This window comes from Pituophis catenifer, unplaced genomic scaffold (assembly GCF_029215685.1).
Source record: "Pituophis catenifer annectens isolate HBS135680 unplaced genomic scaffold, rPitCat1.0.hap2 SCAF_1, whole genome shotgun sequence".
Lineage (NCBI taxonomy): Eukaryota > Metazoa > Chordata > Lepidosauria > Squamata > Colubridae > Pituophis > Pituophis catenifer.
Window position 1 is genome coordinate 253,563,637 of NW_027256881.1, and position 119,452 is coordinate 253,683,088.

The following is a 119,452-nucleotide window of genomic DNA, read 5'->3' on the forward strand; positions in this document are numbered from 1 at the left end:
ATGTGCCAAAATTCTTCACATTTTGTTAAAATTACAGCTGCATTTTGAGGAAAGTAAAGAACCCTAAGAATAAAAGGAACTCCAAAATGAAAATTAAAATTAAAACCATGTAACTTTCAAGATTTTTTCATGTTTCCAGATATATTTTAACTATGACAATGGAAGTCTAAAATACTCCAAAGATTGACATAGATGCATTGTCTATATTGTTGGAAATATACAATGCACCAGCACAAAGTTTTGAAGTACTAATCTGAAACTTAAAATTCTTCACAGTGGAAAAGTATTTCTCCTCTAGATAGAAATATGATTTAAAAGTTTATGTGCTGGTATAGAAGAAAATTCCATTGAAAGGAATGGGCTGCAACTGACTTGTTAGTAAATGGAAAAAGCTATACTTTTTGTGATGAATTTCAATTTTGATGACAAATGGTATAATTGCCTATCAAATAAATACAATGCAGTCCTTGTTATTCTCTTATACACATGAAAGTATTTGAATCATACAGCTTAAAAGGAGGAATTCTGTTAACTGTTATGCTTTAACAAGAATGATATTTCTAGTTGTTGAAACAGGATTCTATGAGAATTAGGTCATTGGTGCCATGCTGAGAATTGATTATTTCTCTAGTTTTGCAAGAAGTATATCATTTTGTGTGCACAGTTTGAATCTAGAAGTGTTTTTGTGCCCTCCATTTAGCATAAAAGAATAACTGAACTACATTGATATTGCCTCTATAATTGAGATATTTTGTTTGGAAATGAGTATCTACTGTGTTTTCATCTGAAGAGGTACAGTTATATTTATGAGAAAGTGATATCCTAGAAACATGCTGGACCTTTATTTCTTGTGTATTCATAAATGCAATTGCACACAATGTTTAAAATACTTTCCTAAATATATCACTATATATGCCCTCAGATTTAAGAGGCCTGTCATGTATTGCAAGATTATGGGAGATAAGGTGGATATTGAAAGATTACAAATCTATAGTTGATGTTCATAGAACCATTAACATGGTTCTTAAATAAATCATGCTTGACAAATATATTGCTTCAGGTTCTTTTACCAGAAGCAATTTGTCCCACTGCATATTAGGCCAAGGAACCACCTAAAATCAAGAGATTCTTGTATGCAATGGGAAGAAATTTAATAACTTTAAATACCACATATGCTTGAAATATTCTTGGCAGCACCAAGAATCCTTCAAGAGAGTGATTTGCACTGTCCTTGCATAATGCAAATAAAAACAAAGATAATACAACTTCCCATTATTTTCTCTGTATAGATGCTGGTGATAATTGCGATTAAGCCAAGTGTAATATACATTCATACAATTCTTTAGTCACACCCTGCATTAGCTACTATTGTACAAATCTTCTATTAAGTTGTATCTATCAGAAGACATTTTATACAAAAAAGTTTAAGGAACATGGCATTTCAAAAGAAAGTGCCTAAAAGAATATGTAACAGGTGTTTTTATCTTGAAAAGTTTTGTGTGCAGTTAGCTAAGACTTTTCCTGATAAAATTTTGGAGGAAAAGAATATGTTTAGATGAACACAGAGAGAGATTTCAGTATAGATCAATACACAACAAATAAAATAAAGGTAAATGTGCTCCTTTGAGAGTCAAGCATATTCCTCTTAGGATAAGAGTAAATAGATTAAAAATGAAGTGAAAGAAGACAATAATGAACGCTTCTCAAGATAATAATGAAAAACACAAGGTAAGTAAAAATAGTAAAATTTAATACATGTGCTGTATTTTAAGTTACTGGAAAAAATAACCACAAAATGTAGGAATTAAGAATAATGCTACTTGAGTAAACTGACAACTGAAGACTCCTTTTTCACAGCTCCATATGTGTTCATACAGAAAAGGCCTCCTACTATAGTACAGAGATTTCAACCCTTGTCCTATGTATCTCAGTATTATCTCTATTAGGTATGCATTTTCTAAGGATTTTAAATTCTCAGCTAATAATGACAGTTGTTTCTAGGCATTCACTAGATTTTTTTTCTTGATTGGAATTTTACTATTTATAAGAATCCACATCTGAACTTTATTAGAATAGGCTAATATTTTTACATAATGTTCACAAGTATCCAAGAAATCCTCCATTTAACAAAGCAAAATTAGAACATGACATTCAGCATTTGAAAAGAAAATGTTTGTTATCTTCTGCCTATGAAGTAGGGTTAACCAAGATCTGAAAACCTTTCTATGTTAATAGGTTTAGTAACAGCATAAGTAAGTCACAGTAATACTGACCTCACTCATACTAATCCAAATGTTTGACCAAAAGATGTGCTTATAATGCTGTAATAAAATTGTGCCAGTATGATAAGATGTCACACAAGTGTGAAATTTTTGTTCTGTAACTCTGCATATTTATATGCTATTCCAACAAGTGTCACATTATTACACTGTTAGCCATTACGTAGGGGGATATGCGACCTTAAAATAATCACATTTGTATTTTATGTTCTGAAATATCATTAGATATAAACTGATTGAACTTGAAAGGCATGTCCATGCTGACATATTTTTCTGCAGATACTTATTCTGGAGCTTCTGTCTAAGGGGACTGCACTCAAGTATATAGCATTCTTTTTTTTAAAGGCAAAGACCAGATCATGACGAAAAAGTTAAATAAATAAATGCCAGTTAAAACACACTTATAATTTTCTCTGTGCAATTTCATGTATGAAAAAATACTACTGATTTCTGAACATCTATCTGCATGTTTCACTCCTGAAAAATCTGCTAAAAATAATACTGATAAAAAAAGAAAAATTGCTAATGAATTCAGTGCTTTGAGCCTATTAAAAACATTTACATTTCTAAGTTTCTTGCAGCACAGCAGTGATTCAACATGGAAATGCTAAATAGTGTAACTTACGTAATAAAATATTAGTTTTTAATTGCTTAGTGACTTAGCAGAAATTGGAATGTGTTAATTACATTTTTTCAGGATATAGTCTGAAGGCAAGTTGAGAGAATGCTAAGAGCTTCTCACTGCACCATTATCTATGGCAAAGAAATATTACAGCTTTAAAATAAGCTGCACAATACTCATCTAACTCTTTCACATGAAAGCGTGTAAAAGCAAATCAGCAAATAAACTCTAAAAGTAATTTATAAGTATCCTTTTTCCTTTTACACACCAGATGTACAGTTTTGTTATATTTTTGTACACCATTTGGATCTTCATTCCAGAAGAGTTGCATTGAGTCACATGAATATTTTGGATGCGATGTATTAGCAGATATAATCTTTGCATACTAACAATAGTTTGTTCCTTGTTGCTTTTTTTAAACAGTGCTTGTTGCATGAGGCAAAATCAGATGTCAATTCCTTTGACAAGGGATGTTTCCAGTGTGATATTGAACTCCTGTAATGTTTGCAACACACGAATCAAAGAATTCACAAGCGTGTGATCTTTTATCAATGCTGTATCCTCATACATCTGAGCAGTGATGGGGCAGTCTGCCAACAGAGCAATCCAATGGTGTAAGAGATGATCTCTGTAAGGGAAAGTTTTAGAGGTTGAAAACAAGCATTAAATATTATCTTCTTTTGTAAGAAAAATACTAAATTTTCTTGTATTATCACTCCTTCGTAACTCAAATTTAGCAATCACATATCTACTACCTAGCTTTGGTATGGACAAGCTAACTTGAAGTTCTCCACATTTTTTAGAACTATTACTCTCACAAGTCCCGAATGTCAGCAATCATAGCTTTAACAGAAAGCAATTGCATGGTGAAAGCAATTTGTAGACTTAATGCTGATACCTTGCTTGAGACTTTCAGCATTCCAACCAAAATTCTGAAGACAATAAAAAGGAATTCCAAAATCTTTAACATGTATTAAGTTTAACTATTTTAAGTAGAAACAACTCCCTTTAAAAGTATATAAAATATTTGGATAGAATTATTGCTTGTTTGTGCAATTCTTACCCGCACAAACAAAAAAATTAAAATGAAATATAGGGTGTGGCTGAAAAAAATTCCTCCTCTCAATATTAGGACTTCTGAGACATAGGACTGGAATGAGCAAGAAGAGGTTTATCTTTGGAAAAAAAATCCTAGCATAATAATTCTTTCCAGAAGATTCAAATGGTTACTCAAATATTAATTTTTTCAAAGACCATGCATATATATGTATCTTGTGCATGTGTGTGTGTCTGTCTGTCATCTCTCAAATGATTTGGGGTTTTAATCAATACTGGCAAATTGTGTACCTATTCACTGTGGGTTTTTACTCTATTATTATGTAAAAACTATCCAGAGCTTAAATATTTTTCACTAACAGGACTTAGTTCTCAACTTTAAAAAAAACTGTATTTACTTCTCTCAATAAACTCATAAACTAAAATAGTTCCAGATGCTAGCAGTTCTGACAATGACTGGAACTGGATTGTGAAGATAACTATTAACGAAACAACTAAAAGGATTATTTTCATTCAGCTACAATCCCATTATAACATTTGAGGAGCTCAAATACAATACCTTTATTATAGCATAAGGTACAAATATTAGAACTAGTGAATATTCAAAAACAAAAACTCTAACATTTCTTTTTCCAACACATTAATTTCCTTTTCATATCTAGGGTTTCTTGCATTTTCAGTCTTTTAATCTATAATTATGAGCATTTATATATGCATGTACACCATCTCTCGTTATTTTTTTTTTTAAACCACACTAATTATTTTTTAAAAAAAATCCCTTGTCACAAAATAACCAATTACGGATAACCATCTTCTATTTTAAGTTTCTAAAAGCTAACTAAGTGACCAAATACTTCTTTAAACAGCACCAACCTAATCAACAGAACAAGGAAACAAAATAATTAGGGAAACATTCTAGCAAGCAGCTTACAGACAAAGCAATAGCCATCGAGTCATACCTAGCTCCAAGGCAAACTAACATCTGAAATTTGCCATCTTTTCCAATATTTCTAGGAGTGTTGTTGATGGCTGTTACAAAGCGACAAAAACTCCTCGCCCTTTTCTGCCAGTTTTCTTCTGGGACCAGTTCATTCTGATCAAGAGCTTCATAAAATCCTTGTGCTTTTTCTGAAGGTAGACATAAAACAACAAAAATGGTCATCTAATCATATCAGATTGTAACAGAATTATTTTTGTGTTTCTAAATACAAACTTACCAATTTTACTCTGATCACCTAATATCTATGTAGTACAGATAGCCCTTGACTTACAATTACAACAGAGCCCAAAGTTTCTGTTGCTAAGAGACATTTGTTAAGTGAATTTTGCCCCACTTTATGATATTTCTTGCTACAGTTGTTAAGTGAATGGCTGCAGTTGTTAAGTTAGTGACATGACTGTTAAATGAATCTGGCTTCCTCAATGAATATGCTCGTCAGAAAATCACCAAAGGGGAATCACATGACCCCAGGACACTGCAACTGTCATAAATATGAGTCAGTTGCCAAGTATCTGAATTTTGATCATGTGACCATGGGAATACTACAACAATTGTCAGAGTGAAAAACAGACATAAGTCACTTTTTTCAGTGCTGTTGTAACTTCGAACGGTCATTAAATGAACTGTTGTAAACTGAGAACTACCTGTAGTATACTATTGTTTTCAACTTTGTTATAATGAGAATTAGTAGAGAATGTATATAATACATAAAAAAGCAAATATCATTACACTTTCAAATTTAAAAACTGACATCCAGGCAATTGATAAAATACCACTCATATTTTCGCTTGGTGCTTAAATATTATTTGACTACTTTCTTCCCTATTGCCTTGTTTCTTCAAATATTATCTAGAATAATTGCTTCATTTCATTTTCTTATATTAAGAATGGGTGTTAAAAGTTACTTCTAGTTCTAAATAGTATTTACTTCAACAACCAATAATTCAAATTACACATGAAGCTCATTTAAGACGACAAAGTAGATATTATAGGATTATATTTCCAAGCAAGTGTTCTGTACTTACCTAGAAAATCCCAAATAAAAACATTCTTGAAGAGCCTAGGAGATTTAAATCCATGCTGAAACACTTGCTCTAGAGCTGAAACAAGTCCACCTTCTCCACAAAGCAAAAGTGTTAAACTTCCTCTCTGCCAATAGAAAATCAAACAAAACATATTTTTAAGTTGTTTATATATCTGTCTAACCGTAAATCACTATAGCCTGTGATAACTAATCAGAGGTGGGTTTCAGCAGGTTCTGACTAGTTCTGGAGAACCGGTAGCGGAAATTTTGAGTAGTTCGGAGAACCGGTAGTAAAAATTCTGACTGGCCCCGCCCCCATCTATTCTCTGCTTCCCAAGTCACAGCTGATTGGGAGGAAATGGGGATTTTGCAGTAACCTTCCCCTGGATTGGGGAGGGAATGGAGACTTTGCAGTATCCTTCCCCACCACGCCCACCAAGCCATGTTCATCAATCCATGCCATGCCCATCAAGCCACACCCACAGAACCGGTAGTAAAAAATATTGAAACTCACCACTGTAACTAACTGAATACTATACACATTTGCCATAAGCTACCTATATTTCATATTGATTCCACCTATTATATTAAAAAGATTCAGGAGTATTTTAATAGATTAAATTTACTTAAAAGGTAGCAAAATGAGAACTACTGAATGAGTAACACACTAGAACAGGGATAGATAATCTATAATTTATATATAACAACAGCCTTTTTACTGGTATAAATGGAGACCCCCAGATTGCATCCACAAGAAAACAATGAACTTTTACCATACAACAGCAGCGCCCAACTTTTTGGGCACCAGTGACAGTGGAGAGAGGTTTTTCCATGGGCCAGAGGGGGCCTTGTTTTGTGTGCTGCCTGCATCCTGTGGATGGGGTTTTGTTTGTTTGCACGGCCCAGTTTCTGACATGCTGCGGACCGCTGCCAGTCCATGTACTGGGGGTTGGGGACCTTTGCCATACAACGTAAAGAAAGGACAAAATAGGCAGAACAGGCAATTGAAACTGCAGGGAGAATAGTGGACAACTTCTGTTTGCGCTATGGATGCTATGCTACTGGGTATCTGTAATAGTATGTAGGAAACACCTTGGAAGAGGAGAGAAGAAATGTTGCCTAAGAAATGCTCAGATATGAGACGATATAGCCTGCAACTGGAAAGGGGGCAGAGCAAGAAGTTCAAAAAGAATCCTCTCTAGCTTCTCGGATTGTAAAGGAGATGGCAGGAATTTGTACTTTAACTTGTCAGATTCTGTTAATGTAGCTTTACAATAAAATAGAATTAGTTCATTTGGTCATGTTTCCTGTTTGGCCTGAAAGAGGTGAAATTTAGCAGGTTCTGACAGGTTCTGGAGAACCGGCAGCGGAAATTTTGAGTAGTTTGAGAACTGGCGAATACCACCTCTAGCTGGCCCCAGAGTGGGGTGGGAATGGAGATTTTGCAGTATCCTTTCCCTACCATGCCCACCAAGCTACGCCCACAGAACCGGTAGGGAAACATTTTGAATTTCACCCCTAGGCCAGACCTACAAGGATATGTCTACTACTACAAAATAGGGAAACTAGTAAACTAGTTTCAAAATAGGGAAACTAGTAAAAAATCTTAGATGAGAAAGTACTCTGTGTATGAAAATGAAGGAAAGTATTTATTTATTTATTTATTTATTTATTTATTTATTTATTTATTTATTTATTTATTGAATTTCTATACTGCCCTTCTCCCGAAGGACTCAGGGCGGTGAACAGATTAAGATTTCATATACATATAATAATATTATATTATTATATGTTGATCCAGATTCACACAAATCAAATTCCAAAATTGCCTCTGATTTCCACAGTGTGGTTCACCTAGCCCCTTTTTATCAGATAATAACAATTTACCAAATTTGTATGCTGCCTGACCCCCATGACTCTGAGCAGCTCGTAACAATTAAAAGAATTACAGTAAAAGATAAATTAGATGTAAATTTATATTTCACCTCTGCAAATACCAGGGGTGAAATGCTTCCGGTTCGGACTGAATCGCCCGATCTGGTAGCGATGGCGGCGGGTGGTTCGGAGAACCGGTAGCAAAAATCCCTGCGCGCCCCCCCCCCCATGCCCAGCTGAGCCACGTGATCATCAGAGGCTGTGTTTTTTACTTTTAAAAGCATTTTTTCTACAACCTCTTCGGCCGAAAAGATGCTTTTAAAAGTTAAAAAAAAAAGCCTCTGATGATCGCGCAGCTCAACTGGGATTGTCAGAGGCTTTTCAAAGGATTTTTTTCTGCAACCCCTTCGGCCGAAGAGGTTGTAGGAAAAAAATGCCTTTAAAAGCCTCTGGCGATCCCAGCTGATTTGTCTGATTGTCAGAGGCTTCTAAAAGCATTCTTTTCTGCAACCTCTTCAGCCGAAGAGGTTGTAGGAAAAAAAATGTCTTTAAAAGCCTCTGGTGATTCCAGCTGACTTGCCTGATCGTCAGAGGCTTCTAAAAGCATTTTTTTCTGCAACCTCTTAAGGTTATAGAAAAAATGCTTTTAAAAGTTAAAAAAAAAAAAAAGTTGGCCACGCCCACCCAGTCACATTACCCCCTCCCACTAAGCCACGCCCACAGAACCGGTAGTAATAAATTTTAGATTTCACCCCTGGCTAATACTGATCAAATGAACTTAATTACAGCTTTCAAACACAGTTGAAAGTCCTAATAAAAATGCCACAATATGAAATTATATACAATATTATGTATTTGATAATCCATACCTTTACATTAATTAGCAATTATAGTAGTCAATTCTAGGCCGATATCAATCAAGGGAGAAATTATCAACCCCCATTATTGCCATGTATAGTAAGCTTACCTCTTTCTCTGGCTTGTGGAAATGTTTGACAATTCCATTTACTGCTTCACCAATAGATTCTTGTATCTGACCTGTATTTAACTCTACAAAAGGAAAAAAAAATATTTTAAAAACCTAATCCGATGTCTAGTTTATACACAGATAAGTCAAGTCCTTTTAAAAGTAAGAATGGAGAACATATTCTCTCTTTTTTATAGAACTTTTTAATTTGTGCATAATCTGTAACTTAACCTTAAGGACAAATCCTGTTTACTGCAGGAAGTGAAATATCCCCAGCAAATAATTGACAAGCTTCTGTTTGAACACAACTACGGATGGGAAGCCGTCCAGCTCTCTGGATAATTGGTTCTCCTGTTGGGAAGTTTGGTTCCCCCCCCCCCCGAACATTAAATACAAACTCTTTCCTATTACTTATGCCTTATGCCAGGGATGTCAAACTGGTGGCCCATGGGCCGATGCGTCATGCACAGACCATGCCCACCTCAGCTCCGTGAAGGGGGGAAATGATGGCAATGTGATGTGGAGAGTTTGATACCTATTCTTTATGCTGTCCAGCAGTATAGAAGGGATGATGATCTTTTTTGTATCTTTCAAATACTAAACAAGAATAGTATATTATGGGCGATGGAATTAATAATCTAGTTGAAAGACATTACAGAAGATACTATATGGATTACAAATTTAAAGTCATTTGAGGATTTTATTTATATATGGAAATATCTTTTAGTGGTGCGGGCAGAAGAACAAAGATATTAAAAATATTATGTATGGTAGACCTGTAGGAAAGTGGGTGGAGATAGGTTAGGTTACTGATTGTTTAGTTTAGGAAAAGGGATGTTATGTTCAGATATTAATATACTTAAAAGATTTGAATTAAAGAGACATATGAGTTGAATAAATGCTAAATTAGGATTTATTATATAGTTTTATAGCTGAATGTTGCTTTGAAATGTATAGTATAGGGGGGATATAATAATAATGTTAGAAAGAAATGGTTAGCACATAGGGGGTGGTGTAAAAGGGTGGTAAAGTATTATATATAATGTGATATCAATTTGGATTTTATCTTGGAGAAGCCATGGGGGGAGGGGAGGGGGAGGGGGGGCTAGGGGGGGAAAGGGGGAAAAATCTGTATTTGAAAAACTTTTTCAATAAAAAAAAAAAAGAATAGTATACTATCCTCTCTCAGCCTTCTCATGTTTTTCAAGAGGCAACTGGATTTTCTGGTTTTTCTTTGAAGACTGAGAATCTCCATAGACACTATGAGTGGAAGTAACTACAATCTACCCAGCTTACTTGGCTTGTTGTTAGGTGATATGGTGACAAATCTTCTGATCATGCTGGGGGATTGCTGCAATGGGGGGGTTCTGCACTGCCTTTCGTCTACCTCAGAATGTGATGTCAGCAATTCACCCACTAGGATCCTTTCTAAGCTGCCATCATCTACACCTTTTCCAAGCCATCTTCCACATGGAAACCTGAGGAAAAAAATAAAGAAAAGAAAGTACGGTAGGGTCATTTTGCTCATATTGCACTTTTAATAAGACAGCACACAACACACTTGATTTTCCTCTGTAAGGTGAGTGTACTCCATTGTAAATCTTTCCAGTTACTGTATAATTGAACCAGCAGAATTGTGTTCATGAACTTGAGAATAGACAATTCTTGCGATATTGAGAGCTACAACTGACTGTCTTGAGTTTTTGAAAGATCACTGAAGGCTATTTGATGCTGCAGTGTTTCCACTGGAAGATGCATACCTGATTTTTCCCCTTGAGTTCTTTTGTGGGGGAGGGAAGAAGCAGAAGATGGAGAATTTCCACAATGAATCCTTAACTTAGACCACAAACTCAGCAATAAGCTTTAATTGATCTACTATAATTTGACTATTTCGTTGCTACATTTTGGCAATGCGGGTTTAGGATAACGGGGGTTTCAAATAAACTCATTGGGTTGCCCACCTCTGATATAACTGTTTCTGTCTCACAAAAGCTTAGCTTTTGGAAAGCAAAATAATTGAAAATTGTGGATTTAAGCATACAAATATTTGGAATGGACTACAAATGGGGTGTAATACTGTAGAACAATTTAGGCTGTCAAATACTGATTCAAAAAATCAGGATGTATACTGTATAGGCTCCATTCTTCCATTAGATTCCAATTTATGCAGAAGTCAATGCACATTTTTTGTGTAAGCATGAAACTAATAGGAAGTTACTATAATAGATAAAAGATTATCTATTATATGTGAAATAGAAAATTCCAAATAAATCAACTTGCAACATTTGCAGGTTCAGTTGGTGAAAGGTTATCATGATTAATACATCCTTGAGAGACACCAAATACCTTCTGCACATATGGAATTACTATTTAGAGCTGAATTTTACACCATTGCAGGTTATTATATGTAACAATATTGCAAGTCATCTGCATTAGTAGCTGATTTATTTTCATAAAATAAGAAAGCAAAATGATACCTATCTGACCAGATGAAGTTTTTATTGTTTGGAACAGTTACAGAAACAAGAAAATGAGGCCATCATATTTATTGTACTATAAATGTGTATAATTCATTGAATTCAATAATTCAAATACTATTTGTACAATGCATAAATTGAAAGGAACCTTACTTGTAAGTATGACCCGTCACTTCATTTCTGACCATAACATATTCCACTAGCCACTTGGCATACAATCCAGAATTATCATGTCCTATTTGTACCGTAGTAAGTTTTCCCAAATTCTGACACTAAAAATTAGGAAAAAAAATATATATTGGGTAAAAAAAAAAAAACAAAGAGAGAAAACAAGATGCCTTCATTAATGTATATTAGAAGAGGGAAGATATAACTGGACTTTAGGCAGACACTGGAGATGCATGAAGACAAAGATCTGAGTTAACGTTTCAAAGTCAATTCTGTTTTGCTCTGCAATTGAAACAACAGAAATGCAAGGGAGAGAAGGTAGCTGACATTCAGAAGAAGCTTGGAATGTTAATGACGATTAAAAGGATAATATGATAATCTCTATTTTCTCCAATATGACTCAGTAATTGTTGTTGATGGGATCCTCTCTCTCTCTCTGAAGGAACAGGTCCACAACTTGGAAACATATGGCTGCTGCAGGACATCAGAGGAAAGCCATGGGCAAAGAAAGCATGTCCAGCATTGGCTAATCTGCCAGCTACACCCCTTCCTTGACTATGAAGTTATGGCAACATTTATTTATGTCCTGAACACCATTCTAACATGCTCTATATGAGATTGCTTTTGAAATGACCCAGAATTTGCAGATGGTGCACTTTGCAACGGTTGGGATATTAATGGCTGACAATTAGTACCAGGATGTTTTCTGCTTACTGCCCAAGCTACCAGTTAGTTTCCAAGTCCAATCAAAATTCTTTATTACTTATAAAGCTCTATGGGAATAAATTCCAGGTTACCTTAAGGATTGTCCCCTTCAAGTGGACTTCGATGTTTCATGCATTGTAAAAGGGAGGTTTTGCTTAGGGTCCTATTTCCATGAGATCTCAAAGGAGCACTAAGAGGAATGCACGCAGCATCCCCCTCCTCCTTCTTTGTAACACTAATCCTAGAGAGGCACCAGATACCTACCTTGCTGATTTTCCATAAATCATTGAAAGTTCTGTTTCATTAGACCAGGGTTGTCAAACTTGATTTCATTGAGGGCTGCATCAGAGTTGTGTTTGACCTCGGGGGGCCAAAGTGGGCATGGCCAATTCAACGTCACTTGTGTCAGGGGCGCCTGTGGTGGCCCGAGTGCTCTGCCAGCGAAAACAGGCTCCTAAGCTCAGTTTTCGGCTGCAACTGCCTCCTGCAACCCTCTGTCAGCAAAAACAGAGCTTGGGAGGGCCCTCCTGAGCTCCCTTTTCACTGGCAGAGACCCTGCGGGCCGGTCCTTTCAAAATCAGATGTAGAACTTTCTCAAAACTTCAAATTAAATGCAGAAAGGGGAAACCTTGCTCCTCCTTTAGTAAACTTCCTTTTGTGATCATAGTTGTCAGGGTTTGCTGGAATCCACAAAAATAAATATTTTCAAAGGCCAATTTATTAAATTCTCTCTCTCTCTCTCTCTCCCTCCCTCCTTCCCCCAAAATCTCCATGCTTTTCTATTTTGTGTTTCTTTAACTTGAGGTAGATATCCCATGGCTCTGGGATACCTGTAGTTTTGAGCTATAAAGCTGCTGAAAATTTAAAGGCCAACTGTCAAAGGTGTGTAAGCTATTCCCTGTTTAAAAAAAAAACATTAAAGGACTCTTAGCCAGCCTCCGCTACTTATTTTACATTATTGCAATGTAGCCCTTGATCATTAAAAAATATTTTTTGAAACAAAAGCACAGGGCTTAGTGATTGAAAAGTTGCTTTCTTCTGTTCAACAACAATATGAGAGATACCTCAAATGTCATCTCCAGCATATTTCTTGGAATCTGCAGGATTCCTGTTTCACCCAATTCTCCTGAAATGCATATCCATGGGTTGGCTGTAAACATTGAGCCACCAAGTTTTTTGCTAGGAACAATCAATATATGGTATGGAATCACTGTAAAAAAGAAAACACACATACAGCTGGATAATTGTCTCCAAAAATAAATGCAGGGGGAGCTTTACTGAGCTTCGTCAGTAGAATCTGCTACTCCTGAAATATATAGTTCCCCAGTGAGAAATTCCCCAGTAAGAAACTTTTCCACTGAGAATTTTCCCAGTTCATTTTGTCACCTTCCAGGCATTAAGCATTAAGCTTTTTAATTTTATGTTTCAATTTAATTCTTAAACCAAGCACGTCTGCTTAACTTTTATTGATTTATGTTATGAATTATATCAGTTAAAAAAAGTAAGTAATAGTTTAGAGTGTTATAAGTTTGCTGAGGTTATTTTTGAAGAACAACTTAGCAAATTTTGAAATACATACATACATACTCTTCTTAAATCTCTTTTAAAAAGTATTGCTTAGCAAAGCTGTATTTAGTAACTGAAATCTTTATATATCATGAATAAGCTAAATAAGGTTTTGAGGAGATGTGTGTAAAAATCATCCTTCTTCTTTAATACTTTTTAACTTCCAGTATCAGCCCAATACTGGCCCCATGAGCCAAATGAAAAGAAAAAAAAAAAGCCAGCAACAGCATATGATAAGTAAGATGGGAACAGATCTTACTTCCATCCAGGGGTGAAATCTACTTACCCTCCCTATCGGTTCGGAAGTACACATGCCCCACCCCGTGCGTGTGTCGCGTGCGCACTTGGATCATCTGTGCATGCACAAGCCCTTCTGTCATTACTTCCTGTTAAAACCAGGAAGTAATGACGTCTGAGCAGGTGGGTGGAGCCTTGCGCCGCCGCCACTACCAGTTCTCCGAACCACCCTCTGCCATAGCTACTGGTTCGCCTGAACCAGTGCGAACCGGTAGCATTTCACCCCGCTTCCATCCCTTATACTATTTTAGTGTTTACTAAAATACTAGGTATAAATTATACAAACCAGTTACAATTGTGTTTAGCAAATTTATAGATAAAATTTATAGATATTGTTTTATTCTCTGTTTATAAATGAGACAGTTTCAAAACGCTTTTAAAAATCACTGCTTCCAGGAAACCTATTTACATAAATACACTAATATTTTTGATCCACGGAAGAAGCAAATAGGTACGCAAATATGCACATATAAATACCTGTCTCACAATTAAAAATATTTGTATCTATAAACTGCCTTTTGAAAATTATTCTTCCAAAAACACACTCTATGTAAGACAATGCATGCCCTATAGCAGTGATGGCTAACCTTTTTGCCATCACGTGCCAGGAGGCGGGGACTGGGGGGTTGCACACACGTGCCCACACCCATAATTCTATGCGCCCTGCCCCCCACACATGTGAAACCCACCCCGCTCCCCTCACTCCTGGCACATGATGGCCTGGAAGGTCCGTTTTTCTCTCTCACCTGGCTCCAGAGCCTCTCTAGGAGTCTGGGGAAGTTGAAAACGGTCTCTCCCCCCCCGGAGGCCCTCCAGAGGCCAGAAACGGCTCGTTAGCCACTGATATGGCTACGTGTGCCATATCGCCATCACGGCCCTATAGCTACCGAATTGCATTCAGCGTCTTGTACTGACCAATGTTCATTTAAGTATCTTTAAGCATTTTGGTCCTTTTTTCACTTCCCACACAAAGTCATGACTTTCTATAACAAATTTTGAGGGTATATAGGGTATAGATATATCTCCCTGCCTAGGGAGAGAAAATGCTCTCTTTCCAGTTTACTGATAAAAATCAATTATAGTAGTTAAATATATTTTCTATCACATCTCAAAATAAATATAATTATAGCTTCCCTGGCTTGAGAAATCCAAAGTTTAAAATTTGAATAATGTGTTGGGATTAATATTGCTTTATAAATAATTGTCTTACATAATTTTTAGAATCTGCATTTCTTGCATTTCATTTTCCTTTCTCCTAAGACTTTTAGCTCTCTATAGTGGTATACATATACAAGTCATATGAAAATAGTATTCCATGGATCTGACAAAGTGGAGTCTGAACTACAAAAGCTTACTATAGAAAATTAGGTACCACAAGATAATTTGAAATTTTTCCAATAATAAAAAGTTATACTTACAAATTGTTGTAAAAACATTGGTGAAACAGAAGTAATCTACAGCATTGAATGACAAGAGATGATAAAGAAACTGTTCTTTTTCATCATCGCAACGAAGGAAAGCATAACGCTTGTAGAGTTTTCTGACAAAGAAAATAAATACTTTATAATTATAATAGAAGTTTTGTTCTGAAGAATGCACTGACAAAAACTAAACCAATGGATTACTGTTTTAGAGTCTTTTAGATTTTGTATGTGCTTTATATGAATTTCGATCCACATTTCTTTTTAAAGAATGGAAACTATTTTAGAAATATGGAAAAATGTGATTGTTGAAAGGTAAAAATCCAGATAAAGAAATAAACGTTTTGAACTATTAAATATTTCAATCCTAGTTTTAGTATCATCAGAAACTATTTGGAATGTACAATGCAAGTATATTAATGCTCTATTTAGATTTAAGAGTTGTTTATTTAATGGAATTAACTCCAAAGGCATAAGATGTATAGACTTCCATTTAAAAAAAATAGAAATTGTAATTAATAGAACAAGAAAGTTGTAGATTGATTTACTCTCTTGGCTAAGCGCAATTAAATATAGTCTCTATTACCTGAACAAAGTGCTGAATATTAGTATATATTAATTTAGTAGTTTAAATAATACCTTCACTCAGGAATTCAAAGTAGTATATTTAATGTTTCCTCTTCCTATTTTTTCCTAACATCAACAATCCTGAGAAATAGACTGGACTGAAAGGGGCTAGCCAAAGGTCACTCACTGAGTTTTGTGGCTTAGGGTATCCAGTAAATTGAATCTTCAGGTTCCTAGTTCTAAAGTTAACCATAATAATTTCCCTGATCTGCCCTAATCTGTATGTCCCTTTCTGGAATATTTTCATTTTTAAAAAAATAATCTTCTAATTAATATTTTTTCCTAGGCAAATCTATATCTCAGAAAATAATTTTATTCCTTCCAAATGGAAAGAGACACTAAAAGGAGTTTTTTTTCCCAATATTTCTCGACATTTCCAAAACCACTATATGTTGATTTAGAAAAAAAATTAATAGGCTTGTACATTTTTTAAAAGTATGAATTTTGCCTGGGTAGTATATGACAGAATACATACTACTCAGGCAAAATTATACTTTGACAATAAATAAAATACTCAGAAAATGGTTCAACACTGAGCAGCACAAGTATGTACAATAATTCTTAGTTGTTTAAATTATTTACAGATAAATGTATAAGGAATAGTTCCATATTAAATCTCTGCTCTGCCCACTTTAACATATTAAAATGAGAGTTGCATAGATCAGGAGAAAGTTGAAAGTGGGACTAGGTTACTAAAAGGTGTGCATGGTAAAAGAAGAGTTGGGATAAAGAATGAATGAGTGCTAAATGAAAGTGGATTGAATACAAATTGAATTGTGAGAAAGAAATACTTGACGTGATTTGGTCATATATAGAAAAGGAACATCAAGCTAAAAAACAAATATATGAAGGAAGGGAGAATGGACCAAAGAATGAGAAGACCAAGAAAGCCAGGGCTGGATAGAATTAATGAGACTCTCATGAAGAGAGGTAAGAAGTTTAAAGAAGAGAAGACAAAGTATGGATATGGTGGAAGAAAATATGAGTTGCAAGATTAAATGATATAGTGAATGGACTGGTGTAAACTATCGTATTTTTCGGACTATAAGACACTCCGAAGTATAAGACGCATCTTAGTTTTTGGGAAGGAAAAATATGGTATATTTAGATTTCTTTTTTTCCCTCATGCCAATTCATACTGGCATAGAATTCTTGGATTAAATTTTTGAGCTCATATCTTAATTTGAAAATTATCTTTTAAAATAATTATGAAATTCATACCATATACCTTAAGTATCTATTAGTTTTGTTATGAGGCATGAGAAGTGAATATAAAAGGAAATATGAATCGATTCATGTCCATTAAGCAAATGATTGTTTCAACGTACTTTGTGAGTTCATAATCAGAAAGAAGGTGTTTCAGATGTCTGGAAAGTAATTTCTTTTCCATGGAGAGTCGAACCCAAGCTCTAGCTTTACCAACATCCGTTTTGATCTCACTTATATTCTGAATATGCCTGAAAGAAAAGCAAAATAGATTATACTGTTATTATTGCCAAATAATAATTTACTGAGGAAGAGAAATAGATTCATTAATAATATAGTATCAATAAAGAAAAAATAGTTTCTCTTCTAGCATAAAGATGAAATAGGAAATGTATAAGCATAAAAGGAATATAAAAGATGCATAGAACAAAAAATACATACCAAGTAAAATATATACAGCTCAGGGAAAAAATGATTTTTTTTTTTACTTAAGTGACATGTAGATTTCCCATATTCACCCGTGACATGCATTTTCTGGAAGATGTTTGTCTAACTTCCAATCCCCTGAACTTCATAGTCCAGGGAAATTTGGGTAGTGGTGTCCCCACCTGAGACAATTTTTGAATTGTTTCTTAAAAATTCAGATTTAGCTAATTATACTAAAAATGGAATTCAATTTTTTTGTAGAATATTCTGTGAGTTAGAATTGTGAATTCTACATGATAAGACAAGTTTTTAGTATTGAAAATAAAGTATGTTATTAAAGTTTTAGAAAGTGTATAAATATGTACTTAGAAATTATGTAGTTTCTATCTGAAAGTTCACACTGACATGGCTAGAATGCCTGGAAGTTAGAAAAAAGAGTTCCTTCTTTAAAGCTTAGAACTGGGATGTAACACTGATCCAGTAAAAACATGTCCTTGTGTATTCCTATACTCCAACATGGCCTGAGAGTAGATGCTGCTAACAAGCTGTCTTGCTTGGTTAGCCCAGCTTTGTATTATGTGTTAGTAGATCTTTGAATTCATCTGCCCCACCAAACCCAGCCAATAAAGCCATAATATGTGTTTAGTCTGGTAATTATTTTATTCTTGAGTCTCTTAAAGGTATACAAAATCAAAATCTACATTTCATTGTCACTCTAAGGTTGACTATAGACATATTATTATCTTCATGTATTGTCAATGGGATCCAGCAGATTAAAGCAAATAGTTCCATTTGTGAGTCTTAGCCTGATAATGTTAACAAAAGCTTAAAATATTTAATAATATATCTTCTTAAACTATACTGAAATTTTAAATATTCCTTAGAGTATATTACATTAAAAGCAAACTATATTATGATATTGTCTTTTGAAAGTTTGCATTTTTCAACAACGATTCAACAAATATTTTATTTAAAGTAGCTGTTGTCTCCAATAGGAAGCTAACAACAAACAGATCCTGAGATAGTGATCTTAAATAAGACAGAAATTTTAACGAAACTGTAGTGAGATCATTTTTCAAAATTAGCTGAAGTTTAGATTCCAATCTACCTGACTTACTAAACATTATATTCCACTGAATATACCTGGTACATACTTTTCAATAAACTGGCTTAAGATTCTGGTTCTTGCCTAAATACAAAATGATAAAATATAATCAAAATAATAAGAGTGAAATTAAATAATTAAATGAAATATTGTAAACTTAGCTGTCCTAAAAATATGATTTAAACTTTTATCAGATCTTTAGGATTTCAAAAATCCAACCTCATGTCCTGGATGAGGGATACTCTTAAAGGAGACATTCCTGGATTGGCATCTGACTTCCGTCTTTCAGCATCTAGAAGAATTCCTAAAATAAAGGTTACAAACATTTGATTAAAAGTTTAAAAATGCAAATGCTTTGATTTTGAGTAAGATTTGAAGACTACTATATAGGCTCTTATATGAGCCCTCAGTAGTCTTCATTATCTCATCAGTTGATAGTCACATTTTACATTAGTTGTAATGCTCATATTAAGGAATATTTTTTTTCTAAAAGTTCTATAGCTTGATCAACAGAGATTTGTGTTTCCTTATTTGACATATTCTCTGAAAAATCTATTCCACCTTGAGTTTCTTCTACTGAGAGCTGGTAGATGCAAGAAAACATGGTAAAAATTATTGAGAGTGGAAGTTAGTAAATCTGAAATATATCACCTAAAAAAATCTTCAAAACTATTCTTTGAAAATGAATACTGTATAGACTTTGCTTTTAGAACAATTAAATTAGGTTTAATTGGATCTGCATAGCCGTAGATCAATAGTTTGGAAGAATGGGGGCAGAGGACACAATATAAGTGATGAGGCAAGCTGAAATTGTTTGCAGGCTTTGAAGTACAGTTCCAGTGCATACTATGGCATGATTTCAAATGTGTACAATGAGCTAATCAAATCTGATTAACCAAAGGCACTGCAATTCAAACACATCAGTTTTTCTGTATTTTGAACTAGATACTCTTATTCACAATTCCAGAATAGTGTGAAGTGCAGAAATACAGAACATATACTTTTCTTGACTCAAAATAAGCTATATTTTATACATAAGAAACTAGCTCTTGGGTTGAACCAAGTGCTACTACAATATTCTTTTCACTAGTTACCATTATATTCTTATGGACAAATTAAACAAGCAATAGTTTAAGGGAACTGGAGAGGCAGTATCTGCCCTTTGACTCAAAACACATCTTTAGTAACTCCAGGTTTTTTATTAAGATTTAAAACTCTATGTTGCACAACTAGTCCAATAATTGAACTCATCCCAATAAATTTGACTTTTAAAGTCCTAAAATGAATTTATAACAGGTACAGTGCAGTGAAAATATAGACTAAAACATATTACATCAAACACAATGATGGTGCTTTTCTCAGAAAGGGCTATTTATTTTAAAATAATAATTTTAGGTGATACCTAACAGAATATTTATATTCCAGAACAGTTCTCAAAGTATAGTCCAGAGACTCCTGTGCATCTCCTTACAGTGTTCACAAAGTAAACAAATATTTTAAAGATGTTTTAATTTCAGTAAATATGAGTAGATGTAACCCACTCAACCAAAGCTCTTTGGTATCTTCTGTAATATTTAAGAATATAAAGAAGTCTTGAAACTAAAATGTTTTAGAACCACTGTTCTAGAATAATTAATATTACTCTGAGAATAGAATTTACATCAGAGTTAAGCTTTCAGTAAATAAATATATAATTATATCTTCTATGTACCTCTGTTTTTATTAGAATTAAGAAATATAATTTATTTTTTCTTGTACAAAATGGCAACATAATTTTTATGGAAGACAACTGCACCTGAGGTACTGAAGCTTCCAGATGTAGGTTTTCGCTGTCTGTTTTCTTGGTAATGTAACAAGTGTGACCACAAAGCAGATTTCCCCTTAGATTAAAAAGAAAGATTTGTTGTCAAATGCAAAATAAAGTACTAATACAGAGCATGACACATTGTATATCTTGTGCTTTATTATAAAAAAGATCACATAAAAAGTACCCACTCTATTCAACCGAGATAATAAAGTTCAGTTATAGAGGGAAAAAAATATTCTAAGTCAAGTGTGCATATTCTGGAATAAACTTCAAAAGATTTTCAGACTATTATGAAAATTCCCATGTTCATATTCAAGATCAATTTGGGTAATTCTATAGACTGAGATGCAAAACCCCAATTCCTTTGACAAGTCCATAATGCTGGGAAAGGTGAAAGGAAAGAGAAGAGGATGGCCAGGAAGATGAATTGACTTAGTTGCATGATGGGTGCATGTTTGGGAACTAAGATGAGGACACATCATCCTGGAGATGGTTTACCTATGTGGTCAGAATGGACACCACCTTGATGGCACATAATCAACTGACTAAGATTGGGGTACTTGTTCTGGTATTTTGGGGAGTTGTCTATATTCTCTAACAAAGTGATTAAATTTTTAGTGGTTTATAAATGTATAAACATAAAAACGATAACTCAGTACCAAGACTATAAATACTGCATATTATAAGCCTACAGATATATGTACACATACACATAATGTATTTTATACAGAAAGTTATTCTTCATTTTAAAACAAATAATTGCATCAAAATGTATTATCAGCTTTTATTATCTTTTTTCTTTTGGTAAAAGGAAATTAATGTAAAGAGCAAGACTAATTCAATTAACTTAGTCTTGCTTCCTGGACATCTGAAACCATCATTATAAACCCCTAGGCCATGTCTAAGCCAAACTTGTATTATCATTCTAGTGTTAAAATGTATTCTAGGGCAAAGCTTCTTGCGCTGCGAGATTCCCCCCTCTCGCAGGCCTGGCCCTCTATGTTATCGAGGGCCCACCTTAATGACGGATCTTGGGACCCCGAGAGGTGGCATGTTGCAAAAAGGGGATTGAGGGGTTTTTTAAAGACTTTTTTAAATAGACTTTTAAGGGGTTCTGAGGGTGGGGGAGGTTATGTGGGTTTGGGGGAAAACCCACGGGGGTTGCAGACCAGTCCGGTTGCTATTAATGGTGCCGTAGGGGGTGCGGACTCTGGGGGAAAGGGGACTGTTAGAATGCCCTCTACTGAGGGCTTCTCTATTAACACGCTGAGTGGGAGGGGCAGGTATGGCGGGAGCAGGGGGCCATATCATGTGGTGGGGGCACGTGCTCGCTATCTTCGAGCGATTGCGTGCCCCGGCCCCCTTAGCTCCTCCCGTTCCCCAGGCTGCTTAGAGTCTCAGCGCCCGAGTCTCCGGCTGATGTTATGTAATGCCAGGTCCGTGGTAAATAAAGCCCCCCTCATTTGTGATCTTATTCAGGAGGGGGGAGCGGACCTGGCAGGTATCACGGAGACCTGGTTGGGCCATGAGGGGGGAGTTCCCCTCGTGGAGATGTGCCCATCAGGCTTCCGTGCATTTCATCAGCCGAGAGCTCAGGGCAGGGGCGGGGGGGGTGGCGGTCATTCTAAAAGAAGGTCTTGATCCGAGGGAGACCACTGTACCTCAGATAGCCGGATGTGAGTCCCTTTTTGTGAAGTGGGGTCGTGGGGCGCAGATGGGTCTGTTGATCACGTACCTGGCTCCCTGCCACGTGGCAACGACCCTGCCCGAGCTCCTCAATGTTATAGCCGAGGTGGCGGCTGATACCCCCAGACTTGTGGTCATGGGGGATTTCAACCTGCCATCCATCGGTGAAACATCTGAGGTAGCTCGGGAGTTCATGGCTTCCATGACGGCCATGGACCTGACCCAAGTAATTCACGGCCCTACTCATATGGGGGGACACACTCTGGACTTAGTTTTTATCTCTGGTCAGTGGTTGAGTGGCCTTGATATAGGGGATGTAGATATCGAACCCTTGTCATGGTCTGACCACTCGCTCCTTCGACTTGACTTTCTGACCGCCGTACCCCATCGCAGGGAGGCGGAACCGACCAGGTGGTTCCGCCCCAGGCGCCTGATGGACCCTGATAGGTTCCAGATGGAGCTTGGGCCATTTCCTGAGACTCTAGCTCATGACTCGGCTGATGACCTGGTGGCCGCCTGGGATAGGGCGGCTGCCGGGGCTTTGGACCGGGTCGTGCCTTTGCGGCCTCTGACCCGGCACCGAACTCACTTAGCTCCTTGGTTTTCCGAGGAGCTGAGGGAGATGAAGCGCCGGAAAAGACGCCTAGAGAGCAGTTGGAGGGCCAGTCGTTCCGAGTCTGACTTGACACTGGTAAGGTCTCATATTAAGACCTACCTAGTGGCGATAAAAGCGGCGAAATCTAGCTATTTTGCTGCTCTTATCGCGTCATCAGATAACCGCCCAGCCACCCTGTTTAGGGTGACCCGCTCCCTCCTCCATCTGGGAGCGCGGGAGGACCCCTTGCAGGGCCGAGCTGAGGATTTTGTACAGTATCTGGATGATAAAATAACTCAGATTCGGGAAGACTTGGCCGCCGACTGGGTTAGTTCAGACGAGATGACTGAGGCAGGCCTTGAGAGTGTTATCTGGGAGGAGTTCGATCCTGTGGCTCCCGAGGACGTGGACAGGATCTTGGGACGACTGAACGCAACCACATGTTTATTGGACCCGTGTCCCTCCTGGTTGGTGCTGGCTTCCCGGGAGGTTACACGAGGCTGGCTCCAGGGGATTATTAACGCTTCTTTGAGCGAGGGTGTCCTGCCGGCCGCCTTGAAAGAGGCGGTGGTGCGGCCTCTCCTCAAGAAGCCATCCCTGGATCCGGCTATTTTGGCTAACTATCGTCCAGTCTCCAACCTTCGCTTTATTGCGAAGGTTGTTGAGAGTGTGGTGGCGCGACAGCTCCCCCAGTACCTGGATGAAGCTGTCTATCTGGATCCGCTCCAGTCCGGCTTCAGACCTGGGTACAGCACGGAAACGGCATTGGTCGCGTTGGTGGATGATCTCTGGAGGGCCCGGGATAGGGGTTATTCCTCTATCCTGGTCCTATTAGACCTCTCAGCGGCTTTTGATACCATCGACCATGGTATCATGTTGCGCCGGCTGGAGGGACTGGGAGTGGGGGGCACTGTTTTGCGGTGGTTCTCCTCCTATCTCTCCGACCGGTCGCAATCTGTGTTGACAGGGGGGCAGCGGTCGACCCCAAGGCGCCTTGTTTGTGGGGTGCCGCAAGGGTCGGTCCTCTCGCCCCTCCTGTTCAACATTTATGTGAAGCCGCTGGGTGAGATCATCCGTGGTTTTGGGGTGGAGTTCCATCAGTACGCTGATGACACTCAGCTGTACATTTCCACCCCAGACCATCCCAATGATGCCTTGGAAGTGATGTCCCAGTGCCTGGAGGCCGTGCGGGTCTGGATGGGGAGAAACAGGCTTCGACTCAACCCTTCCAAGACCGAGTGGCTGTGGCTGCCGGCGTCCCGGTATAGCCAGCTGACGCCATCGCTGGTTATTGGGGGCGAATCATTGGCCCCCACAGAGAGGGCCCGCAACTTGGGTGTCCTCCTGGATGCGCGGCTGTCCTTAGAAGGGCATATGACAGCCGTGGCCAGGGGGGCTTTTTGTCAGGTTCGCCTGATACGCCAGTTGCGCCCCTTTCTGGACCGGGACTCCCTACGCACGGTCACTCAAGCACTCGTCACTTCTCGTCTGGACTATTGTAACGCTCTCTACATGGGGCTCCCCTTGGGGTGCACCCGGAGGCTCCAACTGGTGCAGAATGCAGCTGCGCGGGGGATTATGGGAGCGACGGGGCGCTCCCATGTGACTCCTCTCCTGCGCGAGCTGCATTGGCTTCCGGTGGACTTCCGGGTGCGCTTCAAGGTGTTGGTGATCACCTTTAAAGCGCTCCATGGCTTAGGGCCAGGGTACTTACGGGACCGCCTTCTGCCACCAATAGCCTCCCACTGGCCGGTTCGCTCCCACAGAGAGGGCCTCCTCAGGGTGCCGTCGGCCAGACAATGCCGGCTGACGACCTCCAGGAGGAGAGCCTTCTCTGTGGTGGCACCTACCCTATGGAACAATCTACCCCCAGAGATACGAGTGATCTCCGACCTCCGGATTTTTCGTCGGGCCCTAAAAACTCATTTTTTTCAGCTAGCCGGTCTGTCCTGATTTTAGGGTTAGTTTTAAAATTTTAATATTTATTTTAATTGACAAGTTTTAAATTATGGGCCAAATTTATAAATTATTTTAACTTTATTTTAACTGTGATGTTTCTATAGATGTTTTTTATCTGGCTGTTCACCGCCCTGAGTCCGAAAGGAGAAGGGCGGTATAGAAATTCGAATAAATGAAAAAAAATGAAAATGAAAATTTATTAAAAAATGATTTTCTCAATCACTCATTCTCATTCTCAATCTTTTAAACACTATATGATGGGGTCATTTTATAATACATACTGTAAATTCACATTTCATATGACAGAGTATGGATTATTATTCTTTGTAACACAAACGCAACAATTCTCTGTGTATTATTTGAGGGGGAAAAGCTGCTTATTGGAAATTTGTCAATGATATTATGTCTGTCCTAGGACAGGGACATCATTACAATTTTAGTTTACATTATCTTTTTATATACCCACAATTACATTTTATTTCTCTCAAAATTTTATTTTGGTCCAAAGTCCTTATATAATATGCCTCGGGTTGTTCAGAGTCCTGAACTAATCTCAAAGCCTTTACTAGATTTTTGGGTTTCCTGTAACATAATACAGAGAACACACTGTAATATAGTTTTATAACAGCTAATCCACAAAGTTATATGGAACATTGTTAAAGTTCCACCCAGAAAGTTCTATCAAGACAGGAACAGAAACTTGGAAATGGATGCCCTAATCATTATAGATAGCTAAAATATAAGGTAATGGGACACAAAATAATCACATAAGAAAAAGTGTTCAACATGTGGAGAAAATACTTAATTTACAAATGGGTGAATTATTCTTCTGCCTATTTCTGCCATTATACTAAAAACTTCAAGCACTTAATAATAATCATGGAAACAAAAATTTCCTAGCCAGTTCCTAATAACAAAAGAGAAAAGGTAGAACATCCATTCACAGAAAGAAATTTTATATCAATCCAAAGCATCTGTCCAATCTTTATGGAAGCAGGAGATGAACAACCATAAGGCAAATGTCTCAGATATGTGGCCATATGAAAAAAGTTTATATATTTCCTTGTTTTTTTATATAGAACAAGGCAACAAAATAGCAAGATAAAAATACAGTTAAGAATAAAAAAAACACCAAGAAGAAAAACAAAAATAGAAGAAAGAAGAAAAGAAACTTCGGAAAATGTATTACACATCCACAAATGAAAATACCTCTATTTCTTTTCTCTTTTTATTTTATTCTTGGTTTGTTTTTCAGCTCTGTACTTTTTTGTCCTGATGCTTTTTTGTTCAGTGAACACACATATGATAAGGAGAAACTTTTAAATCACCCACATTTAGTATTTGTATCTGAATATTTTTATAGGAATAATTTGATCTTGTTGGAAAAATGGTGTTAATATAGCTAAGAAATAGTGGACAATTTGAACATATATTTATCCTTTATTGCATGGTTTTCTAAAACTTATTGTATTTATTTTTCTGCAATTTCCCACATTTTTAAAAAAATTAATGCAACAAAAGGTATATTTTAGTTCCCGATCTTGTAATATAACAGAGCTAGCCATTAAGACTAGGAACTGAATTACATTCTTACAATGTTGGATAATCATCCTTTCTTGCTACATTTCAAAAGTGGGATTTCCCGATTGGGCACAAACTCATCTGTGAAGTTTCTCTGCTATAATTTAATTTGATCAAGGTATAATTTGTGTTCCTAATGGTTATGTACAGAGTTGCCAGAATGCCTCCTCCCACTGTTCACTGCTTTCTATCACACTGTGGTGATAGACTGCATCTAAGAGGATAAACATGACCATGTAAAACTTGATCCACTCTGTCCTTTTGAGGCAGGTGTCAAAGCAATTGTTCACTAGTTCTTATTCACCTGTGCACCCACTGTATGTTGAGAGTTGATCAGAGGGGACCAATTTATTTATTTATTTTTATTTATTTATTGAATTTATATTGCTGCCTATTTGCACATGGTGACTCAAGGCGGCTCACAGAATATAAAACTTCATTTAAAACAATAAAACTGATAAAAAAGAATCAAATAAATTAAAATAATAAAATAAAATTACCCCCTGCCCCTCGCCCCGGTGATAGCAGATCATATGAACCATTTAATGAGCTCCATCTTGTTCTGGGTTCCCCAGGCCCACTGGCAGAACCAGGTCTTCAGTGCCTTCCGGAAGAGTGTTAGAGTGGGGGCCATTCTAATCTCCAGAGGAATTATATTCCAGAGAGAGGGAGCCACCACAGAAAAGGCCCTTCTGGATCCCACCAGGTGTATCTCCCTAGGGGATGGGACCCGCCGCATTCCATGCCTCCCCGCTCTGACGGGTTGGGTAGATGTGACCGGCAAGAGACAGAGGTGAAACATAGAGCCTTTAAAAAACACAGATTTACAAGTGAACTAGTGAAATGATGATCTTTCTTTGTTTAACTAGGTGAATTGACAAGAGTTCTGCCAGTTTCCTGTTTTCATCTAACTAAATTGCTATTGTTGGCTTTTGACCTTTCTGTTCAAGTACAAAAGAGAGTCAATGGGTGGAAAATTCTTAGTGGAAAATTACATGCCCACATGCTTCAAACACCCACAAAAATGGAAATGACTGCTATTTGTCCCCTAGAAACAGGGGAATTGGGAGCTGAGACAACTGTTGCTCAGACATAATATCTGGCCAGAGCTGAAGTGTGGCCTGGAATCCAGATAGCAATCTCTTAAATCAGGATTTCCTTCCTTGCTTGCTTATTTACTTTAAGCAAGAAGCTTAAAAGTGCTGTGCAGAAGAGCCCACTGACTCCCACTCTTCAGAACAGAGTTGGAAAAGATTCTCATAATTTCTTTTCTGATACTAAATCCAAAAAACGTGGTCTGCTCAAACTAATCTGAATAAGTTAACACGGGGTAGAAAAATATTTGAGTGGGTTTAAACTGGAAGCTCAGTAAGGAAGGCATAGTCCCCAACTCTTACTCTAAGAGAGGGGTTTTTTTTCTTGAAAAAAAGAAGAAAAATGAGATGGAAGAACCTAAGGAACCCATGAGAATTTACAATATTAGAGAAAAATCCTAGCCATGCTTCTACAACAGTTGAAAAGAAATTGGAAGTAAGGGATTAACTGTGCCTAGAAGCATAGTCCTTAATAGAGCACCTCCTGCTGAAAAATATGCTTCTTTTCTAGAAAATTCCAACAAAGGATTCTGTGCAGATGCATTATTCATACACAGGGACCATAAAGAAGATAATTTTTTTAAATTCTCAGGTACCAATTCTTACAGTTATAAAACTTTTGGGGACCAACCGAGGCTGAACCTATTCAAGGATAGAAGGTTGCCCCAAAGACCTGATAATCTCAGTTTAGATGATGGTAATATTCATGTTCAGCTTCTTGGTGTCAACTGAGAAAGAGAAGTAGGTAGAATGAATATGGATATCAATATTTTTTTTTCCCCTGGGAGTTGGATATGTATCTAGTATTATACTGCATTGTTTTAATTTGTAACTTAAAGTCAATACAAAATGTATTTGTTTTCATTAAATGTGCTTTGTTGCCTAATATCATGTTCCATGACAGTTCGATAGTGATTTTAAGAATCTATTTAGGCTTCCGGTTTGGCTTCCGTCGTCGCCAGATGGTCTTTTGGGACCGCCAGCCCCGCCGCCCGTAAAGAGCCGCCCTTACAGCTGAGAGGCGGCTCGAAAAACTCCGTTTCTTTAAGGAAATGTGAGGAGAGCCGGCGAGAACAGGTACAGCCCTCTGCAAAGTCCCCAGAGTTTTTTTTTACTCTTGGGGAGGATGCAGGATGAGGCTCCCTATCCAGCTCGCCGCTGCTCCGGGCTTCGGGGGAACTCTGCGCTTTGCAGAGCTAGACGATGTGACCAACCTAATCAGCGAAAACTAACAGATTGCTTGAATAAGCAGGATGAAATCCGGATTTGGGACTCTAAATTGCAAGTATTTGTAACAACCCTATGATTGATTTTAAGAATGAAGAAAGAGTGAAAGGGGGGAAAAAAGTTTAAAATGGCGGCTGGCTGAGGCTTGAGAAGAAAGCTGAAAGCGAAAGTCTTTCCATTTGAATGGTTTAATATGCTACAAAGTATTTGAAGCAATAGTGCTGGCTAGAAGAAAAGAGAAAAATTTCTGTTTCAGGCTTCTTCATTCTTAGAGACTTGATATTGATATTGTGTGGAGAGAAGACTTTTTCTTTAAAAAGAGTCTGTTTGCATGGCAGGATGGCGTTAAAACTGACAAAGCCAGACAACCAAGCTGTGGGGGGGGGCGCTCCCCCATTTATAAATCACAAGAGCAATTTTTGAGCTTGCAGATGCAGAAGAATGGTTTTAAAGACTTAAAGGAATTTGTTGTGGAGGAGTTGGCAAGACATGATGAGATTATGAACCAGAATCTTGAAAAATTTAGACAGGAAATTAAAGAGTTGGTTCAACAAAAGTATGATAACCTGAAGCGCTATATTGTAACAGCTTTGAAAAGCTTTTCAGAAGTAATTATAAAGATGGATAAAGATATCAATTTAGAAATAGAGTCTAAAATGAAGGAAGCTGATTATAAGATTCATAATCTGGATAATAAAATACAAAGAATTGAAAATGACTTGACAATGATTCAAGAAAATAGCTCAGAAGTAGAGTCTAAAATGAAGGAAGCTGATCACAAGACTTACAATGTAGATAATATAAAGCAAAGGATTGAAAATGAAGTTACAATTATGCAATTCAGATCCATGGAATTTGCGATCAGAATGAGGGGAATACAGGAAAATAACAGGGAAGACTTGAGAAAGATGTCTGCTGAAGTTCTGGCTGTGATTTTAAAGGTTAGTTTTGAAGAGGTATTCTGTAAGATTTATAAGGTCTACAGAGTAAATTCTTGGGTGGCAAAGCAAAGACAATTGCCTAGAGATGTGGTGATTTATTTTACTGATAAAGGAATAAGAAATGATATTGTGCAAAAGTCTTTTAACTCCACTCTAGAAATGAATGGAATGAAGATCTGGATATATAAAGAGCTGCCGTCCAAGATGTTAAAAGATAGAAAGGACTTTGGATTTTTGGTGACTGAGCTAAAGAAACAAAACATCCCATTTAGGTGGGATGCTCCAGCTGGTATAATATTGAGATATCAAGGAGAAAGATATCAATTAAACACTGTTGAAAAAGCGGGAGAATTTTACTACAAGGTTTTTAAAATAGGCCCAACATCTCCACGTATGTTATCAGTGTCAGGAATACAGGAGGGGGATAAAGAAAAGCAAAATGAACAAGAGTTTGAAACTCAGGCTAAGCAGATGGAGATGGAGGTAATGGAAAAACAACAAGTCATAGAGGGCTTTTTGGATGAGCCGCTTTTGGATTCTCCTTTAGAGGCTATAGCTGGATCACCTATAAATATAAGAGAGGCGGCTTTGGATCTCGATTTGATGTCTTATCAAGTTAAAGACCAGCATGTAATTCAATCAGCTGATATACAAGTCCTAGAAAGGCAACCAGGGTGGAGATCTAAACCACAACAAGTTAAGAAAAGAAGAAGCAGGTTCCACAAAACTAAAAAATTTTAAACTAAACAATTCTTTTTTAGCCAACAGATTAATGCCAGTTATTTAAGAGACGATTAAATATAATAAGCGGGACTTAGAGAAGGCAGATACATGAAAACATAACGGAGGCAAATTACAGACTTATGTTATTTTGAGAAGAATAACAGATCTCTGCAGTGCTGGTGTCTTTGGGATGTGGAAGAGACTGTGATTGAGTGGACTGGAACTTTCTATTATGGACTCTATGAAAGATGGACTACGCATATGTTGAGCTACAAGGCAAGAGAACTATGGAATAGGGGCATGCAGATGATCTGGTTGTTACCTAACGTGGTTGTTGGAATTAATAATCTAGACAAAAGACATTACAGAAGATACCATATGGAATATAAATATAAAGTCACTCGGGGTTTTTTTTTATATACAGAAATATTTATCAATGATGGGGGCAGATGGTAATTGAAGATACTAAATACACTGTTAGAAGCAGGATTTGATGTTACCCGAACATGGTTGATGGAATTAACAATCTAGTTGAAAGACATTACAGAAGATACTATATGGAATACAAATTTAAAGTCATTTGAGGATTTTATTTACATATGGAAATATCTTTTAGTGATACGGGCAGAAGAATAAAGATATTAAATATATTATATATGGTAGACCTGCAGGAAAGTGGGTGAAATAAAATTGATATGGTACAAGGAGATAGGTTAGGTTACTGATTGCTTTGTTTAGGAAAACGGATGTTATGTTTAGATATTAATATACTTAAAAGATTTGAATTAAGAGATATATGTATGGGGGTGGAGGAAATGGGTAGATTATGAGTAGAATAAATGCCAAATTAGAATCTATTATATAGTTTTATAGCCGAATGTTGTAATGTATAGTATACGGGGGATATAATAATGTTAGAAAGAAATGTTTAGCACATAGGGGTTTGTGTAAAAGGGTGGTAAAGTATTATATAATGTGATATCTATTTGGATTTCATCTTGGAGAAGCCATGGGGGGAGGGGAGGGGGAGGGGGGGTTAGGGAGGGGGGGAAAGGGGGAAAAATCTGTATTTGAAAAACTTTTTCAATAAAAAAAAAGAATCTATTTAAATTTTGGCACACCATCTGTATCATAAGTTTAATTGTATGTATTTATCTTTAAAGTAGGACTATGAAAAGCTGGCAGAATCATAGATACATTTATGTAGCTTACTTCTGTCTAATGTAGAAATCAAGTTATGCAAAAACCTTTGGTTCAGGCTTGGAGCCTCTTAATTACACATATAGATATATCAGAAATATCTAGCTAATTGAAATCTCATATTTCATGCACATTTCAAAACAATAGGTATCAGTTCAAAATTAGTAAGGATCTTAATCAAACTTCCAAACTATATTTATTGCATGCATGTATGTTGTATGTATTTATGTAATGCATAACAATATTTCCAGATTCAAACAAAAGTAGACATCACAAAAGTGGAGATTCTCTAATTTAATTACTGCTAATCCAGTTTACATGCGTGAACTAAAGGCTCATGCATATTTTGACTTAATGAAGTATGAAAAGTTAGTATACTTCTATTTAAGGCACACTACAACCCAGATTTCACAATCTTGCCTTAAAGTCCAAGGTTGGACAAGTTTTTAATTTAAATATTGATGTTTCTATAATTACAATTGCTTTTATACTACTGCAAGTAATACAAAATACATTTTATATTATAAGGGCAAATATCCCTGTGAACCATGCATCTCCATGTAACACCTACACAATGAACAACAGGTATGCTGACTCCCAGTGCTGGAACGGGGGTCATGAAAAGAGCACAAAAAACTGTGTGAGCTGAAAACAAATGAATACCACATTATATGGAATTATGATTAAGAGCACATTTTCAAAGTCAAGGGAGAAGAATGATATGTATGTACACGACAAATGATAACAAAGAAAATGATCCCAGAACTGACAAATGATCAAACATCTCAAAATGATATTTGATTAACAAATAAAAATTACAAATGATGAAGAAAATTGATAATTAGATAACAAAAAGGATCCAGTAGCAAGGGAATAGGCAAAAGTTGTATATGGTATGAGGCGTTAAAAGAAGCTATCCTCATGTGTATTTATAAAAGGCATAGCTTTCTGAAAAAATATTTTTAGAATTAGGTTAATATGGTATAAACCAAACTGGTTTTGCAAAAAAGATTGGATCTGTTGAATCTTCCATCAGATTCCTGAATACTCTACCACAACAGACCGTTCAGCACTGTTTGCCAACATTGTCAATCAGTCCAAAGAATTAACCTTATGTATGGTTGGCCGCTTGGTGGTCTGAAAAGCCCAAATCTGAGTTGTAGCAGAGTATACTGATGCTCTATCTTCTAGGATGAAAGTAGTACAGCTTCTATCCTATGCAGCATATAAACGGAAGGGAAAAGTCAGACAGCATATCCTTCACACACAGAAACTATTACAATTTAGAAGTGGATTCAGACAAAGGGAGCCCTACTTGAATGACCACAAATATATTTTTTAAAAATGTTCTATATTTCATATGTATTACTCTCACTTTGTATTCATGCATAATCAACAAGGTGTTTATAGAGAAAATCTGTCAGTTTCTTTCTCTAAAAGATGTTAGCTATTCCTGAAATTGTATTATCTTCTCGTTAAAGCTCACAGTAAAGATGCCAGAAAAACAATTAAGAATGATAAGAGTTGGATCCAGAATTACTACAAGTAGATTTCTGGTCAAAGAAAGGGCTCTTACAAACACATTTTTATCAGTTCAGCCTTTCCTCTGCGCATTTTGAACGCTCTAAAAAATCCGCACTGAATATTTAGGAAACTCACTGAAAGAGTAAGTCAGTGATATTGGAAGATGGAAGAGTAATGGAAAATTTGCAGGTATTGATTGATTGTGTATTTTTTGTTCATGGCAGCCTCTTCTGAATCCAACTCTATATCAATAGTTCGCATTTACATTAATATTCCAAAGTGTATTAAAAAGTGTAATCAGCATTAAATATCCCTAAAAGTAAATTTCTTACCTGCTTCACCTGAAGTCCGTGGCTCCATATTCTTTCCAAAAGATCACAGAGACTGGCTATCAATGTGTTTTCTTCCACTCCTGTAATGTTTACTTCACCATGACCAAGTTCTACTGCTTCTCGGCCCATTTTTTCCACAAGCATCCTTTTTGTCTTTCAAAATAGAAAGCATATGTAAAAGTTATGATTGCATTTTGAAAAAGTCAGAATCCTCTTTTACCTCAAATGAGCAAAATAAGCAGCAATACAATTAGTTGTTGAACTTATTACAGTATGAAATATACTATATTTCATAGATATAAAGTCACCAACAGGTTTTTTTTTCCATTATGACATTCTGCCAGTACTGATCACTTATCTGCTGTACATTCATCTGCCAAAAGAAAAATTAAAATATTTGATTGACTCAGTAATTTTTTTCTGCTATGATTTATCATTTATATCTGCTTTCATTTAGTATGTGTGCAAATCCAGGGAAGGGAAGTCAAAGGCAAAAAGGTTTCATTTATATAAGAAACTCTCCAACATCCTGCTCAATACGTTAAAATAATGTGCTTATATATCCGTGGGATATTGGCAGATTCCCTCTTTTTATCCATAAATGTTAAAAATTATGATTATTTGTAAAGGAAAAGTAGAGGAATCTAAAACATTAGCACACTAGTTAAAAATTATGGTACCGTATTTTTCAGAGTATAAGACGCACCTTCCCCCCCCCTAAAAGGGGGTGAAAATTTAGGTGTGACTTATACACCGAATATAGCCTCACCCACCCACTAGCCCCCAGCCTTTGGCCTCTGCCTCGCAGCAGTTATTTCCTTGCAAGCAAACAGCAAGAAAAAAACCAGCTCCTTTCAGCTTCAGCACAGCCTAATTAGCACAAGTTGATTGAATCGGCCTCCAGACTCTCAGCTGATTTGCTCTCAGCTGTTTTACGCAGGGCTCTGCTGCTTGCTGCAAAGAGGTAAATTGCTGGAGCAGATTTTTTTTCCCCTTGTGCTAATCAAGCTATGCTGAAAACAAAAATGAAAGTAAAGCAGCTATTTGCTGCATCAAGGCAAAATTGGGCAGAGGCAGAGGCAGAGGGAGATTTCTTTTTCTTCTTTTCCTCATCAAAAAAGGTAGGTGCATCTTATACTCCAGTGCCGGTAATTGCCACATATTACTCATATTTCAATAACCAAGTGCAAGAGAATAGGTACAACGTTAATTGGAAAATTGATCTTCAAAATGCCTAAGCTATCCCTATCTCATGTACTTGAATTCAGAAAAGAGAATTAGATTACCTCTGAATTTCTGCAACACATCAAACCCTTAGATAGACAAACAATATATCAAACAATGTGAACAATGTGTTTTATTTTTCTAATTTGAAATACCTACTTGCCCTCCTAGAATTTTCCATTGGCAAGCTAGTCTTTATATATTTGTATGGGTCTTTATCTCAAAAGTAACTCTAAACGGACAATGCCTTCCTCACTTGATAAAAGCTGAATTATCCACTTTTCATTTTCATCCGGTAGTCAGAGATACTCTTGGTGAAAGACAGGAGCAGCCAACACACTAAGGATATTTTTTTTTCTAACAGTGAATTTTAGCAGACTGTGCTAGAATAGAAATCTGAGGCCAAGGTCAGGTCGAGTTTGATGCCTGCTGTTCTACACTTTAAAGGGGTATTGTTGTTGCTGTTGTTGTTCCTAGTTTCTCCATAGGAATTATTTACTACACTGATTATGGAGGCTATAGTCATGAACTGTCTGTGTAGGAGTTAACATGTGGAGATATACCTGAAACTGCTGTTACATCAAAGTACCAAGAGTATAAAATTTCACTGCAGCAAAAATAGAAGAGCTGGATGCTTTCTGATACTTTACTTTTTAAGCTAAACCTGTTGTTAGCATTCTACAATGAAACTTTTTTTCACTCAGAAATTGTTAAACAAATATTGCTTTTATTTTAGGATTCATGAATATGCTTTTCCAGTTTTATGTTTTATCAGAGAATGCCAATAAAAAGAGCCTAAGAATAATCTGACCCTGCAGAATTTTGCAGTTGCCCCAGGAAGCAGAAATGGTTGGTAACAGATTTAATTACTATATTATTCTTAGCATACCTATATTAGCCATTAAACAGACAAAATATGGAGTAGTACAAATAGCACAACACTGGCTTGATGATAATGACTTAAATAAATGTACATTATGGGAATCCACTTTTGAAACGAATAAAGCTTTTTGTGGAAATCCTGGGCGGATTGTATATGTTCACATGGTGCCTATGGAAATTCTCAATCATCCAGGTCAATGGTTGTCCCAGATGTGCTTTTCAAAAGGCAACTGAACTTTTTCTTGAAAATGTTTCGCTTCTCATCCAAGAAACTTCTTCAGCTCTGACTGAATGGTGGGGAATGGAAGGATTTATATTCTTTGTAGTCATCTGGTGTTAGCACTCTGAAGGTTGAGGCTGTGTCACATTTTTTGTTTTAGCTCGTTTTTTTCTAAATTGCTGAGGAGAATGTACTTTAGGAGGAGAAGCGACCTGTTCCAGGTCAGATGATAGATTATCGTCTGCCATATTTAATTAAAGATTGTATTCAATCAATATAATAATAATAATAATAATAATAATTAATTTTTAAATTTTTTTTTTAAATATAATTAATTAATTAATTAATTCAAGGTATAATAATATTTTTATTAAACAACAATTAATTAGAACAACTTCCCTGAGATGAACTTCTGTCAGTTGATGTAAGCAAATGATAAACGAAGTTTTGACAGTTAAAAAATGGCTGCGCTGTCAGTTGCTTGCCTCAGCAACTGACAGTTTAACGAAGATTCCTCGAGCCCAACGTTTCCGAATTGATCTCTTGTGGTATATTAATAGTATAACACTCGAGTGTATAACTTGAGAAAAAAATCACAACTTTCAAAAATAAGTATGCCTGGCTCAGGCAGGAACTTTAAATAGTCTGTCAATTTTCTTTATATTTAAATAGATTCTTTCATTAGGAGTCTGAATCCAACATCAGAAACTCCTTTGCCACTAATAAATAACGAAACTTCAAAGGTGTTATTGGATACTGAAAACACCGTGGCTTAAATAAACAAAGCAGCTTTCAAGCGTTACAATGTAGCTCAATTAAAACAGAAACTTCCACATGAGACTGAAAGTTACTTTAGAAACTTTGTAGCCGCTGATAAGCAAGAGAGGGCTGCAATAGTGTTAACGTTATTCAGCAGCTGAAAAACACCTCGGCTAAATTAAAGAAACAGCGTCCAAACCACAGTGGATCGCTGTTGACAGATCGGCAAGGCGGCTAGCAGCCCCTTAGCGCCGCAATTTAAATCGGCAAGGCGGCTAGCAGCCCCTTAGCGCCGTAACTTTTAGCAAGAAAAATTTACTTCAGTACAGACAGCAATTAATCAGACAGCTTCCAAACCTCTGCAGGTCGTTGTTGATTGAACGGCAAGGCAGCTAGCAGCCCCTTAACGCCGCAATTTAAATAGCAATGTTTTTTTTTTTTTTTTTTTAAACAATTGTAAAGCTGTCAAGACAGAAGCCATTAACGCAGCCCTCTAATAAGTTATAATAATAATGATGAATTAGACAGATTATCTGTAGGACAAAAAGCACTCTAGACCTATTGAGTCAACTGAGTGAAAAAGACTGAGCATGTGCAGAAGGAAGGGGCGGAACCACACTGCAGAGGGAGATAAATATTTGACAAGCACTCAGTAAAACAAATCAAAGGAGTGAAGGTTCCCATAACTGAGGAATGTCGGCACAACGATGCATGAAAATATATAATATACTATGTTAATGGAACATCTTTTGGGTATTTATTTATTATAATTTTAGATTTAAAATCATGGTTAACAAAAATAGTAATCACTGAACCACTCCAAGTCTTTTTCTGATCACTGTTTGAAAATGTAATTTTAAACCATACGATGTACTATGTTTCATAATGCTTCTTTTGTTTGGGCAGAAGATATTTCAAATTAATTTTATTCTGGAAGGCTCACTGTATTTTGTAGAGTCAGAAATGGGAGAACAGAAATGAATAGTATATATATTGGTATCTTTTCCATAGGTTTTGCCACTGTCAGTAAAAACTGAAAATTAACCTAGATGCAGTGGTGGGATTCAGTCAGTTAGCACCACTTCGGGAGAACCGGTTGTTAACTTTCTGAGCAGTTTGGCAAACTGGTTGTTGGAAGAAATCATTAGAGCAAAGAACCAGTTGTTAAATTACTTGAATCCCACCACTGCCTAGATGGCTTTTTTCTGAAGTTTATTATTCCTAATACATCAAATCACAGTAGTGCATGAAATAGCGCTAAATAGTATTACACTACTTGTTCATTGAGTCTAAAAATTTGAAGTCAAAATATAGAGAAAACTATGTTATTAGAATAATTCCATCATTAGAATGATCTCATTAGCAGAATGTCCTGATACACAGACTTATTTCCATCCCAATCAAGGGGACATTTTGTATTCACTCAAACGATCAGGTCTGCCTCATTTGTGTGAAGATGTTACATCAAAGGATATCAGTATTATTAGAATATTTACTATTATAATGGTCTACTATAATGGTCCAACTAATTCAACTCCTCTGAATAACAGAAGCTAGAACAACATTGTCAAGAATTATATCATACCTTATTTCGGCATTCCTTCAGCAATCCTTCAACAAATTTCCAATTGGTCTGGGCAATTACTGATGGTGACAGATTAGACAATTTGGGCTGGCGGATAGTGCTGCCCAGATTTCGAGCTTCTTGGATGTATTTCTGTAGAATGAAAAGAGCACAAAAGATATATAAAGATATAATTCTAAATTTAACAAGAAAGCAAAATATATATCTCATAAAACAACACTATATTTTATGATGGATTACAAATAGTATTTTTAATTAATGTTCCCACTCAGTTTTAAATAGCCTGGCTGTAATTATCATACATTTCACTGCAAAAGTAATACTTTCTCAATGTTACAGAATCATATTTTCTTATATTTTTGAAATAGCACAGTAAGGTGTTACTCACCTGTAACTGAGGTTCTTCTAATGGCCTTCTGTGCAATGTACCATTGAGAGCTGAACTGTTTTTATAAGAATGATATTCTATCCCTATGTGTATGATAATGCTAAGAAGGTACCTCATGCCTTCCATTAGCTGATGTAGACCCTCAATGGAATGATTGCCTGTGAGAGGATAGAGGGTGGGTTGTGTGAATGCACAGATGTGTCTACATAGTACAGTTGCAGTAAGCAACATGTTCTTCTATGCAATGATTCTGTGCATCACACAAATGGATGAGTAGCAAGTTATACTTACAGAGGGTGAGTAAGTCAAAAATAGAAACTAAAAGGCAGTCTTCTACTTCCAAAGGCTTCATTAATTCTTACCCTGATTTCCAGCTTATATTGCTGAAAAATATTGTGATCATGTTGCAATTCAGTAAATATTTGGTAAGACAAATGTCTAAGCCATAAATAGTAAGCTGTAAAATATTAAGACCTAGCTCTTTTTGATGAGGGTAGACTTGCCAGCTATCATACCAGATGGGTAGTAGCTGCCACCCAAAGAACAAGCAATTGAAATGAAACTCTCTGCTCTTGCTTATGGGACAAATCACTAAGGCAAGTCAAAAAATGCTGCTGAACCCAAGAGGCACTATTACAGGGGATATCTATATATGGAGCCAAAGAGGCTATACAGCTTGGCCAGGCTCCCAGGTAGATGGAGTCAGGCAAAATATGGTAGGTGAGATAGAGTAGAGGTCACTGAGTGAGCCATTCAAAGGAAAAGGAATCCTGGTCCCTATTTCTAGCCCAGGTGCTTCATTGCTAGCACCTTGAGGATAGATTGCTGTCAAAATCAGTTGTTAGTAAATTCAGGTTCACCTGTAATTTATCTACATTTATCCACAAAGTAGTAGTGGATAGACTGACCTGGCATATATTACTGAAAGATTATTAGGTGAAGGTTGATATGTAACCCTCTCAAGAGATCTGTCATTTTAGGTTTTGGGTAATATAACAGTTGTGAAACCAACTTAGGGTTGGGCAATGTGAGATAGTTTACAGTTATCAGAATTGCTACTTTTGTGATGGTAATGTGTAAGATGGCACAAGCTGGAAGATTCTACTTGTGTATTATTCTTCATGCTGCCTGATAGGTTTCCTGATCTTTGATGTCATCTCTGTAATTCTCCTACTATTGTACTTGAAGATATAAATCTCCATGTTCTGAGAGGAGGTTCTAGGAAGGCTAGGAATCCACCATGGCTTCCATGGTGACCTCACACTCAACCCACCATTGCTGGTCTGACACCAATGGTTAGTTCAAGTTGGATTTTGGTTTTATCTCAGAATAGTTGATATGTGATCTGAATATGGAGGATGTTGCTGTTGAGTCCTTTGCCATGGTCAGATCATTTTCTGATGTGAATGCCACCTAGGATATTCATAAGGTGGTGGGGCTGATTAAGATTTAGTTAAGATGCTGTACATCAGTCAACAAGCCCAGCATCTTAACCTTTGTACCTTTAAGGTGCTTTATTAATACAGGTAGTCCCTAACTTACAACCACAATTGAGCCCAACATTTTCATTGTTAAGCAAAACAATTGTTAAGTGAGTTTTGCCCCATTTTATGATCTTTCTTGCCACAGTTGTTAAGTGAATCACTGTAGAGGTTAAGTTACTAACATAGTTGTTAAGTAAATTTGGCTTCCCCATTGATTTTGTTTGTCAGAAGGTTGCAAACAGTGTTCACAGAATTGTCATAGGGCCACTGTGATGCATTTGCACATTTTACAGATACTGCAAAAGGTCTCAGGTCTCACCTCTCTCAACTGCATGAGTGGCATTCAAAGGGGTGACTGGACTGATGCTGTTTAATGAGATTTATTTCAGCTTGTAGATTCTGGTGAAGTGAGCATGAACATTGCCACACGCGAAGTGCTTCTCCTTGGGAGTTGGGGAGGAGATCTGAGTAGCTTGATTGGGGAAGTGGTCAGCATTTCATAAAAGGGAATTATGCTTCGTGAGTTGAAGCATGAGCAGAACCTTCATAAGGGCTTGTTGAGAAGGTGGTAGGGCTTCAGTTACACAGAGCCTTAGAGGAAGGAGACTGTATATTTGTATGTTTCTTGTTTTTTATATGTGGTTTTAACTATTTGTAGCATGCTGCCCAAGTCAGCTTTCAGCTATATAAATTTGATTAATAAATAAATTTAACCCTCTTCAGTCAAAGTTCAGAGATAGGCATGAGGTGGAACTTTGGTAATTCTGGAAGATAATCTTCATCAAGACTTGGAGACAGGTACTGTGATCCTCTAATCCTTTTGGACGTCTTGATGATCTTTAAGATCATCATTTTCTTCTGTAATGCTTGTGAGGGCTGGGAATTAGGAACATGGTTTTATGGTGTTTTCATAGTGCCGATAAAGAAAGATTTGTGGGGGCTCTTCTGAAAGATGTCAAAAGGCTTAATCATCTCTACTATTTAATATGTATATCAATTTAATGAAATTTAATGAAAGTTGGACCATAAGAAAGGCTGAGCACCAAAGAATTGAGGCCTTTGATCTATGGTGCTGGAGAAGACTCCTGTGAGTCCCTTGGACTACAAGGTGATCAAACTGGTCAGTCCTACAGCAGAACAACCCTGACTGCTCTTTAGAAGGCCAGATTCTGAAGATGAAACTCAAATACTTTGGCCACTTAATAAGAAGGAAGGACTCACTGGAGAAGAGCCTAATGCTGGGAAAGATTGAGGGCAAAAGAAGAAGGGGACGACAGAGAACGAGGTGGCTGGATGGAATCACTGAAGCAGTAAGCATGAGCTTAAATGGACTCCAGAGGATGGTAGAGGACAGGAAGGCCTGGAGGAACGTTGTCCATGGGGTCGCGATGGGTCGAACATAACTTCGTAACTAACAACAACAAAATCAATTTAATATAGATACGTATATCAGTTTTGGACGAGGTACTGTCAATATGCAGATGTTATCCAGTAGTATATCTCCACTTGACACTAATTGGAGGCATCACAAAATCCTGTGACTGCAAGTGCTGAGATGGATTGTAAAAGTCTGAGATGGTACCCTATGAAAGTTGAGTTGCTCTATGTCCAGAAATTATCTGTCTTGTGAGCTTCTAATTTTAACCTGGATGAGGGGGCATTCCCCTTGATGGAGCAGTTATCCCTGACTCACTGGGAGTTCTGACTCACTACAGGATGTGCAATTGGAGCCATCAGTAGGGAAGCTTTTGTCCACCTTCACCTTCACCTGCTGAACCAATTGAGCCCCTACTTATAACACGAGGCTCTGGAAACAGTGATTCATATTTGTATCATTATCTGAAGGGACCACAACAATGCATTCCAGACTCCATCCATGTATGGCTTTAAAGGTGACAAGAAGGACTTTAAATTGTACCTGGAAGGTAACTAGCAATCAATATAACTCCATTAGCACTAATGTTACAAGGATGAATTAGCATATCTACCTATAACTACCCGAGATACTGCATGTTGTACCAATTGAAGCTTCTGTAGTATCTTCCATAGTAGTATGATTAATGTAATCCACAATGTCTTTTTGCAAAATGCATTGTCAAAGGGAACTGTTTTAAAACAGGAGATATCTAGCTGGGTATACACATAAGCAGAGGTGTGGGATATCCTAACACCAAAAAGAGCTCAGCCAAAATGTCCTAAATAATACATTGCACAGTACTCATTTGTGAGATACACAGATAACATGACCAAAATTTATGCTAAATTTATGCTATATATAATGTGTTTGGATTAAAGAAAGCAAATTTTTCAAACCAGTTTCTATAAATATTGCAATTCCTATGAAACAATGTTTGTGTGTTTGTAACTTGGTTTAGTACATAAATATATATAGTATTTTGCTATATGGATATAGACACATACAAATCAAACTAAAGCAGTGAAATAGATTTAACAGAATACCTAAAATGAATTTTGCTGGTCTATGTTTAAATATAACAGCAGCTGAAATTTTCAAAAGAAAATCTAGCTGTTGGTGAGATAGAAAAGGTAGCAAAATAACACAAAACTATATAAATAAAAAATCAAACAATGGATATTAGGTAGAAGCATGGTGGAGGAGCATAACATTTTAAATACTCTCATATGTAAGGATAGAGGTAATTTACGATACTTCATGCCTTTGTCGCCAAAAAAAGAATGATGCAATATAATTTACATTTAACAGAAGTTTAAACAGATAAATACAATTTTTTTATAGCACAGTAAAAAAAAATGAAAATCAGAAATGTAAACCACAATTTTATGAGTAATTATACTCCAGAAATTATTTTCCTTTAAAACTATTATCAATTACATCATATTGTTTTTTTTCCTCTTTTGCTCAGTACCGTTAGAATACAGTGAAACCTTGATTTAATGGACCAGATAGAGGGAGGGGTATCCATTATTCTCAGTTGTCTGCTAAATGAGAATATGTGATCACAGCAATTTATATCATCTGCAAGTGTAATGATGTCATTATACAAATTAACCATTTACAATCTAAGACTAATACAAATTATGCTGCACCATTTATGTAGTTATATCATTTGTATGATGATGTCATTTTACAGAGCCTTGGTACTACAGTGGTTTAAAGCACCCTGTTATTAACACAGCTGCCTGCAATTTACTGCTGGTTCGAATCTCTCCAAGGCTCAAGGTTGACTCAGCCTTCCATCCTTTCTAAGGTAGGTTAAATGAGGACCCAGTTTGTGGGGGCAATAAGCTGACTTTGTATAAATATACAAAAGTATGAAGGCTATTGCTTAACGCACTGTAAGCCGCCCTGAGTCTCCGGAGAAGGGCGGCATATAAATCAAATTAAAAAAAAAAATGATTTAAACTGACATGGTTAAGCAATTGTTACAAATGGTTGTGAAATTTGATATATTGCCTACAAAGTTTATTGTATCATGGTTTGGTAAATTGAGGTTTCAATGTATTTTCACAATAGGTAATAATTGTTTAATGGAAAGTAGTCACATGACTGATTTTTGACAACTAATGTAGGCAATTTTTAGCACAAACATTTAGGTAAAACAATATCCCATCTGATAATTCAGTTAGGTATCGTCGCAATTTTCACTCCTAATAACACTATGGACAAAAGACCTCCTTTTCGATTTGTCTCTGATGATAATCTGTAGTTCTCCAAAGAATTCTAGTTATTTCCTTGATATTGACCACCTTATTCATTCTGTTATTCCTTTCTACTTAACCTTACCAAGCACATTTTTTTTTCCTAGTCCATCATCCTGCTGGTAAAAAAAATAAATAAAAATGGGGTGTGTGCTGACTCCCTGTATAAATGGGGAAAGACACCTTCAGCACAATGTGATTGCAGGGCCCCTTGACAGACTATCCAGCATATAGTGAGGGAATGCCCTAACAGAAGATATCCAGGAGATTCTAGGGACTTCCTCTGCATAACAACGGCAGCTACTGACTGGATCTCCAAACTCGACATTAAACTTTGAAATGTTATTTCTGTTTTCCTTTTAGGTTTTCTTACTGTTTTTTTATTGTTTTAATTGTTTTTAACCTGTAAAAATGAAGTGTTTTAATACTGTGTGTGACCACCATACGCTAAATAAATAAATCCTGCTGGTAAAAAAAATGCCTCAAATATGTAAGCATATGGTTACTGATCATTGCTTCAGAGAGCAATCAGAATGAACATAACCTCTGGTTTCTTAGTAATCACCTGTAGATTACTGATTGTAATAATTTATGTTACATAAGTAGAAATAAGGACCACACACTTATTTTTCTAGCTCCCTTTCCTATTCTGAACCACCTTGTTTTTTCAACCTCTTTTTTCTGTAGCTTCTTGTGTATTATATAAACCACATTCTAATATGATTTATACAATCAAGGGCTGGCTGAACATAGGAAAGCAAACGGAGAGCTCTTTACATTCTCTTGCTCTCTTCATATCCATTTTATGTTATTTATCCTTTCATGTCCCTTTGCCTTTTCTGAAACCTGTCCATTTGGCATTTCTCATTCCATGTATTACTTAATTTTTCACTGCTTATGTGAGCAAATAATGACATTAATGAAATGATTAGGTAATTTGCACATTCTCTTGCATCTGGATATTCTGGAAATACCCTGCACTTTCCTTTTTTCTGTTTCCTATTATGTAATCAATTTTATTTTGGCCATTAGCGATGGCCGCATATAGAGACTATGTTTATGTTGGTTGATGTAGATATTGGCAATGAACAATGAATAAAGAATTGTCTTTGCAAGACTCTATTTGCACTGCTGTGTTTATCCAGTTTACATCACCAGATCCTGTCAGAAAGTTCATTGGTTTTCCCCAGTAAGAGGCGTGCCTTCTGATCTATGGGTTTTAGGATCTGGCACAGAAACTTGTCTAATTATTAGTCATGTCTACAGAGTTTCCTAAATAATTTTCATCCATGTGTAAGAGACTTGCCATTGCCATCTTCTGGGTTTTATTTTGGATTGGCTTCTCTCACTCCTTCACAGCCTCACCATCCCTCATGTTGTGGGTCACATTCTGCTTTATTCCCACCTTTGAAATTATTGATCCTATCATAAACTCTGGTACTGCTTTCAAGGTTCCTGAAAATATGGAGCCATCTCTCCAAGTAAAGATGGCGTCCCCCATAAATTACAGCTACCAAAAGCTGAACCAAAGATGCCACATTCATTAACAGTGTGTAATAATTTCCCTTAATTTTTTTTGTATGGAATCAAAGCCATATGTCAACTATTCTCCTGAATAAATAGACATAGCTTTAAAGATTTGGGATGCTTTTTCCTTTCTTTTGGTAGAACAAAATCAGGAAAATTACACTACTATTTATAGAAAATGTTTATAGAAACAGTTTTTACCTCTCTCTGATCATTATCAAGACGCAGGTGCTCCGTGTGCTGTTTCTGTCTGTCTTTCCTCCTCCACTGTGCAGGTGCATTGCGTTTGGTCCATCTAGAAAATCAAAAATTGTATTCTTTAGATACACTAGATAAATAAGGTCAAATATGTTCATCTCTAACTGGAAGTGCTAATAATAATACAGTTTAATTGCCAACATGTCATCAGCACCAAGTATGCTAATAAGAGTGAAAACTATGGTGTGGAACTACAAGAGTCAAACACATGGGAGAAAATAAAATATTTTTTTTGTTGTTCATCCATATAAAAATGAAATATGCTTGATTGTGAGATGATTGCTATTGTATAACTTTTACAGTGAATGAGACTTGCTAATCTGCTTTGTTTGCTTTTTGCCTAGTGAAAGCCTAAATGTTTTTTTAAAAATCTACTTTAATTACATTTTACATTTTAATTAATAAACATTTCATTTTCTAGACAAGGTCTGTATTTGCATAACACACTTAACTGGGTCAAATGAATTGTGATGACTACTGTGACGTCAGAGAAAGAGAACAGGAGAGTTGATTTTATTCCAAAACTGACTTGGGGTAAAACTTTTCCTCATCAGCTGTATCATTCAGATAGCAAAGCCAGTTGACAGAGAATAAACTCTTCTACTCAGCTGTGAAACAGCAACTAAAATTCTATACAGACTCCAGAAGAGTCTGTTCTTTATTTTATTTTTTTTTCACCTTATGGCAATACTAAAGGAGGGAGAAAGTCTGAGAATTTTCCTCCGGAAGGGAAAAACAGAAGGAACTCAGCATTCCCCAGGCACCTTTGCAGTGACCACAGGGTTTCATAATTGGCTTTTCACCAGGATACAGATGATCATATACTATTGATTGTCAGGTCCTAAGAATCAAGAAAGACCCGTGGAGTTACTTCTGGGGAGTTTCCTTTATTGTGGAGCTAGTTCTGGGAAGTTTCTTTTATTGTTCTTCACTTATAGACTTGCCAAACGAAAGCAACTATTTGCAACACTATAGATGTACTCTGGGAATTGTTAGGGAGGAGCCTTCTTAAGTCTTTCTCCTGTCCAAATTTTCCATGCTTTACAGCTTCTTTGCCACCTGGAACGCAGTCCATCCCTCCTGGGAATCAAGACAACATCCCCCACATCAACACACTGAATTACTGCAAGTCACTTTTCTGAGGGAGAAGCTGATTCAGTCACTTATGTCATATTAATACAGCAAAACTATACTCACTTATTGCTTGCTGGCCCTGTTGAAAGTACATCAGATTGTAGCTTGGGGAAAAAGCCAGGTTCATATTTTCCTTGTCCAATCTTCATATCTAATAAATGAGGAAGGACTGCAGTATGGTCTATTTTTGCCAGTCTTAACTCAATAGCTTTTTCTGGGGGCGGAGGGGGGGGAATAAAACATTGAATCATATTATTATTTAGCATAGCTGATGTTAAATTGTTAAATAAAAGAATGAAAATCTGAATCCTAAAATATGAATTAGGACATTATGCTAGAAATACATATTCTGCACAAATACATAAAAAGGAGTGTCTCAATACAACTATATTGCATGCAGTAGCTCATTAAAACACATTGACCCGACATCATTTTCTCAACTGTTTGATAATTTGTTTGCATCCTGATTCTATGTCATTACACTATGTATCGTTAGTAGAAAATGGGCAACAGAAGATTGGCTTGCATAGATTACAAATTACAGATTCTGACATAGTATATCATAATGTGGGCATACTGGTAATAATTGCATGGCTTATTTTTATTGAAAATTATGATTTGGAATGTATGTCCCCAAAGTGCTTTCATTAAAAGGCAACTAGATTTTCTTGTCTTTTTTTTTCTTTGAGAACGTTTTGCTTCTCATCGAAGAAACTTCCTCAGTTCTAACTAAAGAAGCTTCTTCAATGAGAAGGGAAACATTTTCATAAAGTTTTCACAAAATCATAAAAGTATGAACTAGTGTCATCTAGGATGTTGTGGGTGCATAAGAGAGTAGAAATCCATAAGCTTGTGAAACCTACGTTACATTCCAAAAAATAGTGATAACGGTAGATCCAGAGTAAGCTTTTAGAGGAAACTATGCAACATTCTGAATGAATATTATCCAGGAGAAAAAAATACTTTACTTTGAGATTAGGCAAGAGACTACAGAAAAATTGACTGGGCTGAGACTAAGAACAAATGAAAATGGTGATTTTTGTGAATAGTTGTTTAGACAAAGTCTATTTGTTTCAAAAACATGGTTTAATAATTAGCCTATTCATGTCTCTATATGGAAAAGAAATGAAAGAAATCTAAAAGCATGACTGACTTCATTATTCATGATGAAATATTGAGAGTTTTACTGAAGGATATAAAAGTTGTGATGGCTTCTGGATATAGAACAACTATTTGATGGTAATGGATAATTAAAATGTATCATAGAAAGGAAATAATGAAATAATGCATAGTGACTGCAGGAAGAGAAAGTACTGTATGCAAATAATAAATAATGAGAGGCTGTGATAACAATTTTGATAAAATTAATAATTGTTCTGTAAGTGGATAAAGACATCTATTCAAGGAACCTCCAGCAGAATAACTAGAAAGATATATATGATATAGATGTAAATTAGTTTTAGGTACATTTTCTTTAGTTACCTGTTTTTTTTAATTTTTATTTTCCCCCCTAAACTCTTCAAGTCTTGCTTATCCAATTTATCATTTAAAAATGCTGCTGCAGTTGTATTTTAGATACACATGGTTTCCGGCGTCCCGATATAGCCAACTAGCTCCATCGCTGACTATTGGGGGTGAGATCCTGAGCCCCTCAGAGAGGTCTCGCAACTTGGGTGTTCTCCTGGATGCCCGGCTGTCTTTAGAAGACCATATGATGGCTGTGGCCAGGGGAGCTTGGTTCCTGATTTCACCTGATTTACCAGTTGCGTCCCTTTCTGGACCGGGACGCCTTACGCACGGTCACTCACGCCCTCGTCACGTCACGTCTGGACTACTGTAATGCTCTCTACATGGGGCTCCCCTTGAAGAGCACCTAGAGGCTCCAACTGGTCCAGAATGCGGCCGCGCGGGTAATTATGGGTGCGACACGGCGCACCCATGTAACACCTCTCCTGCGTGAGCTGCACTGGCTCCCGGTGGTTTTCCGGGTGTGATTCAAGGTGCTGGTTACCACCTTTAAAGCGCTCCATGGCTTAGGATCTGGGTATGTACGAGATCGCCTTCTGCCACCGGTAGCCTCCCACCAGCCAATACGCTCCCAGAGAGGGACTCCTCAGGGTGCCGTTGGCCAAACAATGCCGACTGGCGACACCCAGGGGGAGAACCTTCTCTGTGGGGGCACCTGCCCTCTGGAATGACCTGCCCCTGGAGGTTCGTATGATCCCCGACCTTTGTACCTTTCACCGTGCCCTTAACAGCCTTTGTTCCAACAGGCCGGGCTGGCTTAGAATATGAATTTTAAATTGGGTTGTTTGTCAAGTTTTAACTTTGTGGGCCAAATTTTATATATTTGTTTTAAATTGTTTTTTAATTTTGTGAGTTTATGTGTGTTTTAACATGGCTGTACACCGCCCTGAGTCCTTTGGGAGAAGGGCGGTATAGAAGTTTAATAAACTAAACTAAACTAAACTAAACTAAACTAAACTAAACTAAACTAAACTAAACTAAACTAAACTAAACTAAACTAAACTAAACATGTGAGTAGTAGCTAAGTTTTATTAGTATATAATTAGTGTCCTGTACCTCTTACATTTATTTAAATAGAATTAAAATTTGCAACTCTTACCAGCTTCATCAATGGTACTGCATTTTTGATACATGGATGTGCGCAAAGTTGGTGTTCGAACATTTAACAATCTTATTTTATCAACTCTAAAATCAAACACTCTCAAGATAGGATCTTTATCCTCTCCATCGTGACACATAATCTTGTTGTCAATAAAAGAAGCAAACATCTGCGTTTCCAAAAATCTTGAGAGGAATGGCAAATAAGGTTCAGGCTGATCAGACAAGAAGGATGCCTAATAAAATGAAAGAAGCTGTATTTATGTTTCCTTACATTGTAATTGCTTTTTAAAAATGACATGAATGCTTTCATTCATCTGAAGTTATTTTCTATTTTATCATATTCTAATACAACACATTCTGAAAAACACTAAAGATTCTATGTTTTTCCAACTGCTAAAATTGTATAATTTTAAGGAAAAGTTGAATGCATAAAAAGGAAGTAACAAAAATAGTAAACATTTGGAAACAATTATACTATAGGATTCAATTATTGTACTTGATCAATTTTTAATTAATGGAAATTATAACAATATATCTGCACTTTTCTATTTTGCTGAAAGAATTCCTGTACCAAACTATACATACAGAAAAACTACTTCAAATGAAATCAGATCTTTAGTCATTTAGTTAGTAAGCACTGACTCTCAAAGATTTCAAACATGAATCTTATATACTGTACATCCTTGATCAAAAGATATTCAAGCAGTAAGTGAAAGCATATCTTCCTTTAAAATGTTGTGACATTTCAGGAATTGACAAAACAATATACAAAGAAGAAGGGAATTACTAGTGGAAGAAAAATACTTTAAGCCATTATGTTCTCATATAAGCCTTCTGGATGTGGCCATGACAAATAATACAGCAAATATATTACAGCAGATATAGCCATTAAATAAGTATATTTTCCTCAAATCTTAGTAATATATCTACTATCATGAGTGGTATCAGAAACAAAATACTGTAACTGAGCTATAATTTGTAGAAATATATTGATTTTGATTCATCTGAATAATCACCATTTCTTATTGTTCATAAGGCATAAAGGTAAAGGTAAAGGTTCCCTTCGCACATATGTGTTAGTCGTTCCCGACTCTAGGGGGAGGTGCTCATCTCCGTTTCAAAGCTGAAGAGCCAGCGCTGTCCGAAGACGTCACCGTGATCATGTGGCCGGCATGACTAAATGGCAAAGGCGCACGGAACGCTGTTACCTTCCCACCAAAGGTGGTCCCTATTTTTCTACTTGCATTTTTTACGTGATTTCGAACTGCTAGGTTGGCAGAAGCTGGGACAATTAACGAGAACTCACCCCATTACGTGGCACTAGGGCATAGCCACACACAATTTATCACATGAATCTTATGAAAATTAAATGTACTAATGGTTGTTCTCAATAATTTTTTAAATAATCTTTCTGGGCCCCATTTCAGATCTCTTATTTCCACTTTTACAAGCTATAGTATATAGACACTTGTCGTGAACTTGTATAAATTCTCTTCCTCATTTTAAGAATATATTTTTTCATACTCACTTTATCAAAGTTCTGCATCTGTTCTCTATTGGTAAACCATGACTCTTTGTCCTGACTGGGCTGAATAACAAATACTTCATAATCTGCAAACATCTGAGTGAAACGATTTGCAAAAACTTCCCGTATTTGAATGTTGAGCTGGTAAATCTTTAATTCTTCTTCATCACATTGCATTTTCAGATCCTTCTTGCTACTCATATCTTCTCGAAGTTCAACCTTTAAGCAAAGAAATGCTCATATAATGGTTAGCTTTACTATCTTGAGGAATCAAAATGTATTAGTGCTACTTAAACTGAAATGTCAAGAGCTTTGCCAGATAGTACTCCATTGTTTTATTGCTAGGCAAAATATAAAGTAACTGCATCTAAATACAATAGATTAGCACTTTATATACGTGATTAAAAATAGAGCCCGGGGAAATTGTCTTTACAAATTATTTAGATCCTCAGACTCATATTCCTGCTAGGAGGAGGGAAGAAAAATGTGTCTATGTTTGAGTATGTGAGAATATGTGACAGAGGTTAGTTGATATCAGGAACCACATATTATAGGCAAGCAATTTAAATCAGTAGCATCAATTCAAATTTTTGTCCTGGCCTGGCCCCTTTCTTTAAATTATCCTGATATCTGATCCAAGTATGTAAATTGTGGCATTTGTATGATGACATGTCATGTGCTTTGTTTTTTTTAAAATTATTTTTATTATACATTTTCCTTTGTTATACATAACATTTCCATTTCTGCAACGGCAGTGTGCTGAATCAAATCTCTTTTAAATACACATAGTTTTATACACACCATAATTATAACCATTATTCTCATAATACATACAATATAATCACCCTATACAATTTAATCTATAATCAAGTATAATCCAGTGATAATATTGCTTATGGTATTATTGCTTATATATATATTTACTTTTATTTTATTAATCGTCCTTAATTTATAAATTACTAACTTCTGCTTCTATTTTCTAACCATTTATAAAATAGGTCCCAAGTTAAATAGTATTCTGTTTCCTCTTTATCCTTAATTTTCATAGTTAACCTGTCCATTTTGGCACAGTCTAATATTTTCTTTATTACATTTTTATCTATAGGTGTATTTTCATTTTTCCAATTTTGTGCATACATAATTCTCGCTGCCGTTATCATATGTAATATTAAATATGTAATTCTTTTATTATATTTTCCTGGTAATATACCTAGTAAGAACAATTCTGGTTTTAAATCTATTTGTTGTGTTGTCATTTCTTCTAACCACCTTTTTATCTTTAACCAATATTTTTTCGCCATCGGACAGGTCCACCACATATGGTAATAGGAACCTGGTTATCTGATTACATTTCCAGCACTTTGGCAATATGTTTTGGAACATCTTTACTGTTCTTGCTGGTGGCAAATGCCATCTGTAGAACATTTTGTAAAGGTTTTCTGTATATGTTGTTGACATCGTTAGTTTCTGCATTGTTGTTTGCCCCGCTACCTTTTATCCACGGATATCCCCGCAAATATAAAAGTAAGATGTACTATGTGGAGGAAAATCTCCAAGATAAGTTTCAGCTGGAGTTGGAAACATTAGACTAACAAGATGGATAGACTGGTATAGACTGTCTCTAATTTTTTTCTGATTTCTTTTCCTTTGGAGGGAGGCGGGTCTATTAAAATGTTTTTATCCTTCATACTTCTTTTTTTTAAAGATTTTGTGACACTTTTTTTTTTCCTGACTTAATCAGATTTTACTTATTTGCCTTTAAAAAAAGAAGATGAAAACAGTCATATTTGGCATATTTAGTAGCCAGTTTCCAATCATTATTCCACATAAACCTTCTAACGGAAGAGAATGCATAGGCTATTTACAGCATACATTATCAATTATACCAAAGGTTATTTAGTACCAAAATATGCTGTTATTAGTGTTAAACAGATTGTCCTTACTCCTTAATAGTATAATGAAGAAATAAAAGGGGAAAATTGAGATATCAGAAAAGCACTCTTTTTTTGTGTCCACATCTAAGAAATAGTTAACTGGTATCTAACCACTGACAAATTGGAACAAAAGTTAGGAGGAAAACACCCTGAAAACTCGGTGAGAAAATGCTTACCAAATTAATGAAACAATCTCATTATTATCTTTGTAGGTAGCAAGCTTTTAAGTTTAGTAGATAGTATATAGGTGGACTGGGAATAAAGCTAATTAGTCAGCAATGTCCATGGGGGAGGGGGTGGGTAAAAAAAAAAAAGCAAGGCAGCAATTGCAGCTGGGTGATCAAAGCTTTGCCTTTGTGCATATGGGCGATGTCAACACATATACAGTACAACATGAGCAGGACTTTGTCTCCGTTGTCACCATAATCAACTTGCTTTTCTGACTCCCTGCTCAGGGATTGACTGATAGATTTAAAACATTCATATGACCACCAAGGATCTTGCTGTTAGTTCAAGATAAAATTTCCAAACCATCCTACATTAATCATGCATGTACTGTAACAGAACTCCCGTAACTATTATGCAATTTACCTTTTCTAGACTAACTCCTGTTCTTTTAACAAGCGCTTGCAGTCTTGCTAGGGTTTCATTTTCTTTCAGTAGTTCATAAGAATTCATAGTTGGTCCTCCTATGTTGCCATTTCTCTTATCAGAGACTATGTCACAGGTCCTGAGACTTTTCATCATCTTGGAGGCACTTTCATTGCAATGTAGGTTTCCCTCAGGTGGAATCCCAAAAGCCATAAGTACTTCAGAGACTTCCTGAATGAATTCAAGTTTATTTGGAAATTGAGGCAAGTCTTCTGGCAACTCAACATAATGGTTGTCTATATCCACAAAACACAAATTTGCCTAAAAATTAAAGTAGGAAGAGAGATAAGAGTAATCACAAGCAGAGGTTAAACATTTAGCAGCACCTGTTTGAAATAGGCATATTATATCTTTATTTAGTGAAAGACATGGAAATTTAATAATAAAAATAATGTAAAACAATGCAACCTTTTTTTTTTCTTATGCCCCCCCCTAAGCATCATATTCCTCTGTGACTAGCCTGATATGATTATTATAATTATATCTAAAAATATGGCCCACACTGAGGACCACTGATCTAAAGGATCACAGGTATTCCATACTCAATATAAAAATAGATATTTCCCTTGTTGCAAAAACATTTAAGTATTCCCACTTCAGCCTCTCCACAGTGATTTCCAATTGTATAATGGCAGCAATATTCTGGCTGTTTTTTCCCTCCATCTATTTAGAGTAATAGAAAGCAGAAGAAATTTTAATTGCTCCTGATATATTGATAAGCCATAGGCCAAACATAGCAGTGGTTGTCCTATTAAGCAAATAATGAGACTTTGAAGAGGTTGAGGAAAGAATAAATGAGTGGTGATTCTGGTTACAAGGCATTTCCTTCCTTAGTAAACTATCACTCTTCTTCTAAGGACTCATGTGCACAGCAAGAATAGATTTGAAATGAAATCATTCTTTTTTTTTTTTTGTAACTTTGAACAAGCAGTGAAATTAAGCTTCATAAAATTTTTCTCACCTCTTGAGGGAGCTCCAGTTTAGACCGGTCATCAAGCCCATTAGAGTGCAATCCCATTAAATATGGGACAGGAGCATCTAGAAAATGTAGGAGAGAGGCCGGAAGTATGGGAACATAGACATGCTGCCATTGGAATGGAAACATCAGTGCTGTGATTGTCTCTGCCACAGTCATCAGTCTCTGGTAATCTAAAAAAGCAGATCAATTGAAAACAATCCCTTGAAAATTATCCTCAAAATTTGATGGCATAAACTTAGAGCCTTTATTCACTGAATACTAGGGAACAACTAGAATGAAAATGCAAAAAAGACAGATTGAATTGTTATTAAAAAAATAAATATTAAAGTTGTTTAAGAATAGAGACTAAATATGAAATAAAATATGTATTTTATATGTCTACGCACTATGTATGTATGTATAATATACATATTATTTTATAATCCAAATTATAAATATGAAAATACATATTTTTCTTTAAAACACTGCATAGAATGAAGGATGTCATTTTTATATTCGCTTGCTTTGAATAGAGACAGATAATCTTTTATTTCTTTTAACACCTATTGTACTGCAAGTATACCAGCAGGGTGAAGGGATAAAGGTTTTGTCAAATCCACAGAATCTGCTATGAGGTATTGTAATTTCAGTGGATTAAATCATACCCCCTGAGTTTTTTTTTTAATACTACATGAAATAATTAAAGTGTTTCAATTACAATATTCATAAAGCCTATTCATAATATCATTGTACTAATCTTAAGAACGTCCTTTATTTTAATCCACATAATCATCATATGTTCACATAGCTTAACTACTGTAGGCTCTCACCACTCACCACTCAGAAATGTGATCAATCACAATGCATGTATCACAGGTCCTAATGACATTATTTGAGTTCAACATACATAGAAGAACAACTAAACTTTCTGTTGCTACCCAGCAGAATATGTTTGAAATCTATAGTATTATCACTCTACTGGTGAAACTATTTCATTGGCTTGGATTCTGTATGACCTGGGCGAAAGAATCTGATAGCTGGAAATCATGATTGGAGCAGCTAAAACTCTGCTAAGCACTGTAAAAGAGCAGAACATTGTTGAGACAAGAAATTTTAAAATAGAAACAATTTCTTCACCTAGCTCAACAGTTATTTCTCAGAACTGCTAGAAAGCTGCATACTGTGCTCTAAACCGGGAGAGGAAGTAGGTGATTAAAAACAATTCCAATACATATAGACAGAGATGTGAAACTATGAATACAATTAATATTTACATTTAGGTCAAATGCAGATTTGAAAGCTTACATGCAATTAATGCAAGAAACACAGCAAGAATTGGCATTCACAATTGCAGTATTGTAGCCATGGAATATATGTGACAGCTGAGGCACCTCTTGTCTCTTGCCACACAGTACCTGAATACATGTACCTTGCTGATATATTGTCACTATACTACATTTGTCATTATGCATTCCCTGGATAACAGTTTAGAACAAATACAGCCATAGCAGATTCACCAATAAACACTGGTCCTGAAATATTATTCTCAAATCTTAATATATGTTTAGCATATGTAGAAGAAGAAATCTGAAAAAGGAGAAAACTACATTTTGCTTTGAACACCCCCCCAAATGATACTAAATTCAATTTGAATATTTTAATAAAGACATAATTGGAAAACTCAGTGATTTCTATCAATATTTTTTTCTCTAATGGTTATTAATTCAGTATCTAATGACCTTGGTGGGATTTAATTTTCAGTAAGCAAATTTGTGTCGTAGACTTCTATTCAGGTATTATCTAGTTACCTGATGCAGCATGCTGTTATCTATTAGTAAAAGATTGCAAATATAATATAGCTTCCAGAAGTAATTAGCCAATGCAAGGAGAAATTTTGTCAAGGTAGTTTTTAAAAACAACCATAAAAATCATCTGCCTTTATTCATAAGACATTGAAAACCTGAAGAGTTAAAATATTTAAATATACAGAATTTTGCAAAATATTCCTGAGTTTAGCAGGAACTTTCATTCAACATTGAAGCACTGTATGTCTTTAGTAATTGTAGGTTCAGTAATCAGTCCTGACTATACTTTATTTAACTACCTTTAGTTCCTAAAGATTAACTTTAATATAATTTTTATGCTACACAATCCAAATAAAGCCAACAAACTCCAATCTTAAAAAGCTAATCAGCATAAATAATAAAACATCACATTTAAAATATTCTCCTAATAGTTTCACGTTCCGATCTAATATATTACTATATATTACGATTATTGGGCGGGCAGGGGGAGAGAGCTTATTTATTTATCACATTTATATGGTTGCCCATCTCACAAAAAGTGACCCTGGGTAGTGTACAATAGGGGTTCCTAAACCAGGCTGTGCAAGCGGTGGGCAAGAGAGGAGGTGTGGCGTAGTTCTACTTGCATGAGTGGCACGTGCTCCCACTTGTGTGCACAGCTCCATTTGCACAAGCAGCAGGTGCTCATGCTCGTGCACAAAATTCCATGGATTTGCGTGTGCTGATATGTGCACCTGTCCCTCATATGGAACCATCCCCCCCTCCCCCGTCCGTCCACCAAACTGGAAAGGTTGGAGACTGCCAGTGTAGAACAATCAATTAAAATAATAAATACATGAAACAATCATTATTAGAAGTATAAAGCCGTCATCATTAAAAAATAAAATCACAAGGCACAGAAAAGAGTGAATCAACCACTGTGATGCAGCCAATAAAACATTTTACCCCGGAATCCCCAAGCCAGATGATAAAGCCAGTTCTTGAGGGACTTTCTGAACATTAGCATGCCACGATGGGCTTTAAAGGTCAAAACCAGAACCTTGAATTGGACTCAGAACTGAAGTGGCAATTAATTCTTCCCATTCTATCTCTAGGCCAATTCCAAAATTTTTACAACTATTGCTGGAATCAGACTAAATCAATTCACTGCAGGATAAATGCCTCTTCACTGTAGGTTATGGACCAAAGTCCAATATGCTAAATCCAGTGCAAGAGAAGTGTTTTTAATTTCCCAATCTAAGACAGGGAAACTGGGAGAGGGAGTCATCCAACGTCCATGCCTAAGTGAGAAGTAGAATTTGGGTTTCCTTACTCCAAGACCAGCATTTTAGTATCCTTCCTTCCTCCTTCTCTTCTCCATCATTCCTGCCATAATATGCCAAATTAACAGTTCAGCACAATAATTTTATAGAATACGTATGAGATATAGATATGTTTCAAACATAGTACATACAAACAACAACTATTTTAAGTTTTACCAGCAAGTCTCTAAGCCCCATATAAGTTACAATCAATGTTACCCTAGTTAACTGAATCAAGCTCTACTGAATTAAACCTATTCTCTAGGTTCATACAACATACTAAACTGCAAACTAGACAATCACAGTTTTGTACTGTATGAGGCTAGCAACAGCATTTCCGATGTAGCATTCTCAACATATCACTTTTAAGAACATGTTTATTGATAATAATATGGAAATCATTAGACATAACTTTCTTCTGAAATGTTTTTTCAACTTCCCAGCCGAGCTATAGCCCTGGTACTCCCTGGGGATTTCCCAGGTGTTGCTACTGGCTGAGACTTTGATAAAGCAGTACAACACAACATTATAACAACAGCCAAATATTATCTGAAGACATTTGCACAGAAGTTAACAATTGTGCAATACTGGTATATATTTGGTTAAATACTTTTTCATTACAGAAACTAGCAAGATGAACACATTATTATGCAAATGTTTGCTTAGAAAATTAGTTTGCATGCTTTTAAATTATGACTATATTGGTTTGGTAGACATTTCTGTTTTATTTTTTTCTGCTTCAGCATGAAGCAGGGCAAGGAATAAAGCCATATTTTGTGTCTTTGAAACTTTATTGAATTATTTTAGATAATTCGAAATTTAGAAAACAGCCTTTTCCCTTTCAAAAGATTTTAAAACAAGTGAAGCATGATAAAATATACATATTCTAAGTAGCTGCTCAGAGTTAAGTTCAAGTCTTTATTCTGTGTTTGGTAAAAAGGGGCAAAAAATAAAATTACCAATTACACTTTCCCATTTGGGACCACTTATTTATTGAAAGCCAATAAAACAAAACTAAGAAATAGAAAACACACATACACAACTTTCAAACAACTTTGGAAAAGCTTCAGAATCTCATAATATCTAAGTACGCATATGGGACAAAAGAGTAACATTTTCATGAGGACTGGTGTCAAAATGAAGAACCCCTCCAAATATTTTTTTATTTAAAAATAAAATTTATTTATTTATTGCATCTACCTGAAAGAAATACTCTCATTTACTTTTCTACTGAAATCTTTATTATAATACAAAAAAGAAGAGTACATTGTTAATGTATCTTAATGATGAACCAGTTTAGTGTAGTGGTTAAGATGCTGGCCTAGAGAAACCAGGAGACTGAATTCTAAGCCTGCCTTAGACATGAAAGCCAGCTGAGTGACTTTAAGCTAGCTACTCTCTCTCTCTTAGCCACCTAGCTTGCAGCAGGTAGGAGGATTACAATAGGTATGTTCGCTACTTGAATTATATATTGAAGAGATGAGATAAAAATATAATAATAATAACCACCAAATATCTGCAAAAATGCCATTTGCATACAGGCAAGAACTGGTGGGACTACCAAACAGACAAAGTGAACTAAATGAAGAAACTAAGGTAACCTAGGACTTAAGAATTCCAACAGACAAGCACCTGTCACAAAGCACCCCAGACTTAACAATTATTGATAAGAAAAATTAAAAAGTCTGGATAGTGGACGCTGTAGTGCTCGGAGACAACGGAAGAGAAGACAGAACTGGAACAAATAAAAAATACAACACCCCACCCCCGTAAATAGAAGAATGTCTGTAGCATAAGAAAGCAAAGATAGTACCAATAGTAATAGGTACCTTGAGTGTAATCCCAAAACATCTGTAACACCACTTGAATACAATTTTCATTGACAAAATCATCATCAGTCAATTGCAAAAGGCAGCTTTACTTGGAACAGCTTACATCCTATGATAATACATTTAACACCATCAAACAATAACATCTGCCTATCCCAAGTCCTTGGGAAGAATTTAAAAGGTGAATAAAATTGCCAAATCCAGTCTAAACATCTGGCTGACTGTCTGATCAACAATAATCATCACCAGTCAATTACAAAATAGTTCACCTTCTGTGATGATACCTTTAATATCATCAAACAACATCTGCCTATCCTAGAGCTTTGGGAAGGACTTGACAGGCGGATAAAAATGTCAAATCCAGTCTAAACATCTGACTATACAATAACAATAATAATAATGTAGTTATTTTTATAAACTTTCCCATCATTTGCAATTTAAAAAAGCTATACTCACGTTGTGAATAAAGCAGTATCTGAAATTCCAAAAGAGCACAGGTGAAGAGTTGAAGCATATTCTCCACTCCAAGTAACTCAAAAACATCTTTGACTGGAAAATCAAATAATGGCAATTCATTGGTGCTTGGCCTCTGGCAGATTATAGGTCCATAAACTCCTGAAAACTTTAGAGATCTTCCTGCTGGAGGGAGAGGAACTTCATATAGAATGTTGTAGATAAAGCTTTCCAACGGTAATGGTGGTGGCTGAGGTGAAGTTACAGCTTGATGGAGTTGTTCAAGCACTTTCCTACATGCCTTCATGAAAGACATTGGAGTGATCAGACAAATACACTTAGAGACATAGAGTGTGTCTCTACTAATGTCGTATGAGTTAAATCGCTGTAGTTTTGATACAGAGGTACCATTACAATCCTCTATAGTGCTAAGGTTATCTTTATCATTGGTGGATGGAGCATGAAGAATATCATATTCCGCATTGTGCATGAGATACAATGTCTGCATTGCGCTACAGATTTGTTTACTAGTAACTTCCTCATAAAATGTTAGAGAAAATCCAAATGTCCGTGATCCGTCTTCACGTGTAATGATGAATGAATGAAACTGAGGTTCTCTGGCATCAGCTTGTGTCTTGAAAGACAGACCCTTAGGCATACATAGCTAGGCAAGAGAGAAAGGAAAGTTGGAGAAAAGATTATATATCACTTATTTGAATACATTTTTCACTCTCAGTGCTAAAATTGATTTGTATCTTATGTTTCTTCCTATGGTTCATATTCATGGAATATCTCTCCTCATTCCCATTTGCAGTCTCCTGCCACCCCCCTCACAAATTTATTAGCCAAACCTTTCAAAATGCTGTGAGATATAGTGCAAGAGGAATAAAGATACTAAAGAAGTTATAAAAACCACACCCAATATAATTCAAATAAACAAAGGAGCAACTCAGATTCAAAACCATTAGCTTTCACTTGGAATAGGACTGTGCAATGCTCTAGATTCAATTCAGAAGAGGTGCTTTGGAACATACAAGTGCACAAATGCTGCACTGTATTAGGATTGTGTTTCATCAGTGAGAGGTGGCTGATTTAATGAGTTGTAGACAAATAGCGCATTCATATTCCCATGAACAATCTCTTTTGATCAAATCTACAGCCTTATATATTCCTTAAAATGTCAAACAGTGGAAATAAGATCTTGAATCCAAAATCATTCCAATTATTTAAAAAAATGCCTCCAAACCATCATTAAATAAAGAGAAATGAAAATGGACACTTGTTCCTCTTAAAACAGAGAGACAGATTTGTGGTTAACACATTTATTAGTACTATTTAATTTCCCACATATTAGAACAAGTGGATTTAACTGTATAGCTACTCTGAAAATTCTTATTCTGAATGTTATTCACATTAATCTTTATTTCATTTCACTTTATTTTATGGAAGACTGTTCATTCTTAAGTTGTTATTTAACAGATAATTATTTTATTTTATTAAAACGTCTTGAAAAACAGATGGGATTTAAATTTTAATTTAAAATTAAAAGAAATAACAATATCTTAAATACACCTACAGTAGAAATTTCTGGTCCTGTTCTAACTCTTGGACAACCCAAAGGGATGAAAAACAAATGCTGACAATCTATATGCAATCTAGAGGGTACATGTTCTGTATCTTAGTTGTAGTTTAAGTACTGCATAAGTGGATGAGGTAGGTATAGAAGGTAGTTTGAAGTTTATGTTCACCATCATATTGGACATCCTGTGCTATACTCTTGTCTTATTGCATATATATTTATGTGGGTGGAAGCAGAATCCAGAAAATGATACAGAGGTGCATACAATTCTGAAAAATGTAGTGAATGTTTAATAGACATATATATGAGTATAGTGTATATTTGGAGGTCTGCATCTTTTTTTCTTGAAACTCACTTCCCATCATGTGTAAATTCATCTCTATTATTTTTGGACTCTCCAATACAACATTAATTTAAACAACTTTCTGGTTGAAGGACCAGTTACAGTTCGATTTAGATTTTTGTGCTTCAGTATGACTTGCAGGTGAAAAAAAAAACTAAGAGCTGAATTATACAACCAGATATGTCCTTGGGATGCACTTACAAAGAAAATTTAGTCTGTACCACACCACATTGATTCAAGAGAAAAAAATGGGATGTAAAATAAAAATTACCAACCATTCCCACGGCATCCTGATCAAAAGGATTCCATTCTACATTTTCTGGATAACGAGCCAGAACTTTGGACTTGAATGTGCGTCTTAATGGAGTTTGCTCAAAATTTTCACCTGAAAAATTGAAAAAGAAGTGATCAATCACAGTATTTTCAAACTTTATTAATGTAGATGCTAGAAAGAACATAATTAGGAAGTAAAGAAATATTTGAATTTAGTCCTTTTAATAGAAGCAGGAAATGCAAAGTAGTGATTAGCAAGAAAGAGGAAGCAGAATGAAATTATAGTATTGATAGTGCCTTGCATATAATTATCTAGTTGGGCTTTTCCTTATATAAATGCAACATAAGCTACTTCATTTATTTTAAATATTTATTTGTGTTTTAAAACGAATTCCCACTTTAAAATTAGTTAGGAAAAGCACACGTAGATAAAAGATGCAAAACTTAAATAAAAAGTTTAAATATACATAGCATCAATTTTAATTTTATTTGGTTTTTATAAGGCTGGAATCCATCATCCGTTATAAAACAATTCTGTGAAGGAAAATCTAGAAGGCACAGATGGTCAAGGGACAGAAATATTAGAAAAGAAATATGAACCAGAGTTTTGATTATTTTTCCTCCTGGTTTTTACCTTCTGCTGAACTTGAAATGAAACGGCCACCACCATCTTGGGCTTTAGAGGCCTGTATATACTGGCATAATGCTATATAACAAATAAAAAGAACACTGTGTTATAATTTAATAGTGTCAATACTTAATATGTCTACAAATCTATTTCTTAAAAATTCTCGACAAATAATCACTATTTGCTAAGTCTAATTCCACTGCATTTTTTCTATCTATGCTGAATATGTTTAGACAAAGGAATATCTAAAAGAAATAATTAATAGAATTCACAGAATGCTGTGAGCTACTGTAATTTCTACATATTCTACAAAAGAATCAGCTGCATTCTTAACAGAAACACTCACTTTAAATATGGAGTAATAACTTTAGATCATTAACTATAAAATGCATTCTAGGTCAGGTGTGGGCAACCTGTTGCTCTTTCTGCCGAGTTTCATCTCCCTGCAGTCATGGCTAGCATGTGATATTGGGAGCCTATAGCTCATTGACATTTACAGTAAAGGCCGATAGTAGACACCCTTCTTCTAGGATAACTCATAAATAAAAACTCATTCGTTCCCCCAGCTATAATTAATTGGTTACTAAAATTACTAAAGAAATATACTCCTTTAGAATGTATGGTTTTGTGCAATCAATGTAATTTCATACATAATGGGGAAAGGAAAGCTATATGTGTGTGTGCCTTCTAGTAAGTGTTGACTCCTGGCGATGGCCTGTACAATCCCTGCAGTTTTTATAGAGAGCCAGTTTGATGTTGTGGTTAAGATACCAAATTAGAAACCAGGAGACTGTGAATTCTAGTCCAACATTAGGCCCAAAGTCAGCTAGGTGACTTTGGGCCAATCACTCATTCTCTCAGCCCTAGAAGTAGGCAATAGCAAATAACTTCTGAAAAACTTTGACATTTAAAGGCCACAAGTAGACCAACCTTGATCTAGGTTAACTGTCCAAATAAATACCCATACAGCTATTATTAACAGAATTAAGAATTAATTAATTCTCTAGAATTCAGAATGCACCCATCTCTTCTTTTCAACACTGTTGTAACTGCTCGTTTGCCTTCTTAACCTGAACCAAATCATGATTTCTTTTGCAACTATAAAAGCAAGTAATTAGTATTTTAAAGGGCATATAAATAAGTACTAATAGCAAAGAGGAAGAGTAACAGGTCCAGGAATCCCTCAAACTGACAGAAGGAACACCCTACTAGGAATATGGATTTCAAAAGATAACACAAATCTGACTTCCAAAAAATTCTACTATGTCAAAATTCAAATACTGCACAAAATTAAAATGACATATTATAAATAATATCACATATTTTTCCAGGTTATATTCTCTAAGAATGCTTTATTGGTAAAACAGCTCCTCATTATATAGAGAAGCTATACTGCCTTGGCAAATTTCACATTACAGTAAAGAAAAACAGTACAGTAGTCCACTGAAGAAATTTAAGCCAGAAACATACTACAGAGAATTTAATAAAGCCAATATTTTTACAGCAGTATTTGTCACACTTTATTTCCTAGGAATTAAATCTTAAAAGGAGGGGATTTTTAACTCCAAAAATAAATGTTGTCACCTTCACGAATTGAATAGGCAATGAGTATGCCAAGTATGACAGCTGTTAAAACAATAGAGGAGAAATACATGAAGCATGCTTCAAACAAGCTTAAATCTTTTATCACCATCTGCAAAGTGGGATTGTGGGGGAACCATTTATTGTCCAATGCATTCTGATTAAGGGGCAAGCAATGCTGATTTTGGAACAGTCGCTGTTAGAGTCTTTAATTAATTAAAAATGATTCCAGTTTCAGCTTATATCCTTATTCAAACTGCTTAAAAAAGCTTATACTATTTATACAAAAATGTTCAATTATCATAGAATAGGAAAACACAACTTCACAAACATAAAACTGATTATGAAAAATGAAACTCTTTGACATTAAATGAGATAACTTTGTATACATGAAACAGTGCCTGAAAGAAGAATGAAATGGATTTATATATATTTATATTTATAACACTCAAATACTTTGGCCACCTAATGAGAAGGAAGGATTAACTGGAGAAGAGCCTAATGCTGGGAAAGATTGAGGGCAAAAGAAGAACGGGGCGACAAAGAATGAGATGGCTGGATGGAGTCACTGAAGCAGTAAGCGGACTCCAAAGGATGGTAGAGGACAGGAAGGCCTGGAGGAATGTTGTCCATGGGGTCGCGATGGGTCAGACACAACTTCACAACTAACAACAACAACGAATATTTATAACATATAAATTTCAAGGAAAAAAATAAGTCCAATTGCCTTTTGAAAAAGCACTTTTGGGACAACCATGACCTGGATGACTAATTTGTATTAGCCAATGCCGTAGTTCAAAGTATGCAGTATTTAAAACATGAAATGATAGCACTTTATCACTAATATCTAAAATTATAATTCAATATTTTAAAAAGCAAAAACTGAACAGCTTCCCAAATGCACTAAAGCTTTAATTGACTTGTATATATAAAAGGAAAGAGAAAGTCATTGTGTGGTTTGTTGCAAAGTACAATGTTTGAACCAAGTGAGAGCTAGAGAGTATAGAGTGTTTTAAAAGACATGTCAGGTGTTTGCCAGCTGCCTAATCTGAAAGGGATTAGGTTCCAAAAACAAATCCCCCTCTCTTTGGCTAGCTTTATTAAGATGAAAGGAGTGCTGTAGTGATACAAAAATTCCAGCAACTGGATTTTTCTTAATTATCACTTTATATTTAAGTCCAGTATACATTGGGGCAGAGACTTCCTCACTCTTTTCCTCCCAGCCTTCCTCCTTTTTCTTACAGTCTGTTCTTTTCACTATACAAGATAAACCTTCAAACTGTGAATTATTTATGCAACTGCTCCTTCACAGTCTGAGAACCAGTTACAGGTGTTCAGAATAATATTTTTGTTCACATTTTAGTGCATGTATTCTTTTATGCAAACAATAATAATGTGAACGTTACAAGAAAGATTAAATATAAATTCAGTGTTAGTCCATTAATAATTATTTGTTAAATTTATTTCAATATTTATAATACTGGTAGACTATATAACTGACACTGATAAAACTAGCAGGAATAGCCATTATAGATTCAATGTGTCTTTTTATTGAAATGGTATCCCGACTTTTGTAAAAGAAAATATGGAAGAACACATAGATCTTAACAAATCTGAGAGAATGAACATACATTTTTGATCAAGAAGTAACTTTGGTGAACATTATTTTATTGCATAACTAATTATTATTATGGTTGGTCACAAAATCACCCAGATATTTAGATTGGAATTGGCATATTTATTCACCTATTATGTCCTTCCCAAGAATCTAGGATAGGCAGATGTTGTTTGATGGTGTCAAAGGTATAGATTTATCCTGCCTCTTTAGATATACAAGTAGATCTTGATTTACACTTGGTCATTTAAAAACCACTCAAAGTTACAACAACCTCAGAAAAGGAACTAAACAGCCCATAAAGCAATTCCAGCCATCGTAAAACATCTGCTCTCCTCTCCCCCCTCCCCCTCGCAATCACATAGTTGCAATCTGAGTGCTTGGCAAACTGTTTGCATGTAGACCTGTGGCCAAGTGCCCCACAATCATGTGATCGCTATTTGTAATCTCCTCTGCCAGCTTTCCCAGAAAGTCAATGGGGAAGCCAGTAGGGAATGTTGCAAACTGCTGCTGCCTGTTGAAATGACTCCCTCTCATCTCTGGGGGCTGGCTGAAAGAGCTGTCTACTGAGCAGAGCTGAACTCTGGCAGGATGGAGAAAATGGAGCTCCATTCCTGAGCCTACCAGAGCAGTATACTTCCGCACATGGAGAGGAATAAAAATCCTTCTTTTCAGGCACAGGAACACTATTAGAGAAGTTTGAATGAAGACTGATGAGCAATATTGAATAATTCTATACCATTTCTCAATCTGAGTTAACTTTTTGTGCTTACCAGTTTTATTAGTAAACTACCCTGAGCTTGCAGCCTCCCCTAGTATAGGAGGCCAATAAAATATATTTCTAGCGGTGCTCGCTTCGGCAGCACATATACTAAAATTGGAACGATACAGAGAAGATTAGCATGGCCCCTGTGCAAGGATGACACGCAAATTCGTGAAGCGTTCCATATTTTTACAAACAGCGCAAATAATAATTAATGGTAGTTTAACAGATACTTTTAATATAGAAAAAGGAACAAGACAAGGATGTCCCTTGTCTCCATTATTGTTTATTTTGACCTTGGAATTTTTGTTGAGTAAAATACGTGGGTCGGATAAAATAAAGGGAATTAAAATTAGGCAGTATGATTACAGATTACGAGCATTTGCAGATGACTTGGTTGTTACTTTAACCCAACCATTACAGTCGGTTGTAGGTTTAATGGATATAATTAATCAATATGGACAAGTATCTGGACTTAAAATAAATGCAGGGAAAACGAAGATAATAACTAAAAACATGACTACAAATCAAAAAGAAGAATTAGAAAGACTAACAGGATTTGAAATAGTAAAAAAAGTTAAGTATTTAGGGGTTTATATTACGACATCAAATGCGAAATTATTTAAGCATAATTATGATCCGTTGTGGCAAAAAATACAGAGAGAGATTGGAAAAAATTACAATTATCTTTGTTGGGAAGAATAGCAGCAGTAAAAATGAATGTTTTGCCTAAGTTTTTATTTCTTTTTCAAATGATACCAATACTTAAAAAAGATGAAAATTTGAAGATATGGCAGAAGGGTAATATTTTGTCTGGGCAGGAAAGAGACTGAGAATAAAGCAAAAAATAATGCAGGATATATGTGAAAGAGGAGGTCTCAAAATGCCCAATTTAAGATTATATTATGAGGCAGCTGCCCTATCAGCAATTAGTGACTGGATGAATTCAACAGAAGAAAGAATATTGAATATTGAGGGATATGATTTGGTTTACGGTTGGCATGCTTATTTATTATATGACAAGAAAGTGGATAAGACTTTTAAAAGTCACATATTAAGGAATGCTTTATTGCGTGTCTGGAAAAAGTATCAGTATAAATTAAACGATAAGTTACCAATGTGGGCAATACCCAGACACGCGATAGAGAATATAAGTGTAGAGCAAAAACAAGATGTGACTACTTATAAAGAGCTTAATAAGGAAAGAGGTATACTACAACTAAAATCTTTGAATCAATTAAGAGAAGAAAAGATAATTCAAACATGGTTTCAGTATGGACAGCTGCAAGCTAGATGGAGAGAAGATCAGAAAACTGGTATCATGCAGAATGAGGAGAACTTGGTAAAACAAATTAGAGACCAAAGTCAAATGCATATAAAAAGGTTGTATAATGCATTGGTAGAAATAGATTCAGAAACGGAGCTAGTTAAGGATTGTATGATAAAATGGGCACAAAATATTGAAGAACCAATAATGATGGAAATGTGGGAAAAAATATGGGTTAAAAATGTAAAGTTTACGCAAACCCAAAATTTAAGAGAGAACTTTTATAAAATGTTTTATAGATGGCATCTAGATCCTAAAAAACTAGCCTGTATGTATCCAAGTTTGCAACCTAGGTGTTGGAGATGCGAATGTGATGATGCCACGTATTATCATATAGGGTGGACATGTAAAAAAATTAAGGCATTTTGGATAAAAATATGGTGGATTATTCAAAATATTCTCAAGAAGAATATAAAATTTACTCCACAGTTCTTTTTGTTGGGTATAATTACAGATGTACTGTTATAGAGACCAAATTGATTTTAAATTTAATAACAGCAGCCAAACTTTTGGTGGCGCAGTATTGGAAGAAGGAAGACTTACCTACTATTGAAGAATGGACATTAAAAGTAGTGAATTTAGCAGAGATGGCAAAAATTTCAGCATACTTGAAGGACCATCCAAATGAAAGATATATATCGGAATGGAGAAGATGGATTGACTATATTCAAAACAAATATCGGACTAAAAAGTTTCAAATAGCTTATGAATGAAAAAAAAAAGAAAAACAGAATTATTTTTTCTTTTTGAATTATGTTTTGTTAGTTGGAAGGGGAGTTAAAGAACAAGAGGGAGTTTGGAGTCTATAGAAAGTTAGCATATTTTAGTTTATGTTTGTTAAATGCTATACCCTGTATTTGCTCTGGGAAGTCCAGGGTGGGGGGTGGGGGAGGAGGGTTGGGGGGAGAGGGCGAAGGAGGGATGGGGGTGGGTGGAGGAGGGATGGGGGGGGAGGAGGGATGGGAAAAATTGTTGTAATATTTGATAAAACTTTTTAATAAAAAAAAACATATTTCTAGCTGTAATTAGAATATGTGGGGAGGGATTGAGAAAAAAAATTCCAAAAAAAAAGATCAGTTGCAAAATTAAATCAACAATATACATAGGAATAAAAACAAATTTGTGAAAGTTTCTTAGAAAATTAAAGGACTCATATGTAATTCTTAAAAATCTTGATCTCCCTTTGGGATTATAAATACAACCATGCACAGAATCATTGTGTCATGTCAGCCATAAACAAGACTCTCATACTGTACTGCAGCTCCAAAACAGCTTTAACTGAGCACAGCTGTTCTTACATCAGCTACACCATTCTTCCCTGATGTATCAGCTACCATATCACGTCTGTCTCAGTTACTTGTAAAACAAAAGAGCTCATTGGTGTTCAGAACATAGTATACAACACAACGTTCTTCATGGAGAGAGAGAGAAAATAAACGATCTACAACAAACGCATTTTAAAATGTCATTACGATTCTAATCTTATTTTCTTGCAATGCTACCAAAATAAAAGGCAAAAACCACCCCGTAATCTTTAATATTACAGAAACAAATTTTAACACTTACACAAAACACTTCTACCAGTAATGTACCTTAAAAACAGTGGAAAAACTGACTCGGTAGAGAAATTTATAATATGTGAACTTTTATTAAGTTCTGATAAGGTACTTAACAGAATTTTATCAGGAGTTCTGCTGAGTTATTAGCTAAATTGCCCATGGAAATACCTTCCATTACTGATTTTGGGAGGAATGACTCATAGCTCGTTACAGGAAAATACTGTCTATTCCACCAAAGGGAAACTACAATGTGAGAAATGCATGTTCAAATGTTTATGCTCAGAAATACTTCTAAACTGAAGTTTAGAAATACTTCTAAACTTCATGTTTTATAGGGATATGCAATGGTTAAGTTCTTTTAAAATTTAGAAAATCCATTTTTGCTGGAAGCAATCTGTGCTACTATCTTTAAATTGATGAACTGTAAATTATGAATAGAGGTTTCTGATCCTGAATCCTGTTTTTCACTAAAAAATGCAGCTTTCAGCATGTAGCATTAAGAACATATATAACAGCAAAGTAGGAAAAAAACCCAATAAATATAGAGATATAAATATAGAGATATATAAAAAAGAAAAAAGGGAAACTAAAGTGATTTATTCAACAAAAAGAAATATTTTTTATAGCAATAGAAACAAATCAAAGGGAAGAAGGCAGCCATATTACTGTTATGGTAACACCAGTACTTCTGTGCAGTTACAAATTGTTGCCTAAAATCACAGTCCAGAGGTTTGGTCTTCCAGAGGTGAGTCTCTATCAGATACAGTAAATGAGAGAGAACAGATGAGAAGCTGTAAAACATGGGTCTTCAAACTACGGCCTGCGGGCCGCATGTGGCCTGCCGAAGCCATTAATCCGGCCGGCACAGGACCACGAGGCTGACCTGCCCACATCACCTGCCCACCCTTCAGCTGAGCACAGGACTTACCTTCACGAGCCCTGCAGACTGGAACTGAAAGGTAAGGCCAACAATTTTTATCTGCAGAATGCTGCTGGAGGTGGGGGAAGTGAAAAATGGGGGGACAGATGCCCCAGGAGGCAAAAAAAGGGGCAAAAATGGCCCATTTTTGGCCAGAAAATGGGCCGCTTTTGCCTGTTTTTGGCCTGCAGAATGTTGCTGAAGGTGAGGGAGGTGAAAAATAGCCCCAGGAGGCCAAAAAAACGGGTGAAAACTGCCCATTTTCTGGCCAAAAATGGGCCATTTTCGCCCCTTTTTTAATAAATTTATGTTGCTAAGTGAGACATTTGTTAAGTGAGTTTTGCCCCATTTTATGACTTTTCTTACCACAGTTAAGTCAATCAATGCAGTTGTTAAATTGGTAACCCAGTTGTTAAGTGAATCTGGTTTCTCCATTGACTTTGCTTGTCAGAAGGTTGTAAAAGGTGATCACATGACCCAGGACACAGCAAGTGTCATAAATATGAACCAGTTGCCAAGCATCCCAATTTTGATCAGGTAACCATGAGGATGCTGCAATGGTTGTAAGCGTGAAAAAGTGTGTTGTAAATCAAAGACTGCCAGTACTTGTAAGCCAAGAATTTTAGGTGTCAAAATACATCCAAAAAATCTGCAGGTGGACTTATCCATTAGTATACTTTTTAAAAAAACAATACAGGTAATTCTTGTCTTACAACCATTCATTTAGAGGCCATTCAAGGTTACAAGGACACTGAAAAAAGTGAGTAAAAACTTACAATCTGTGCAGCCTCTCTACAGGCATGTGATCAAAATTTGGGTGTTTGGCAACCAATATGTATTCAAGATAGTTGCAGCATCTCAGGTCATGTGATCGCCATTTGCAATATTCTAGCCTGTTTTTCATAAACAAAATCAATGGGGGAGCTGGATTTGCTTAATGATTGTGTGTTTCATATAACAATGGCAGTGATTCACTTAACAACTGTGGCAAAGAAAGGTTGTAGAATTGAGTATGACTCATTTAACAAGCACCTTGCTTAGCAACACAAATTCTGGCTCCATAAATTGAGGACTAAATAAAAGTATGCCATCATACTTTTTTAAAAAAAATGCCATGAAAAATGGATTATCCATGAATTACCCACAAAGAAGTCAATTGTGAAAATTTAAATTACAAAAATTTCAAGAGTAGAGGTACATTTTATAGAGTATTTTGATTAAAAATGTAAGGATCAGCTTATCTACAGATGGGCTTGTATATGAGTGTGTGTGTGTGTGTGTGTGTGTGTGTGTGTGTGTGTGTGTGTGTATGCAGTATATGAAATTAAAGCATGTGACACAGATACTCAATTTAAAATCATGTTCTTGTGATGTTCATAGCTTTACCTAAGAAAAATGTAATTGCTTGTATGTGGTTTATGAATTATTAAGATTATATTAAATAATGGTGGTAGAGCTGCTAATGAAATTACACCATTATTTTGTTATGGATTATTGAAAAACACTTGTATCTTATTACTAGATATCTAAAAAAAGAATTAAAATTAAATTCTTAAAGGAAAAATAAAATTAACATTTTATTAAAATGTGTATCTCAAGATTTGTTACATTGGAACCAGCCACAGAAGTTGGAATTAAATTCTTTTTAAATTATTGATTGATTGATCTCTAACCACAATTTTCATGTGTATTTCCCACATGAAAATAATAATATTAATAGTCATCATAGATGTCACCCAACTTGAAAAAAAAACTGGACAAACAGAAGGTTCAATGTTATTATTTTATTTTGGAAGCATAAAAATTGTTATATTCATATTTAGAATTACAATCCTATGTCTCTGATTAATGTCAATCCAACATGTTAGTAGCTAAAATCTATAGATTGTTCTTCTGCTTATTGTGCATTCAGCTCAGGAGTCAACAGGCTTCTAATAATATCAGATGTTTACATGATATCACTGATGTAATTCAAATTAGGTAGCATCCAGTAACGACATGTCTTTAGTTTGCAACAAAATGTGAACATTTCTTAAGAGTTTTCCGAAGTAGCTCTTGACCTATTTCAGACTTCCCCAAACTTCTTTTTGCTCTAGATCAAAATTTATCTTGAATTCCTAAATTGTATGTGATTACTAATGATGACATTAGGGCTACATTAACAGTTTAAGGATATAAAATATTCCCCTGACCTTTATTTTTCACTAAATCACAGGGATTAACGACAGTAAGTATATGATAAAAAAAAATGGTCTAGTTAAAGTACTGGGCTAGGGATAAGAAGGAAACCTGTGTTCTTGTCTTCTCTTAAACTTGGAAGTGAGTTGTGCAACACTGAACCAGTCACTTTCAGATCAAACTTCCAAAGAAGGCTGGGAAAACATGAGAGAAAACTGAGATATGTATGTCACATTTTGCCTCAGAACAAAAGCCAGGATATAATATCTAACAAACCAATGAATAAAAACAGTTTAAAACAACTGCCATCTAGGAAGACACAGTATTCTATTACAACTTTGCAGCAACAAATCTCTTTTATCATTGTTAGTGATCCCAGCAATAAATGACAACGTTCCCAGAGTCAAATTTAGTTATTCTGAGAACATTAAATTATGCTTAACCCAAAACTGCCCTACTATGTATCAGTCAGATTACTGTTTATATTTAGGAGCCATTTTGCTTTATTTAGAACACTATTTCCCCCTCCTCCTTATCCTCCTTTTTCCACTGAAATGCCAATTTTTTACTTCAACAATTGCCACTTAAAAGATAAACTGTTTGAGTAGCACAGAGAACTTTCTATAGTTAAAAATACAATCCGCGAAGGAAAAGTTACACAATGCCCTCTCACTCCAGTATGATATATCTCATGAAGCTTAAGTGTCTACTGAACAAAGCACGGATTTTGGAACAAATTTGAGCAGGAATCCATATAACTCTTAAATCTAAGAACAAAGCAAATTGTTTTAATATTTACTACACATAAATATACTTTACAAAAAGCATAAACACAAGGAAATATGCTCTGCTTGTTTTCATTTTTCCCCTCCTACTTCATACTAAGACAAAATTTGCTTTGCATAGTTGTGATTTAGCATCTTATATAGACCTAACTAACTGTGGCTAATTTCAGAATCATGAATCAAGAAATCATGGAATGCTAGTAATCGTTGAGTTATGACTACTCACTCAGTGACTGTTTAAAATCCAAGAGGATTTAAGGGGGGAGGGGGGCATTATGTGATTGTGATCTGGGTGCTCAGATATCCAGCTCATGATTACAACATCATAGCAAGCCTGGTCACATGATCATTATTTGTAACATTATCTGCCAGCTTCCCACAAGTAAGGTCAATGGGGAAACCAGCAGGGAAGGTTGCAAGTTCTCCTATAAGCTGACCCTGCTGGTTTTTCTCCCAGGGAGCTCCATTATGGAGCATGAGATCTCGAGGATCTCATATTTTATTGTACCCTACACCCCTGGCTTATCTGCCGTGGTGCTGTGGTTAGACTCACCATGGTGGTGCAGTAGTTAGAATGCAGTATTGCAGGCTAACTCTGCCCACAGCCAGGAGCTCAATCCTGGCCAGCTCAAAGTTTACTCAGCCTTCCATCCTTCTGAGGTTGATAAAATGAGGAGCCAGATTGTTGGGAGCAATATGCTGACTCTGTATAACACTTAGAGAGGGCTATAAAGTACTATGAAGTGGTATATAAATCTAAAGTGCTATTGCTATCTGCACTCTGTACAGGCCCCTGCCACCTAGCCTGCTCTCAGAACTCACTGCACATGACATCATCTCACATCACCTGCAGACTCTTTATCCTTTATAAAATAAATATCTTTATTTATCCTTCTGTTATCTTTACTCCTCCTCTTATTGGTATTATTATTATTATGATTATCATTATTCTATTACTTTGCATGTACACTTAAAGCTTCTGCACCATGAACAAATTCCCTGTGTATCTAATCACCCTTGGCCAAATAAAGTATTCAATTCAATTCCCCTCCCACTCTAAAGCACCTATGTGCACCAGCCCTTCCCCTCCCCCCGCAGCACCTAAACACACTTGTGCACTCTTTGCTTAGGACTCCTGCCTCTTCCTGCTTACTGAACTACATATTTCTGGAGTTATGGTGGTAAAATGTGATGTCACACTTTGTGGCCGCATTGCTTAATAATGTAAACCAGTATTCTAATTGCTGTCTAACCCAAGAACTACCTTTATGTACAAACAGTCTACCTCACTGTATAAGTACATGACATTCTTACTATGCCCTACAATGCACTGAGAATATTCACTCATGGTTGAGTCAACAGAAGATTTCTAAACCTGAAATTCAGAAGGAAATTAAAAGCAGAAGTTGTAGAAATACTCACTTTGTTTGATAATGTTTACTACAAAAACGCTTGGGTAATAAAACAAGGATTTTTACATTTAAGATTAATTTGCAAGGAAACATTTATTATCTCACCCTAGTAATGATATTTAAATTTGAGGATAAAGGTGTCTAGGATAATAGTTATCTATGATAGGTTACAAAAAGTTTACGCCTTAATAATTTTCACAAAGATATCCCTGGATAAAATAAAACAGGTTAAAGTAATTAATCAGATTTTCTAGGTACTATCTTATTTTATATTTTCATTAAGCCCTAATCTGATAGTGCTAACAGTACACACATGCAATTTTAAATGCCTATTCAGTGGTAAATTGTCAATCGTAAATGCAAGAGGAAAGAAACACAAAATATACTGAATAACAATCAGTACTCCAGTCTAAGTAAATGTGCAAAACCAAAATATGTTACTGCACCCCTTTATTTCCACTTACTGAAATATGAACAAAATGCAACATTTACAAGTGGCATAAAACTAGTCTTTGCTTTAAGACCTAATAAAAACAAATATTTTAAGACAAGACAGCAATGCATTAGACCACAGGGTTCCCATAATACATTTTCTTCTCAATATTTTTGTACGTATACTCTACATATAGAAACAAAAACAGGCTAATTCGAACTTAGGCTAATTATTAGGTGAGCCACTCTCTAGAAAGGTCTATTTATGAGAACTGAAGGGTGCAAGGTAATGTATTCATAAAGATTTCAAAGGAATTGGGGCAAATGTTATATAGTATCTCTTGAAAATCTATGGCTTCATTACATCTCCATATAAGATCATGTACTGTAAGGATACAATGATTTGCAGAGCAATTATATGGAACACAAAAACATGAAATGTATGATAAATTTTAATATAAATAGTAAATTATGTTACATAAGCAATGACTGATTATTTTCATATTATGTGGGCCCTTTCTCACTCTCCATGGATTCCAATTAATATCTGAATCAGAGATTGTACTAGCTTCAACTCACAGTATCTATAGCAGGGGTTCCCAACCAGGGGCGTGAGATGATATTCCGGGGGTGAAAAAACTTGGGTTTAGAAGTTTCAAAATTATAGTGTATATGCATAATTATATGCATTCAATTATTTACTTTTGTAAGGGGTGCGAGAATATATCAGAAGCGTTCTAGGGGTGCGGGATTGAGAACTCCTGATCTATAGTATAATGCTGCATATGGTTTGAGATCCAATGGGACCTTACTGCACACATTCAATTAATTCAGTATACTCACAATCAAAAGTTTAAAGAGTGTATTGAAGCAAGAAATTTGGATCCCCATTTTTAATATACTAAGTGATTCTGCTTGGCATGCACACTGATGTCTTTACAGTTTGTGATTTTTGTTCTCCAAGACACTTTAAACATTTTAAAGGATATATTATATAATTACATATAATCTTTGAAAGCGCAGGAAGAACAGAACACCTGACTTTCATGTTTATAAAGATGATTTTTATCAAAATAATTTGAAAATAATTCTATTACTGCATAAACCTGACAGATAAAAAATACATATCATTTTAATAAGAGAGAAGCAAAATTTAAAATATTGCTAACAGTAAATGAAAAAAATATCCTTTATGTTAGATAAGAATACTTTAGAATAAGAAATTAACATAAAGGAATTAACAGTGTTATTCCATATAATATTCCAGAAATTACAGTAATTTAAGTTCTTCATAAGTATGAACAAAGAATGAAGGCAGATTGTTATTTATTTGACAAGTTCTGGGTGATTTGAAGCACATTAGCAAGGATATTCAACTTCAGATAGCTTCAGATTTCATCAATAATTAAATGCTTCCAGAATCTATACAGTACTGTATGCTGCTGATAAAAATAAGAGTGTTAAAACCAGGAATGTGTGATTATGTTCAGGGTTGTCAACTCCACTCAGTTTTATAAACAGTAAATACTTACTTAAACTGTTTTTGAAATAAACTATGTGGTTTAGGATGCTTTACATTTGTTTACATATTTAACAATGTTCATAACCCATACCAATCCTAAAAAAACCTGTGTGACTATCAGCAATCAGCGCTTTAAATTGGGTCCAAAAACCTGCTGATACATTTATTAACTGTAACTTTATTAAAGGCTTTATTATTCTATGTGGCATGTTCTTTTAGCTATTAAATTTTGTACCAGTAGTAGATTCCATGTTTTCTACAATGGCAACCAGTGGTGGGTTGCTACTGGTAGTAATGGCGGCAGGAGGCTCCGCCCACCCACTCAGACATCATCACGGACGATCTGCACATGTGCAGAAGCGCGAGCGAAGTGCAAGCACTCCCGTTGCGAACTGGTAGCGAAGGTAAGTGGAACCCACCCCTGATGGCAACCCCATGTAGAACAGTATTTAATCAGAAAAAGTGGTATTGTGATCAAAGCATCCTAATCCAGATAGGGTGGTAAATGACATACTACCTCAAACTGGAGAAATGTTGACTATATGGTTGTGCTCTTAAAGTGCCATATCATGGTTTGCTTAATTAAATAGTGTATTAAATAATAAATGTTTATACCACATTTTAGTTTTATGCTGCTTGAATGGATCTTGGGATTGTAAAAAGTAAATGATTTTAGAAGCCTATCATTTTAATAAAGAACAGATTACTAAAGGCAGTACCAAAGCTTATTATATATAGAGTTGATTGCATTATAATGAAAAGTTATATTCCCAATCCTGTATATATATTTCACTTTAAACAATGTAATATGATTATACAAATTAAATCCTGGAAGTACTTCACACATAACAATGAAATGAAATTAAAATATATTTGCAGTATTTCTTATGCTAGCTTAGAAAATATTATGGTTATATACTGAATCCATTTCCTAACTACATGGTGTTACTCTCTCAACAGGGAGATTAGTTTATCCAGCCATTCATGAACATGGGCAGAAGATAGAAAAGAATTTAAAATATTGGCAGCTGCCCTAAAAGCCATAATAGTTTTGCAATACTTCTACTTCTTCTATCTCTTCTGCTTGCAACTTAATAATTTCTTTTTAAAAATTGTGTCAAGTTGATATGTTTAAGTATAACACCATTCTTCACAGAAATGGGCGTTAGTCAAAAATACACAAATCAAAGACTGTTCATCTGAAAATAGAACAGGATTTGAAAACAGGAAAAACCAAGAAAAGCGTTTCCTGTATCTTATGTAGTAACTGCCACAATCTTAAAAAGCAGCCTCTGCCCTCCAAAGTACCAACTGAAGCAATTAGGGAGTTCGGATAGCTCAAGGAGAGGAAGAAGAGTGGGGAAAAAAATAAACTCCTGTTGTGGCCAAAACAAAGCAGTGGCTGTTTTCAGCATCATCCCCGAGAGCACCCTTCTCTTTCTGAACCAAGCAGGGAAAGCCCCCGTACTCCCCCTCCATCTGTCACTGTCCTCTTAGGCAGCCCAAGGGAGCTGAATGGCATCCCTGCTTAAAAGAAGTTCGAGCTCCCTTATGCTAAACTGGACCGCCCTTGGTGGGGTCAACGCAGCAGCGCACAGAAGCCACTTGTGAAGCTTTTCCTGTTCGTGTGGCTGTCAAAAGCGACAGTGTGTAGGCGCCTCTCTCTCTCTGTTTCTTGCTCTGTGTGTGTGTGTGTGTGTGTTTCTCTCTCGCGCTCTCTCTCTCTCTGTGTTTCTCTCCTCTGTGTGTTTCTCCACTCTCTCTTTCTCTCTCCCTCCCCCGTGTTTCTCCTCTCCACTCTCCCTCTTTCTCTCTTGTGTTTCTCCACTCTCTCTCTTTCTTCCTCTCTCCCCCCTCCGTGTTTCTCCTCTCCCTCTCCCTCTTTCTCTCTGTGTTCTTCCACTCTCTCTCTTTCTCTCCCTCCCTCCCCCCGTGTTTCTCCTCTCCCCCCTCTTTCTCTCTGTGTGTTTTTCTTGTGTGCGTGTTTCTCCACTCACTCTCCCTCTTTCTGTGTGTGTCTGTGTTTCTCCACTCTTTTTCTCTCTCCCTCCCTCCCTCCCGTGTTTCTCCTCTCTCCCCTTCTCTCTCTCTCTCTGTGTGTGTTTCTCCACTCTCTCTTTCTCTCCCCCCTCCCCCCTCTGCGTGCTTCTCCTCTCTCTCTCGCTGTGTGCGTGTATGTGTGTGTATATCCGCGTATGAGAGAAAGGGATGTGCGGGGGAGAAAATGCGCGTTATCTGCCCGGGCCCTAAGAGGGGCAAAGCACCATCTACAGTAGTCCCCGCTCCTCCCTTCCTCCAGGGCATCCAAACGACGCCATGCATCCGGCGGCAGCAAATCCCCGGGTCCGTCCAAGCTGCTGCGTTTCTAGCGCCTGCGGGGCTGAGTAACTCACCGGAGAGCTCGTCCGGTTCCAGGCCAGTCTCGGTGTCCAACCCACAGATCACGAAGTAGTCGGCGAACCGGCCGGGAGCAGACGGAGAGGAGCTGCCGCCGCCCCCGTCGCTTCCTCCCCCTCCTCCGCTCATGCTGGAGAAGCCCCGGCGAGGCGGGACGGCTCAAGTCGTCCGGCCGGGAAAGAAGAGATTAGGGGACGCCGCCGCCGTGGCGCTCGCTCCGTCGGCTGTGCCTGCTTCAACGGCTCTCGCTTCTGCCGCCGGCGCCGCTGCCTCCATGACGGAGCGGCCAGGGCCGCGCGCCGGGCTCGGAAACAGGCCCGACAGACCAGCGGACAAACACGCATAACAGGACGCTCCCTCGCCGCCGCCGCCGCCGCCCCCCTCCCTCCCGCTCGCCCCCCTCCCTGCCCAGATGTTTCGAGGAGGGGGGGGTTAGGAATGGAAGCAAGAACCGCAATGCTGCACATGTGCAGTGAGCAAAAAGGATGACGTGATCCTTTGCGGGTGGATGTCTGAGGGGTGGAGCGATGTGAGAGGAGATCAAGGCCGCTCCTCTGTCGGTTCTTTCTTCGGTACCCAGAGGGTAGCTTTCCCGTCAGGAGGTGTTTCCATCTTTCTTCTGTGGAAACGTTCACTGATTACTATTTCTTTGGGCCCTGCTATTTCCTCGTCTTTTCGGTTCCCCCAGCCCCGCTTTTTTCCTTTATTGGAAGGACAGCCCCCACCTCCCTATATACCGTAATTGCATCGCTCCATTCCCCCGTCCCCCCTTTTAACTTTCCTTCCAAGTACAGGATGAGTTCCACCCAGAGTTTGATTAACTCTATTTATGGCAACCTCTCCGTGAGACATGCACACCCCCAGTTCTCTAGAGGATGACAGCTTCATCTTGAGGGCACTGTTCTACTTAAAATGATCCTACATGGACCCATCTCCTTGCCGCTTCTTACCACCTTCCTAGTTCCCACTTTAAATCATTGTCAAATTGTTATTATTGTCAGTCATTGCCCAAAGAGCTGGGAAGGTATGAGATCCTTTGCAAGAAGAGGAATAGTGAGGAGCACGGAATCCAAGAAATTCTACTGGCTAGCTTTGTATGTATGGGCTTCAACCAATGCCTGGGATACATATCACCAAGGCATTATCCCTGAAAGTGATAACATGCATACATTTATGATTCAAGAGTTGTCTCTCACTATGCCCTGAACCACTGTCTTTTAATCCTAAAAATGGAAGTGTTTTTTTTTTAATATGAATCCTCAGGGTCCATAACAAATAAATTGTTTTTTTGCAGATTTGTTACCAGTATTGCTTCTGAGTTTTGTTTCCTATATTTTAAAGAGCATCTCCCTTTTCCTTTAAATGTTTTAAAAGACAAAAAATATTTAAAAGACAAATATATTTGTTCCACAGCCCTCTTATAGGGAGATAATTGTGCTTTTTATTCCATTTTCTATCTTAATTCTATTGTGTTTTCACTCCATTCTTTGCCATGTTTTCCAAATAACCTGAAATTTGCAGAATATTTGTTTGTCTGCCTTTTATTCTTTCAGCTCTGTGATTTAGATATTTAGAATAAAATATCACCCATTGAGAGAAACATATTACTAAATTATATATTATATACTAAATTGTACTCATAACTAAACAATAATCTCATTTTACTCTGAACTGCCTTACCAAAAATGCAAGAATTTTAATATTTAAAAATTAAAAGGCTTGTTTTATGTTTCAAACATCAGTAGGCTTCTTGTTGCAGTTTAGGGTGCTGGTTATTATTTTCTCTTAGAGGTTTAAAACATAATTGTTCCACAGTTCTCTTTCAGGAAGAGGTAATTGTGCTTTTAGTTTACCTTTAAATCATTTGATTTTTACATCTATTTAACAACATTACCTGATGGGACCTGGGAAATGGGTTGAAGCATTCTCTTTTGGAACAACATCCTGCTCTGCCCCCGTTCCCCAAATATGACTGACTTCCTCAGGACATGTTCAAGAGTTTGAAAACTTGGATTTTTCTCCAGGCCTTAGGTTAGAGTGGCTGATGGGCCCTGTGTGTCTGATTGTCTTTTACTGTATTTTTCTGTGTATAAGAAAATACTTTCCTTTAAAATGTTTATCTAAAAATGGAGGGGCATCTTATACATGGGGGCCCAAGAGAACCGTTTGCCCAGGGTCAGGTTGGTCATCATGGGAGGCGTGGCCCATCCCCGTCTTCCAGCTACACATGTGGGACGAGTCTCCTGTGACGGCCAACCTGACCTGGGTGAACTGGTTGTTAAATTACGCCCCCCCTCCCCGCTATCAAAGTGGATCTTGGGAGCTGCATTGCAATGGAGAAACAGGAAATGTTTTTTCACGTTTCTGGCCATCGTGTGCAGGGAAACAAGTTTGTGGGTCTAAAAAAAAAAAGTTCAATCAATTCCTAGTTCTCGTGAAAAAAAAAATCTCGCTAAGTTGGAATTGATTGCATTTTTTTTAGTCCCACAAACTTTTGTTTCCTTGCACACAACGGCAAGAAATGTGACGGAGTTGGAAATCAGGTAGGCAAAGAAATGCTTGGAGGAAGCGAGGGCATCTGGGAGCCAGGTGCTGAAATGGGCCCGTCTCGCTCCAGCAGTTGCCAAGGCCCACCGAGGGAAGGCCAGCATCTACCGGCACTTAAACACGACAGCATTTCAGCTCTGGTTGGGAAGGGGCAGACGGCATGGGCATTGAAGGCAGGACGCCTGCTTGCTTCAGCACCCTCCTTGACCCTGTGGCGTTCCGCTGATGCTTTGGCCTTGGGCTGCTGCCTTATGCGTAGGCCCTGCCCCCAACTGAGACAGTTTTCACCTGATTTCTGAACTTTAGGTAAGAAAAGTGGGAGGGGGTGTCCTATACATGGGGGTGTCTTATAGATGGAAAAATATGGTAATTGTTTTATTATATACCACTCAAGAGTTGTTACAGTTTCTAAACTAAAAGCTTGGTGCCAAGTAATAATGAACAAAACATCTGAAAAACACTTTTAGAAGCAATGTGGACACTAAGTAAGTAGTACATAGCAAGTTGTAACTTGCTCTACATTTATTTTGCTCCAGTTCTGTATTGCTATAAGATTTATTCTTCTTCAATAGAAACTGTAGAAACTAGCTGAATTACTCTAGCAACATTCTTTACTTGCTCTAAGTATCCATAAGGTCCAGAATGAAAGAAGTCATGCAAGGAGCTGTTGGCAATTTTTCTTTAGTTTTTATTAAAATATTTTATACATGTAAGAAATATATTCAAAGAAAGAAAAATACACTGTACTAATTTATTTTCAAGAACACACTGTCTTGCTTACCAGGACAGTGGGAAGTAAAATATATACCTTCTGTTTGATGCAGAATTTTTATCTAGCAGAGATGCTCTCCCTGTTGTGTAGGCCAAGCCAGATTCCTCCACACACCAGTCCTCGTCTCCTAGGTATATGAACTGCTTTATTAAAAAAAAAAAAGGTGGAATGCCAGAGAGAATACTGGTAGAGGACAAATGGTGGAAAGTGGAAAGATTTAAATTTAACAGCCAGAGAGAAAGAGAGAAGACGAGACACTCACCTCAGTTAGAAATGAAGTTAAAGAGAGCACTAACTTCCACCACAAGCAATCTAATTTTTCTCAGTATTAATGATCATGGTGAACTCCTGGCTAGGATTGAACTGGACTGTAGTAGTAACTTCAGGACTTTGCCCATAAGGTAGAAAACACACACATACTGCTAAGGTAGGAGCCAGCATAATCTGATATTGTTAGTCACTGTGCTGAAGCAGTGTGAATAATTCATGGCCCAACTGTTTGGCCACGTCTTTGAATAAGTCTTATCTTGAGTCCGATGACCACAAAGTGTGGGAGAGAGGGTGCAGAACCTTCGGCGAAGAAAAATAGATCGTGATCATACCAGGTGTTATTGATGTCAAGGTAGACCACGTACTTCGGAAAGAAAGGTATTTCACAAGGACTATACAAGGTATAATACCAGAATTTTGAAAGCCTTGCAGAATTTCTCTATCTTCCCTCTCATGCCACTCCCCCCAAAAATCAAATCCTTTTCTTGTTCAGGGCTTACTGGTATTTATTCAACTGCCCTTGCATTCCTTCTTCAAAGTTTTTGCTGTGCTTCTCTATACTTGAGGCAGAGTGAAACCCAATCAAGTCTTGGATAACATTATGTCAAACATCAGCTCTATCATACCACTGAGGCAAGTGTCTTAAACAAACCAGGCTCCCAATATTTCAAATGTGAAAAGTGGAATTTTTTCCAGGATAGATTTTCCCAGGTGAAAACCCAAATAAATCAGATTTAATCTGAAACTCATGAGCAAATAATAATAAAAAAAGCCCAGAAAAACTCCCAATACAGATTTTTCTGAATTCAGTCTGGATGCTATTCCATCCACGAAATGACTGAAAATAGTAATGAATGTCCATTGTGAGTCTGAGTGGCTAACCAATTTATGATCATCCATCTCATAACCAAAATAAAAGCCTATCTGCCACAATGAATTTTATAGGCTCCAATTAATAATCTGACCTCCATTCCCCAGGAAGACATCTAAATCTTCAAGGATGTCTTTTCTTTCATTTGCTTAACTATAGATGTTTTACTTATATTTGCCTTGTACTATATTTTTAATTTGTAGGTAAGCTGCTATAAATCTGTATGGAGTCCAGCCATTCAGCTTTGAAATCATGACATATGGCTTGGTGCATTTAGAAAATCCAGTAATTTATTTATTTATTTATTTATTTATTGGTTCGATTTATATGCCGCCCTTTTCCGGAGACTCAGGGCGGCTTACAATGCGTTAAGCAATAGCCTTCATACTTTTGTATATACCTGCTTAGTAGGGCTTTCGCCCCCCCCCCAAGCGGTGTTCTTTTTTATACAAAGTCAGCTTATTGCCCCCACAAACCGGGTCCTCATTTTACCTACCCCGAAAGGATGGAAGGCTGACCTACAGTAATTGCAGGCAGCTGGTATTACTTAACAGTGCTTTAGTCTGCTGCGCCACCAAGGCTCTATAAGGTATATTCAACCAGCAGACCTTCATATGTTGCTGCAGTACAACTTCTAAAAAGGGAATCCATCCATCCATCGGTTTGTTGACACCAATTTGCTGGTGCTTATGTTATGAAACAGCATTCCCCTTGAGATTCAGATGACAGCAACGCTGCTACCCCTCAAGTAAATCTTAAAAGATCTGGCTTTTTTTCCCCAAGTGCTAAGGCCAGGTTATTAGCAAAGCCTGATATACATACGTATGCTTTGCTATAACATTGTTATGCTTTGTATTATAAATTGTGTTAGAGTTACAGGATTAGTAACTATATAAATTCTATGAACAAACAAATCAATATAAAAAGTCCTGCGTTTTTAATAGTTATTCCTCTGGCTATTCTAACATGAAAATAAATTGGATCTGACTAATTTAACACATATATGTTTCATGTCATTCTCTTCCACAAAGAGTAAATGCTAAAAGCAGAATGGAAATTATCACTTTCAAAGGCTAATAAAATTAAAACATCAATATTAGTCTGAAGTTATTAATATATGCTGGGATATTTATACTTTTGCAGGCTATATTTGGAAATACTATAGCCTTCTACAAGGTATTGATATATCCTTGCCCGTAGAATTTTACTCCATAGTAATCCCATCTATGAGATTATTTTGAGTAATGAAAATGTAGAAAAAACAAAACTTTGCATAATATTACCTCTGGTTTGTCCTTCTATTTTTTTTAAAAAATTTTGGCTTTTTAAGATGCAGAGTTACTGTCTTGCCCTAAAAGATGCATATCAAGTAGGAAAAAGAATTATCCTGCATCTTTATTTTCTTTTAGCTAGAAATCAATTGCTTCATACTCTCTGCAGACCACTTCATTGATATATATTTTGAAGGCTACCTAAATATTCCTAAATGTTTTTCAGATTAGTTAATAAAAATATATTCTACATGAACACTGACAAATAACGGAGTCTGAATTTATCTGATCTGGATTCAAGACCTTTTCATCTTCCCCTTTCACTTAATTCATTCATTCATCATTCTTATATATTTGCAAATATATATTTGTACCAATAAAGGAGTAGTAGGGTTGAAATGAAGAGTCCTTGGTGCTCTCTGAGCTTGGTGGTTTTCTTGCAGATGTTTCACTATCCAAAGTAGGTAACATTAGTGCTAGCAGTCCAGCCCTGATGATCTTACCTAGTTTGGGTAAGTAGACTATACAAGTTTCTAATTCGATATAAAATGGAAGAGGAAACGGTGAACGACACGATGATCAAATGGGCACAAAACTTTAACCATGTGATAGAACTAGAGAAGTGGGAGAGGATGTGGAAAACAATCATAAAACTAACAATTGCGACAGCATACAAGGAAAACCAGATGAAAAATGTTTTATAGATGGCCCCTCCCACCGCCAGAATTGCGAAAATGTTCCCTACCAACTTCCCGAAATGTTGGAAGTGCAAGACTGGCTACCGAACATACTATCATCAATGGTGGACCTGTATGTATGTATGTTTATTATATTTGTACCTGCACGATGGCACAAAAATTCTGGAAGAAAATCAAAACTTGGATAGTAGAAATAACTCAGAATCCAATAGAAAGACAACCGGAACAATTTGTTAGGAATCTCAATAGACAATTATACTAAAGAAATACAGTACCTTATATTGCATATATTGACTGCAGCACGTATTGTATACGCATAATATTGGAAGACGGAAACACTACCAACGGAAGAGGATTTAATTAAAAAAATTCTAGAATGTGCAGAATTAGATAAATTAACTAATGAAATTAAGGGGAAAGAAGAATCAAAGTATTATAAGGTGTGGAGTAGATGGTATGAATGGTTGAAACGTAAGTTCAAGTTAAATGAAGAAAGGAGGGGGAAAATGTGTATGATCTTTTGTTAGTAAAGAAGAAATGATATAAAGTAGAAAATGAACGTCAAAATAAGTTTATACTTAAATATTTGTAAATATTGATGTATAGAAAGAGCAGACCGCTGTGTATAGCTGAAAAGAAAAGTGATATTTTTCTTTTTTGTGTTATTTTTTGTTGTATGTAAATGTTTGATTTTTAATGTGTTTTTAATGTGTTTAAAATAAAAAACTTTTTAAAAATAAAAATAAAAAAGGAAAAGAAATGAAGAGTCCTTGGTGCTCTCTGAGCTTAGTTGTTTTCTTGCAGATGTTTCACTACCCAAAGTAGGTAACATTAGTGCTAGCAGTCCAGCACTGATCTTATCTTAGTTTGGATAATGAAATATCTGCAAGAAAACAACCAAACTCAGAGAGTACCAAGGACTCCTTATATTTTTTGCAATTTGATCCTCATTCATTCACTCTCTCATACTGTTCATTCATTTCTGTATTCTGTATTCAATTCAGATTCATTTCAGATTTCATCTATTCAGTCTTGACCCTTTTTGTTTTACCCATGATTTTCAGACATACAAAAATTTCAGTTATACAACAAAAATAAGCATGTGTATCTCTTATTGCATTCATCAATAAAACTTCAATTCCAAAGTTGTACATAACATTCCATAATTCAAATCTATTCACTTTATCATACATTTTTGGTAAGTCAACAACAAACAATCTCACATTATGTCTCTGAATGATCAAATTCATCAGGGACTGTAAGTTAACTATTAGATAAATTGACATTACAGAATGTTCTCGCTTTATGGGTTTGCATGACCTTTATCAGTTTTTTAGAAAGGAAAAGTGTTTTATTTCAATGTTTCAAAGTTAATTATGTTTATTATTTTTAGATCTGGCATACCAATCAGTGGGGGGTTTTCTACTGGTTTGGGCGAACCGGTAGTGGCAGTGGCGGGAGACTCCGCCCACCCACCCAGACATCATCACGGATGCTCTGTGCATGCGAAGAAATGCCGTGTGTGAGCAAAGCGAGCACGTGCGCTCCCGGTTCTGAACCAGTAGCGAACCCACTACTGATACCAATGTTTTTCACTACTGTTTCTTTTTTATATTGTTTTAAATACTGAAACAATCTTCTGCATTTACTTGACACTATCTATAGATAATCCTTGGAGTAAAACCACTCTTTCAGAAACCTTTCAAAGTTACACTGGAATTGAACAAGAGGGGCTTACAACTGGAACGAAAGTTGCAGTTGTCAGTGTCCCCCCTGTCATGTGATTGCAATTGGAGCATTTGGCAACTGGCTTGTACTCAGGACAGTTGCAGCAACCACAGTGATGCGATGGCCATTTGTGACTTTCCCTGTCAGCTTTCCACAAGCCAAGTCAATGGGGAAGCTGGCAGTATCTCCCTGCTTTTTCTCCTAAGGAGCCCTTGGGTGGCAGGGTCAATGCAAACTCTGATGGGTAGGCAGCTGCCCACCCAACCTCATGCTGGGTTGTAGCATTGCCTACTTAGCCCGTCTGCAGTCAGTCTACTGCAGCTGCCCTGTTGCCTGTTTACATTCACAGCACAGCACGCACTACCCTTGCACCAGCTGCAGCACTCACCCACACATCCAGCCATACTCACAATGTATCATCTCCCCTCCTGCTTGGCTACATTCACAACACCTCTCTTGACCCACTGGCCTGCATACAAAATGCCTTAGGAAGGACTTGTTATGACCAGGACTTGCAACTTCCTGCCAGCCTCCCCATTGACTTTGCTTATTGGAAGCCAGCCTGAAATCATCTCATGGTCATCCACTTCATCCAACAACCCAGGACCCTCACTTTATGACAGCAATGAAGATTGCCAGGGTAGCTGTCACAAAGGGATGACATGATATTGTGGTTAATGGCCTCATTGCTTAGCAATGGAAATTCTGATCCTAATTACTGTGGTTAAGCAAAGACCATTTGTATTATTTTTTGTTTGGTAGGGTATTTTTTTTAAATCACGGTTTAATTAACAATTATTATATTTTCATTGTTAACTGTTTTCTTTTAAGAAAAATAAAATTTTCTGTACTGTTCTTTATTGTCTCAAAAATCAAAATGGTTTCAGTTTCTCTCATTTAAAAATAAAGCACTTCCCCAAACTTTTGGATGGAAATAGTCTGTATTCAAACACTACATTACATATATTTGGTAAGAAGAAACTCCTGCCTTCTACGTGAAATCCCAAAACATACTCACTGTTCCACAACTTCCTGCCTTTTCAGTTTGAATAGAAAGGCCTATTTACCTTGAGTCTTTTTTTGTTTTGTTTTGTTTTGAGAGGATGGCCCCAAGTGCAAAATCTCATGCATGTGAAGGCATTCCAAAATAAACAAACATATAAAAACAATTAAAACAGCCAGTCTCACTTGCAAGAATACAACAAATTTACGAGATTGGGATGTTTGGCTATTTTTATTTTAGGATGCTCTTGAAAAATTGATGTATTGCTGCCTCTCAACATATTCAGCCCTACTTTTATACCAAGAAATAGCTCAAACGACGATACCGGTAAAGCCAACAGAATAAATCAGATAAAAATAAGACATGCAGAACAAAAATACGCAGAAGAGCCTCTTCAGATGATTTCAGTGGATACAATGAATATTCCTTTTTGTGCTTCTCTGTAATAGTATATTCAGAAAATGTGCTGCTGTCATCTTTTTACATTCAACAAGAGAATGTTAGCTGCTCAAAATCTTTACAGCAGTAAAATAGCAGAGTTTTGTTTTAATCCTTGTAGCTTTTGTGTTCCAAACTAGGCACTTTTGCTGATCTTTTGTAATGCCTGATAGGAAGACTAACTGAACAATGGAAATTCAATCCTCATTATCAATCTTCTCTGCCACAAAGAGAGATGGCTAAGAAAGGCTGTGAAAAAGAAAGCTTGCTGTGGTTATTGGGTCAATAGCTTAACTATTTTAATTGTAGTTTATTTAAAAAAAAATATTTAAAATGTACAACCCTGTATTATGAACTGCAAAGAGTTATTAAAACCCTAGAGAAACCAATTCAAGTTATACAATATCCCGAACAACAAAGCCACAATATATTATTGCCTTTATATTGGCAGAATTCATCAAGAACATTACACTTTCCCCCCAGTAAATAGGACTGTAAACATTTAACTTATTAGACTAAAATAATTCATATCAAATTCATGGCATTAATTACAGATACATTTTCAGACGTACCTGAATCAATCTCTTAAAAGATCTAAGCAGTAGAAAATTCTTCCTAATTGACATAATACTGCATGTACTGCAAAAAAAAGTTGCAGCAGTGAATTGAATAAAAGGAAACTTTATACTTGGGAAACAATTAAACACATTAATTATATTCTTATAAATTTACACATAATCCTGCAATAAAATGATTCAATACATATTATAAAAAGTGGCAGAATGCTCTTCCCACTCTTAAATTGCAAGGACTTCACTGAAAATAAGGCAGTTTTCAAGATGACCAGGGAGTGGAATTGCAGAATCCTGTATTTTTGCTGACATACATATTAATAAAAAGTCATTAAAGATTAAATAATTGCTACTTCAGGTAGTCTCAAGTAACTTCAGTCTAATAAAGCACTTTCTTATTATGTCCATTTTTTAAAAAAACAAGATAATCACTAAAATTTGAATTAAATCTGAATAAATCCCATATTCCATCCCATCAGTGAAAATCATTTCCAACTCACTTTCTGAATTATTAAATGAATAATAAAAAAAAAACTTTGCTACCATAACTCAAGGGTATTAATTTGGCCTTTTGCCTATCAGATTGCTGGTCAATCATCCTGAAAGCCTCGGGATATTTTATTCCTAAATTGTCCACATTCTCCCAGCTATTGTGCCGGAGTCAGTACAGATAGGTTTTAGTAACCCAAGTTACATAAAAAAAGTGACATGACTGTTTTTCACACGTACAACTGTTGGCGCATCCCCATGGTTACACAATCAAAATTTGAATGCTTGGCATGTATTTATGACAGTTGCAGTGTCTAGGGGTCATGTGATCACCTTGGTGACTTGGTGACAAGCAAAGTCAATGGGGTAGCCAGATTCACTTAACCATGTTACTAACTTAACGGCAATGATTCACTTAACTGTGGCAAGAAAGGTCCTAAATGCAGCAAAACTCACTTAGTAACTGCCTTGCTTAGCGATAGAAATTTTGGGCTCAATTGTGGTCAAAAGTCAAAGACTACCAGTAAACCACCACTACTAACCTGAAATTAAAGCATATAGTATTACAGCTGCACCTTCAACAAAGTAACGGAATGTCTTTGATTCAAAACTGAAAAGACACTATACATCTTAGGTGAGCTGGGAAACAAGTACAATGTCATTCAGACAGAAAAAATATACATATAGGAATGGAATAGCTACTACACAGCCCAATTAGATTATTTTTAATCATTAGATGCCATCTTGTGTTCGGTAGTTGTACGGCTTTATTGGTTAATGCTGTGATAATTTCACAATGCTGTAAACTGCCTAAGTCTTAAGAAGCAGGCGGTATAGAAATCTGGGTAATAAAATATAATTTCTTGCACATTTGGTTTGCATATTGGCCTTGTTTCAGAGGGTCAAAAAAAGTTGACAATGTTCTGATTTTGCTTGAATGATCTGTAAAACTTTATTTGACTGCATATATCTACAGTGGTCCTCATTTAATGACTGCTCATTCAGCAACCATTCAAACATACAATGGCACTGAATGAGTGATAGTAATGACTGGACCTGCCAGCGCTGTCCCCCCACATGGCTACTTAATAATGTATTGTGACCTTCCCTGTCAGCTTCCCAGAATCAAAATCAAAGGAGATGACCATACATGGTCCTCACTTAACAATGGCAACTGACACTGCTGGAACTAGTCACTAAGTGTCATGGTCATGTGTTTTTTTCAATTCATGACATCACTTAAGAGAATTTCCAGTTCCAATTAGTGTCATTAAACATGGATTAGTTGTAACAAAAATAAGTGCATGGAACAATCAGCATTAAATATGGAGCACAGGTGTCAAACTCGCTGAGTCCCATTGCCGTCACGTGATGTATCATGACATTTTTCCCCTTTGCGGAGCTGGGGCGGGCGTGGCCTGCACGTGACGCATCGAGCCCATAGACTGCCAGTTTGACACTCCTGATATAGAGGAATGGTTGAGAGGTATTATGAAGTAGAACAGTATATATTGGATCTCATAAATGGAGGAAAAATATTCCATGACAATAATAGTAATCCAGCAAAAAGTATCATGATTTTTGAGAGTAAAACCCCTAAAGAGTACTTAAAATTCAAAAGCCAATCTTCATTCCATTTTTAATATGCTACTCTTCCATTAGAAAAAGGATACATTATATTAGCAAGGCCTATTTACAAAATATACAATTTCTGTAGGTTAATCTTTGCCCAGTGAACAAATAACACTTCTTCGATTGCAGACTGAACTTGTTCATACTTAGGCACTTCTCATTCATTTCAACTGCTATGTAAAATATGACTGTAGGAATCTGGGCTTTAAGGGGAACTTGGAAAATATCTTTGGCATTTTAGATTCAAGCAATTCATTGAATTTTTACTTAGCCAGATTGTATTTATAAGTTTTAAAAATGGTGCAGCATCTGTTAATAAATCCTGCCATCAAAAAGAAAATGACTGCAAAATAAAAGAGCATTCCTATATATCCTCCTAAAAAACTACTATAAAATGTATTCTGATGACTGCTTTTTGATAGACAATAAGTGCTTCATAAAATTTTAGCCAAATAACTGAAATGCTCACAAACAAGATAAGAATATTAAAAGTAGTATTTTTATGTGCCATGATAAATTAGCTCCATTTCCAGAAAACAAAAAATAATATCCTACAGTTAAATCACTCAATCTTTTACAAAAATGAGCAAAAAACAAAGACCCAGAAATTTCTGGAAAACACTGGTCAAGCCACCTAATCATGTGTTCAACGAAGACTTTATGCATAAAGAAACGATGCAGTCTTTTTACTCCATTGGGATTATAGAATTCATTGTGCAATTTGTAATTTCTTAGGATTATTCAGTGATGAGGAAAAGATGGGAGAAACAAATTATTCACATTAAATTATCAAAAAGGCATCAGACAAAGCATAAATTCAGATTCAATATTATAGATTAAAATTGACAATGAGAATTGACAATGAGTCTCAGAATTCTTCAAAAGGTATGGTTCACCTTAAAATTTTCTTCCAGCTGTGGATTTTGTCTCCCTCCCCCCATAAATATAACTGAAGAAAAGATCTAAAAACTTCTGTCTCTTCAGCTTCCTCTTTCTAAGTTACTTAACATCCATTAGAAAAGGAATCACAGAAGTAGTGCGGATCCTGAGATGAAATGGAAAACGAAGATCCAGGTTGATCCTTATTCAAATTTTTGTTTAAGTTTATTCTGGAAAACTGCTGGTAGAATGGACAGAATTGCCAGAACCATGAGAATAAAAACTGAGTTCCAGGAAACAGCTTCGCCTGCGGTAGTGAGCTGATAAAGTGTGGTTCCAGCTTTAATTGCTACAAAAGATGGTGGTGCAACACCTGGAAACAAAAGGTACAAATATTTTGGTTAGAAATAGCTTCAACACAGAATCACACTTTTAATATTAGCAAGTGATTGTTATTTTATCTAATCCAAAGCAGTCATAACAGAAAATGTGGACAGCTATGTTAAATTAATGTGTATATCCTTCTTCTAACAAGGGAATACAAGACGTTATGAAACCAGTATCCAAAAAAAGATTGCCTTACATCTACAAGTTAAAGCAGATACTTTGTTTTTCAAATTTGTATGCCACCTGACCCCCAATAACTCTTACAGGTGGCATACATATTATTGAACAAAATAATGAATGGATGAAAGTAGTAAGTAGAAACCCTGGATGAAAATTTGTATTAGTTGGCCAAATAAGCTAAATGAATTAAGTTAAGTGAGCTACAATTTCCACATTCTGGGCACAAAACAAACAAACAAACGTAACAGGTTTCTGTTATGTTATCCACCCACCTTATTTCAAGGATTCAAAATAGATTTTTGTGAAAGATACAAAATTTTAACATTGATGCTGCAGGTCATTTTTTTTATACTTGTGCTTGTATCTATAAACAATTCTTATTAAAAAATTCAAATATGAAAATTATCCAAAATATCTATAATTGGCCCAACAGATGGCACTATGCACTAATAAATCATGCATACAAGGAAAAGGACGTTGTCTCACCTGAACGTCCATTTTCGATGCGCTGCGACTCCAATCCATGGACGGGTAGCTTCTCCTTAGTTGCTAGGCAGAACTGAGTGCTGATCTCCTTCCTTCAAACTGGCCACGCCCACGCTGTCCAATCAGCTCCAGTCTTTCCTCACGAAGGCGCAAGAACTTTAAACTAGAATAATAAACCAAACTGTAACAAGTTCAACATAGCAGAAAGCCCGAGGGTGGGTATGGATTGGAGTCGCAGCGCATCGAAAATGGACGTTCAGGTGAGACAACGTCCTTTTTCCACTGCGCTGCTCCTCCAATCCATGGACGGGATGTACCCAAGTTTAATGCTCAGGGAGGGGGCTGACTGCTCTCAGAGTCCTGGGCTGTGGCCACCTGTTGTAAAACCCTGCGACCAAAAGAAGCCTCAGCAGAAGCATACAAGTCAATTTTATAGTGTCGAATAAATGACGAAGCTGAAGCCCATGAGGCCGCACGGCAAATATCTAGCACCGAAGCCTGCGTAGCCCAAGCCGCGGTAGCGGCCGCACTTCTGGTAGAATGAGCATAAATATGTGGAGGACGAGGTCGGTCCTGAACGTCGTATGCAGTCGCTATGCAGGCCTTGATCCAGCGAGCTAACGTGGCTGCCGATACTTTTCGCCCCATCGATGAAGGATGAAATGAAACGAACAATGCTTCGGTTTGTCTGAAGGACTGAGTACGCCTGATATAGCGACGAAGTGCTCGACGAACGTCCAAAGTGTGCCATAGACACTCCGATGCATGGCGAGGACTCGGACAAAAATTTGGTAGTATCACCTCCTGGGTTCTGTGAAACAGAGAGTTAACCTTAGGCAAAAACGCTGGATCTAATCTCAGGACGACCCTGTCACTGTGAAAGATACAGAGTTCTTTGCGTATAGACAGAGCGGTGAGTTCCGACACTCGCCGAGCGGATGTGATTGCTAGAAGAAAGGCGACTTTAAAAGTCAGAAATTTCAGAGATACAGATGCTAAAGGCTCAAACGGTTTGGAAGTTAGAGCTTTAAGAACTAATGGTAGATCCCATGACGGGTACCTATGGACTACCGGTGGAGAGATGTTAGTGGCACCGTGCAAAAACGCTCGAATCCTGGGATTTAACGAAAGCGAGCGATGACGTTCGCAGGTGATGACAGTGGAGAGAGCCGCCACCTGGCGTCTCAAAGTCGCTGGGGCAAGACCTTTGGTAAGACCGTCATATAAGAAGTCCAACACATCTGGGATATCTGGATAGGTTGGGTCCACGTGGTGCGTTAGGCACCAGGATGTAAAGGCACGCCACGAAGCCTCGTAAATTCGCGTCGTAGAGGGACGCCTGGCTGATTGAATCACAGAGATGACCCCAACCGAAAGTCTGTCCTTCTGTAACTGGAGGCGCTCAAACGCCAGGCGGTTAATCGTAGCCACTGCGGATCTGGGTGGACGACAACCCCCTGGGTTAGCAAGTCTGTCCGGACAGGTATCGTCCAAGGCGGAACAATGGAAAGTTCTAGAAGGTCCGCGTACCATGGTCTCCGAGGCCACAGCGGGGCTATCAGTAACAGCTCTGCACCTTCTCGGATCAGTTTCCGAAGCAAGCGAGGGATCAAGGGAATCGGGGGAAAGGCATAAAGAAGCCCGGCGGGCCATGGGCAACGTAGCGCATCGCTGCCCTCTGATCTTGCGCTTGGGTAGCGTGAATAGAATCGGGGTAGCTGAGCGTTCTCGGCCGTGGCAAACATGTCCACCTGAGGCTGGCCGAACCGGTGTGTCAGCTGCTCGAAGACGGTCTGGTTCAGGCTCCACTCCGCTGGATCTATGTTCTCCCGACTGAGCCAATCTGCTACCACGTTGGACTGTCCCGAAATGTGGTCTGCCACTAGAGATGCCGTGTGGAGTTCCGCCCAGGCTAACAGTCTCTCGGATTCCATCATCAAGGCCCTGGAACGTGTGCCTCCCTCCCGATTTATGTGCGCCTTGGTGGTGATGTTGTCCGTTCGGACCAACACATGTCGTCCCTCGAGAATGTGACGGAAGTGGCGTAAAGCGAGACGAACAGCCCTCAATTCCAGCCAATTGATGCTGTTCGCCCGCTCCGCATGGGACCACTGACCTTGTACCACCGCGTCCTGTAGGTGTGCCCCCCAACCTTGTAGACTTGCGTCGGATGTCAGGACCAGACGGTTGGGTTCGAGAAAGAGACACCCTTTCTGGATTGCTGCGGACTTCCACCACCGAAGAGATAGGCGAACCTGAGGAGACAAGGCAATTGGATGACTGGAAGTGCTGCGGCCCTGTTTCTGGAAGGGAAGCAACTGCCACTGCAGGGGACGGGCATGCCTGCGAGCCCACGGCACGATGGATATGCAGGACACCATCTTCCCTAACAGTTGAGAAAGGAGGAGCAGTGGCACTTTCCTCTGATGTTGCACCTGTCCGACCATTGCCCTGAGATCCTGAATGCGGGTCGGGGACAAAAACACGTGACCCAACTGTGAGTCGATTATCGCACCCAAATGCTGGAGGCGGGTCGTTGGACACATGTGGCTCTTTTGATGGTTGATAGAAAAGCCGTGGGCCTGGAATATCTTCAACACCGACTCCATGTCCTTCACTGCCTGAGCCGGGGAAGATGACATGACTATAATATCGTCCAGATAACACATTAATCTGATTGTGTGAGATCTGACCGCTGCTGCCACTACCTCCACCAGTTTGGTAAAGGTCCTGGGTGCTGAAGACAACCCGAAGGGCATCGCACGATATTGATAGTGGTGGTTGTTGTAAGCGAACCGTAGGTAACGGCGGTGAGCAGGATGTATTGGGACATGCAAGTAGGCTTCGCGAAGGTCCACAGATTGAAGAAAGTCGTTGGGTCTGACAGCCGTCAGAATCGACCGAAGGGATTGCATCTTGAACCTGCGATACCGAACATATCGGTTGAGTCTCTTTAGGTTCAAGATGGCCCTGTGACCGCCCGATGACTTGGGCACCAGAAACAAGGTAGCGTAAAACCCAGTGCATTCCTGTCCCTGGGGCACCGGTTCTATCGCTTTGATTGAAAGGAGATGTAGTATTTCTGAGTCCATGAGTCTCCTTTTCCGGGGACTCTGTGGGACAGGACAATTGCGAAACCTGATGGGTGGCGTGGTTTGGAATTCGATGCGAAGACCCTGTTGAATTGTTGAACGGATCCAAGCATCTGAAGTTGAGCGGTCCCACTGGAGGTGAAAATGCTGGAGTCGACCCCCAATAGGACCTAGCTCGGGGGCGTCACTTGCCCCTGCGAGCTGGGCGGTAACCGGATCCTCGGAAGGGACGTTTTGACTGGGGCTGGCCCCTGGACCTATCACGGAAAGATTGTCTGTCAGCGGTTCTGTCAAAGGTCTGCGAATATGAACGAGGGAAGTAGGGTCCGCCTGACCCCGAGTAGGCCCGAAAGGGCTGGCGCTGAGAATAGGGTGTATATCTCCTCTCAGTCCTACGAAAGGAGGACGGGAGGACCTTGCGTTTGTCCTTGTCCTCTGTCAGGATTGGCTCGAGTGCGGCCCCAAAGAGAGAGGGAGCCGAGTAGGGGGCCGACGCCAACTTCCATTTGGCCCTGGCATCCGCCCTCCAGTTGCGGAGCCAAAACAAGCGCCGATTAGTCACAGACGCTGCCATGGATCTGGAGGCAAATTTTGCCGCTGTGAGTGATGCATCTGCCGAATACTCCGTTGCGGCCACTAATTTATTAATGTCCTGATGTAGACGTGTATCATCAGGTGGTAATCTCTCCTGTAATTGTCTGAGCCAGATTAAAGCGGCGCGGTTAAAAAACGATGTTGCTGTGGCCGCCTTTATTGCCCAAGCCGCTGCTTGGTGTGCCTTTCGAAATCCAAATTCCATTTTACGGTCCTCAGCTTTGAGACCATCAACAATGTCCGAAGTCAGTAGAGAAGAGGTGGACAGACTAGCCACCGGTGGATCAACAGAAGGTAAGGCTAGAGTATCCTCCAGTTCTTTTGCGAAGGCATAAAGTCTTTTGTCAATGCCACTGGGCGAAGACAAGGAACCCGGCTGGTTGAAGGCAGAATTGATGACATTGGAGAATAACGGAGGGCAAGGAATAACGTCTTGATTCGGTTTCGATACTTGAAAAAGAGCATCATGTGGTGTTGATGATGATGATTGAGAAGTGCCGTCCGACTGAACTTCTGAAATGCCAAACTTTGTGGTAAGTTTGGCTTTATGCAGTAATGATTTAAACACAGAAGGCCGGAAGAGACTCGTGAAAGTCGGCTTATCAGGTGAAAGTCCTTCATCCTCTGAAAACTCAACGTCTTCCGGGCAAATCTCGCCCGATTCGTACTCATCCGAAGAACCATCATCATTTTTGCGAGGAGCAAGATGCGCCTGTCTGGGTTCAGCCCGAGCCGGGACTAGTGGATCAACAGTTGGAGGATGGGCACCCACAGCTCCCTGTTGTATGCCAGCTGCTAGGATCTTAGCAAGCGCATCTGACAAGGCTGCCTGAAAATTAACTGGATTGTCCGATAGTTCAGGCCGAAGACCAGCCGCCGTCGGTGTAAAGGTCGCTTCAGGTAAGCGGCGCTGACCAGAAGAATGGTCCGGTATCGATTGGCTTGACACATCTGGCAATGACATGGACACGCCCCTGGACTGGCACAGATTGGAGGGGAGATGCAAACCCCCTCCCCCAGAAGTAGATCTCGAATGAGAGACTCTTGAAGGACCCGCTCCATCATCCCCAGTGGAGGACTGTCCTTGACCTGACAACTCCTGTCTTGCCCTCTCAAACTGTCTCTCCAAGACCTGGTGTCTGCGCTGCTCTGCCTTAGTAGGCCCAGGCTGAGAGGTATGATGTTTGCGTTGCTTGGTCCTGGCCTTTTTAGGACGAGCCTGCTGTTGAGGCTGTGGTGGGGCGCAATCGATCTCAGAATCAGACGATAGGGGCACGTCCGCCATCTTGATTGTCAGAAAGGTGAATGAAACACTGATAAGAACAATGTCCTTTAGATGGGGTCTCAATTTCACGCCCCAACTGGAATAAAACCCTCAACTGGGTATGCGCACCTTAGGCAATACAGCACTAGGCTCAGAAGCCGCTGAGCTCAGGCTTGAGGGCAGTAAGGTCTCAACACAGGGTACAAGGGTAGGTGATCCACTCTGAATCTGTCCCTGGAGAAGTGGGTCAAAGGCTCAGAAGACGCTGAGCTCAAGCCCTTTATCAAATTAGTCACGCAACTGTCCAAAACGAACTATGCCGCTTCCTAGGTCGGCTATATGTTAAGGTCTCTGAAATCGCTCACAAAATGGCCGCCGCCCTCCCTGTAATGGCGGCCGCCGCTTCGATCCCTGCCCCGGCGGGAAACAGCGACAGAAATCCACAGGCGCGCCTAGCGCCTTACAGCTGCTCGCTCCTCTTCCCAGCCGAGTAATTAAAGCCGCTACCTTCTCGTTGCGTTGCAGCGACGCTCCGACCTCAAATTCGGCGAGAACGGCTTTAGAAGATGACGGGCGCGCGAAGCGCCTCACAGCTGCTCGTTCCTCCACCAGTGAAACAACGAAGCCGCAAGTGATTTAAGTTGCGGCGAGCCGATACTGCCGCCTCGATGGAAACTGCGGCGATCAAAGGCGTGCACACGGATCCGCCCGGCCGGGTCGGATCCGGAAGGCTGTAGCCTAATTAAATAGGCAGGGCCTACGGCTTGGAGCCCCAAGCTCGCGCGCGCCCAGGCAGCCTCAGAAATCAATTGAAGCTCAAATTGTTAAGGGAAAATAAAGGAAATTAAAAGGAAATTAAAAGGGGAAGGAGACAAAAATAATAAACAAGGGAATTGATAATTTTAGAATTAAAACTGTAGAGCACTCAGAAACACAAGTTCTCTCAGCAACTGAGTGAGAAAGACTGGAGCTGATTGGACAGCGTGGGCGTGGCCAGTTTGAAGGAAGGAGATCAGCACTCAGTTCTGCCTAGCAACTAAGGAGAAGCTACCCGTCCATGGATTGGAGGAGCAGCGCAGTGGAAAACACATATATTTTAAAATATTAAATATTACACAGAATTCTTACCAAGAAAAGTACCAATAAAAAATACTTTTAATGGCACATTTATTACAGGAGAAGTTATATTGATGAACCAATTAGGAAGGAAAGGAGTGATTCTCAAAAATATTATGTAGTTAATGAGATGTTCTCTGTGTCTTTCAACCTGCGGGACATAAGAATACCAAATTAAAATAATCTTGCTTTGAAATTCAGCAGTTTCATCTTAACCAAGTAATAAATCCCATTACTGGAGCTTTTAAATCAGTTCCAGCCACATAAAAGGAGGTATCAATGACCTCAGCCACCTAAAATTCTAGAGGAGAATAAAAAACAAAAAAGAATGCCATACATGCAGTACTTTGGTGCAAGCTTTCACATTTAATAGAATTCCTAATTAGCCCATGAAACATCTTTTGTTTTTCCAACAAGTCTTGATCCATTAAAAGCTGTCATTCATTGAAATGACATGTTCTCCCAATTGTTTTGAACATGGTTAGTCTTTAAACCTAAATATTATAACTGTTCTTAAGTCATTCCATCTGCTTGCTTGTTGACTAGAAAATAGGACAAGATGTAGAGATGAAGTAACAAAACTCTATTGATATGATGGGTCCTTCTTGCCTTTTCCTACCATTATTCTGCCTTTAAATGAAAGCAAAGGGACCAGAGATGTTGAATGACAGAAGGCAGGCAGAACCAGTATTGGAAAACTGGATAATTAGCAGGGCTGCCGCATGCAAAAAATACATGAATATTTCAGCTCACGTGAGACACATTAACACTCCTTAATGCTACAACTGGTTGTAGGAATGACCAGAAGTAGGGAAAAAAATGATGAGATATCCTTTTATTAATTTAATGGTTCAGGACATATGTTCTACCAGAGTGATCTTACCTGTTTTGACCATTTTACTGCTTTCTCTGTTAAATATCTATATACAACTGGTCTTCCAACTAAATACGATAGCATATAACAAAAAGAAGCTCCAAGTCCAGAGCACTGCAAATAAATGGAAAAGCTGTATCTTACAGAGAGATACTCAATTTAATGTAATTAACATGCAACAATGATTTGTTACAAAATTAAATAAATTTCAAAATAATACAAAAATTTGATGTGTACATTTAAAATTTCCCTTTCTTTGCATTGTGTTAATTTAAGCTGTTTGAAAGGAAATGTTTAAAACGCAAGTCTGAGTTTGACCGCATGGAAAAAAGTATCTAACGCACAAACAAAAACAAAACAGATAGTAGCAGCACATTTTTGACAACAGAAAAAGCCTGAGAAAGCAAGACATTATATTCCTTGAACATTTTTAAGGTAGGCACCAGGCAAGCCAGTATAGAAAGAGAGCACCCAAAGTAACTATCACCAGTATAAAGGCAAAATTCCTAACCACTACTTATCTTAATTCTAAATGTGATGGCCTCTAGACTTGTAAAAGTCTAGAAAAATTCAGTGAACAAGTTTCAATGAGGCAGAAATTCTCAAATAATCTGGGCTCAATTATCTAAACTGTGCCTAGAAATAAATGTATTAGTAGGCACTTTTAAAAGTAAAAATAAATAAATTGGTTTCTAGTCTAGTTAGAACATTGATATAGGTTTTTTTTAAATTAGCTTTGCAAGAAGCACATTAAAGTAACCTAATCTTTATTTTACCAAATTATCAGTAACCGGAGATGATATTATTCTTGGAAAGCCTGTTTAGCTAAGGTTGCTTTATACTATAGTAAATGCATGATGCTGAGAGATGTGAATTTCAACTCAATCCAAACAGTTAGATCTCAAATTCCTTGACAGAATACAAGCCTCTTTTAAACTTTAGGAGTCAGAGACAAAGCACTGTATTTGTTAGTATGTTCATGTCATAAATCCTAGCAGATCTTATTATTCATGTCTTATTTTGTGGCAGCTTTGGACAATGGTGTCAGGCATTTTCACCAATAACTATATTTTTGAAGCCTTTCTAAAAAAAAAAAAAAGGTATGAAAAACGACCTCTGAAAGTTTTTAAGAGATAAGTATCCAGATGTTGGTTGTGTTCAATATTATTTGCAATTGTTATTTCTATATTATTACTGAGTTACCATTTTGAATTGCATTTCTGTTATTTTAAATTTGAATTCCCTAGGAAGTATTTAAAAAGTACAAATATATTCCCATGCCATTCATTAGGTAAGAATAGACTTGATATTTTACACCATTCACATACTCCGCTTTTTCACAATAGTGTTTTTTAAAAAAAGAAAGAGCACACTACCTTTGGTAATAAATACTTACCAGACAAACAAGAAATAGAGCTAATGGAAAAGGATAAAGAAATCCTGAAAGTATACTCAAAAATATAGATCCAGGAATAGCAAATGTTTGCAGGCTAGATGATGAGTCTAGTTAAGAACAAATTTCGATAAATTCTTCTGTTAAGTTTTATAGTATAATTTTATAGATTACTGAAGGGTAGACATGTTTTCAACTATAAAAGATTAAAATGCAAAACAAAGTTTGAAAAAAAGTATCTCTTGAATAAGCAGTAATAATTTTTCATTTAATATTCTGTATGACAGAATATTAACAAATAGACCAAATCACAATCTAAAATCCAAGGTTAGGATTAGGGCTATTTTAAGATGTTAAAAATACTGAGAATTCTTACCACCGACATAAAAAATTAGGCCTGAACCATAATCATCATTCATCAGTAAATGTCCACATCAATGAATCTCAACACTACCTCTTTACAAGCCACTTTACTTCTGTGAAAAATTGAAGCAATTTTTTAAAACCGCTTATTGGTAATATAAATTGCTGGTAGATGGCAGTAATATCCTTGAATTTAATTGCTAAACATTGTTTATATGAGAATTCGAATATAACATTAACTTTTAATAGATAATTGATTCAAAAATTTATTTCAGTCCAAGTGCCTTAACAGCAAAGCAATATCAAATTCCATCTCCAGAGGAAGAACATACCAATAAAAATAAAGAATGCTTATCTTTAGCGGAATCTTAAAGAGTTTCAAAAGTGACTTCACAGCATCAAAACATCCCTTTATATAAAAGTAAGATTGCAAAGACTTTGGTTCTGCTGACTTTTGTGAAATTTTTACAACTTAAAAGACAGGAATAACAAGGATAACAAGGAATAACGTTTATTAACTTTCTTTTTTTAAAGCTCCAAACATTTCAAAATGATTTCATTTATTGATTCCTGTGTGGCTTTTACCCAGATATTTATAAAGTTAATTAATGTTTTCATAAAGGAAAAACACTTTAAATCTACCATATTAAATAAAGAAGATCGAGGTCTGATTGGGACCAGGATTCAACCTTCTGCTCTGACTTCGTAAGTACCACTGCTCAGTATCACATTTCACAATCAGGTACTAAAAACAAAATGGATATATCTTTGCCAGCATTTTATACTAGCAGGACTTGGGAATCACTTAATAACAGCAAATATTTATTTGCTCTTAATAAGAGCAAATAAAATTAAAATATATCTTTACACAATACCCACAGGGTTTTTAGCCATAAATTGTGCTGGACACCCTTCAAAAGCAGATTAAACAAATTAATGCAGGATAAGTGATTATTAATATGGTTTTGGTCAAATGTACGGTAACTATGTTTCCAAATACCAGTTGGTCTAAACGTATCTCAGGGGTGCTGACCCATGTTCTGTTTTCAATTTATGGCTTTTTTAGCGTTTTCTGCTAGAAAACGGCAAAAAACACCATTAGATATTTTGGATTTAACAACCATGTGGTTCATTTAATGACCACATGATTTGCTTTACGGCACATGCTTTATGACTATTTTAAAAAAAGGTCATAAAATTTAACCTAGTCAGGTGATGCCTAAATTTATGACCATAATTCTGGGTTCTAGTGAGGTCATAAGTTGAGGACAACCTATAAAGGACAAATGGATAACATTAGTATCTGTAAGGCTTAAGGCACTTCTTTCATCCATTAAAGTCAACGTGGAATTCTTGATGTACATTGAACTGGCAGATATTTCATTACCCAACTAGGTAACATCATCAGTTCAACTGAATGGTGCAATTTGCTACCTTGGTGGTTCCTTGCCAGTTTTGACAGAGGTATGGTTTGCTTCTTAGCAGGGTGGATTTGATTTAAATCGAGCTGATTTAAATCACAATTTAAATCATGATTTAAATCACTAGTAAAAAGGCTTGATTTAAATCAACTCGATTTAAATCATAATTTTTAAAGAGCAACTGTCATCTCTGCTACTCCTTTGACCCACTGTTGACTCACCGATAGTCCCAGTGTTGCAGAATATACAGCCTCATGCTACATAACTAAGCTCCATTTCATACTGAATAAACTAAATTATTTATGTATCTTAAATAGAAAACTATCTTATGATAGATTTTTATCCCAAGTTTTTTTATTAAAATAAATTCGATAAAAATAAAAAAAAATCCGATTTAAATAAAAAAATCCAATTTAAATAAAAAAAATCTGATTTTTTAATTTTTTTAAAAAAAATCATTGATTTTTATCCACCCTGCTTCTTAGTGGTTCTTTGACTAGAATACTGTTTTTTGATTGATGTTGATCCCTGCTTATCTGAATGTTGGCTACTGAAGGGGATCTGTCTTTTTGTTTCTTTCCTAGTTTTTTACAATCATTTTTTTTGTATAGTATAGCAATAGCACTTAGACTTATATACCACTTCACAGTGCTTTACAGTCCTCTCTAAGCAGTTTACAGAGTCAGCATATTGGCCCCACAATCTAGGTCCTCATTTTACTGACCTCGGAAGGATGGAAGGCTGAGACAATTTTAAGCTGGTGAGAATTGAACTGCCAAACTGCTAAAAGTCGGCAGTCAGCAGAATTAGCCTGCAATATTCCATTCTAACCACTGCACCACCACAATATGTTAACATGGTTTATCTCTATGCATCTATTTCACTCTTTTATCTTACAGGTGAAACCATAGCATTAAAAGCATTATTAATATATCATAATTAATTCACATCACATTCCACAGCAATTTGTATATTTTTTAAAGGAAGGATACAAGACATAGGTAGCAAAATAGGCCACTAATACTTGAACATAGAAAGTATCCTTGTACTTAGAGAGTACTTTTCCTAAAGCTTTAGCATCATCCATGTCTCTAGGAACTTTCATACATTCTCTCTCCTCTCTGTAGGGGAAAAATAAACAATTTTATTAATAGATATAGTGAACTCTTGCCTCCAGTCAGCAAAAAGTTACTACATATACACTACCTTGATATTATAAGTTTTTAATGAAAGCTTCGATCCTATTGAAATAATTTTGCAGTCTGCATTGCTCAATTTATGTAACTAATTCATCTATCCAGTATCAAATCTTGCTAGTCTTCTTGTATAGTCACTGCAGCAAGTCTACTTCAGAAATCATTAGATTGCTTTAGATGACCAACTTCATTTTCTGGCAATTATTAATCAATTTCTTAACTATTGCTTAATGTATTGTAAGCCGCCCTGAGTCTCCAGAGAAGGGCGGCATATAAAAATAAATAAATTAAAATAAAAAATTTCAAAGTCATCATTCTAAACAAGGTTTCAGGACAGATTTCAGCAAAAAATAAACCTCTCAGATTCAATCATTTTCATCACTGTACAGCAGACAAAGAACTGAAGTTTTATGCTATGATAAAAATATTATTTTATTTATTTATTTTGTATGGACACCCATCTTAAAATATAAAACTCTAAGCAACTCATGATAGTAGTATTAAAACTACATAAAATCATAAAAACAAAACTTAAACCAAGAACTTAAAAAAACCTGGCACCTCAGTCATCCATAGGCTCCCATCACTGTATCCCAGTGCCTGAGTAGAAGGCCAGATCTTTATGACCTTCCAGAAGACTGAAAGAAAGGGGTTGCCAGATAGCACGGGCAAGGGTATTCTACAAGGCAGGGGCAGCAACAGAAGCTTCCCAGGACCCACTTGATAGTAACATTTCAGGAAAGATAACTGGAATGTGCCTGTCCTATTAGACCTGATGGGATTGGCAAATACTCTCAGAGAGAATCTGGTCCCATGACATATAGGGCTTTAAAAGTAATAATCAGCACCTTGAATTGCACCCAGAAAGAAACTGTGAGCCAGGGCAGCTCACTCAACAGGGGTGTGATGTGGGCAAACTTAGGGGCATCCAACATGCTATTGCATTCTGTACGTTATAGTTTCTGGTGATCTTCAAAGGCAGACACTTGTACAACACATTGCAGTCATCCAGATGGAAAGTGACTAAGATATGAATCACTGTGAGCAGGATCTTCCCAGTCCAGGAAAGGGTGTAATTGGCGCACAAGGCGAATCTGTGCAAAGGCCATCCTGCTGGCCATGACTGCTATCTATTTGAGTAGGGGCCATGAGACCAGGAGGACCCACAAATTATATACCAGTTCAGTCTAGGGAAGAGCAACCATGCCCAGAATCAAAGCTGACATATCAACAGATCCTGGGGACCCAAACCCAAAGCCACTCAGTCTTGCCAGGATTGCTCCTCTCTATCCAGTCCCTCAAACCTCCAGGCATCAGTCAGCAGTGCAACAGTATAACCTTCACAGCCCAGGGTAGAGAAGTGTAACTGTGTAAATCAGCCTAATGAAAATACTGCACCATGTGCTATCAAATGACCTTGCCCAATAGTTTCATATTAAAGAGAAGATGCAAGAGACTCAAGTTCTCAGGCGCCCCACATTACAGGGGTCTAGGGCTCAATCTCTCCCTCCCCATCAACATCTACTGGAACTGGCTATGGAGAAAGGAGAAGCACAACTGCAATACAGTGCCTTCTACTCCCAATGCCCATAGCTAGTACAGAAGAATATAATAATTGATGGAATTGAAAGCCACTGAGAGATCTAGGAGAGCCAGTATGGTTACACCACCCCTGTTCCAGGGACCTTCAAAAGTCATCTGCAAGACAACCAATTCCATTGCAGTACTGTACCACAGCTTGGACCCCAAATGAAAAGAGTTTCATTTCACTTTCCGAGAAATCTCTGAAGCTGAATGTCAATCATCCTTTCAGCAACCTTCTCCAAAAAGGGAAGGTTGGAGACTGGATGAAAGTTGTGTGTTCAATCCAAGGATGGCTTCTTAAAATTATCTTTATTCTATTGGAACTTTTATCCAGTTTACTTACAAACTGGGCAACCTTTTAAATCTGAATTAGCAAGGATGCAGGTAATCAATATCAACCTATCCCAAATAATTTTTTATAGTTAACATTCATATTTTACCATTTGAAAAAAGTATTATTTGTAAATAATATACCACAATAATTTGCTAACAAGAGAAAATTTAATGTAATTTGTTGGGATTTTTTGAAATTGATATTACATTATGCTTTTCTAGGGGATACTTAGAACCTTTTAATACCTCACAAGACTCTATATAACTTCTCTAAGTGTATATAATTACAGATGTTAAAAATGGAATGAATTTGTCATGGTATACTTACTCACTAAGTTGGGGAAAGTTTTTATATACCATCAACATAACAGAAGCAGCTGTTAAGAAGATGGATATTAAGATGAGGAGTGACATTCGTGCAGATCCACCTTCTTTATGTGCTTTTCCTGAAATGCAATGAAAGTGTAATTAATTTAAATTTTTTATTTATTTTATTTATTTGTATCCTGTCTTTATTATTTTTTGCAAATAACTTAAGGTGGTGAAGATGCCCAACACAAATTCTTCCTCCTATTTTCCTTACAACCTGTGAGGTGGGTTGGGCTAAGGGAGTGTCAGCCCAACCCACCTCACCCAAAGTCACCCAGCTGGCTTTCATGGCTAAGGTTGCACTTGAACTTATGGACTCCTGCTTTCTAGCCTGATGCCTTAACCACTAGAGTAGACCATAAACTTACATCAGAAATTGCACTGAGAAGGGACACTGAGAATCTACACTGATTTCTCTAGGATTATAATCCAAGTTACATTTGGAAATATATATACATTTGGAAATATATAAATTAATAATAATAATAATATGAAATATATATGAAATCAAACTGAGGAGCCAAAACGCAACATCAAGTTTTATTAAATGTAATTTAATGAATGTAAGAATATGTATGTAATGTAAAAAGACAAAAGGGAAATGAAATTGAAGCTGAATTTTTGGCCCCGAAGTCCAGGGTGCTTCACAGGGTCGGGGAGGCCCTTGAAGACTTGGTGCAGGTTGCTTAGGAGAGTCTTGCTGCTCAAGGCCTGAAAATCCTGCTTGATTTTGGCAGGGAGGATTTTTAGACTGAGTGGAGAGGCAGTGGAGTAAGGTAAGGAGCACAGGATGCCCAGTGGGATGGGAGGTTCCGCAAGGCCCAGTGCAGGCTACATGTAAGTGTCTCTTCACTCAGGGGCTGAAAACCCTGCTTACATTTCGGCAGGGAGAATTTTCCACTCCTAAGCGAAGAGAAACTTGCATACAATGTGTGCCAGGCCCTCCAGTGTCTCCTCCACCCAAGTGAGGCACCCTGTGTTCCTTACCTGGAACTCTGTCCACTTAACGGCCCATGAGATCACTTAAAAACTGCAACCAGGAGTGCCAGGATTGCAGTAGTTGAGCAAAGCAATCATGTGACATCTCATTTAACAATCGCTTCGCTCAATGAGCAAGATTCTAGTTCCAATTGTATTCATAAATCAGCAATTACCTGTATTATAGACACTGGACAGTTATTGTACTACAAAATCCTTAATTCTAATGCTGAAAAGACAAAGATTTTGGAATCTGGAGAACATAAAATAAAACAAGTTCCTTCTTATTGATATCTGGTCACTCTTTTTATGGACTCAAATTGTTGGCGCTTTTATTATCAGGCTCAAAAAAATGATCATTAGTCAAAATAATGTATTAGATATGTAATAGAGCTCTCCCTTACAGAGGCACTTACCAGATTACAATTTTAATAAATGAATTCAGCTACTAGGCAGGATCAGTTCCCTGAAATACCATATGTGTTTCTGCGCATATTATAATAAAACCACATAACTATTTTCATATTATTTACTGCCCTATTTCCATTTCTTCCCATGGAAAATTTTTGAAGCACCTCTTAAAGGAAAAATTATCTTCTCGTGGTTTAAATAAAATTGAATATTTGATTAATTTAAACCAGTAAAGTTAATTAAGAAGGCTAACAAGTTTTGCTTGAGAGGCTGCTAGAAGATGATTTTCTTACAAGTTCTTTTATTTTTTTTTTATAATCACTATCCTATAATGTTCTAGATATTTTCCTTATTTCTATATATTTTAATGTGTTTTAAAAGGCCAGTTTGGTGTAGTGGTTAAACATTAAACTAGAAATTAAAAGACTGAATTCTAGTTCTGTCTTAACCAAAAAAGCCAATTGGTGACCTTACCTTAGACTCTCATCCCCTCTCAGCCTAGGGAGAAGGTAATCTTTCCTTCACTTCCTAAAAAATCTTGCCAAGAAAATTGCAGAAACTAATCTAGGCAGTCAGCAGGAGTCTGTCAACTGGCTCAAAGGCATACATGCACACGCACATACAGCATTTTAATTAAGGTTGGATATCATTTTACTTAACTTCTGCATTTTTTGTTAAATCCTATATTGTTGTTTCACAATTGATACAAAAATAGATTGAACTGAATGGAATTACAAAAGTTAAGTGTCTGGTTTTACAGAAGCCATGTGTCTTAGCATGCTATGCGAAACCTGCCAGTACAGGCAGGTAATTCATATTTTATTGTTTAACTTAATATGTAAACCTGGCCAGTGGTGTTTAGTAATGCTTTAAAAATCTTCATAATTAAGAAAACCAAGGATTTAGCACCTTATGTTAGCAAAACTTTCTCTATAAAGGTTATATTTAACATATATGTTAGCAACCACATAAAATAAACACTTCACTTACTGTACTATTCAATAACATTAATATTAAAACATAAAACTTGAGTTTAAAACTGCTATGCAAATTTTAAAAAGTTAAGAAAATGTGAAAACTTTATTATTTTTTCATTGCCCAAATATCTGTAATACTGATAACATATGCACTTTATAGCACAAATGTTAAAATTCCAAGTACCGCAGAATGTAATACACTATTCCAGATGTTGGTGTGTTAATGATTTATAAAGTTTAACTCCAATTACCCTTACATAATGAACATAGGTTTCTTAACAGTCTGCCTCAGCTTCAGGCTCCTCTTGTTACTTTTGGCTGCCTGGATGAAACAGTTGTTTCCTTTGACAATTTGCTGGAGTTCCTTCTAGTGCAGTGATGGCTAACCTTTTTGCCATCGCGTGCCAAAAGCGGGGGGAGCACGGGGGGGTCACACGTGTGCATGCCCACACCCATAATTCTATGCACCCTACCCCGCGCATGTGTGCGCGATCCCCCCACTCTTCCCCTGCTTTTGGCACGCGATGCCACGGTGGGCACGGTAGGCCTATTTTTTGCCGTCCCCTGGCTCCAGAGCCTTTCTAGGAGCCTGGGGAGGGCAAAAACGGTCTTTCCCACCCCCCTGGAGGCCGGAAACGGCCTGTTTGCCGACTTCCAGGGGGCCCAGAAGGCCCAAAAATCAGCTGGCCGGTGCATGCATGTGCGCCAGAACTGAGCTCGTGTGCCCACTGATATGGCTCTGTGTGCCACTTGTGGAACACGTACCATATGTTCGCCATCACGGTTCTAGTGAAGACTTTCTTTGAATCCTCTACTTTCTCCTTAAAGCTTAATATGACTTCACAGGTCTGATCAGCCACCATCTTTGGTCACTTTAGAAGGTTCTCTGTCCTTTCAGATCTTTCAACTATCAGCTATAATTTCCCTCCAACTAACGAAGCCTATCCAAAATTATTTATCCATTCAGTTTTTAAATTGTTGAGTTTTAATACACAATAACAAAACCTAATTTTTGGCCTATAAGTATTATTTCACTGAGATGAGTTGCAGATTATAACCATTATAAAACATACAAAAATAAAATATATCATTTCTTCACAGATACATACACAACTACTCAACACTATTCCATGTTATGGTAAAAAATTGTAGGCAATGCAGAAAAAAGAAATTAATAATAAGCAAAAACAATTAAAGTTAGGAGATAAGAAAAAAGAAATGTAACCAGGTCTTTAGTAGTACTAAAGACTACAAGCCACTTCATTTAACAACTGGAGTGGTATATAAGTCTGTAAAATAAATTGTTTACACTAACATTATCATGGTTGCACAATTAGCCAGATATTTAGACTGGATCTGGTACTTTTGTCCAATTATTGAATCCTTTTCAAGGACTTGGGATAGGAAGTTGTTTAATAATATTAACGGTATCATCACAGAACCCAAGCTATTCCAAGTAAAGCTGTCTTTTGCAAATATATTATTATTAAATTTATGTTCTGCCCAATTCCCAGCAATTCTGGGCAGTTAACAAATGATGAAAACCTGACAATAAAAACAAAAAGAATCAGAAAAGTGTACAGATGACAGAATAACAAACTGTGTGGTACAAAAGAAAACCACCTACTAAAAAGAGGCTCGAGTCATCCCTACAAGAGGCCTGATAAAAATTAATTACTACACAGTATCTCTTCATATTTATACAGGTAGTCATCACTTATGACCACAATGAAGATTATTACAGTCGTAGGTTGTGACAGTTGTAAAGTAGATCACTGTGTGACTGTCCTGTTTTTACTACTTTTTTGCGATTATTAAGGGAATCACTATGGTGATTAAATAAATCCACGATCACAAAGGAAGTCTGTTGTTCTCTATGGGACATTTTTTTTTTTTTGCAAAAAAACAGAAATAAACACAAATTGTAAATCATTGCCATGTGACAATAGGATGCTACAAGCAGTAATAAATGCAGACCAGTTGCTGACTGCCTGAAATACGGTCACATGACTATGGGAGGAATGTCTGAGGGAACCAGGTCAAAAATACCGGGGGGGGGGCACTCCCTTTGAACAATCGCTAAGCTACTGGTCAAGGACTATCTGTATTTATAAACCATCAATGCTTCTACCATATCAATACATCTTTCTTTTTCTTAATTCTGTTTTGTAATTTGGTCCTCAATCATTCTCCCCACATGACCAATTTCAATGTACTTGTTCCTTTACTGGTCACTCATTTTTGTATTCAGTCCACGATCACTTGTCATCCATTAATTCTTGGCATACAGTAGTACTTAAAAGTTTGTGAACGTTTTTGAATTTTCCATATTTCTACATAAATATGACCTAAAACATGATCTGATCTCCATCCATATCCTAAAATTAAACAGAGACAACCTAATCAACCAAATTAGTTAAAAGTACTTGTTCATTTATTTACTGAGAAAAAATAAATCACATTTTAGGTCATATTTATGTAGTAATGTTGAAAATTCAAAAGCATTCACAAACTGTTAAACACCACTGTGTATCTTTTTTATTTCGTCATGCACACTTCTTAAATAATCCTTTCTCATTGTGTTCAACTTGCTGTTATATTTTTCTGACATCTGTGGGCAGAAACATGTTCTTATATAAAGCCTAGATTAGATGAAGTTACTAGTTTTAATTACAACTAAGCCATTTGCAGCACTCCTAAGGGCATAACTGATGAGCTTGAGCACATTTTGCCAGTATGCCACAAGCACAGGAAAAGCCCAAGTTTTACTCCAAGCATACTCATAATATTGAAAAGCAGGGTATCTCATCTACAGCCTACTTTGCAAGCTAACTAGACACAGGGACAGTTTCCCCCTCTATTGAACACTTAATTCTTGCAGTTCTAAGATGTACATACAGTATATATTAACTCATACAGTGTGGCTATTATTATCCTTTTTATTAGCTTCTTTACTTCCCCCTTTTATTGGTATTATTATTCTATTACTTTGCAAGTACACAGAGTACTTCTATTACAGAGACAAAACATACTTCATAAAATAAAGTATCCAATCCAATCCAATCCAATCCAATCCAATTCATATTGTTCTGTGTATATCCTCAACTAGGAGGTATATGCAGTGTACTGACTCATACAAAGCATATATAAGCACATGGCTTCCAGAAGAACCTGAAATCATGGCTTTGTCATCTGGCCTGAGAATCTGGTGGAGAGCCTGCTAAGTGGCTAAACTTTTAGGAAAATCAGTGGTACTTTCCCACTGATTATGTTTTTAATACTTTTATCTGTAATGGCTTTGTGGCTATTTTTGATTTGTATTGTTTTCTGTATGTTATCTTTGTAAACTGCTCAGAGACATGATGGTGAAATGGACAATTATATAAATTTAATAAAAAATGTTAGTAGATACAATATCCATATACTTCAACACTAGAAAGGATAAATTGCTTATACATTAATAAAACAGGGCTATACAGTAGTCAATAAATGAAATGTGTTCCTATTTCTGTCTTTAGAATTTTTTAAAAAATAGATAGTGCTTTCTCAACAGTATGTCTAAGAAAGGCAAAATAAATTATTTTTAGCAAAATTTAAACGTATTTGTTAAATTACAAATTATGAAGACATAAATTACAGGGCCACTGGGAAAGAAGACCAAAAAAAAATACCAAAAGTACACCATACATGGACATCTTTTTCTGATGGAAGTGTAATATATGGCCATATTTATGCATAGCAAGACTTTAGATTTCAAAAGTTGATCTTTCTAAAAGTTTCTAGTGTTGTTAGTGGGGTCAGAGACAACAGTAAGGTTGATACAACATGCTCAGCATGATTAGATAAGACTAAATGGCTGGATTCATAGAACCCACTAAGCAAAATAAAAATACCATATGATTATCATTACTTCAAAACAAATTACACAGAAAAACTGACTGAAACTGGCAAATCTTATGTTCTCCAAGTACAACTACATTATGACTTTTAATGTTTGATTTTCATGATAAAATATAGCTGATAGTTAAAAGTGAAGAATATTCTCCTTTGCTCCCAAACTACATTGCTTAGGCAATACACATTCTAGACCAGTGGTTCCAGTGCCCAGGCCCCACAGGGGGGCAATTTGATTTTTAATGGAAGCAATTGGAACCTTGTTTAAACCAAGTTAATGGCCTTTTAGGCTTCCTAAAGAGTGAGTAGGAGTTCACTTTTTGAATAGTAAGAATTATTGGGGGGGGGGCATCAGGATTTTAGAGATGCTTAGGTGGGGCATGGCCAAAAAAAGGTTGGGAACCACTGTTCTAGACTGTAACAACTGGTAGGAAACCTTCGTTCACTTAACACCTTGTATTTATGTAACTTAGCATGCTAAAATATTATTGGCTAGGACAGTTTATAATTAGACATGTGGCAATTAAGTTAATTTCAGTAAAACAAAAATAGCATGATGCTGTGCAATAAACCACAGATTACTAAATTTCACAAATAAAGCCATGATCGTATTTACGAAGCTTGTGTAGGTTGTCCATTCCATTAGGTTTAGTCAACTGTTATTGCTCGAGTTAATTGCCCAACATCACCGATGGACACTTATGATGAGGAAGCCTGGATTAAACCATGGAAAAAACCTGCCTCACCCCACATCATGATTCCAAGCCCATACAGTATAATCTCACAGGGATAGTTACGGTTCCCGATAGGGCGCAGAGCCAGAACACGTTTCCAACATGTGAAATGCAGGCACCCAGTATGACCTTGTCACCATGATGCAGCAGCAGCAACACCCCCCCCCCGCCCCGCCCAATAAAACAAGCCAGGGCAAACGTCAACCCTTGTGAACTGGTGCCTGGGAAGAAGAACCTGTTGTCCTGTAATTCACTTTTCTCTCCTCCTCGTCGTACAATGCAAACCCATCGCAACCGGATAACACAGCCCAGCAGGTCCAACAAAGCCTGCTTCATTCCAGAAATACGCCGCATTCCTCCCTTGTAGTCCCCTTCCACGTCCGCTTCTGACCTGCAATCAACTGCTGATGCCGTTCCAAGGCAGCCTCTGCCTCCTGTAGCCTCTCCGCCTCCATCGTCCGCCCCAAGGCTGCCTGCGTTGAGCCCCGCTGAGCCATACTCCCCTCGGCCACGGAGCCAACCAACCACTGTCGCCGGCCGGCAACAAACAGGCCCGGATTTACCTTCCCCCGCGCCAAGAACCGCGAGAGGAGGCGGGGTCGGTGACGGCTCCTTCCTCCACGCCACCACCTCGCCTGATGTATTTGGCGCAGGCGCAGAGCTGCATTCGCCGCCGGAGCGGCTCCTGCTTGCCTCGCAGCTGCGTCGTCCCTCGGGTTGGGTTTGAGGGAGGCGCGGAGTGTTTCGCAAACTTGACCTTCTTCTGCGAAAGGCGTAGCCGAAGGAGCTGCGAGTTGATCAAAGTACTTGAGATAACGCAAGAGGGTACAGACGTGCATGAAATGGTGCTCTGAACCTAGGAGTGTTAAATTAGTCACAGATTCCCAACTTTTTAAATAAACGAAAAGAATAGCTGTGGTCTCTGGGATGTCGCGGTGATCAACCACAACTGACAAGAGTTATTTGTTTAAAAGCATAGTGATATTGGCTGAATTATTTTTCTTTCTCTTCACAATATGGCTATAGTTTCATATATAAAACACTGAGAACAAACACGACTACAGGTAGCCCTCGACTTACACAATTGAACCCAAAATTTCTGTTTTTAAGTGAGACATTTGTTGAGTTTTTGTCCCATTTTACCACCTTTCTTGCCACAGCTGTTAAGTGAATCACTGCAGTTGATAAGTTAGTACTATGGTTGTTAAGTGAATCTGCCTTCCCCATAGGTTTTACTTGTCAGGTGGCAAAAGGTGATCACATGACCTTGGGACACAGCAATGGTCATGAGTCAGTTGCCAAGTGTCTGAATTTTGATCATGTGATCATGGGACTGCTACAAAGGTAAATGAAAAACGGTCGTAAGTCAGTTTTTTCAGTTCTGTTGTAACTTTGAACGGTCACTAAATGAATTGTTATAAATTGAGGACTACCTGTATTTACTACAGCTATAGGCATCTGGAGCTGCTATCATGACATTTTCTTATGTCGAGGAGAAATTAGAAAATTAAAATTAAAATACCCAGGCAATAATAATTATATAGCATGACTTCATTTCAGATCCAGTTTATTTATTTTATATGCTAACCTATCGCTCGTGACTCTGGACAGCTTATAATAGACTAAATTCCCCTAATGCAAAACAAAAGCACATAGCAGTTAGGAATCATGAAAAATCCCATTAACATAACTAGGAAACAGGCTCTTGGGGGTGAGTGGGTGTTGAGACTTGAGCAGAAAAACCAACTTTAATGTAGAGTTGAAGTAAGCTCCATTTAGTACTATCTCAAGAAAACCAGAACAGGATATACAGTATATCCTGTATGTGACTTGGTGACTGATGCAATATATGTGTGGGTGTTGTGCAACCTAATAAAAGGCCACTGACTTTCAATACTGAAAAAGCAACATCAACTGTCAACTTCTGCTGCAATTATTCTTCTCCAATGCAGACCAGACTAGAGCCTCCATAATCCAATGTCTGTAACATAAAACAGACTGGGGTAGGCTATTCTAAAGAATGCAAAGCACATTTAAAACTTTGCAAAAAGATGGAAGGATATGAGGAATGCTGCTTTCTATGATCATCAGAGAAAAACAAACTAGTAAGAAACTAGTTCCCCGCTCAGTGAAAGGCTCCCCAAATAATGAACATTTCCAAGAGAAAAGTTAGATTTAGTTATTGGTCATAAAGTTGCTACTAAGCTTCACTTCTGATTCAAGTGAGAAAGCTTATTGTCTAAAATTTGTGGCTTTCTGGGCTCAGAAACTCAATTAACTCAGGCTTGGTTAGGAGACTTCCAGCCCTGCCTGAGAACTGCAAAACATGCCATGAGTCATTGTCAAATTATGTTTACATTGTCACCAAGAAGCCTGCATGAATATGTCTGTGAAGTCACTAGGTGCTAAGCCCTAAAAGGAGTGTTTACCTTTTATGAAGACAGTAAGTATATGTGATGCTGCTAAAGGAGTTATAGGCTTAGTCCAGATGCTTTAAGTTCATGCTCCATGGTCTCCAATTTTGACAATGCACTTCTATTAACCTTAAGCAATTCTTTAGCACACTGAACTTTATTTCACATTTATATTTTAACTTTCTTTGATTATAGAACTCAAGATACTGTTCCCAGATGGATTCGAATTCTGGAATTGATCAGATCTACCTTGGTTTAATTTCTGCAAGCTGTTTACAGGAACCTTCTGTAAAGTCTGTGTTGTCTTATAGTTGCTTGAAATACCACAAGTGCTAATTGGTTAGGACTTAGATCTGCAAGTTAACTGCAACATTACAATTCAAAGAAGAGATTTGAGTGTCTTTCTCAAACATAAATGAATCAAAACTATTGTTTTAATTGTCTGATTTTTCAACAATTGGATGAACAAAAATATAAGCTAAAGATTATTCAAAAAAGAAAAAGAAAAAATTGGAGAATCTCATACTGGCTCTCACATAATCAGTGTTACCAATTATTTGCAAATAAGGTGTCTTAGGTTTTTAAAATTATCTATCATGCCAGCATACCAGAGTATTGGTGCACAGAAACAAGTGTAGATAATAAACCTTCATTTTTTAAAAAAATTCTTGCCCTCTTTTCATTGATGTTGGTAGAAAATGAGGATGGTATTGGGAATATATAAATAGGCACTCTATGACTAACAGCCTGCATAAATTGAAGAAAAGCAGAAACCAATACTTCCTTATATACATACATACATTGATGAATTTTGCATGCGTGTGCATAATTGAAAAAGAGTATTATCTAGGATTGAAGGAAAATCCAACATAATGTAATGTATATTATGACAGATTTATACTAGAGAGACCCAAGACCAAGTTTTCATTTTTGTTTGGAGTTTGCTAGCTAAGGTTTGGGCTAGACCAAGTTTGAACTCGGCCAAACTCATAGAATTTTGATTTGGGTTACAGTGAAGTGAAATCCATGGAAACTGTCATGGGAGCTTCCTATAGGAAAGGCAGGAGAGACATGTAAAATAATATCAAGTGCTGGAAGCTAACTTTTTTCAACTGATAATTTACTTCTAACTATAACATTTTCTAACAATGTAAATGAGATTTAGATGATCAAAATAATAGTATAGAAATAGAGGAATTAAAGCCCAGGCAATCAGTCAGTTTCTTTAATCACATTATGTAACTATTTGCTGTTTTGAATATTTAAAATGTCTAAAATGTTTCTAATGTAAAGGAAGAACAGCAAATGAAAGTGTCATTTTGCATATTTTTAGTTAAATCAAGTGCATATTAATTTAGAATTAAGAGACATTAAAATTGGTGTGCATTCTGCATAACAACAGAATCTAAACATAATTCTTTAACAGTTAAATCCTAACAGCTATTTTTTGTGGGGGGATATTTTAGTATTGCACACATATAATACAATTTATTTATTGCAAGCTGACTCTAATCTTAACCATTAACAATTTGAAGTTGCCAGCTTGTTGGGAATTCAGCTCCCATAATCTTCCAAACAGCAGTACCAAAATCCTGGGAATTATGAAGCTGAAGTTCTACATTTATGGACTGCATTGGGTGTATTAAAATGGGATAAACAAGGAAATTAAACTGCATAAATCGATAAAGCATAAGGTATCATTATGTCAAAAGTTACTTATAACTTATAATTATAAACATATAAGGTTTTACATTTTTAACAGTAACATTTATAGTAAGAATAAAAGGATTTATTAAGTATTACAGTACAATAACTATATCCACATTACATTTATATTTTATATATTATATAGAGGACTGCAGAGAAAGATAAGGAACTGACAATATCTGTCTTCTAGTGTCATCATATTATATTTTGCTTTTTCGTTAGAATCTTAGATTAGGGAAGGACCAGAGAAATCCTCTAGTCCAGGGATGTCAAACTCAATTTCATTGACGGCCGCATCAGGGTTGTATTTGATGTTGGGGAGGGGGGCAGGGGGGCATGGCCAGCTCAATATCACTGTTGGGGGTGCCTATGGTGGTTCGAGCACTCTGCCAGCGAAAACAGGCTCCCAAGGCTCTATTTTCGGCTGCGACAGCTTCCTGCAACCATCTGCCTGTGCCCCCTCTCCAAGTTCCGTTTTCACTGGCAGAGGCACCGTGGGCCAGCCCTTTGCTGTTTCCAGGGCAGCCCCGCGGGCCAGATCTAAGCACCCCGTGGGCCACATCCAGCCCCAGGGCCTTGAGTTTGACACCCCTGCTCTAGTCCAACACCCATCTTTTTCAAGTCCACTACAGTATCTCTGATAGATGACCACCTGTTCTGACAACCTCTAATAAAGGAGAACTCACCATATAATGCAGTACCCATTCCATTCATTGACAATATAATCATGAAGTTCTTCCTGGTGGATAGTATAAACCACCTCCTCCTTTATTAAAGTTCTTCAAATATTTAAAAATGGCTTTTACATCACTCCTTTGCGTACACTAAACATAACCACGTCCTTTAACTATTCTCAGTCTTGGTAGCTTTCCTCTAAATTCAATCCAGAACATCATTCACCTTTCTGAACTGCATAGAATTAGAATGTTATTCCAAATAGGGTCTGACCAGGGATGACCAGAGAACTTCTTGTTATCTGTGCTCCTATTAATATGCCCCCAAATGATGTTTTATTTCTTTAGCAGCTATATCACATAGCTAGCCGGTATTTAAATTACTAAGCCATACTGTATTTCTGCCTTACATTTTTCATACTCAGTTGCAGAACTTTCTCTCAATTAAAATTAATTTCATTCATTTGAAACCTGTTGCTCAAACCCATTTAATTTTGAATCTTCTTTCAACTAAAGTATTAGTAACCCCCCCCCATTGTGTCATTTGTACATTTTTTTTCTTTTTAATTGAAATGGAACTATTAAGAACTATTGGTTACTCAGCCAAATGAACAGATCAATTATTACATTTCATGTGAAAGGACAGTCTCATTACTTCATTCAAACTTACAGAATAACAAACAATGGGGAGGGGGGATGACAATCTCTCGACTCTTCCCTCTTAGACCTTTCGCCCCCCAGCCTTGTGAATGGAAAGTAAATGGAAAGTAAATGGAAAATGCGATCAGTGAGAATAAGATTGGTCCAGATAT

At 37.1% G+C, this 119,452-nt stretch overlaps 2 protein-coding genes and 1 non-coding gene across 6 annotated transcripts; 1 reads left to right on the forward strand and 2 right to left on the reverse strand.

Annotated features, from left to right (window-relative positions):
- Positions 1-1,729: 1,729 nt before the first annotated feature.
- On the reverse strand, positions 1,730-79,379 carry DENND5A (DENN domain containing 5A). Of its 3 annotated transcripts, XM_070933900.1 has the most exons (24): positions 79,026-79,379; positions 62,546-62,617; positions 61,914-62,023; positions 59,720-60,380; positions 54,332-54,519; positions 53,311-53,631; positions 50,789-51,004; positions 49,259-49,493; positions 46,696-46,846; positions 45,442-45,535; positions 38,161-38,292; positions 33,491-33,643; positions 32,745-32,849; positions 20,617-20,701; positions 19,041-19,125; positions 17,413-17,541; positions 15,455-15,576; positions 13,238-13,383; positions 11,454-11,572; positions 10,120-10,301; positions 8,824-8,906; positions 5,983-6,106; positions 4,917-5,085; positions 1,730-3,529 (listed from the first exon to the last, which is right to left on the reverse strand). In XM_070933900.1, exons 1-24 carry the CDS (start codon positions 79,156-79,158, stop codon positions 3,346-3,348), a joined length of 3,999 nt encoding a protein of 1,332 aa, XP_070790001.1. In that variant the 5' UTR covers positions 79,159-79,379; the 3' UTR covers positions 1,730-3,345. The 3 variants fall into 3 exon arrangements, with proteins under 3 accessions (XP_070790001.1, XP_070790008.1, XP_070790017.1); XM_070933907.1 differs by lacking the exon at positions 32,745-32,849; XM_070933916.1 differs by lacking the exon at positions 32,745-32,849 and having other exon boundaries at positions 3,372-3,529; positions 4,951-5,085.
- LOC139309188 (U6 spliceosomal RNA) lies at positions 66,583-66,689 on the forward strand. Its single transcript, XR_011599836.1, has one exon. It is a non-coding gene; the product is annotated as a U6 spliceosomal RNA (small nuclear RNA).
- A 12,418-nt stretch (positions 79,380-91,797) lies between the features above and the next one.
- TMEM41B (transmembrane protein 41B) lies at positions 91,798-114,480 on the reverse strand. Of its 2 annotated transcripts, XM_070933958.1 has the most exons (7): positions 114,237-114,480; positions 106,811-106,928; positions 104,362-104,490; positions 101,589-101,682; positions 100,202-100,306; positions 99,331-99,469; positions 91,798-92,572 (listed from the first exon to the last, which is right to left on the reverse strand). In XM_070933958.1, exons 1-7 carry the CDS (start codon positions 114,340-114,342, stop codon positions 92,403-92,405), a joined length of 861 nt encoding a protein of 286 aa, XP_070790059.1. In that variant the 5' UTR covers positions 114,343-114,480; the 3' UTR covers positions 91,798-92,402. The 2 variants fall into 2 exon arrangements, with proteins under 2 accessions (XP_070790059.1, XP_070790067.1); XM_070933966.1 differs by lacking the exon at positions 100,202-100,306.
- Positions 114,481-119,452: the final 4,972 nt, after the last annotated feature.

What these genes read in the sequence shown, in the direction of transcription:
- TMEM41B (XM_070933958.1), bottom strand. Translation starts at nt 114,342, where the DNA reads ATGGCTCAGCGGGGCTCAACGCAGGCAGCCTTGGGGCGGACGATGGAG. An exon ending in AACTTTCCCCAACTTAGTGA is followed by an intron (nt 104,491 to 106,810) that starts GTAAGTATACCA and finishes TTTCCCCTACAG; the next exon opens with AGAGGAGAGAGAATGTATGA. An exon ending in CTCTATTTCTTGTTTGTCTG is followed by an intron (nt 100,307 to 101,588) that starts GTAAGTATTTAT and finishes ATTTATTTGCAG; the next exon opens with TGCTCTGGACTTGGAGCTTC.
- DENND5A (XM_070933900.1), bottom strand. Translation starts at nt 79,158, where the DNA reads ATGAGCGGAGGAGGGGGAGGAAGCGACGGGGGCGGCGGCAGCTCCTCT. An exon ending in AGATGCAGAACTTTGATAAA is followed by an intron (nt 49,494 to 50,788) that starts GTGAGTATGAAA and finishes TCATTTTATTAG; the next exon opens with GCATCCTTCTTGTCTGATCA. An exon ending in TTTTATTTGGGATTTTCTAG is followed by an intron (nt 5,086 to 5,982) that starts GTAAGTACAGAA and finishes GTCTACCTTCAG; the next exon opens with AAAAAGCACAAGGATTTTAT.